Below are 130,662 nucleotides of genomic sequence, written 5' to 3' on the forward strand. Positions count from 1 at the left end.
CTTGGAAGACTTCTTTATTAATTGTGAACAATATGTTATGCTTTTTCTGAAGCTGTGGCCTTCTGGACAATGTACAACCCTTTTTCCTTCTCTGACTCACTTCTTTTTCCCTCATTTTTGATACCCTGGAATTGATCCTTCTAATAAAGTCTTAGAACTTAAGTTTTGACCCAGTCTGTATTTTTTTAGGGAGGTATAAGATACCCACTTTGGGGCATATTTAACCTTAAACCTGTAAAAAAAATCTAAAATATTATGATAATAATTAAAAATGTTTTAGTAAAATTTCCCTTGACTATCCATAGTTATCATTATTTAACAACAATGGCCAAAATTTTTAAAAAGATCATAAGATAAAAGCCTTTTTAATGCCAGTAAATTAATCCCATTCAGGAGAAGATCTAATTTTTCTCCTAACTCTATACGATGTAATACAAAATACTAATTTTTTAAGAAAGAAAACCTCAGGACTAGTGAAGAATAATAATATAATAAAAAAGTATTTTTAAAGAAATACAAGAAACACTATGTAGTTCACTTTACTATGGAAATTAGATCGTATAAGCGATAATAATAAACATTAATAAAAACAAATTCATTTACTGTTTTTTTCTTTCAAATGAATTTTATTGAGGTATAATTTACATATAATAAAATGCACCATTATAAGCGTACAGTTCAACGAGTTCCAACAAATACCTATACTCATAACTACCACCATGATTAAGATTTAGGATATTTGCCTCACCCCAAATAGTCTCCTCATGACTTTTTGCAGCAATACTTTTCCACCCTTAGCCCCAGGCTACCATTGGCCTCATCAGCTTTCACTTTCTGTCTTTAGAGAGTACTTTTGTCCATTCTAGAGTTTCATATAAACAGAATCAGCTCCTTTTTCCCAGCATAATGTTTTTGAGATTCATCCATATAGTTGAGTGTGTAAGTAGTTTGTTCCTTTTTGTTGCTGAGTCACACGTCATTTCATTAATGTACCACATGTTGATGGACATTTGCATTGCTTCTAATTTTTGGCTATTACCAATAAAGCTGCTATTTGTGTGAATATGTGTGTGCAAAAAAAAAAAAGTGGGCATCCTTGCCTTATACCAGATCTTAGAGGAAAAGCTTTCAGCTTTTTCCCATCAATTATGATGCTAGCTGCGGGCTTTCATATATGGTCTTTATTGTGTTGAGATAAGTTTCTTCTATACCTTTTTGTTGAGAGTTTTTTTTGAAAATCATAAAAGGATATTGGATTTTGTCAAATGCTTTTTCTGTGTCTACTGCGTAGAGGTCAATTTTAAAATACAGTAGGCATAGTTTTTTCAGATTGTCCTATGGAGTATGAAATCCGAAAGTTTTAATATCACTGATCAAGATGGTTGTAAGCCTGAAATCCTTTTATTATGGAGAAGCATCTGGAATTAAATATGATTACCAGCTGAAACACTAGGCAAGTTACTTAAGCTTTTTGAGCCTCAATCTTCTCTGCGAAATGGGATACTAACAGAACCCTCTTCATGAAGTTGCTGTGAAGTTAAACGGGGATAATGTATCTAAAGTACTTAATGTAGTGCCTGGCATACAACAGCGGGGCCAGGAACAATAAACAACACTAATTTAATAAGCTCTTTGCAGTTTGATCTTGGTGGTCCCCAAAGAACACTGAATTCCACATGGAGGGAGAGGGTCTCTTTTGGTGTGTAGAATGTGGAAGTGGATGAGTTTGACTAGGATAGGTGGGGCATGCTGGGCATCGTGGTTTAGATGAGCACTTCATGACAAAAGCACAGCCACCAACACCTTTCCTCTGCCTGCTCACCCCTCGGTTTTGCCTGGGCCCACCAGGAGTTCTCTTCTGCTGGGGGGTTGGGCTGGGCTGAGGGGTGAAAGGGTGGATAGGGAAGTGAGGAATAGGGAACACCGGAGCAGGGACAGAAGATCAGGGCATGGAGGTAGCTCATTTGGGAAAGTTGGGAGGCAGAGGGTTCCCTGTGCTGTCTTGTGCAATCTCTCCAGAGCTGGTAGAAGACTGCGTGGTCAACTGCCCAGAGATCTTGAAATACCTGCACATAGCTGCACATAGTCCTAGAATTCCTAGTGGACCTGAGCATCCAGAGTGATCTCTATTGATATTTTAGCTGAACCCTTAAACTGCCACCAGTCACGAGCCCAAGAAGAACTGGAGCTTTCAGCAGAGGACTTTGCCTTGTAGGGCTGTGCTTTGTAGGTGACAACAGGAAGAGTTCTCTATTGTACTCTCTGCAGACGGCTGGGCTGAGACCTTCTTTTCCTTCTCCCTTTACTCCTCTGTGCCTCCCGGGCATTCTGTCCTTATGCAGTAGTCAGCAGGTCTGGAACGGTTTGTTTCATCCGCCGGAGAGGAGACTCACTACCTATAGACCCTAACATGGCTTTACCTAAAGACTCACTGGTGACTTCTGCCTGCTCAGGAACTTTAAGGTGCATTTTGTGACACCTGGGCCGTGTACGCTGTTGCTCTCATCTCAACTGAAATCTGTAGTTCTCACCCTCCGGCTGGAGGAAGAATCCCCAGGTGAGCTTGTTGAACATGCGTTCTCTCTGGCGCATGACACACCCCAATTTCCAGATTTCCAGCTGGCCGACCACAGAGGTTCACTTGGGTTATTTCATTAATCTCACAGCAACTCACTCCTACAATTTTCTGGGCACCACTTACCATATTATGGCAGAGTTTTATATACCAGAAATGCCAGAGTTAGGGGTAGGGTGCTAGAGAGGGGACGAAAAAATGTCTTGAGGAGAGGAGAGGGACCTGTGGGGAGGAAATTAAATTGTAGCTGGTGTTAATCTTTCTTCAGCCAGGAAGAATTTCCCAATGGAGAGAACAGACTAAGGGATTTTTTTTTTTTTTTTAGGACACAGATATTTAAAATTGATTTTGAAGTTGTTGTTCACCTTCTGTTATACTTATGGCTTTGTGACCCTGAATACATAATAACTTTCTGTTAATGATGCTTCAGGACAGTGTCTCCCAAGATGGCTACATATTAGAGTCACTTGGGGAAATGTAGACAATCCTGATGGCCAGTTCACACCCCAGATGCATTAAACCAAAAGCTCTAGAGTGGCATGAGTATGTTTAAAAATCCCCCAAAAATGTGCAGCCAAGGTTGCCAATTGCTGCTTTAGGAAAATGAACAAAGGAGAGTTGTGTCCAGCAAAGTGTCCAGGCAACGAGGGAGAGGGCAGCTGCTGAAAATTAGGTTGCTTCTCCAGCTGATCGTGAGTACAGTCAAGCAGGGTCTTTGGCTCTTTATCCCTTTAGCTGGGAAGCTCATATAAAAAGCAGCATATTTGGTTCGGCAATTAAGAGAGTGAGTGGGAGATAAACTCTGGTCCTCGTTGTCAACACCGATTTTCACTATTATTTCCCTTGAGTTGACCCAACTTTTATTTTTTCGTAGAGTTGGAGCTTGATTCCTTTCCAAAGACAATGAAATCTGGCCACTGACCCAGCTGGGACACTGCTCTCTACCCATCTCTAGCCACGTGGTTCCTAGACACCTGCCCTGGGGAGGGTGGTCCACAGCTGGTAGGGAAACATGTTGGTGAAGGCGGGGTTGTGTCTCAGCACTCCCTGGAGACACAGGTTGTTGAATAGTAAATGGCTAACGAAGGAGTCATATAGGATTACTCCAGTCCTTAATAAACTGTCCTGAATTCTGTACAATCCTGACTAGAAGATTCACATCCTTTCTTGTCTCCTTCATCCCAGAGACTTCATTCTGTTATGTGTGAGTGTAACTCTTATTGTCCAGATCATTCTCTTGGTCACTTAGTTGGATACAGGGATGTGTGACTTGGTTAATCAACCACGTCAAGTGTGTATGCATTGTTTCATCACTAGACTGCAAATACAAATTGATTTTCTGGGGGCTTGGGGTTTGTAAGACCTCCAAAGTCAATGAAATCTATTTACTGATAAATATTTTATACTCTCCTTCCTTTTATTTACTCTCCTCCCTCCCCTCCCTTTCTTCATTCTCTCCTTCCTCCCTCCCTCCTCCCTTCCCTTCCCATCCCTTCCCTTCCCTCCCCTCCCCTCCCTAACCTTCCCCTCCCTCCCTTCCTTCCTTCCTTCCTTCCTTCCTTCCTTCCTTCCTTCCTTCCTTCCTTCCTCTGTTTTTCTCTGTTATAACAACAGTACTGTGCATAGAGCACCACTGAGAAACATGTACCTTAAAAAAATGAAGGGAACAATGGCGTTTTGGGAAATTCTTTCACACATATTTGTGCCCCGTTTCCTGTTCTGGCACTATGTTCATTCTTCCTCATGGGGGTAAGTTGAATTGGGCAAATAACATGATGGCATGGAGAAGAAGGAAGGAGGAGAGGGTTGGTTTAAATCAAGGTCACACAGATGAGTTGGAAACTTAAATAATAATCAAGAAAGAGCCAATATGAAACCTGGGCAAATATACCTGAGTGTACAGCATAGAGACCAAGGTGAGGTCAGTAATAAGAGACTGAGAAATGAGGTTAGGGGTGGGGCACTGGGAGCAGGAGAGCATGCAAGGTGAAGAGCAGGTGGACAGAGACGTTCTGCCCCAAGACTGGGGATAGAGGGAAGACCCTGGAACTCTCCTCTGTGGGACTTGTTGGATGGCAGCAGATCAGTCATGGAGAGATATAAAAGGAATCAATCAACCGAAAGGTTGTACAGTCACCTCACTGGGGATTTGTGGGTGAGGAAGTATACACCATGGAAGGGTTTGGGAGCCCCAGAACCTGCCCTGATTTCACGCAGAGGAATCAGAAGTCTACCATGGGCCCAGGAGTGGTTTACATTCCTATTCTCCATCGCACAGCTCTTCCAAAGCAAATGGCTTTGTGCAAGGTGGTCAAACACTGAACTAACCAGCCCTTACTTTTGATTGACTGGTAATTGGTATTTGGTTGAGCAATACTTGCAGAGCCTATTATGTTTTTTCCCCTTTATATTATGTTTTTCCCCTTTATATATAAATATCTTTATACTTATAAATAGATTACTTATTCTTGATATTTTGTATCAGACACTGAGCAATATAATTAGATTTATTTTGAAATTAAATAACATAATGTATATGTATATTCTCTTTAATTGGATTAAAAATTGGATTTCTAAGTGAATTTTGAGGGGAGTAAAAATGTATTTAGGGTCTTCTATGATCATTGCCCTCCTCCTTCCCACAGCTCAGCGTCAGAAATACCACTATACCTCTACTGAAGCAGAGACCCTCCTGTGCTTCTGGGGCTGAGAGTACCCAGCAGAGAAGTAGCCCATGCCACGAGCCACACTGGTTCATGGGCCTGTTGCTTTGAGTCAACCACGATGCTTATTAAAAATGCAGATTGTCTGAGCTGATCCCAGAGTTCCTGAATTAGAATTGAGTATGGAGGTGGGGTGATATAAAAGCATAAAACCTGGGGGTCTGTGTATCTAACTAGTCCTAGACAATTCTGATTCTGGGACCTCAATTCATATCACTCCTTCAGGACTTTTCTTGCATATGTAATTTTTTTTCCCCAAAACACATAATTGAGGATTGGCTGACATTAAAAAAAGCCGTATGTGTTTAATGTATACAACTTAGTGAGTTTGGAAATCACATATACCTGGGAACCATCACCACAATCAATGACATAAACATAACTAACATCTGCAAAAGTTTCCTGCCACCTTCTTTATTTTATTTTCTAATGGCAAGAACATGTAACATAAGATCTATCCTCTTAGCAAATTTGTACGTATATGATACAGTATTGTTAACTATGGGCACTATGCTGCATAGTAGATCACTAGGACTTATGGCTTATGTACTCTTACTCATCATCTGTTTATGCCGATGACTCTCAGAATCTCTGGCTCTGATCCACTGCCTTTTTTTTAGAGTCCTATCTGCTGTAATAATAACATCAACAGCCACAACAATGGTATCTGTGGCAAAGATTACTGCTTGCCTATTATATCACTCATATTCTCCTTTTTTAGTAATAGAATCACAAATTTTTATGCAGGAGAGCAACACAACCCATCTTTGAGGTCTCCACTGTAGCTGTAGGCATGATACTGGTGCTAACTTCTGCTCAATAAGCTGTAACAAGAAGTGCTGTGCAGGGCTTTGGACAGTACAGGTGCAGGTGTACTTTTCTCATGCCATTTCTGCTTCCTGCATGTGAGGGTGTTGGCTGGAGCTCCAGAGCTATGTTGGGTCATGAGGAGATGAGCTAAGGACGGTGGAGTGGAAGAGAAAGACCCGAGGCCCTGCCATCCCAGGCACTGCTTTCCAGTCATGCCCCAGACCAGCTGCCTCTGGAATGTTATTACAGGAGAGAAAAAGAAATATTTATGTATTTAAGCCAATGATCATTTTGGGTTTTTAGTTACTCACAGCTGAACCAAATCCTGTAATAGTAAGTGGCATTTGTTGACTAGCTCTTATGTATCAGGCATCATGCTAAGCTCTCTACATGTATTTTCTAGTTTAATACTCTAACCTTTTAAGAGCAATTCTATTATTAATATTATCCCCATTTTATAGATTTTAAACATTAGGCATAAAACTGTTAAGTCACTTGTTCAAGATCACTCAGCTGGTACATTCTGGGGGCAGATTTGAACTCAGGCAGGCAGAGTCAGGAACCAGGCCCTCATTTCTGGTATACTGAGGATAGACTCGTAAGTTGTTCTCTTGAGACCAAGATTGATTTTCTTGTTAAATGAACCACATGTCTGTTTTCTACTTTTCTGTTATTATTGGTAGGGTACAGACACTTCTGCCTAAAGTTTTCTTAATCTACCCACCTCAACCCTTCCCAGAGGATGGAGACAGGGGAGGAAATGACCCAAGGTGATACCCACAGACTTTTGGATTTAAAGGACCAGTTTTTATAAAAAAAAAAATCAGGGGACTCTATTGACATAGAGCTCGCAATTTTATTTTTCAAAGTAAGGACATTAATAAAAATAAACTGTCATCTGTCATGAATATCATTTCACAAAAAAAGCAACTTTTCATGTGAAAAATAGAGAAAATAACATAATTACAGGATAAAGAACAGTTATTTGTGTCAAATACATTAAATTATAAATAAACTTAGCATTTGAAAAATATACTGCATTACTTTTTTATTTCTCCTTCTCTTTCATTTTTGCAAGGACTAGTGAACATGTCATCACGATTTGAGAAATTTTTATTTAAGTTCTCAAAAGAGGGGAAGGTGCTAGAACAATTGGTTTAGATTGCAAACCAGGCCAAACAATAATGAGTAAGTGTGGCTATATTGCTACTTGACACTAATAGCCACTCTCCCTTCCTACCTTAGTAATAGGACCCTGGTTTTCATTTGGGGCAATATTGTGCCCAGCTAAAAGAATGTATGTACTTCCTTGCAGGTAGGTTTGGCCAAGTGAACAAAATCTGGCCAATGAGATATAAGCAAAATGTCAAGTGAGATGTCTATACAGCACTTAATTAGGCTCAGCTGCAAAGGGGGGTCCTCTTGTGTTCCCACACTTCCTCCTCCTACTGATCCAGAAGTTGGACATGGTGGCTGGTATGGTGAACAGCAGCTATCATGGACTGAGGATGGCCCTGCAGGAAGACGGTAGCCTGAGTCCCTGATGACCCTGGGAGCCCCGAATGGCCTACCTTTGGACTTCTTTTATATGAGAGAGGAATTTCATCTTGACTAAGATGCTATTTTATTTTTTTCCTGTTACATGCATCTAATGCTAACTGATATACAGAGATAAATCCAAATCCATTTTGGACAAAGAGAATCATAGTAGCGTTAGAAAGAATTCAAGAGATCAACTGTCCCATTTATCAGGAAGAAATCAGAGCCAGAGCTGTGAGGGGCTTGCCCAAAGTCACATCACTCACCATTCATTCTGCAAATACTGCACACGTCCTACCTGTGAGGCTCTGTGCCAGGACCCAGAGTCACAAAGATAAAGCAGGCATGACTCTGGCAGCTGAGCGACTGCAAAATGGGATTAGATGAGCGTTTCTCCCTGCACTGTGTACCTAGTGCAGTCTCTGGGGTGGGCTTTGCAGTGGGCTTTGACCCCAGACCAGGGGCTAGAGTCCCACTCTGGGTAAAGATGTGCGTGGGACAGAGAAGGAGGGTCAAGGGGCTGGTCACCTGGAGCTGTCTTGTAACTTGGAGAAAAGCAAAGGGAGCAAGAGAAGAAACGACAGCATTCACTTTTGTTGTATGCAAGCTTAAAAAAATGCACACAGGAACCACCCAGATCTCCATTTCTTTTTGTGTGACATGCAGACTCGGTGTCAAAGCACATTCGAGCACATACGCACACTCGTGAATGCACATATACACAGGAAACCTTTGCAGGGTTACATTTCTTTTGCTCTTTTAAAAACCTGTTGTGTGTTTGGGTGCGTGTTTATGTGGTTTTTGTGGAAGGGGGTGGGGTGGGGGCAATAAAACAATACAGTCTCTGGGGGCCCCTGGGGAGAATCTCTGAATTCCCTGGGATAGGAAGTTCCCTAAGAAAGCAGGAGCCACTTAAATTCCCACCAAACAACAAAGCTCGTGTGGCCAAGATAAAAAGAGAGTGGGGGAGGAGAGGAAAAAAAAAACAAACAAAACAAAACACCTCACCCTGGTTTAGGGAAGCAGGTGCACCCAATACAAACAATATCGTTTCTTCTATTATTTGTAGAGTTTAGGAACAAAATGAAACAAAACAATACTTCACTCCTCCCCTGGGGGAGGGGACCTCCAAAGATGCTCAATGTAACAGGATAAAAAAGGCGGTTTCTCAGTGTACATAATAGCAAAGAAACCGAGTTTAAAACTAAGAAACAAAAAGGAAATCCCCAGACTACCAGACAATTAAGAACATTGAGCCAAATCAAGTTAAAAGGACACACAATTTTACCTTTGCATGTGTTTGTGGTCAGCCTCCCATATTGTCATCAGAGTTAATGAAGTTTAAGTGGCGCCTTCCCCACCCGCCCCTCCTTACAGGGGTGTCTGCAGCTTTAAGACAATCAATGAAGACGGAATCACTTCTGTTTGTGTTTATACTGTGGTTACTACAAGTATGTAATGCATTCGGGGCATGCGACCATAAAGAACACAGGTAAAATCAGAGGTGGGTGTACAGTGGGGCTTCAGGGGCCCCCACTTGCATGGATCCCTTCTGAAGCCTCGGAGGGTCCTGGCAATGTGCCCACCTGGTCATATATTTTTGTAAAATTTGTAAAAATAAGTGATTTTTATGTACTTTAAGTGGAACCCCAAACTGTATAAGCTTCAGGACTGACGAAATCTGGATGTATCCTGAGTGGGCTTTATTAAAATTTCTGCTAAAAGATAATTTTTACTGAAAAATAAATCCCTTCCATTCTTAGGATGCAAGGATTACAGTGACATACGCACAGTGGGAAGCCAAGGTTGGAAGTCCCACCTGACAGAGCTACACTGGGACAAAAAGTTGGGGAATGAGAAGATTGAAGAATGGTAACTCGGGGAACCCCTGTGAGTTAGGGTTAGAGGTCCCCTGGGATGAGTGTAGTAATGTTGAAGGATTGGATCCCCCACCTGCTAAAACCTTCCAATGCTGGTGCAGGAATCTGGGCCAGCTGTCCGGTGTTTTAGCACGTAGTATTTTAATGATATTCTGACCAAAAATTCCAGGCTTGAGGAATAGTTTTTCACTTCCACCGCTGAGTCAGGTGGCTTTAGTGAGAGAACGCAGGCTGGCTCTGCCCAAGTACGCAGGCAGGGGACAGTAGCCAATTTATGGAAAGGACTCAGGCACCTTCTGGAAAGCACTCAAGGGAAGAGGGAACCGACAAAAACAAGGACAAGCGCCCTCGGAAGACAAGGCGCTGTTTAGAATACTGGAACACAATGTGGTGTCCGTCATTTAGGTTTTCTTCCCAGCTCGGTCCCCAAGGACCCATGGCAGGGCTTGCAACAAAGAGAAATGCCCAGAAAATTTAAAATTTAAAAGGCATTTCACTAGGCCTGTAAGGCACTGAGAACCCTACAGCCTCGTGTGACGTGGATGAAGGGTACTTTCTCCACATGTCACTCTTAAAGCCGGATGGAGAAGAGAACAGCCCCTGCCCCTGAGAAGGAAGTTTTCTGAGCACAGAGTATCTGGAAAGGATTCAGGGAGGACATGATGCTCCTGTGGTCTTGGCAGCTTTGAGGAGACATGGGAAACTTTGGTAGCAGCCATTAAGTAGGAGAAGAGAGAAATGTCATCTTCAGGCTAGAAGAACAGGTGAGCCGTCCCTGGGTCACTAAAAGAAACTAATCAGGAGGAATTGGGCTTGAGAGTAACTGTTAAATTGGCATAACAATGACAACATGATGATAGTTTAGTAATATATAATATGACCTATAATAATGTAATAGTTCATAACAGTATATGATTACCACGGGCCAGAGATGAGGTTAGCTCACTGTGTCCCTTATGTCCTTTAACCTTCGGTACAATGAGGTAGGTTTTGCTATTATAGCTGCTCTGCAGATGAGGAAACCAGAAAAAGTAAGTAACTTGCCCACATACCTACTAAGTATTGGGGCTGGAATTCTAACCCCGTATGTCTGAATCTTGAGCCCACTTTCTTAACTTCTGTATGTACCAGAGTGGGAGCAAAGGAAGCCAAAAAAATAGCATTTCTGTTGCTCTTATTGTGAATTTATTTTCACCACCAGACTGCTGGTGTGACCTGGAAAAATATGATATTACTATGAAAATTAATGTGCTTACACAGTTATTGTTCATTTATTCATTCAAAAACATTTACTGGATGCCTATAGCTGAGCTCGGGGCACGGCTGACTGGTGTCCTTCCCCTTTAAGAAATTCTCATTTTAAAATTCTAAATAGCCCACGTGATGATTGAGCACTTAGAGGTTTCCTATTACTATTTTGTTACATTTTCCCCCTTCCAGACAATTTTATTTTGCATAATCATAGCTTTTGCCACATTCAATTCAAAGTAGGAATCACCTTCTTCATTGGGTATGTTTAAGCAATTGGACAAAAAAGGATAACCTTAGTTTATTTCTAGAAAGCCAGGCCAAATTGTGAGGGTTGAATTGTGCCCCTCTGACTGAAGGGAGGAAATTGGAAAAATGTTCTGCCAAAATGTGCTTACTGATTTACTGCCCTTGTATATACAAGAGTCAAGGTTTATTGTCTGCTCAGAGAGCTCGGCCTTGTATAACTAAAAGGCATTGGCCTCTATGGTAATTTAAACTGATTATAGCTATATGTACTATTGTTCTAGCAAAGAGGAAGGTGTTTTCACTTCATGAAGGTTGAGGACTCTTTTCTATGCACCATCTTTGCTGAGAAGATAGAATCCATTGCAAATGTAATGCTTGCACCAGAATTTCCACAATTCAAAACTCTATGGCTGATAAAGTTTGCCTACTGAGTGAGAACATAGTTTGGCATTTAAATTTGTCTATTGTTTATAACTTATTTCACGGAAACATTGACTTTGGAAAGGTACAAGTTGTGATTCTGACTATATATAAAACTAGCTGGGGGCTGGGGAATCATAAGTTTAGGGGGAACCTATTCTGTTCTGGATAAAAATAGTACCACTCACTCTATTGCTTTGCAAGGAAAACATCAATTAGATTGAACAATGTTCCCTGCAGAACGTAGATGCCGCGTTGTCTCTGGACACCTCCTTTGAATTTGCTTTGGACTGTGTCGTGTCTTCTGTTAGGAGGAAATTATCAACAACAAGAGGAAATCCTGTACTAGTATTGAATAGTCCTTATTTTAAAGGTACTTCCCTTCTTGTGGGAATTGTATGTAATCAGAACAACACTATAAAATATCTGAATTATTTTACAAGGTTTGACTTTCAGCCCTATTTTTTTTTTTAAAGATCAACTTATTGTGCTTAAGATACAGTCAATTGTTGGGCTAGAGAGCATTCTTCTCGAGCTGCATGGACCTCACCAAGGTGGGGTGGGGGTTAAAGCATCAGCTGCAGGAAGCAGAGGTCCTTAGAGACACCGTGTATTCTAGAGCACACAATGACTAATAAATGCTAAAATTACTCTGGAAAGAGCCCTTTGAGTCACAAACATTTGCCCCTTTCTCAGCAGAGCTGACCTATCTTCAAGTGAGGGGGGCCTGGGTAACCCTGCCTGTGACCCTCCACCACTCGGCTTGGCTCAGCCAGAGGATGGGAAGGATTGGGACAACTGGGTCTAGAAGACCTGGGGTGGAAAAAAAATTTAAATTTACCTTTCTGCTTCTGAGAGTAGCTAATTATTGTCTGTGGGCAAGAAGCTGTTTAGAAGCAGAAGGAGCCCAAGAGAATAGTCTACCTTGAAACCCTACTTCTCTTGTTCTTGAAACCGAGCCATGCAGGGGTGGGGAACTTGTGGCCTCGGGGCCACATGTGGCCTTCTGGATCCTTGAGTGACCTTTTGACTGAATCCAAATTTTATAGACCAAATCTTTTTAATAAAGGGATTTGTTCTGTGAAGTTTGGATTTGGTTGAGGGCCGCACTTGGGCATCTGGAGGGCCACGTGTGGCCTTGAGGCCACCGGTCCCCACTCCCAGTTCCAAAAGGGGGAGAAATTGGTGCACCTGGAGGGTCAGGGACAGGGGGAGGTCTTAGTTCAAAGCATGTTCAAACATGTAAGCACAAAAGTTCTATGAGTTCTTGTATCTTATCTTAAAAATTCATGAGAATCTAGTATTCCACCCCATTATATATCAATGTTGACTTCAATATAGGTTTAATAGAGCTTTCTACAATGTTGGAAATGTTCTATATTTGCACCAATATGGTAGCCACTGGCCACATGTGGCTAGGGAGCACTTGAAATGTGGCTAGAGTAACAGAGGAACTGAATTTTTAAATTATATTTAATTTTAATTAATTTAAAATTGAATATCCACATGTGGCCAGTGGCTACCATATTGGACCGCACAGCATCAGTGAACACATTGCCTTTAGCCATGGATCTCCTAGCACAACTATTCCCGAGGATAAACACTGCCCTAACAGCTCAACCGTGGTCTGTCCACGTGGACCTAGGAATCCACGTGCCAGCTGCAATGCCGACTGTTTTTCCGCTTGTGGCCCTTGGACTCCAGACAGAGGTAAACTGCCACCTGCCTGCAGCTCTTCTGTGTGCTGGTCAGCTCAACTCCTTCCTTGCCATCCCATCCCAAGCAGCAACTGTGTGATTTCAGGAAACACAAAGAAGCTCTTCAGAAGGACAACAGGGGTGACCCCTGCCCAGGGTGCTGACCTCAAGCCTGAAACCCCTGTGGCCCTGTTCTCTGTTTCTCAGGGTGGCGGTGAATGGTGTTTCCCCCAGGGAGCACTGCAGAATAGTTCTTGCTGCCATTGTCCTCTGCGGAGAGCATCCTGCCGTTCCCACAGCAGGACTCAGCGCTGTGCTAGCACTTGCCAACACTCTCCCGGCTTCTCCCCTCTCTCCAGCAGTTATGCTGGTTTCTCTTATCCCTTCCCTAGTGGAACTAACTCAACAGCCCCAACCTGGTATCTGTAGGCAGGACCATTTCCAGGTACTCTTGAGCTGTCTGTAGGATTTCTTTCTCTTTTTACCAGTCCCATAAATCTATTTCTGTAACTCCCAGCCCCCAAATCGTAAGGGCCAGTTTAGAGGAAGGAAGCCCAGAGGCGTTTTATACCCCCACGCTTTCTGAGCAAATTCTGATGACTATCTAGTGTGTTCTAGTTTATTCAAAAGCATCAGGGAATAAGGCATTCTGATTAATAGACAATTTTAGTATACTGAAACTAACTATACCTGCCAAATGTAGGTTAGCCAATTTCCAGAGAATTCAGCACAATAAAACAACCTTAACAACGAAGCTATTCTAAATGTAATGCAATCTTTCTTTGGTGGCTTAGAAGGCATTTCAGGGTCCTTGCAATGCCTTAGAGTCCTCATTATGAACAGTAATTACCCTTCAATTGTACAGCGTGGAATAATTATGTTTATCTTAGTTTTCCAGTAGGTTGGATTCAAGATAAACAGACATTTGCTGCAAATAAAACAATTTCTAATATTATTTCTAATGATAATCACATTTTAACTCTTGGGGCTGTATGTGAATTAAATTCATTATGTTATACTATTAGCATTAATATTGCTTATGTGGAATGTTTTACAATTTACTTATATATTCTAGGAATTAAACTAAATCTTGAAAACGCTCATTTAAATAAAGGTGTTTTTGGTGCAACAGGTGCAATTCAGAAAGTTGAGGATAAATCAGGCTTTTGAAGAATGAATCTTGCATAGGAACATACATTTTTATGATGTTGAAAATAATTTGTTCAACATAGTAAATATGAAAAGCACAGAAAGAATTTTTAAAAAGATCTGTAATCTCATCACAATAAATAACAACTGTGTGATTTTCTATACATGTATATGTAAACAGCTTTTATGTACAAAACAGATTTATATGAAATATATTTTTCATACATGCTTATTTTATTTCAGATTTTGCCATGTCACTGAAAACAGTTTTAAATTAAAACATTATAATTTGTTTAATCATTTCCCTTCTTTGGCTTATAGTTGTTTAAATTTTCTCACTGTAATATATAATGATGCTATGAACATCCTGTTCATAAATTTGGAGTAAATCTCAGATTATTCCCTCAGTGTATATTCCAAGATATATTATTTGCAAAGAACATGAACATTTTTAAACCCCTTGACATGTATGGCAACTTGCTTTCTAGAAAGATTGTACTGGCTTAATGTACAATAAGCTATAAGTATTAATGACAGTTCAAAGATCTATTCCATCATTCTAATGGACAAAATGGAATCTCATGACATTTTGTTTTGTATTTAAAAAACTGAAAATTAATAATAGTATTTACTTTATTATTACAAAAGCAATTCTAGAAGAATTAGCAAATGCAAATCAGCACAAGAGGGAAAAAAGTCCATAATCTCAACAATCTCAACTTATTACTGTATTTGTTAGCACATTTTTGTTTTGGAGGGAGGTGTTATTTTATTGACAGCTTTCTTAATGTATTGCACAGTTCTTGTTCCATTCTTTTTACGTTGTTACTTTTCCTGTGTCAATATAATGTTTTCTAGACAAACACTCATTCTGTAGAGACTTCAGAATTATCTAGTATGGAGGTGTACATAGTATTCTTTTGAAAAATATCTCATAAGGGTGGTTCCATTTTCTCATAACTTGCATTTATGATCTGGTGTTAGAGGATGGGAGGGGCAAATCTTCCCACCTTCGTCCAGGTGGGCAGGTTTACTCTGTTTCAAGTGGCCTTGCATTTGTGGGCCAGGGAACATGTTTCTATGTCCAGTTCTATTGCCCTTGAAGTCCCTGAAAATGCCTCCTTCTGGCAGTCACTTGCACGTGGCCGTGGTCTTCAGCGTGCTGTGGACTGGGCTCCTCACCAGCTGCACCCCACGACTCACCCACCGCCACTTTACTGGCAAGTGGGGAGAGGCTGTCTCCAACTGTCAGCCAGACTCTGTCTTGCACCAAAACCCAGAATATACCTTGAAATGGTATTTTAAAAAGGAAAAAAAAAATGATATTTTCCTCTAGTCTCTTAATTAATCCAGGTTAAATGCATTTTACTGTGATTGGTACATTGGGAAATTAAAGAAATGAATCTTCTCAAGAATTTTACAGTTTACTGGGAAAAAGAGACATAGACACATAACTAATTCAATGAAGAAAGTGTGAAATGGTGAAGAGAAAATGCTAGGGGAATTTAAAGGGAGAGCTTATTTTCAACTGGAGAGAGTAAGATGTTTTCCTGAGGATTTGGCCTTTGTACTAAACCTCAGAGGATGAATTAGCTATGACCAGGCTGTGCATGGGGCGGGAAAGGCAGGAACTAGGTTCAGAGGTGGCAGTGAGCACAGTAGGTGGGGAATGTGTTTGGTGCTTCCTCTAGGGAGGTGTCTGGTGTTTTATTTGGCAGGAGTGTAGGGAGGATAAAGGAATTACTGATCAGAGAGGACCTTGATGCCAGCCTACGGAGGGTGACCCCATTAAGAGTTTTGAGGGAAATCAGTAGTACTTTGCTCTTGGAAAATTAACCTGGAAAGAGTTCACACACGGGGCCAGGGAAGAGGGAGGCTGGAACTGGGCTCTACCGCGTAGCACGACCCAGAGCGTCCAGACAGGCAGCGACTGCATGAAGCTGGCTGGTAGTTTGCCTATGAAACACGTGGGAGAGTTTTCTTCATTTTACAAAGGAATATTCTCTTTTTCCGTTTTCTTGGAACACTTGATCCTCTCAGTCCACCCTCTCTCACTCTTAATTTGGAATAAAGACGTGGATTTTAAAAGGTAGCATTAATTGTTCTCTTACTTTGTGTCAGACACTGTTCTAAGTGCTTCTAAATCATTTATCCTCACAACAACCCCTCAAGGTTCGTACCTCCTTTTTGCGGCAAGGTTATAGAGACACAGGGAGGGGGGCAAAGCTGGCTGAGGTCAAACCTTGACCAATATGGGGGTTGAGCAGTGTCTGGCTCCAGAACCCCTGGTTCTGCACAGGTGCACGATGCCATCAAGGGTGGGGGAAGTGGCTGGTGTACAGGACAGTCAGCTGAGCAAGCACAAGGCTGAAAGGCCACTGACACTTGCTCCCAAGGTCCTGAAGCAAGCAGAAGTTGGGGGGCTCCTGGTGGGCTGGAAGGTCACACCCTACCTAGGGGCAGCCTTGCCCAGCCCTAGCGCTGCCAGGTGGGGAAACAGGCCCACACCACCAAAGATTTCAAATTTTAAAGGAAGCTGAAAAATCTAGATTTTCTTATAAAATCTGATTGTTAAATGATGGCTCAAATGAATTTAAACATAATGTTATATAAGGTACCACTTGTGAAGAAATAATTAAGTGTTGTCATGAGTTGTGATTGATTCCTATGCCTTCCTCCAAATTCATTGCCAATTCCCCTTTTATTTCTTTAATTTGGCCTTTTGCTGTCATTAGAATTTCAGTTAGACGAAGTGATAAGAACCAAAACAGTACATTGCTTCTAAGGAATGACTGATGCTTGATTTCTTTGAACAACAGAAGATGAATATTAGGAGTAGTTTTACATTAGCATACCGTATAATTGTGATTTTTAAGGTACCATTATTATACTATAAAGTATGAGGGAGTGGTGTGATTCAGAAAGTTCTCCTAAAATTTTTATCTCAAATTAGGAAAAATAACCCCTTAAGCAGTGCCTTGAGCATTTTTCCGGTTTGGGTGTATGGTAATACCCTGATCCTCATTCTGGTAACCCTCTCACCCCCTCACCTCTCTTCCCGGCTCCCCTTCCATCTGGTCCAGGGCAGAAGGGCATCTGGTGCTGAATGTCTGCCCTTATTCTCTCTCCAAAACACAGAAGCAAAGTATTCTTTTTCTTCTTTTATTGTATGGGTTGTATTGACCAACCAATGCACCTTAAACTTTTTATGTTTATTCTACAAGAGGTTGTGAGAAATTTCTGTTGGAACACACGTTTCCATCAGTAAAGTTAACTTCCTATAGAAAAAACAACCAAACAGAAACCTCATAATGTGATGGCCAAATAAGACACATTTGTGGGCCGGACTTGGCCTGAAGGTCATTGACGATTGGTCCTATACCAGGGTCTGGGAGGTCAGTTCAGAGGTCCCCGCAGTGGCCCAGGAAGGGGGCACAGAGGGCCTGGGGCTGCATCTTAGGTGTGGGAAGTTAGGAGAGCTGTGCTGTGTGTGCCAAGAACACTCCTCTTTTTATTAGCACGAGAGGAAAGCCAGGGCACAATTATACTGGTTCCTTGTGAGAAAAGGGTTTTCTGATACCCTTCTGCAGTTGAGAAAACATTTTTTTTTTCCTGTCAGATGTCACCTTTACTCAACTGCATGCAGACTGGGCCAGGCTGACTGGAGGATGGACATGGGAAGAGCTGGGGTTTTGCATGTTTGCATTTAGTACCATGTTCAGGAGTGTCAGTGAATGGGGGTCTGTATCAGTGGTTGTATCTGCAGGGTTTTCATTTATAACAGAAGTGACTGAGTGGTGACAGTCATCTGCGGCTAATCCATTGAAGGACTTTTGTTACTTACATCTCCCAAGGAAGGGGTATCCCCACTCTGCAGGGTCACATGTTGATATGAACTGAATGTTTGTGTCCTGCCCAAAATTCGTATGTTGAAACCCTGATCTCGAATGTGATGGTATTTGGAAAGGTAGTCGGCCTTTGGGAGGTGGTTAGGTCATGACCGTGGAACCCTTATGATTAGTGCCCTTATAAGAAGAGACTAAAGAGAGCTTGCTTCCTCTCTCTCTTTCTCTCTCACTCTTTCATTTTCTCTCCCTCCACTATGTGAAGACACAGCAAGAAGACACTCATCTGAAAATTAGAAAGTGGGTCCTCACCCAACACTAGATCTGCCTGTACCTTGACCTTGGACTTCCCAGCCTCCAGAACTGTGAGAAAGAAGTGTTTGTTGTTTAAGTCACACACTCTGGCCAGACACTCTGTTGGGTTTTCTGCAGGAAAGGCAAGACAGCCAGTGGAAACAGTTTAGGCTTGGGAGTCTGAATAATTCCAGTGGGCATAGGGACTGCCCCTAGTTGTCTGATACCTTGCTCTGAGTTGATTTTGGGCAGGAGAAATATTGGCTTGGTGTTTGAGAGTTAGATAAAGGGGGTGGCTGCGGGGTATGGACTCAGGACTTGTTGGTTTGCATATGAAAGTTGTGTTGTAAGGCTAGTTTATTGTCTTGGAAATTAACTAGCCATGAGAGGGCAGTCTCTTCCTGACCAGTTGGACCCCCTCCAAGATATCAAAATATCATAAAATATAGAAAATAAAAAATACAAATAATATAGAGTTCCATCAGGATTTTTGCACTTCCAATGGAAGCATGAATTAATAAAAAGACTAACTTCTAAAAGAGGTCCAAGTGTATTGTCTATCTTACAGGACTTGTTTTATTTAGATTACATTATGAGAATAGATCGGTTCTTGTGCAATTTGTAGTCAGCTTCGTTTCCTGGTTCTCACACACCAGCCTGACATTGTTGTGTTTGGATTTACAACATGGCCAAGGGATGTTTACATCCCCACCCAGACAGCTGCGCTCATTGAAATAGAAGGAATGATGATGATGTTTATTTCCGGAATGGTAAAACACTGAAACCCTTGGTCTCTAAAAATAGGTCACCGTTTTACTTAGAGGTGAACTGGAATTGTTTACCTAAATGCACACTTGTCTGACAATGGTTCTCCAAAGTTAGTGGAAGTTGAAAAAGGGTCTTATATTATTTTGAAAGTATCCAAAATGGTAAGTCTTTGAAATTCTGCAAATTTTTATTCCGGGGACGACCAGAAAATTTGCAATCATGATTATAAGACTGTTTTCATGTATTTACTCTAACTTGGCCAAGCCTGGAAAATCACAGATATAGCTGTTCCTTTTCCCAGGAGTTCTCCAAATAAGAATTGCTTGCATGATGCCTGAACTCTGCCCTTCTTGAAAAGTTTCCAAGGCTGCCTTAAGCCTAAACCATGCTGACCCGTTTAGGAGTAAGGCCAAGGGTGCAGAGGAGTCCACTTTACCAGGAAGAGGCCTCTGCTGGTGGTCCTAGGCAAGTAAAATAACTCTCTGGGGTTGGCTTTAAAAATATTGTAGAAATTTCCAGTTTGCAAATCTAAAGATAAAACTTAGTTCTTTTGATCAGTTGAGCTCTCATGGAAGAGCCTCAGGTTGGTGATTATTTGTGTAATAGTGACATTATTTCACTATTTAATACTCCCTAGATCCAGCATCAACATCCCCAGCCCTTGTAGCTGTATTTCTCACACTTAATATATTGCCTCATTATTCCAAGGACTTATACTGAAAATATAATAATAGAAAAATTGGACAGGTCTCAGGAAATTTAGCACAGACTCAATAGCACTTTTCACCATATGCCTGCAATGATTATTAGTTGTTCTTTCACTTCTTGTTCCCTCTCCTGTCTGACCAGCCTCTGCACTGTCACCAGGTCAGTGTTCTGAGGCCCATTTCTGCTTCGTGAACTTACAACAGCCAGGCATTTAAGACACTGTAAGATCTGCTCAGTCCTTTAGTCTCTAACACTTCAAAACCTAGACTGTCTGCGAGAAGCGTTCTCACCTTCCTTCTGGGGCTCCGTTTCCATCCCTACCTGGAGTGCCCTGGACCAGTTCTCCATCCGGTCTGCGTAGACCTACAAGGCCAGCTCAAGCCTTGTCTTTTCCATAAGCCCTTTCTCAGCTGTCCCTGCTTTCCTGCCCGTGGACCACACAGTTTACAGCTATTTACTGTTTTATGTTATTCTCTGAAGTATGAAAGTTCTTCCTCCCACTCAAAAAGAGCTGGTTTCATTTGTGTTATGTCAGAAAAAGCAGAAACAGGTTGGACCAAACAGCAACAGCCCAGAAAAGCCCCGCAGGATATCTCTCAAGCTGCTCACAGGGAGGCATTGCCCTAGAGGGATTTTCCAGGGCTCAAAGTCAAATCCTCAATTCTGCGGGGCTCCAAAGCCTATAATTTTATTCGTTTGTTCCCTTAGTGAATGTTGACTGAGTGTCTACCTTAGGCACTGACTTTTTCAGCAGATTCAGTCTCTGAAGGGCAGACACAGAGACCAAGCTCATTTGCAAATTAAGTAACCAAGCTCATTTCCACGAGCCAGAACTGCTGAAGGGACTAGAACAGCGCTCTTGACCCTTGGCTGGTCTACTCTCCCTCCATGGGCCTGCAGGGGATCCCAATTATCATCAGTGGTTGCTTGGTGTGTTAAATGAACTGCACGTTTCATGCCCTTGCGCTACAATCAGCCCGATGCACCTATCCCGCCAGGGGGTCTGCGTGCCATTGGAACCACAGGAGCCAAGTCCTCCCTTGGGGTCACCTTTGCCCCTTGATGTGCCGGACGGTCATGACCACGGTCTTGTTGCTGGTTGACCAGCTCTGCTACTTCCCCACCCAACGCTGCAAATGACTGGCATATTCAGGGAGCTATTCTGACTCTTAAAGTGACTTGGCCTATTTTTCCAGGCACTGATTTTACATTTTGTCTCTCCAAGCTCAATCTTCATTCTTTCTTTCTAAGATGTGGGTGGCTTCCTGAAGCATCTAAGTGCTGACAACAGCATGCCCTGCTGCCATGGCGTCCTGCCTCCCCATGGAGAACACAGAGTGTTTGATAAATATTTGCCACCGAATGGGCTGAGGAAGGGCAGGCTTCAGAGAACGTACACTCTGAAAACATTTAAAACACCTTTTAATTTTCAGATGAAAATTTTTTCATCTGAACATTCCTGAGGTTGTCAGTTAATCATTTGAGTTGGAAAAGCGGAGCTACGATAATGTTCACTCCCTGGTTATTCCATTGCTGCTGGGAGTCTCCTCTTTGGGCTCTAAGCCAAATGTGCAAGAACCTGGGCCAAGGATAAAAGGTCCCAGGCCACCGCCTCTTGGATTATTGCATCCGAACTCAGCTCTCAGGGGAAGACCTTGCAGAAATGTCCACAGTAAAAGCAACACATGCTTTTAGTGGTTGACGTGAAGGTGGTTAGCAGTTTCCTTAAAGGGGTGAGAAAGAGAGAGGTGTGGGCTCCATCCTCAGCCTCCAGGCTATGAAGACAGTACTCAGGTAATCCCTTTGGCCAGAGATCCTGGCAGCAAGCTTTTAGCGGGAGAGGTAGCACTCTTTTGTTGTTGTTTCAGACAGGACATAACCTCCCGTAATTTAAAAGCTGTTTTTATTTCTTCTTCCTTGAGACAGCTCATCCTGGGTCTCGCTGGTTGTGAGGGAAGAGAGAGGAAGGAAAATAACGAAAGAGGGAAGTTAGTTCCTTCCCTATTTTGAGTGACCTGTCTCCATCCCCAGGACGTTCAAGGATTCACTGCAGTGTTCTCCCCACCCCCACCTCCCTTCACATTTCCCCCGACTCAGCCCCTCCAGCCGTCACAGCTGGCCACACAGATCTCCCACCTGCAGCCTCAGCCCTGCCTCCGTCCCAGACCAAGCGTGTGTGTCCCTTTGCTAACAGCTGAGCTGCCGCACTGCAACTGGGCTGGCAACGTGCCCTCCCTGTCTCCAGGGGTAGGATACCTGCAGCTGACTTCTCCAGCCAGGGCCTGCCCCCTGCAGTGTGTCCTGGTTCCTAAATCCACCATTCTGCTTAGGGATGACCTCAGAGAATTCTGAATCCAGGCAACTTGGTTCTGTAGTGTTGGGAGGGCCTGTAGCGTGTGTTTTGACAGGCTTCAGCTGTCCTCCCACATCTCTGTAGCACTCCATTTTTTTGATACGGATACTTGACATTTTCTCAATCCTATGTAAAGTGCTGCCCAAATACAGCTTCTCTAGGCCTTTTCCAAACAAACTGATCTCTCTATGTTCTTCCTATACTGCAGTTCTAGAGCTGCCACTGCCATCGCTCTTCTGACTGGGACTCGCCTCACTGTGTCCTTGCCCGCGTCACTAAAGCTGAGCCCCAGCTGCCTTCCCAGATGCCACTGGCCAGGGCTTCAGCTGCTGGGGACCCTGGTTTCCCATTGCTGGGCTCTGCCCACTCTTGGGCTCACTCCTGTTTATCAGCCCCCGATCATTTGCCTGAGCTGTCCTTACGGTGCATGATGTCTAGAGACTCAGTAATGGTTATCTGCACTTCTGGGCCAACCGCAATGGGGGAAGGTAGTGGCAGGGACCCGGGGAAGGACAAAAATTTGGCATCCTTTCAAGCTGACAATCTTTAAATTCTGTTCAACACTTATTTAGTGGGGAAGGGGCAAAATGGGGGAGAGAGATCTAATTTTTACTTTAACACTTTGTCTTCTTTTGTGGAAAAAGGACCAGTTTACATTTTGACCATTCTATATTGAGCCCTGGGTAGGGGTCTGTGTTAAACTGGGCCGTACTTCCAGGTGTAGTTCAGTAAGATTGTAGCATTCCTTGCACACTGAAGCTCCAGACGACCTAATGGAGCTCTAGGCCTCTCCAGGTATCTTTGGGCCCTGGGCATATCTCACCCAGGGCTGAGCTCTCTGCAGCATGTGGTGCCAGCCCCTGCCCGTGACTCCAGCTATTTCAGTTTTCCTGTCTAAGACACCTTGCCGACCCGCTAGTTGTGAGATACAGCCAGCACTCTGCAACAGAACTGTAGCTGTTAGAAGTGCAGAAAAATTCCAATATCTAGTCTCTCTCCTGGGGACCAGTGGAGTTTTTTGTACTGACTTCTCCAAGGCTTTCTCTGGTCCAGATTAAAATGATCCTTCAAATGAGCCTTCCACTTTATCCCTTAGGACATGTTTTTATTCTCGTAAATTTTGCTATAAAGACAATTTTAGGGAAAAAAAAGTCATTTTTGTTTCTTCTCAAGAAAATTGATTTTGACATTTCCATCCTTGTGGGAAGATTCTGATGGAAGACTTACCGTGCAGCTGAAGGACTGTGACGCAGAGTGGACTCAAAAAATCCTCAAGAAAATAAATGACATGGCCAAAGTCCTTTGAGGAAGGATCTATTTTGTAACAAGGGCACAGGTCTGATTGGTTTCAGTGGGTCCAGTGGGGTCACAGAAAGTGCCTGAGTGTGTTTGGAATCTTCCTGCATTGAAGGCAAGGTTGAGAGCCAGACTGATCATCGGGACTTTCCGTGCTCAAGGACCTCTCCTGCAGGACGTGGTGCTGAAAAGGAGAGGCCCTGGGATCGGACAGCCAGCATTTGCATCCCGGCTCTGCCAGAAAAATGTCCCTTGTTCCGTGTTCCCAGAGCAGCTCCATCCAGTCTCAGTTAGGGCAGGTATTACATTACATTATAACCAGACATTTGTCCTTTTCCTTTTTTTTTTAAGACTATGCTCTTAGAGAGCAGTAACTATTTCTTATGCAACCATCTATACCATAACAGGCACTTGTAAATAGTTGTTGCCCTACCCTGGTCTACACACATTAATAAGTAAATTATTTAAACTCACAGCAGCCTTGCCGAAGAGATAAATTAGTCCCATTTTACAGAGGATGATGAGACTGGGGTTTAAGTTGTTAAGTTCTTTGCCCCAAGTTTTGCAGCCAGTAGCTGGGACAGCCAGGTTAACAACCCACAGTAAGAACGCAGAAAATGATCCCCAAATCAACTTGGTTCCAAAACTCAAGATCTTAAGCCTGGTGCGGTTTTCCCTGTCTGATCATGAGTGTGCTTGGCAGGCATTCAAATCTCGTTGTTGACAGATGTGAAGTGCTTCTTTCTCAAAAGCTTGGCTACATGGGTTTCATGCACTGTTTTCTAACTCCTCTGATAATGAAAACGTATTCCTTTCATGCTGCTGTCTTCTGAGCTCCAGGGATTTCTATACCCCCATACATTTTGGGAAAAAATGCATCTTTTTCCCAGAGAGTACTAAGTTACTGAGTAAAGGACATTTCCTTGTTTTCTACTTCTACTTTTCTGATCATACTTTTAGAAGTTTCGTTTTTGGAGCATTTCAAATCAGCTTCTGATAAAATTAATAGAGTTTTCTGAGAAATATGGCAGTTTGGGCCCCCGTGGGAAAGTGTGACTTGGCCTCTAGTCAGTGTCTTTTACGGCCTCCGAGGGATGCTCGTGTGGGAGGCAGCAGGGGCTATCACTCCACTGCAGGGAAAACCAGGCACAAGTGGGAATTCAACGTGACCTTATTGTTTCCAGACCATTAGGACATCTAGGCCGTGTCCTTATCATGGGATCTAGTTGTGTGTGAGGTTTGGAGGACAAAGGAGTGTGGGGAGCAGAGTTAGCAGACCCCAGGGGCACATCTATTTTAATGAGGTCAAAAGATTTCAAATACTTTGGCTCTGTGTGCTGACACACCCCCGGGTGAGGTGTGGAAAAGTCATCATGGCTGTGAATGGGGGTGTCAGAGGTAGAATGAGACACATGAGTCTGCTGACTGGAGTCCTGGTAGATCTGGAGCTCAAGGACGTGGCTGAGCCAAAGTGGGCTGGGTGTGCATGGTCTAAAATCCCCCTGGGAGATCGGGTGGGGAAATCTGCCATCTAGTTAGTGAGTCCAGCACTTGTCCTGGTGGATCCATTAAAATTATGCTAATCTTGTCCAATGGACCCACCTGCCTTCTCCGCCAGAGAAAGCTCAAGGTCTCCATCTATGGATGGGAAGGTGGGGAGAGGAATGCAGAGCCAGGAAGCCCAGATTATTTTTAAAGAGTATGGAAAAAGGAAGGTCAATGTTGAAGCCACCTGTGAAACTCTGTGAAGAGATGAATTACTTTTAGTCAAGGGACTACTAAATTAAAACACTAGCATAAGCCATCCATGTGCATGCACACACACACACACACACACACACACACAGACACACATAAGCAAACCCGAATGCTCTATGTTGAAGCCTGAAACCATTGCCAAACTTCTGGCCATGTGTAAATTATTTAATTTTTACAGTAATTGATTCAGACCTCCAGTATTGCTAAAGACAGTGTGGAGGATCTTTACCCTCTCTTCATTGAAGTTCTGCTGGCATTGGGAGGTTAGCTATTTCCTAGCTGGTCCTGAGCAACTGGTTTTAGTTTTTATTCTATGGATAGTGTGAGCTGTTTAACTGATTACTCATATTAAACATTTGCTAAATGCCAGGTGTTCTGCTGGAGACTCAACCTGTGTAGTTCACGACTCTGTGAGCGAGGTATCACCATTACCATTTTATAGAAGAGAAAACTGAGACTTAGAAGGTTCGATGACTTGCACTCAAGGCCACACAGCTGGTGAGAGCTGGGATTCACATAGAGGCTTTTCTGAATCCAAGGTCCTCTATGGCAGCAGTCCCTAACCTTTTTGTTGCCAGGGACCGGGTTTCACGGAAGACAATTTTTCCATGGTGGGTTTGGGAGGGATGGGGGGCACAGTGGGGCCAGAGCTCAGGGGTGATGCGAGCAATGGGGAGCAGCTGTAAACACAGGTGAAGCCTTAGCCCTCTGCCCTGCTGCTCACCTCCTGCTGTGGCCTCCTCCCCATTCCTAAGTTTCATGGAAGACAATTTCTCCATGGAGCAGGGGCAGGGAACAGAGCTCTGTGGCCAGGTCCCTAACAGGCCACAGACAGGTGGGGACCCGTCTATGGCAGTGCCCTCTCTGGCACTGACATATATTCCCTGATTGGGTTTTCCTCTTCTGTATTGGCTGCTGGGCTGCTGAAACCAAAGTCACAGCCTATTTCTATTTAATAACAAGTGTAAGGCATCTAATGAGATGTATTAAATTAAATTCTGGCTTTCTTTTATTTTCACCACCCTTATTTCCCCATTTGCAAGATTTATTTACTTACTTATGTGTGTCTTATTGATCTATCAATCTCTATTTATCTACACACACATTTATTTATTTAGTAAACTGTCCCCAAATTCTTTTGACAAGATATTTGGATGGTGTAGTAGAAAATGGGAAGAAAAGACTTAGGTAAAGAATTAACTATAGACCAAATAATTGCTAGTAAGTTTTCCACAGAGTCATAAAATTTAGCATTATCTCCCATTTCCTATTTATTTATTTATTTGAGACAGAGTCTCGCTCTGTTGCCCAGGCTAGAGTGCAGCAGCCTAGCTCACTTCAACCTCAAACTCCTGGGCTCAAGCAATCCTGCCTCAGCCTCCTGAGTAGCTGGGACTACAGGCTAATTTTTTCTGTTTTTAGTAGAGATGGTGGCTCAGGCTGGCCACTTCGTATTTATTTATTACCTTCCTTATCTCTCTCTTTTTCTTTCCTTTTTTTTTTTTTAATTGTGAAAGCCCAAAGCCACAGCCAAATTTTTGGCTATATGCAATTTTTTTTTTTAATCAATTGAGTCAAGCCCAAATATATAAAGAAATGTTTAGAAGCTTTTTTCATTCTTTATTCTGGTGTCATTGAAGTTCAACTGGCTTTGGTTATAAGAGGCCCAATAGTTTTATAAGAGATCATTTGCCCAGGCATGATGGCAAATGAAATGCATTATGTGAAGCTTATGAACCATATAGTTTCATTTCTTTGCTGAGAGAGAAAAAGATGAATCTTGGTCACTGTGGGGAATTTCCTTTAACTAGACACATTGTATGAGTCTGGAGACAGACTTAAATACTCCAGGTTGGAGAGATAGCCTAATTCCTTTCTAAGTAATAAAATGTTTATGTCCACCAGGTTTTGGAAGATCAAAGGCTCAGCCCACCAGCAGGTTCCATCAGAATAGTGTTGTCTGATAGAGTCGGCAGTAGGTGCACAGAATGAGTTTAATTAGGATAGTGGGGAACATTTTTACTTTGAAAGTTTTATTATTTTAGTACTATTAGAAAAAGTATAATTAACACATCAAACATTTTATTTAGGGATACGATTTCTTTGTGTAAATCTAAAATTTTAAAAATTAGTTGACATTTAAGACAATATTAAGTAAATTATATCCTGATGGCAGCACATAGAGAAAAATTTACGAAGATGATAGACTAAAAACTAAAGTCTTGGAAACCTTGAATGAGGACAATCTTTCATGGAGGAACACGGGAAGAAGTATGCAAGCTGATGGATACCTGGAAATTCTGCAGAAGCTGAGACTACCATTCACTGGAAGGTCCTGGTGCCTTTGTGCCCTTCTTCATCTCTTGAAACTTTGTCAAACGTGACCTTGCACTGAACAAGGATCACTTTGATTCGTGTTGTTCATATGTAGTTGATGGATGCCCTGTTTATCTGTTTCCCATCATGTGGCAACAAAGATGAGAGAAAGGTCAAGAGGGGCACAAGATAGCCTGCGACACACTGTCATCTTCTCCCCAAATGTAGCAGCTACTTATCTCTAGACTTCTTACATGTGTTAAAGTTGCTGTAAGTTAGATTTTCTGTTACTTGCAGCTGAAAGCATTCCTAACTGATACGTTGTTCCTCAGTTGTCTGCTTAGATGGCATTTCCTCAGATGTCTTCCCAGGGCCCCAAGATGGGTTTAAGACTCTCTCTTTTGAGCTCTTATGGCAAACTCTGCCTACTTCTACCATAGCATTCTACTGTTTAGTTGTCTCTTTTTCTCTTGCTAGATCATAAAATCCTCAAGGATAGGAATTGTGTTTAATACACACTTGCATCTTCAGCACTTACAAAGTAGATGCACTATAATAGTTATTACCTAAATCAATAAATGTTTATCAACATATTCCCATAGAACACAATCAGAAGTTAGAGTAGAGGATATCTCCATATTTCCCTTCTCTCTAGCCACACTCCCTCTTTATAGCTTACTTACTAAGGAAGTGCCTTTTGAAAGGAAGATCATAACTTCCATGGACCCTTGAATGGAGAAATTCACCTTCCTTCTTGGGAGCTCTGTTTGTAAATCATCTTTGTATCCAGTGGCCCAAATTGACCTGGAACTTCTTCATATATGAATTAACTCATGGTTCAAATCTTTTACTAAGTGCAAGTCCATAGTCTGATCAGCTTAGTGGATCTTGCTTTAAAATAACTTAACTGTTCTACGTCTCAACCCCAACCCCGAATATTTAAATTCCCTTGTTGCCTTTTCTGATCACTAATGTACCATCTGGTAAAATGTGTTTGCATGCATTGTTTTGTATTTCATAAGTATTTGGAAGCTTGATGTTTATTTTGGGAACCCGTATTAAGTATGGACTAAGAGAACCTAAAATGGAAAACACAGGATGTCTTCTGTTTAAGGGTTTATTTTGTTCAGTTTTGCTGTAAGTAATGTGCAGAGGAGTAAAAGGAGGAAACGGAGCAATGCTGACAATTCTAAGAGCAATGAGTGACATGCTGAGTCACTACAGATAACAGGATTTGCCAAGTAACTTGTCCCCTCTGGGGGCTTATTGGGCATTACCACTCTGCCTTGGGTTATTACTGGCCAGAGACCATTACTTGACCCATTCTATAATAACCCATATTCATCTTAAATTATTCATTCTGTGATATCTGGAAATGGAAAATACACTGCTTTAGAATCCAAACATGCATCCGTTTCAAATGGAAGAGGGCAAAACCTTAAGTGTTTCTGCAGTTCCTGGTCTGGTAAATGTGTCATGCAGTTTATTTTTTTAAAATGCGACACATAAAACACTTAATTCAATTTAACAACAAAGTTTGGCTTCTAGGCAGTTTCTTGTGTGTGACTTCAACAGGTTTTCTTTGGTTGACTACAGGCATTTGGAAGGGGCATTGCATGAAATAACAATGGCTGCACAGAGAAAATTAAGTGCTACCTCACTATTTATGCTGCTATATCCCTTGGTGCAAATCCCAGTGGAAGACCTGCTTCTCCAGGAACTATTCCTAGCAGAATATCTTTCCAGTTCCATGATACTAGAGAGAGAACTTAAAACATATGAGGAAAAAAATGCACACTTGGGCTTTTCGCTCTTTATTATCTCGGTGGAGTGGTCATGCACTCCTTTTTCCAAAGCCGTAAAGCTTCTGCTGCAATGAAAATCCTTCCTGCTCGGTTGGTTGCTCAGCAACAACCGAAACTCAGTAAATGTAGACTGTTTCATGCTGGTTACAAGGAAAATCCTGCGCAGAATGGGATGGTACACTTCAGAATCCTCTCTGTTGTGTATTTATTCAGATCAGTAGCTTTGGCTGGGTTCTGGTTTATTGGTGGCAGAAGGCCTTGGTTTAGTCCTGTCTGGTCTCCACCTGCAACTTGGTTAAGTGGAGACATATGTGGGTGCTCGGTCACTGCCTCTTTGGGAGCAAAATTGGGAAGAGGGCTAAGTCTGTTTTCACAGCCAGCTGCGTTTTAATCTGTGATCTTGTCTCAAAGTTAATTTTTAATTACACAGTAATACCTGAATACATTCTCCTGTAAAAATGGAAGATATGATGAGTCCAAGGCCGCTTTGACCATTCTTCTCAGACCGAACCCATTCTCAGAGGTCACTGTTATTATCAGTGCATCGAGGACCCTTCTCAGGACATTTCCTGTGTATTTATATACATGTATGTGCACCTGTATGGGGTAGGGGACATCACTTTGTGTGCATGTATGTGTGTTTATTTTACAAAAAGGAAGATTATACATGTGTTTTATTTGGCCACTTGTTTTTTCAATCAACAATATTTCCTGGAGATACATGTGTGTGTGTGTGTGTGTGTGTGTGTGTGTGTGTGTGTGTGTGTGTGTGTTCATTTCATTCTTTTTAACTGCTGTGCATTTTCCTTGCTCTGATGTACACACAATGGTTGACTTAGCTCTCTGGCTTTGATGCTCAGGTATATTGTTTCTACTTTCATTTTTCTTTCCTACCTTCTACAGTTGGTCAGTGCCTTCTAAACCCTGGGATCCTGGTGTTCACACATTGTTCCCACGATGTTAAGAAGGACTCACTGATTTCACTTGAGCCACCTCCTGTCATGTAAACCTTCCCTTCCATCCACTGGGAGGAAAGTACCAGATTAAACTAACTTATTGTGGGGTCTTCCTCCATTTCAGAACTTGGGATGGCTCTCTGCTCCCTGCAATAGCAGTTCTCAAACTTTACTGAACATAAGAGTTGTCTGAGATGCTTATTAAAAATGTATATTCCCAGGCTTTCTCTCCAGGAGGTCTGGAGTGAGGCTCAAGGAATCTTCCTTTTAACACATCTTTGGGTGATCCTGTGGCAGGTGGTCAGAGGCACCTACATTTTGAGAGATAATTCCCCAAATGCAAATTCCTTAGTGCTTTCCCACCCTCCCTCAGCAGCCCCACCCTCCATCCTCCTCTGTTCACATGCCAGACTCCTCTCTCCTCTGCAGATGTGCTTATGCTTCTGAACTTAGCCTACTTTGTTCCCTCTGCCTGGATTTCTCTTTTAACTGTCACCTTCTACCCCCCAATTCCACCTGAAAAATTTCTACGAATCCCTCAAGGCCCAATTTAAATGTGACTTTCTCCACAAAGTCTCCCTCCTTCTTTCCCAGCGCTTCCTCTTTCCCTTGGTTCTTCATCCTGTTACTAATAAAATGTGAGCTTACCACATGCACACATGCTTTATGCACAGTTATACAAGTTCCCCGTGTGCGGCTGTTAAAGCTGTGTACTGCACAAGCCTGGCGGGGCATCACCTGCATGAATAACTATTGTATATTTATTCTGAAAAATTTTGGCAGACGGCAGTAAAGTGTCTTGAGAAAGGGGCAGCTTTTTCAAATTTGCACAGTGCACCATTTGGGGTGGTCCCAAAGCTGGTTGTGTAGTGTTTATTTTCTTACTAGTTTGTGAGCTCTTCAGGAGAAAAATTAGGCTGGTGGAGTGACCTGTGAAAATGTGTGAAGAATTGGGCTGGCGTAGCCGTAAGCACACAAAAGTAAAGCAGTCAACACTTACTCAGCATTTACTATGAGTTAGACACTAAGGACTTCTCACGTTTCGATTTATTGAAGTTATTTAATTTTCATAATAGCCATATGAGATAGCTGCAATTATCATCCCATTTTAAAGATAATAGAATTGAAGCACAGAGAAGTTAAGTGACTTGTCTGAGGTCACACAGCAGGGATGTAGCCCAAGAAGTAAGATTCTTTTCTCAAGCTCTTGACTATCCAAATATGCTTATTTGAATTACTGTGTTCTGATCACAAGCTAATTTACCCGCTTTCCTAAGGTAATAATTTCGGGCACATTACTGTGTTTGCATCCTTAGGCATTGTGGGGAGAAAGAGAAATTAATAATAACTGGTATGTGTATATCCTTTCACATAATTACAGGGCATATTTACATATAATGGCAATAATAATAGTTACCATTTATTAAGTGCCTCGTATATGCCAGCTATCTCTCTAGAAGATTCTTTATATGTATCCTTTATTCCATTAAAAATCACAATTACATACAAAAATAGATAATATTAGTCTCTCCGAACAGTGAAGGAAACTGAGGCTCAGTGAGGCTGAGTGACTTGCCTAAGGCCCCATTTAGCCTCACTGCCAATAGGAGCAGCTGGCTGAGATTCATCCGGGAAAACTGGAACCTCCTGGTAGAGTAGGGGGATCTGAGTCGCACAGGGCTCCCTGGAACCCAGTAAGGAGCACACCACCAAGTGTGAGTGCTGGCTGTGACCCCATGCCTGCCTGATTTACCCTCACTCATCGTTGCCCATTTGAGAGAGGAGGAAACAGGCTCAGCGTGCCAAAGACTTTGTCCTTGTCGTATGGTTTAGAAGCCTATATGCTCTGCACTGTGGCATGCTGGCCCTCAGACTGGCTTCTTACCGGAACCAAATTGCTCTGATTGCTGTGTGGTTAACTGTGAGTGAGTGGCAAAATTTAATAATGATAAAACCACATCTTACATATAAGAAGTCTGGAGTTTCAATGACTTTCCCAGGATATAGCTAGAAAATGACTAGGCCCGGATCTGAAGCAGGGAATGGGACTGCAAGTGCATTACCAACAGCTTGCGGCTTGAGTGACAGACCGCAGAAGGCCCCCCTTCCACCTGAGCCTCACTACCGAGTCCCCCTAAAGTGGGTAACTCCGTCAGTGGCCAGTAACCCACACCACTGCCCCAAATGACACGATCACTTTTGTATTTCAGGTGTCAAAAAGGAGAGACACCTGGTGCTATTCACCTGCCAACAGCAACAGCTGGCTGAGATTCATCCGAGAAAACTGGAAGCTCCTGGTGGAGTGGGGAGGCTCTGAGTCGCACATGGCAGGGCTCCCTGGAACCCAGTGAAGAGAAGCCATGTGCTCTCGGCGCTTGTGGTTTCTGGCTGACACATTGGCACTTGCTCTGAAGTTGTCTTCTGCTCCTGCAAGTGATGAGATGGGGCTGTTTGGGCAGGTGGAGACCAAAACCTGCCCAGCCAGTGCGGCCGCCTCTCTGTGGGAGTCCCTCACTCACCACTCTGCCTCTCACTTGCCTGCAGGCTGGTTGGCCAGGGCTTCGGAGGCTATTTTAAGAGATCCAGACATGGGGCATCAGAGGGGAAATTGTGTCAGTTAGAGAAGGATTGCCGGTCTGGACTTAGCGTTAGTTGCAGCTTTTGAAAGCAAGGCTACCTGACTCCGAAGCCCAACTTATTTTTGCTGTTATCTGACTCACCATTGACTTTCTAATTTGACATTATTTGAATTGTTCTATTTATAGAGCACGGAACAGAGACTCAGGGTGGTTCAGTGACAAGTTCATGCTCTATGGCCAGAATTTGAGTCCCCATCTTAAGACTCAAAAGACCACACTCTTTGCTCTGTGGTGTGTTGCCCTTTAGCTTAATATCAAAGCCAAACTAGATTGCTGTTTGATTTTGCTGTTTTTTTCCCCTTGTTTTATATAAAACAATAGACAGTCATGCCCCATTAGTTGTGGGTATGTCACCAACACTCTCAGACCTCACCTGTAATCTGGCCGTGGCATGAGGTCCTACGGGATGCTTCGGCAGCAATGCTGAGGAGCGGGAGGCCTGGTGGGGCCAGAAGCTGTGACCACAGTCAAGTGCTCATGGTGGGTTTGAATAATGAAGTGGCTTTGTGATTCTGGGCAGGATGTGCATTTCCCTCTGGTTCACCGTGTGCCGGTTCTGCACTGGGAGCCCCTTCCTGCTAACCCCAGTGTCTGAGTGTCTGGCTGCCACCACAGGGTTCACTGTCTCCTGCCAGGGATGAGTGGGCTTGCGGGGAGTTCCCCCCTTGGGTGGAGGCACTGCACACAGTGAAAAGTGCCCAAGCTTTTGTGGCTCGTGTGACCCAGGCAGAACCAGTATGTGAAACAAAGGAGAACCGGGAAGACAAGCATGACAATGTAGGGAAAAGCCCTAGGTGAAAGAACTGGAGCTCAGGGGAGGGATGGAACAATAATACCTGCTTTGGGGGCACAGGCAGAAGGGCGAACCTTGGGCAGACGAACAATCACCAGGAGGGGCAGCACTTTCTAGACATGGGCAATCCCTAGCTGGAGGCAGCGGGGCTGCCTGCAAGACACAGGAGTCTCCTCGTGATGAGGAAGGTGGAGCTGTGGGGTCAGATGGTCAGAATGAGCAGCTGCAAGAGATGACCACCTGCTGGGTGATGCTCGCCTGGCTCTGCACAGTGCACCAGTGCCTGCAGCCACCGGACCACAGAACTGACAGCCTGTTGTAGGAAATGCCAGATGCGTGCTCACACTCAGCCCAGGGAAGTCAAGAATTGACTTCCATTTAGGAACCAGGTGACCTCTGCTTTCTGAATGTGCTTCATGCTTCTTGCCTCATGGCTTCCCTGCCTTGTTTCCATAAGTCTCAAATCTGAGTCTCCAGCTCTGAGACTTTCTCTCTGATCCACTCAGTCCTGATTTGGACATCTCTGAAGCAGACATGGAGAATGCCCGATTGGTTGGCGGCTGATCTGATCCTGGAAAGCATTGCTTTTCTGGGGAGGAGGACATTTAAATGATTATTAAACCAAGCTTTTAAATTATATATCCACCTAGAGACGGTAAACAAATACAGTACACATGTAAGTAGAAGCGTAGCCAATAAGAACTTGTGGAAAACCTGAAGTTCCCTTTGTACACCTCACCACAACACCCTTCTTAGATCGATGCCATGGGGCAGGGCCATAGTTAAGAGTTAAAAGAAAAACTAGAAGTTTAGCTCAACTCTATCTCCTAGGGGGGATTTCAAAATAGATATTTGTTCCACATTATTGTAGGGTGGATTATAGCAAGGCAACAGTGTGGTTTTTACATTCACAAATTGGCTGAAACAGTACAAATTGAACTTCTAATCTAGCTGTCTCCCTCCCTATTAACATAATTAATAAGAAATGTGAATTAAAATAAATGACAGACCACAGGTAGTTACAATAATAGATAACTGGCAGATAATAAATATCTACGATTAGCAAAGCATACATCTATGAAACTTACCTTTTTCCCATAATGTGCAGAATATTGTAAGAATGATCAAGAGATACAGTCAGCAGACTTCAGAGTGGTAATCATGGGGGCATTTGTAAAGAAAAAACCCAGAGTAGGAAACTGAATACAAATGAGAATATACAAAACACAAAAAGTCCTAATCCCTCCTCATTTTATATCCTTCTCAGTGGACGCCACAATTAGTTACGGCCCTTGATGTACCTTAAAAAGTAACTCTTTGTTACCTATGTACAAACTTTTCAAAAAGATTTATCATGAGACAAGTTAATCAACTTTTGGTGACACTAAAACTGCTGAGACTTGTAGCAGTTTGTTTTCACATACTTCTGTGAATAGGGCTTTAAAATGTCTCCAAAATGTTTTAGATAAAGTTTTTAAAATTCCTACAAAAATCTATTCTATAATCACTTCAGGTAGAGAAGGAAAATAATCCCAAACTAGGGTTTGAGGGGCAGGCCCACACCTCACAAAGTGGAATTCCATGAATATATAAATTGCATTCATATGGTCCTTTAGCACTCATTAAGTGCCATGTAAAGTAACTGTTATTCCGAAACCAGTCTCATTTCAAAGGTACAATATTTCCTATTCTCATTCTAGAATTAAAAGCAGTTATTCCACATAATGTGCATTTCAGTGAGGTTGACATATACTTGGTTGTATGACAGTGTCCCCTTAAAGCTCTAGAAAGCATTTCTTAACTCTTGATATGATTGTACTGATGAATTAAAGAGTATAATCTATGATAGGAAAGTTCCCATCAGCCCAAGTTATCTCCGACTCCTCTGCTGGAACGTCTACTGTAGACTCAGTGACAATCACATGTCATTTTGGCTGTTTTGTCACAGGCAGAGACCGACTTGGAGGTAAATAGAGTTGAGGCAGAAAGAGCACTCTCAGCCTGAGTTATTTATGTTCAAATTCCTCAGTGTCTAATAACAAAGATGTCTCTTCCTATTAGGAATGCCAGAAGCAAAGAGTTTTACCCTAGGAGTCTAAATAAAATCACACATCTGGATTGGAAATTAAAAAAAAATCAACCAGATACCTCTATATAGTTGGAAGTTTAGCATAACACAGACATGAGAGCCAGCTTTTTCTCTCCCATCACAGAGTTTTTCCCATTCCCCAGTAGAGAAATGATTAAATACTATTACAAGATAGAAACTCCAACTGTGAAGGTGCACTCTGAGATATTAAGCCTTCAAGACTTCATTCTCTAAGAGTCAATGTTGGAGAGTTCTTGATGATCAGGTTGTAGGGCGATGTATTCAAAAACTGGGAAACAAATATTCAGAAAGTCCTGTGTCAGGTGAGACCTCTGCATCAGTAATTCTGTAAAAGTTCTCCATGGGATTTCAGTGTGCAACTGAGGCTGGCACCCACTGTAATCTAAACCAGTTTACAGGTGTGGTGGGATATTGATCTTCTCAGCTCTTGGGGTGGCCAGAGTCCCGGGGTAGGAGCAGGTCACTTCTGGACCTCAATCCTCCTTATCTGGGTTGCCAAAAAATATGATTATTTTCAATGCAAAATGGGCTGAGAATGCCCGATAGTTTGAAATCAAGCGTTCATTTATAGAAAGTGCTATGTTCTAAATGTGTCCCCCAGAGTTCATGTGCTGGAAACTTGATCTTCAATGCAACAGTGTTGGAGGTGGGGCCTTTTGGGAGGTGTTTATGTCATGAGGGTGGAACCCTTATGAAGGGATTAATGCCAATATAAAACGGGCTTGCAGGAGTGGGATCGCTCTCTCTTGCCTCTTCTGCCTTCTGCCATGTGAGGGCGCAGCAAGAAGGCCCTCGCCAGATGCCGGCACCTTGATCTTGGACTTCCCGGTGGCCTCCAGAACTGTGAGAATTAAATTCTGTCCTTTATATACCCAGGCTCATGAATTTTATTACAGCATCATAAATTAGATCAAGACAGGTAGTCAGCCCGAGTGCCATGAAGTCAGTGTAGTCAGCCATTTGGGTCAATCATGTAAGCTGGCAGCTTCTGACTAGGGCCACCCGCCATGGATGTGCCTCACTTGTCTCTCTCTTTGTCTCATCTGTCTGTCCCTCTGTCTGTCTGCTCACCTGCTTACCTGTTATTCAATTTACTTATTCATTTTATTTTGCAACAGTTTTCAAAGGGGAACCCTAAGAAAATGTTATTACAAATCTTTAATAAGTAGGAAATGTTAGTGATTGGTTGAACTGACTTAGGTACCTGCTTCTCTGGATTTGGTTACCTGATCTCTTAATCTGGAATCCCCTTTTCCATGCACTTTCTTGTGTTGACAAATTTACTTACTTGGTTACTCGCTGGAGTCCCCTTACCTGTATTTCCCCATATACACACCTTTTCCATTCTTCATGGCCCACTACAAATGCTGTCTTTTCCCCGTGCCCCTTCCATCAGCAATATAATTGCTTGCATTTTTGAACTGCTGTAGCACTTTCCACTCTGTCTTTTTAATTGTATTATTATTTTTAATTGACAAATAAAAAATGTATTTATTTGTAATGCACGTGATGTTCTGAAATATGTGTGCATTATGGAATGGCTAAATAGAGCTAATTCACATAAGTATCACCTCACACACTTATCACTTTTTCTGTGGTTGTACCTTATGTCTTAAAAGACCGATCACTATGTACAGCAAGCAGATGGATGTCTGTATATAGGACTTATCTCCTAGTGTTGGATATTATTGGTGGCATATCAAGCTCCCATTCTCCTTGTAGCAGAGTTCATTTTCTAAAAAATTTTGCAACAGTAATTCCAGTGTCACATGTTCTTCCAGAACCACTCAACCATCAAGATATGGAATTTATGCTCCCTTCCCTTCAACCTGGGTGGGCCTTTGTGACTGTTTCTATGAGCATACATAGCAGAAGTGAAGCTAAGTTAGGAAAGGCAACACAACACTCCCCTGACTCTCTTTATCTTGGGACATGTGCCTCCCAGTCCCTGGGCTGCCATGTCAGAAGTCTGGAGACTCTGAAGCCACCATGTAGAGAGACCATGCAGAGACAGAGAGAGAGGCCTGAAGCCCCCACTGATCTTTGAGTAGCCCCCTTTACCAGCTGATGCCATGTGGAACAGGGACGAGTTGTTGCTGACCAAAGTGCAGACTTATAAGCCAAATACGTTTGTTGCTGTTTTTAGGCAACCAAGTTTTCTGTGGTTTGTTATGCTGATAAGTAGCCAGATTATGACTTTTCCTCCTGCCGAACACAATTTCAGTTTTGCTTGGCCATCCTGCCCTCTTTCACCAGTTGCCTGCCAGGCCCAGAGGAAGCAGTTCTATAGGTGGTTCTGCTTGGGCCAAGGGTAATTCTGTACACTTGCCAATGGTTGCTTCAGGATTTGATTCAGATCCAAATACAAGAGGAGAGATTTGTTGGGGACTTGTTACTAAGTTCGTTTCTCTCTTTTAGGAAAACTTCCGGAAGCTACTTTTCCCCTCTTCCTTGTCCTGTTTAGATATGAGGTCTAGAGCCACCGCGCCTGTATTATTACCAGCTTGAGGTGAGTCTTGCTTGTGGAGGAGAGCAGAGGCCAGGACTGTCACAGAGGAAGGGAGCCAGAGCCATTGGATCACACCATTCAGGCAGCCCACTCTACTGTAGGACCTCCCAACATGTGAGTATATCATTAGGGTCAAGCTTCGCGGTGCGTCATGCAGACCTAAAGTAACAATGACTTAAGGAAAATGGATGCTTAATTCTTTCTCATGTAAAAGTCTGTAGGAACCCAGGTCAGGGCTGGCGTGGTGGCTCCATTCTGTGAAGTCCTCAGGGGCCCAGGATTCTTCCAGATCATTACTCCACCATCCCTAGGATATGGCATGGCCCTTGTCCTCAAGGTCCAAGATAATGGCACCTGTTTCCAGGCAGCTGGGAGGGTGAAGGCATAAGAAAGAAGGTGGTGAAGTGTATGTGTCACCTGTCTCTTGAGGAAGATTCTTGGAAGCTGCCAAATACCCTTCAGCTTATATTATAGCTTGTTGGCTAAAACTTAGTGTGAGGGAGGCTGGGAAAAGTAATTTTTATTGCAAGTGGCCAAATGCTCAGGTGATATGATAATGGGATATTGGGGGACAACTCAGTCTCTGATGCAGTGAGGCAATAAACTTCTTTACCATTTAAAATGAGTTTATATTGGATTTTCTATTAACTTGAAGCCAAGGAGATCTTTATTAATATGCCTTCTTTCTAGCATGTAATCTGGAATACCCTTCTGTTCCAGTCTGCTGACCCAGAAGTTCAAGTCCCGGAGCCCTCACATTAACGGACAGCAAGGGTAGTTGTGTCTGTTTTCCCGCTCTTGTCTTTAGTCTTCCGAGAGACAAGATATGCTAGCACATGAATGGTCTAAGTCAGGCATGGAAAAAGCTTTTGTATTAAATGCCATCCTCATCACACTAACCCTCCAGGAGGGCAGGGACTGTATTCTGTGTTGTTTGCTACTATAGCCCAGCACATGCTACAATGCCTGGCACATAGTAAGTGCTCAATGAATATTTGTTGACCAAATGCATGACTAGAAGAGCTCTGGTAGATTGAAATAGGTTGCCTAAGGAGGTATGGTGAGGGGGATCCCAGGGCTTTGTCTTAGCTGAACTGTGCTCCTTTACTGATAACTGCTGTGAGCTCAGCATGGGGAATGCCTGTGATTAGCCATTGCTGGTGACAGATGGAGAAATACCTCAGGTGATTCTTTATAGTAACTGTCTGTTCTTATGCATCTTCCCCATTTAATACAGATTTATGTTTCAATTAAGGACCACTTTTTCCGTAAAATTACATTTTTCCACATAAGAAACATGCCATAGTAACTTGCACATAGTAGGAGTCAATCAATATTTGTTGAGTCTCAGTCATGTTTTCCAAAAACTGCTCTGCACTCAGTGGGCAATCAATTAACTACCCAGATGTGTTTTAATGAAATATTTTTACATATGCCTTCATGTGTGTTTACCCCAATTAGCACCTTTTAAACCTGAGGGCAGAAATATAATCAGTACATTGCAACTTATAGGTAATGCTAAATTGAAGGAGTAGCAAATATTAGTGAGGGACTTGAACCAATAAAAATTCTGTATGAAGAAGGTTTTTGTTTATTTCTAAGGAAAATACTTTAAAGTGCATATTAAGCATCTAGGAGCAATGACAAGAACAGAAATGTCAAAATAGTCATGGTGCTAATGGGAAGCTAATGAGACCCATGTGTGCAATGTGATCTCCCAGTGGGAAAGGGCACAGCTATTTTGGATGGAATGCCTCATGGAGGAGGAGGGCCAGTCCTTCTCTAAGAATCTTTTAGGAGCCACTGCATTTAGAACACCAGGTTCAGTTTTTAAACTCATTTGTCCCTATTCTCCAAAGAGGCTCATATGAGTAGAATAAAAAGAGAAATGCACGTGAATAATAATAGTTAATAACAGCCAATACTGGTAGAGGTCTTTCTATGTACTAGACACCACTCTGTGCACTTTATATTTATGCTTGATTTTGCTCTCACAAGTCCATGATGTAGCTACTAATACTTTAAGGAACTAGACATTGATTTATTTTGAGAAATACAAGGAAAGAATCATTCATAGCTCAGTTGAGAAGGACCAAGAACGAGGTCAGTGTTTTTGACTCTAGAATCCACTGCAGTTATTTAAGATCAAATCAAGAGTCACTTGTATTTGCCCTAGAAATAGTAGGAGAAGAGATGTACTTCAGCAAAGGAACTCAGGCTGCATGCTGACAACAGCATTTTAATGGTAGCAGAACAGCTGAGATTGGTCGTCAAGGTTGTCCCCTTTTGAGATGCTGGACTATATTAGCATGGACAGGGTGGCCAGTGTCTGTGAGTGTTGAGCTCTTCTTCAGTAGCAGTCACACGTGGGATATGGACTCCTTGGCAGGAAAACAGTAGAGGTGATGTAAGTACAAGGGCGATGTGCTTTGAGGAAACATCTTTATGCTCTTTCTATCCCTTAGAGGTTATAAATCTTTACATTAGGATATCTCAAAGTCTGGATATTTTTAAAAAGACGTTTCCATCTCTTCTTTCTCTCCTTCCCTTCTATGATTTCTTCCTTAGAGAGAATTAGATTGCAGTGCTGTGGACAGCAACCGGGGCAGGGGGCATGTTGGACAGAGGCATGATTGCCGTCTTTAGCATCTTTGTGGCCTATGACTTACTGGGAAGGGCCAGAGTGTTGCAGGAGAGTTGGCTCAAACTTTGTCTTGGCAAGGATGCCAAAGGGGAGAGAGCAAGTAGCAGGAAGAGTCTTTTATATATCCACTCATTACCAGCAGCTCTCTCATCACCTCGGACCCATGTGCCCAACCATCCTGGAAACGTCATGGGGAACTCAGAATGTGTTGCGAACAAAGCCACCATCCATACCCAGCTCTGTGCTGGGGTACTTCTGCCCAACAGTCTGGGAAAATTCCTGTGATGATTACAAGGATGAGAGCAAGACTTACAGGGTTTGTGTCGTAGGGTTTGAGGCAGGATTAAAAGCAGGGTAGGGGTGGTGCTTGAAGCCCAGTTGCCTTTCCCAGGGAGGCTCTGGGCAACTCTGGGCCAATGTCTGCAAGTCCTTTGGGAATATCTAATTCAGTGCTGCCCATGGGGTATTGGATTGTGGCGGAGATGTTGAAGAGCAATTTCAATGGTGGAAGAAAGCAGGGCGTATGGGATGAGAAGCAGAGGAATCATGCAATATCAAGGAAGTAGAACATGGGGTAAGAAGTTAAACCCTGCTTCACTCTTGGCGATTTTCTTTTCAGTGTCCTGGCATCTGCTAAATTAACTGGCCAAATAAAGATTGTGTTTCCCTGTCATGATTAGAACTCACAGTATTCACTTGTGGAGACACAAAAAAATTAACTGAATGTGGTATTGGCTCCACCTTCTTATAGGTATTTGAACTCAAATTTCTATAAAATGAGAGTGACTGAACAGTTTTATGAGATTCCTAAATGACTAAAGGGGATAGATTTGATGCTAACAGGAATTAAGTGACATAGAGGGGATGGCAGTCGGAGCTGAGAGCTGCAACTGTGCCTCCTGCCAAGTCACGTGAAACAAGGAACCCAGTGAGAAAACAACTGGGTGCTCGAATTATTTTGGGAACAATTTTCCAGCCTTGAAACACACATCGGGATCTCTTCCCCTCTGTCCTTAGGACCCCTGATCATTCAAGATCAATATCTCCAAAGAAACCAAAAACATTCATTGACTTTTAGGACTCTGGGCTCTGTGACCACTAGCATACTGTCCCCAGAGACTAACCATGGCCTTTGGCTATTTGTCAAGGCTTTGATGAGTTTCTGTGCTTCAGATACCAATTTGCAAACCTTAATGTTCTGGGGGCAAGAATGCAAGAGGAGTTGGAATGGCTGAGGGATTCAATTTGGGCAATAAAAGTGCTTCCTGGAGCTTTTTCCTCCAGAGTTCCTGTATATTTCAGCAGGACTCCTTAGTGGCTTGGACATTGGGAATGAAATCATATCTTCTTGATATCTGCAGAGCTTTGCCTAGTGAGCTCAGTCCTGAGCTTGAGTCCTTCTGCCTTTTCTTTGCTTCTCTTGCCTCTCCTTTCCCTTCAGGGTCAGTGTAACACAGGTGTTTTAATTGTAGGAATACTAAGCCTGCCTAACCTGGACTGATGGGTGAACTGTCAGGGCGCTGGGAGCAGAACTAAGTGCAGGTTGGGCGCCTGCAGCCTGGGTGGGACCTAGCCCTGCAGCAACCTTTATTAACAGAAGTTTCCTTGAAGAGCCTGCTGTGCTCATTTCCAGATTGTTCTTTAGGGCCAGTGATGTTTCTTCAAGTCTAAATATCAGGGCTCATTCTGCCCCTAGCAACATGCTAGAGAAGTTCCCTGTTTCCCTCAGCCCGTTTTGTCTCTAGTGCTGGGGATGTCCTCAACTCATTCAGCCAGGAACCTGGTTTCTCATCCAATTTTTAACCATGAAGTAGGTAAATGTCAAACTAGATTAATGTCCCATACGGCCCCTGAATTTAACCAGGTTTCCAAGTTCAAACTGATTCTGTCACACAATGGTGAGGGACGAGAAGCAACTTCTATGGCAAAAATTCAGGGACAGAGAGGAATAAATAACGGGTTTGGAGCCTGGGGGGCTGCTCTAATGTGAGGAAGCAGCTTGTGACTCAAGGAAGGAAACCATTATAGCTCCAAAATAAACGAAGGGATGACCCAGTGACTTCATTTCTTCTGAAAATCAATAGAATTTTTTTCAAAGAATCTATCCAGTTTTCAAAGCAACAGAAAGATTTCTTTTTGCTTGTTTTTTTCTTTCTTCTTTCCTCCTTGTTCCCTTCCCTCTTCTCCTCCCTTCCTTCCTCTTTTTTTTTTTTTTACTTTCTCAAACTATTTCCTAATGCAAAGGACACAAGGAAAGTTGTTTCTTCATTGAAAAGTAAAAGATCTGCACAAATTGTCTGTTAAACTTTATGATGTCCCCTGTGCTCTGTTTATACCACATTGCTCTTTTATGATGCCTGTCAAAGATTCTGGATCTAGGCATTAGGAAAAGTTGCCTTTTACTTTTATTCATTTTGTAATTACGCCATCCACTGCCTTGGCTTCCACATCTTATACCTTGGACAGATGTAGTGTACCAAATACTTAAATTTAATTACTCATGGGCACCATGAGTTCTGTCCTTGAAAGAGGCTTTGCCTGATGCATTTTCATGTCCTGTGGTGTCCAGCTCGTATCTCACATGGAGTGGATGCTCACTCAGCCTTGACTGTGGACCTGGAAGATATTAGTCTGAACTATCTGTCTCCCTTACTCTATTGTGACCTACAGAAAGGAAGGAACCATGTCTTAAAAAAGCAAACAAAACAAAACAAAACAAATGACTTAACAAAACCCCCCAAACTTTAGGTCCCACACACTGGGTACTATGTAGCAAAATGATTCAACTATAGTACATGGCTTGAACCAGTAAGTAGTAAGAGGTTTGATTTTTAGGTGTATAAACAGCTCTGGGTTGCTTTCGAGTGTGTATGTAAGTAGAGGGGCATAGAGTGCTAACTAATCTGCTTATTCAGCTAAAATTTTTAAGAAGAGACAAAAGGACACTTACTGTGCTTGGGCTGTTAATATAACCATTGAAATGTGTGCTACTGCCTTGCGTAATATTATGGTTATAATCCCATGTTTTAGAATGCAATGGCTGTTGCTTGTTGGCTTTTCTCTAGATGGCTCAGGAACTCCTTCAGCTGTGAACACCTAGCATCTTCACATCAGCCTGAGTGAGCCCTTGTGTGCAAAGCCCTGCGTCAGATACCCCACATGAGGAGGGAGCAGGGCAGGAAGAAGAGTGGACACCAAACAGACCATCAGAAGACAGGTCTTTCCTGCTCCAGGAACTTATCATTCTGCCAGGTGAATAGAAAGTGCACACAAAACCCTCATCTCTCAATGCCTAAGGTATAGATGGCTGTTTACTCATTCTTAGCTCATCAGTAACCACAAAGAAGCTATTGGAGACTGTCACTATTTGTTTTCCTGAAGCAATGAAAGGTAAACTAAGTTTCCGAAATGAAGCTGATACCTATCTGCATGATTGCACTTTACACACACACACACACACACACACACACACACACACACACACACACTGGTCCTCCCGTTTGGCCTTGGCCTTGGCTTGTCACATTCTTTTACACAAATAGTGACTACTAAAGATATCAGGTTTTTCTGACAGCGCAGCAGCTTTCGGCAGGTGTGGTTTCAATTTATATTTGGTCTCTCAGACACCCTTAGCAGGCTCATTCTCACCGTGAGGCGAAGGAGGGTGGGGTAGCTGTGCCATAAATCACCTTCCCGAACATGTTCTCAAGGACTCACTTCTAAGCCAGTGGGGTCAGGCAACCTGTGTAATTCTTTGTAGCAAGTTCAAAGCTATTGTGGACAAAGGCCGACTGATTTCAGCACACTTACTGTTTTGCAGGAAGGTAGCGTATCCCATTCAGAGAGAGGGAAACTGAGACACAGAGGTGAAGTTGCTTTCCCGAGGTCACAGGGAACTTGTGGCAGACGGGAATAGAAGCCTCCCACGGCTGCCTTCTCAGTTACCGCCTGCTGCCTCCGCTTCGCTACGGTGAAGCTAATTTTGATTCCAGTTGGGTTTCTCTAATCGACTCTTTATCCAGCAATGAGAGCGAGCTCTTCTTCCTCCAGCCTGCTTCCCTTGGAGCCCAGGAAGAACTTTTCCACTTTGGGGCTTTTGCCAAACAAAATATAGGGAGTTGATCCAGGAGAGCTGATTGCCAGGCCAGCGTGGCCTCTTAACAGCTGTGTGGTCTTGGGACAGTCATTTTCCTGTCCTGAGATTCAGTTTCCTGATATGTGAAATGGAAATGCAATAGTGACAACAGGGCAGGATTCCTGTGAAGGCTAAATGGGATAAGGCATCAGAAAGGTTTTTAAATGAAAAAAGAATTATTGTGTATGTTTATTTTTGTAAAATGAAAAACTTTATGCAAACAGAAATACACTCACTAAATATTCATCCCCCACTGGAGTGTTAACTCACCGTAACTCACCTTAAGAATCTGTCTACTGCTCATCCCCTTTGGCATTTCTTGAGACCAGCATCGCCCCTCTGTCTGCAGCACCCACTGGCTGCACTGTCCTAAGGAGCCTCCCAAACAGCTTTCTTCTCCTCATGGCCATGGCCAATGGTTTTGTCTTCATGTTCATTCTTCTAAAAGAATGTGGCTTCTGATATTTTCATGTCTTCTTGATTACAGTTATTTATTTGGATTTTACCAAAAAAGATCACAAAATATTTGTACATAGTGACAGATCAAACTATATCCAGAAATGTATAAAGAAAAAGTTAATTTCTCTGCCCCTCTGATCCCATTCTGCACCAATAATCAAAGTCGTCCATTTGATGTGTGTGCGCTTCCACTCTTTCCTCTGTGCATATGCAAACATGTCTAACTGTGCATGCACAGGTATGGCTTCCTCCCCCTACTTTGTACAGGAAGGGGATCATATTATAAACATTTAATATTACTTTGCAACTTGCATTTTGCTTTAAAAATATAGCACATCGTTTCAGATTAAAACATATATTCTTTTTAATGGATACACAATATTTCACAGTATGGCAACGCCATAATTTGTTCCATTATTTTCTTATCTGGCTTCAATTTTTCAAGTTTTTCCCTCCACTACCAAAAAATGCTGCACTAAACATTCAAATACAAGTATCTTTAAACATATTGGTGATTTTATTTCTATGTAACAGATTTTCAAAGTTGAGGGGGGAGTCTTTGGGTCGAAGGGTATGTACATTTTAGAATTTATTAGATGCCACTGGCATCTAATGATGATTGGCAAACAGATTGCAGCAATGTGCTCTTCCTGCAATCTATGAAAAGGCCTGACTCCCCACACCCTGTCCACCATGGGTGCTGTCAATATCTCTGATAGGTTTTAATTTGCGTTTCTTTGATTAGTGAAGGTTATGAGTATTTTTTTAAGATGTAAACTGGCTATTTCCAGTTCCAGTCCTGTGAATTCTTGTTCATTTTTTTTGCCTTTTTTCTTTTTTGTCCTTTTTCTATGGAAGAATTTTTTCATCTTCACATTATCTCATCTACCATATGTAGCTCAGGTGTGCTATGGTCTGAATGTTGGTGTCCCCCCAAAACTCACATGTTGAAACCTAATCCTCAGTGCAATGGTATTAATAAAAGGTGGGACTTTTAGAACGTGATCGGGCCATGAGGTCTGTGCCCTTAAAAATGGGATTAATGCTTTTATAAAAGAGGCCCTAGGGAGTTTGTTTATTCCTCCCACCACGTGAGGACACATGGAAGGCGCCATCTATGAGGAATAGGCTCTCACCAGATACCAAAGCTGCTGGCCCCTTTATCTTGGGCTCCCCAGCCTCCAGAACGGTAAGCAATAAATTTCTGTTGTTTATAAATTACCCAGTCTAAGGGATTTTGTTACAGCAGCCCAAACACACTGAGACAAGATGTTTTCTCCTGGTCTATTGTTTGTCTTCTACTTTAATTTATGGCATCCTCTGCCACACGGAAAATTTCAAGTCACTCACTCTCTTTTCAGAACCCTTCTTTTCTTGGTCGTCCGTGGTGCTGCAGTATCCCTGTTTCCCCCTTCTTCTCTGCGCCATCCCTTTTCCATTTATCTCCTTGTTTCCTCTTCCTGTTCTTTATTTTAGTTATGAGTTCTGCCCTCTTGGTGTTTTTCTTTCCTCTCTCAAAATTTGGAACGCTTATCAATTCTTTGTCATGGCTCACCTTTACGCTGATCATGCCCTTATCTGTATTTCTAGTGTGAAAAACCTCTAGTCCCAGGTGTCCAGTTCCCCACTGGGCATCTGCAATTGGATCTTTCTCCCTCACCTCACAGACAACTTGGGTAAGAGCAAAGTCTTTGTTTTGATTCCCCAAACAGTTCTTCCTAACAACTTCTCTGACTTTCTCAGTACAATTAGTTTTCTGTCGCCTGGGATTGAAGTTTTAGGTGTCTACCTTCAGTTCTTATCCACCTTACCCAAGTTTGGGCAAGCCCAGTCTTTTCTTCTCTGTGCCCAATGCCTCCTGGTCTAACACCTGGCACCTTGTGAGGAAATACTCCCATTTTTACAGGTGTGTGATTCCTCTCATACGTACACAATGTTTGGTGCAGTGTATTAGGAAATGCTCTGGTGCTGGCAAGAGTGAAAACACAGTTCAGGGTGAGGGTTGTGGGTGTGGGGATCCTGGCCAAGGAATCTCACGGGCAGAATGAAATCATGTGTGATGCTAATCACCTGGGGAACAAGTGAATCCTCGAGTCCACGGAAGTGAGAAAAGAGTTTCACTAACAAGGCAGCTTTAAGTTAGGTATCCAGGCAGTTGCTCCCATATTGCATGCTTTAAAGATGGTTTTGCTACAACATGGAGCAGACTGGAAAGTAAGGGTCTCGGGCAAGGGGTATGCAGGGATGACAGCCCTTGGAGTGAGGCTGGTGTTCTGAGGAGATCATGAAAAGACTTATGTTTTATTAGTCAAATTCATTTTCTTAGTATTTTTCCTGTTTCTACTTTATTGTCCTTTACCATTTAGTAAAGACTTTCACACATTTTGGCTCGTGTCAGCAACATTAAGGGCACAGGGGGGACCACTCCTGGAATCAGCATGGTGGTGGCAGCAAAGATGAGACAGATGAGGGCAGAGGGAAGGTATCAAGTCAGAGCAGCTTGGGAGGCAGCGTGGGGAAGCGATGGAAGATGCCAGCTGCTGCACCACTTGCTAGTCATGCAACCTTTGGTGAGTTATTGGACACTTCTGTGCCTCAATTTCATTATCCATAAAATGGCAATGATAATAATATCCCTTCATATGGTTCCTGGGAAAACTGAATGAATTAGTACATAAAGTACTCAAAGCACAGTGCCCAAAAGATGGTAAATATTAGCAAGTATCACTATTGCATAACCTCTCCTTTGTAGCAGGAAACTCTGCTTTGAGTACTAAATTTTGGAGACTCTGCATTTCACTTTGTTAAGGGAGATGACATCCTCTTATATCCTTCATGCCCTGAAAAATATACTAAGTTCCCATTTGTCACTCTCATCTAGATTTTCTACTGTCCAAACCATATATTGCATCTTACTGCCAGGATATCCTTCTTCAGAGTCTGTTTTCTTTATGACCTTGGATTCGTGCTGTCTGGGGAACATCAGCTTTTCTCTTGCAATTTGCTTTGTTCACGTTGGTCTCATATGCTATCCTTGTTGCTACCTCTTTAACTTCCTTAAGAATATAAGAATATTCTCTTACCTAGAATGTCCTCCATTCCCAACTGTCTCCCCACCCAGCCCTGCAACTCCATAAACACCACCTATTCTTCTAGGCCTAGAGTAAACCAAACTTTTCCAGAAAGTGTTCTATACTACTTTAGCTTTCAATCGGTGGATCATTCCCACTAGATGCTTCACGTGCACCTTGAGCTCAACATTTTTAAATCTGAGCTCTTTAACCTCCACTTCTCCATTCACTTCCTTGTGGTTCCTCTGCCATTGATGCCAGCCAGGGTGTGCCCAATCATATCCAGCAGAAATGAAGAACACCCGATAGAGATACACTGTCCTTGACACTTGTCATCTAGTATCCCCAATATCAGTTGGTGACCATGTTGTCTTGCTTCTATATCCTAAATACTTCTTTATTCCATCCCTCTCATTAGCTTGTGTTTTGACTACTCAATAGACTCCTAATTATCTCTTAGGCCTCTAATCATTTTCTACTCCAAATCGTCCTCCTTGCAGCAATTAAAACTATTTTTTAATACACAGATGTGGTTGTTGGAGTCTCCTCTTTTGATATTTCAAAGGCTTCCTATTGTCCAAGGCTGAAATCCCTTCCCTTTTGCCATATGGTCACTATCCCTTACTATTATCATCTCCCATGTTCACAAAACTTCTTTTACTCTGTGGTTCAGCCATTACTGAATCTCTGCATCATTTCCTGACGCTGTGTCTTTGGACACTCAGTTCCTTCTACCTGGAAGACCTTTCACTTATGAGTCTACTTGGAAAACACCTTCAAGAGTCTTCTTGAATGTCACCTTTTTGTGATGTTACTCCTAGTTCTCATGCTCACCTTAATGACTATAATCTATCTGCCCATCTGTCTATAAACAAATAGTTCAATCTTTGATTTTGTAAAAATATACACATCTGCTACTACACACACACACACACACACACACCCCTACACACTGTATTGGAAAAAAAAATGATTTGTTTATAGATCTGCTACGTCCCCACCCAGACTGTGAGTTTCTTGTGGAAGGGATTGTGGGTTATTCGTATCCCTCCTGTCTATCATGATGCTTTACATGCTGTAGGGGTCCATTAATATTCATTTGAATATATTAATAAACAGAATAAACCATGTAAAGTCTGCAAGGGCAACCACAGTGCCTTTTATATACACTCTTTCATCCCACTCATGCTTGACACTTAGTAGGTGATCCATAAATATTTATGAACAATCTGTGTGGAACTCTGCCACACAGCAATAGACTCTGTTTTGCATTATTATGCATAAATACTTTTCTGCATATATGCCATGCTCTCACAATTAGATTTAAGTTCCGTCAGGGTAAGGACAGTATTTTATACATTGCTATCCCCACAGTGACTCATGCAGTGCTGGTAGCAAAGCCTGGATTATTTCCTTCCAGGTTTTATGGCATTTTATTTCCTGGAACAGTATCTGGTCTCTCCTATTAATGGTTCCTAGTGAAGATGTTGCCAAGGCCTCTGGGAACACCCTTCCTTGGGCCAAGCATGGGCTCTAAGCTCTTTAAACACATCCTGATGTGCTCTGACAGGAATAACATCTCTAGGTGTTTCGAATAACACACTCTTGGAAGCACCTGGTCATTGACTTTTGCCAAGAAATGGCAGTGCTCTGGGGCTTGTTCCTTCTGGCTGGTGGTGAGTCTGAGAGACTCCCGGGCAGCCTGTCAAACTTCGGTGGCCATTTTCAGTTCTGCCCCAACCGGCAGAAATCTCGGTGTTTCCTTATCTGCCAACCAAAAATGATGATTGCCTCTCATCTAGCTCAATGAGTCATGATGAGGCTAAACAAGGCTATTCAGCATGAAGGAAGCACCGGTTGGAAGTGCTTGAACAGCATAAATGCTGAGTCAAAACCGGAAAACTCCTTCTTACCCAATATTAATACCTGCTGTGACCTATAGCTGAGTGATGAAAATTGTAAATGATTAGGAAGTGGAGGGTTGTTCCATCAGATAAGGTTAATTGCAGAACTATGAATATGAAATGCCTTTTTCCTTCCGTTTTAATTCATTTTAATCCAATTACAGTATTTGTCATCTTCAAGAATTGTGTATTTATTAGTAATGTAACAGGAATAAATAACATTTTATGGCCAGGTCCTCTATTTCTTAACAGATGTAGCCGACGGGGAATGCTTCCTGTACAAAACGGTTGCCTGGGTCAAAAGAATTGTCATCACCTATGATCGGACATTGCCCCCTGGTGGTCCAAAGTGATCTCACATTTCCTCCAGAAAGGGAACGAGCCCAAAGGAAACACTGATGAATCTCTTTCATTCTCTCTCTCCACCCACCACCCAACATCTTCTTGTCCTACTGTTCTTCCTCTCTCCACCATGGTCTTTTACACCATCATAACTGCCGTGTACGGTTTTATCATCCCTGTTCAGACTTACCTGTTCAGTTCTACACTTAAGGAAACATTTGTTGAGAACCTACTATGTTCCAGGCACTTACCACCACCTCAGACAGGAATTTTTGGGCTACTTTATCTTAGTTGACATCTCCTGTTATTCTCTAACAAAGCATGATTGTCATCTTTGGCCATTTCTCCACGTTGTTTGTATGTTTATTTGTTGTCAATCTTCCCTTATAATCATGTGAGATCCATGAAAGCAAGGATCTCATGCATTTGACTCATGATTGTGTATTTAGCACCTAGCCAAGTGTTTGGCACTTAATAGTTCCTCCATAAAGTTTGTGGCTCGAATGGGTAAAACTTAAATCATTTCGATTGCAATGTGATAATTGTTGATAGAGGCAAACACAGAGGGTTACAGAGGCAGAGAGGAGAGCCATCCAACCTGGGAAGTGGCCGGGGGAAGGAGGTGTATCCAAGACGGGTTCCTGAAGGAGCCATTGGATGTCTGAGAAGCAGGTGGAGGTAAGCAAGCTAGGAGAGGGAGCAAAAGCACACCGAGCAGAGAAAACAGAGTGCACAAAAGCCCAAGAAAGAGCATGGGGTATATGGGATCTGTGACTATTGATCAGTAATCTTGGGAGGTGAAGTTCAAGGGGGTGTGGCAGGAGATGAGGCTGGCCAGGAGGAGAGAGATCAGGTCACGGAAATTCTTGTATGCTATGCTTGAGACTATCCAGCAGGCAACTGGCAGCCACTGTTAAGAGCATGGGATAGCTACGTTTGTTTTTTAGATTTGTTTTCTAGCAGATTGCCACCTGGTGGGCTCAAAGCTGAGGGTCAGGTTTTACTCATTTATCACAGGGCCTGGTGTACGCTAAGGACTATATACTTGTTGAATGCAAATATGAATCGGTAAGAACAGGAGTGAAATGATAGCAGTTGTGGGATGATAGACACACGTGGAAGATAAGTGAAGAGAACAGGCACATGTTTGTGTGTAGAAGAAAGAACAAAGGATAGAGGATAAAAGTGACAGTTTTCTCAGATTGTGCAACCCTCCCATGACAGATCTTCGATGAATGTTTGTTGAATGAATCAGTGAACCTTAGGGCTAATTACCAGAGAAATATTGAGCTGAAGTTGTTGCAATGAAATTTTTACAGATTCTGCAAAGTTTTATTCAGTGTTTGAGTGCCAGGCACTGGGCCAGTTGCATTAATCAGGTTGTCGTTTTGTTCTGGGCTTGTTCTTGCACTGCTTATTCTACAGTGCCTTAATTATATGTGCATGTAAAGACCCAGATCATTGATTTGCTCAGATATAACCTACAGTTCATAATGTTTCAACTATGAAATGAATGAGGAAAGTCTTCTGAAATCTGGGTATCTCTTTGAGGAATTGACTCCTACCTAAAACTTTATAGGCTTTGCTCTTGGTGTGCTATCGTGAGAATTGTATTTTGGCTCATTCATGGAGTAAGATTTTGCCTTAAATTTATGAATAGAGAAATACCCATTTTGGGGCAGTTTTCCTTACATGTTTTTCTCTTTGTGGAGACTAATTGAAATTCATGGGTCTTTAAACAAATATATTACTTAAGAGTGAATTTCACTGCATGGTAAAAACCTTTCTAGATTTTATTGCGGTTGCTGGAGGACATGAAAATTTGAGTTCAGCACAATAATTTACAAATAGTCTGGATTTTGTAAAAATCTTAAGGAATGATCTGTTTTTACTGAGATTTCTTGTACTCAAATGTATTGAATTCTTTAGAGATAAGAGTGGGAGGAGTCTGATGAGACTTGAAAAGAAGTCTTTTCTAAATTTTGATTCTTATCTAAATTTTGTCTCTTGAAGAATTTCTTTTTATGAAAGTATTTTTTGGATAACATTTTTTTTAAAGTTCCAAGTACTTTTAAAAAGTACGAAGTTACTTTTAAAAAGGCCATTATCAGTGAAAATTCAGTCAGAAACCACTGTAGTTACGTCAAACAGAAAGAGATTTAAAGGAATTATGTTCTTAGAAGTCTGGGAGGGCTGAAAGGGTGAAAGTCAGAGGGTAACCACTTTAGCTGTGATCCAGAAAGTCAGGAAGTGGCTGCTACCACCAGGAGCAAGGAGATGGCAGGAAAGGCCAATGCCTATGGGCACCGTTGTCCTGAAGTGAGGGATTGTGAGGGAAACAACTGCTATAAGAGATCATGTTTGCTAAAAGCTATGCATCCACTGCCAGAGGGGAAAGGAAGGCTTCGGCTTCCCTTCCATCTTCCACATCTGCTGCAGGCATATGTCATGGAAGAATCTATCACAAACTCCACTGGCAAAAAAGACAATGAAATGTAGTTCATAGACTTTTAGTCTCTGAGAAGAGGATGAAAGGAAATGGGAATGATGCTGAATGACATTAGACAAGATCTAGCATGTTCATCACCAATAGTTAGAATAGCTATAAATCTTACAGGTTTTTTGTATTGACAGAGTATATCCTTGAGTAATTTTTCAGAAATTAGGAAGTAACTTTTATGAGTTCTTATATGTCTAAAAATATCTTTATTTTGCCTTCACAGCTGGTTGATCATTTGGTTGGATATGGGATCCTAGGTTCAAAACTATTTCCTCAAGACTTTAAAGAGATTGCTCCACTATCTTTTAGCATTCAGAGCTGCAGAAAGGAGTTCAGAGGCAATTTGATTTTCATTCTTTTGTAGATAAATTATTTTTACCTGTGCTAAAAATTTAAAGGACTTGAAGTTTTTAAATTTCAGCATTTATATGGGTATAGTCTTTTTTTTGTTCACTCTCTTTGGTACTTGGTTGGTTCTTTCTTTTTCTGACTTGTGGTGCTCTGTAGTACTAGGAAATTTTCTTCTGTTATTTCTTTATTTCCTATACGAACTTCCTCTCTGCCACCAAAGTAATGTAGAAGAGCTCTTAGACAAATGTTGGAGCCCTCAATTCATCCTTCTTTCTTTTTAGCTTTTCTTTTAATGCTCTCTTCTCCATTTGAGGGTATTACCTACTCTTATTCTAAAGTCCTCTGTTTTCTTCATTAAGCCAATCTTAGTTTTTCTGCTCATTTGCTTTTGTTTCTGATTGTTTTATTTTAGCGCCTCTATTTTCTGGAATTTGTTTTTCTCAAACATTTGTGATTCTCAGTGGCGTGCTCATCTTTATTTTTGAGTTTTTTTTGTTTGCCAGCCTTTGAATTCTATTTAGCATAAACTTTACATGGTGTGTATGGAGAGGAGAAGGGTATGCTGCCTAGAAAGGAGGGTTTGGAGTGTGGCCCCTACTCTTCTTTGGCATTGGTTGCTACCTGGGGCAGGGCTCTGCCTCTGCATCCTTAGGGTGCACTCGTGGCTGTAGCCAGAGTACAAGCTACCTTAAACCTCGCAAGGAAAGGAACCAACTGGCCTCAGTGCTCAAGATATGTCTTCTCAATGAAGTACATACTCTGATGCCTTATTGCCTTAGCGTCTGTTTCCTCTTGACTCAGGGTTTAGAACTGCCCCAGATTGCATCTACCTTTGCAATACATGGTTTCCTCCAGCTGGGTTTCTCTACAGATCTGAGTCCATCAGTTCTCTGTCTTTCAAAGGCTGCTCGATTTCTGGCCTTTTTATAGAACTTTTGTTTTCCATTACTGCAATGGAGCTATTTTATTTTTGAATATCTTCAATGCTGGCCAGGCATGGTGGTACTTGACTGTAGTCCCAGCTATTTGGGAGGCTGCGGAGGGAGGATCCCTTGAGCCCAGGAATTTGAGTCCAGCCTGGGCAGCATAGTGAGACCCTCTCTCTCTATATATATATATAAAGATATATATGTATACATATATATATATTTAATGCCATTGCACAAGCTTTGAGCAAAGGCAATGATAGATGAATATACTCAGCCCTACATCTTGATCCAACAGGTAATTTCTCAATTTTTAAAAAAATTTTAACCCTTAAGTCATTTATGGTGCCATTCAAATAAGAGGAAATCCCCCTTTACTTTTAAAATTTTAATTAAAAAATAATTTTCAAACCATGTATATTCAAAATTATTATCCTTGGTTTATAGCACAGAAAGTACAAAGTTGTTATTCTATCTGCTCTGATGTGTTACAACATGCAGACCTGCCCAGTGACTGAAAAATCAATTTTTTTAATCCCTTGAGATTACCTTTGAATCTGGGTTTTGGTTTTATTTTGTTTTTACTACCCAGATTTTTAAAAAGTTGTCATTGGTTATGGTTGTGGGCTGTAACCTTAAAAGGAGGAAATGAATCCAATCACTAAAAAAATTTATATGTTACCTTTGTTTTACCCATTTGTTTTCATTCATTCATTCACTCCACAAATATTTATTAGGCTCCTGCTATAGCAGGAGGTTTATAAACCAGACACTCTGTTAAATGTTGGGAATAGCAAATCACAGTATTTTCCAGAAACTAAAGGAAGTGAGGCTGCTACATAGTTTATGAGGCTCTAACTGGTAAGAGTCGAAAGTAGTGAGATCACAAGTTTGTAAATTATGCTAGGCAATTTAGATTATCTTAAGGGCAATGAGAAGCTTCCAAAATATTTTAAGTGGAGAAGTGACACAATCAGATTTCGTTTTAGACTCCTTCCACATCCTTGGCTGGAGTGTGTAGAACAGATTGGAGGTAAATAATTTTTCTTTTTTTGCAAAAGACTGCCCTGTTACTAGCACTTTTTTCTTGCTTTTCTCCTGCATTTGGTGTTAGCTTCATTTTACAAAACTGAAAACCTAGCCAAGAAAGTATAAGCTAGTTTAAGAAATTTGCATTGGATTCCATAATAGACCTTCTGTAATAGTAGACACTGCTCATATTTAATGGATTTTTTTCCCACCCCTTTTATGGTAATATATAACTATACTTGGTTTACAGCGTTGTACTAGAAATGATGTGTTTTTCCGTCTGTAACCCTCAATTTTATATTGAATGTGTGAACATTAACAGTTTCCAAGGGAGATATTACTCAAGATATTAAGCTCTGGGGGAATCCTTGAGTCATTCTGTTACTCCCCATTATTTCTTTACAGTGTATAATCTTCTCATTAATTGTTTATCTCCCAGTAGATAATGAAAGAGGTATGTAAGAAAAATATTGCTCCTAAGTGAGTGATTGTTAATGAGTAAGCAAGTGTATTACATATGGAAGGTTGTTGACAACAGCTTGAATTCGTAACTGATTCTTATTGTTGTGCTGGGTGATGTATTCCCTCATCAGATTAAATGTATGTGACTGATATGCTTGGGCTTTATGGCTACAAAAACTGTGAATAGAAATATATTTATTTATATCCCCTACTATTCCAAAAATGATCTTAGGTATATGTATATAAATATGGTCTTCATTGCAGACAAAGAGGTATTTGAAAATTGAATCTCTAATAAAACTTGTAAGAGAATCTAAGTGGTCCAGGTATAACTAAAAAAAAAATCTTTCAAATAGCTGTTTGGGATGAAGGTAATATAAAGTTCATGTAAGAAAAGCTTGCACCTCAGTTCCTTCTGGATAAAAATAACAAATATTTGTACTTTATAAGTAGTATGTACTACTTACTAGGGGTCAGACATTGTTTTTAGTGCTTCAAGTTGCTAATTCATTTAATTTGCACTAAACTTTGTAAACTTTACTATTATTCTCCAATTTATAGCTGAGGAAACAGAGGCAAAAGGAGTTAAGCTATTTTTTTATTGTCACATGACTGATAAATGACAAAGGTGGGTCTTGAACCTGGCTTTTTGGCTCAAAAGTCCTAGTATTGTCTAGCATGGCATGCTGCTTCCATATAGCTAGGAAGCCATCTCAGTAATCCAAACAAGAGATGATGGTAGATTAGACAAAGGTAATAGGGTCTACCTCTATATCTATATCTAGATAGATAGATTTGAGAATAGAGGCAACAGAATTTTCTGGTATGTCTGTGGGATATGAGAGAAAGAGGAGAATCAAAGATACTACAAGGATTTTGACTGAGAAGGATAAAAATGCAAAAGAATGGGGGGACAGGTTTGGAAGGGAATGTTGAGCTTTGTTTTAGATGTGTTACATTGAGATGCCTGTATATACACAAATGGAGATGTTGAGTGTCAGTTGGCCACATGAGACTGGAGTTCAGGTGACAAATCTAGAGCCATAAGTTTGGGAACTGCCAGCACATAGATGATGTTCGAACTGTAAGGTGGGTATAGATCCTCAAAAGGGTAAGAGTGGATAAAGAAAAGAAGTCCAGGGACTGATCCCTGAGGCATGCTAATGTTTAGAGGTTGGGTAGAAGAAAAGACAGCAAAAGAGAGAGAGAAGCAGCAACCCTGAGACAAGAGGAATGTCAGGAAAGTGTGGCGTAGGGAAAGCTGAATGAAGAAAGATACCTAAGAGAAAGTCATCAGTCACGTCAAATAATAGGTTGAGTAAGATGAGGGCTGAGAACTTACTACTGGATCTAGTACCATGGAGATCATTGGTAACCTGATAGAATAGTGTAGGTTCAGTGGAATGGGGGTAAAAGCCTTATTGGGGAGGGTTTATGAGAGAAGGAGAGGAGAGAAATGAAAGATAGTCAGTGGAGACAACGCTTAGGAGTTTTGCTGCAAAGTGGAACAGAAAAGTACGTCAACAGCTGGTGGGAAAATGAAATAAAAAAATTTTTCCAAGATGGAAGAAATAATGGCATGTCTTTATGCTGAACTTGTAGAAAGAAAAATGATGAACTATGAGGGAGAGAAGGAAATTCCTGTAGCAATATATCTGAGATGATGAGAGGAGATGGGATCTATTGTACAAAAGGATGGACTAGCTTTAGACAGCTCATCTGTAGTAACTGTCGGGAGGCAGAGCATAAGTGTGGTAGGTGGAGAGATGTGCTGGAAGGAGTCTTTGGAAATTATCTTCTAATTGCTTCATTTTCTCAGTGAAATAGGAAGAAGACTCATTAGCTGAGGACAGGAGAGGAGGGGCTGGAAGTCTGTGGAGATTTAAGATAGTAGAAGAATACGGACTAGGGAAATACAGTATAAAGTATAGCACAATATTTCACTAGAATAAGACTGGTGAGACATTGCCAGGAAAAATTAGGGCTCACTTGAAGTTCATGTTCATGAAAGTAAAGAGAGACCAGTCAGCATAGCTGTGTGATTTCTACAACTATGTTCATCTGCATGGGTACAGGCACAGATTAGAGTTAATTTAGCTAGTATCATGGGTTTGGCCAACTGGGAACAACACATTAAAAGAGGGAGTTGTAGAAATATATGACAGAGATTACAACGATTCAATGATTGGAGTTTAAGCTGGGTAAGGAGGGAAGTGACTAAGGAGGGCGAGGGATGTGAAAAGGTCCTATCAGTGGATGGAAGCCCCAGTGTAGCTGAAGGGTAGGAGTCAAGGCACTCAAGGGATTTGGCTGGAAAGTTGGGAGATGGTGTCAGAGAGTGGGATGCATGGAATGGAGATGACAGAGGAATTGTGATCATTGGTAATTATAAGATCTAGGAAGTGACTGAGGGACTGAGCAGCTGCGGAAAAGTGGATGAGTGAGGTCATGAGAGGAGGGGAGGTCAAGGAACTCGGAGCAGAATGTGGAAACTTCTTCTATATGGATATTACAATGGCCAGTCAACAGGATAAAAATAGAGTTCAAGAAAGTAACAGTGATCCAGGAACTAAAAATCATAGAGAACCGAGAAAATGTGACCTGGAGGTTGGTAGCAAACGCCAGCAAGAAAAAGTGGTTGAATAGTTTGGAGACATGAACTTCAAGAATGGATGTTTTAGAAAAAACAGAATGATCTGGAAGTGGCAGTGGGAGCAAGGAAGATACTTAGCATATCTCTTTGAGAAGCCTGCAGGGGAAGCAGTGTCCTTGGGGAGGGAGGAAATGTATTCTCTGTCTGCCTGCTTGGGTTCTCTCTGCCTTCTTCATCTGGCTCAGCCTCAAAGGCTGACTTCTCTCCCTGGGATACGGGGTTCCCTTGTGCTCTGACTTCTGGTTGGTTTCGGCCAATGTGGGACTTGGCTAGAGATCGAAGGGTAAGGGAAGAAAGATATTTCAGTATTTATTCCCAGATCCCTCCTTGCCAGGCTGCACTTGTTAGAGGCTGAATTCCTCTCCTGAGGTCATGGCTCCTGGTGGGACAGCCTTCTATAGCCACTGTTATCTCCTGGGTACGCAGGCCAGGGTGGAAGTGGCTTCCCCTGTTTGTATTTCATAGGTGCTTCACCATCCTCTGCTGGTTGCTCTTAATCCACTCACACCGTTTTAATAGATTTGTCATTAAATTCTCTTCATTTACTTGTTTGTAGTGTGCCACCTGTTTCCTGTTGGGATCTGGACCAATATGGTGATCAGTCATAACGTAATGGTCCCCAAGCTTGGTGGCAGCAAGTAGGCTGGAAAAGCTGCTTTCAAGGAGATTCGGATTCCAAGGAGGGCGTATTCCCCAATGTCCCTGTGGATGTGGCCAGCGAGAATCAGGGAACAGGAAGATTTGCTTTGAATACAGAGCCAAGAGCCATGGGAAACACTGGAGCTCATCTCTAGGAGCACAGCAGAGACAAGCTCAAGGAATGTGTCCCCTCCCCTGAGTATAGGGGCTTCACAATGTCTGGCCAGTGGGATACTAGGATTTGCTATGATCCACAAATGCTGTATCTCCCATTCTTCTCCTTTAGAATGAGCATGTTCATTGGGATTATCCTGTCCCATTTCACCATTGTATATTGAATGTGTAGGAAATTATAATTTGTCTTTTTAATTTATTTGTCTCTGGTCAAGAGGACCCATGTCTAAATGCGTACATGTGGGACAGAGAGAGAGAGAGAAAGGGAGAGAGAGGGAAAGAGAGAGAGACTGTGTATCACCCAGAAATTCTAGACATTGAGATTGGTGCTATGATTAAATGATTAAATGTCTCCCCCTTCTCATCCCCCTGTCAGTAGGAGAAGGATGGCTGGGGTAGAATATGCTGATCAGGTCAGTACATTTTTATCTTTGTCTCCTCCTCTCAAGTGTTGTGAAAGCAGATGAAGAGCCCAAGGGCGGACTCTCACCAGAGAGCAGGCCTTTGCCACATTCAGTTGTTCCACACATTTTGGTGTAGAAGAGACAGGAGGTGAGAGTAAATCACCAAATCAGTGGGATTTTGTCAAAATTCATAGAAAGAAATTTATACAATTTAAACACAGTACGGAGGAAACCAAGACTATGCAAAACAAAAGAAAACAAGAACCAAAATCCAAAAAAAATCCCCCCAAAACTGTGAGTGGAACCAGGCTACCAAACTGTGGATAATTCATGACACGGCAACCCCCTGCACAGAGGCCTTAGTTAATCTATTAAAGGGTCAGGAGCATCTTCAGATGATTTAGTCCCTGCTGAAATAATATGTTGTGCGAGAGATGATGAGTCTTGTTCCCTGACCTCACCCCGGCCCCTAGGTGCATTTTTCCTTCCATTGTTTTATTATTCTGCCAGGTGTCATTGTTCATTTTGTTTGTTCTTGTATTCCTTTGCATCCCACCTCCACTTTTTTGAATCAGAGTGAATAGGTTTCTTTTCACATCCTGCCCCCAGTGGAACATGCCCCGATGGAAACAGATGCCCTCGGTGTGGCAGCCACTGGGAGTCCCCTGCACCTGGATCTGTTTCATTGTTTATAGCGGCACTTCTCGAGGGAGGGCTGCAGACACCCAGTACGGGCGTCACCTGGGAACGTGTTAGAACTACACGTTTTTAGGCTTCCACACAGACCTCGGGAATCAAAAACTCCGGAGGTGGGACGGACCAATCTGTTTTGAATCAGCCTTCCGGACAACTCCGAAGCACACTAAAATCGGAGGACTACTAGTCTAGGTAAGCTCCATAAATAACCGCCCCCCTCGCCGGCTTGCTGAGACTCGGAGATGTCTGCGATGAGCTATGAATAGGCAGCAAAGTCATGAGACGTGGGCATCGTGACCTGGAACAATCGTGCACCTCTCTCTGCATCAGGCAGTTGGAACCATCAGCAGTTTTAGTTTAGGGACCTGCAAAGTAGTATGAGGGACTTACCAACTATTTTTAATATTTCAGGAAACTTCATAGACATTATCTGCTTCTCCTCAATATGCTGCATGGACTGACCGACATATCCTGCTTGCTATTTTTGGGCCAAAAATAAGCTACTAGACTGTGAACTTCTTGCAGTCATTCATGTTCATGTTTCTAGGGCTTTTCTCACAGGGTCTGGCCCAGTGAAAGTCATTCAGGTAATGTTTTCCAAACTAAGTTATATAAAACCAGTGTGAAAGCACGGCTTATTTCATGGTATTCAGAAGCTCATGTGTATCGCATTAAGCACGTGTATCATTTGTTGCAATGTTACATTCCCACAAATATTAAAGGACATTGAAGACAGAGACCAGGTGGCCTCCACCCTAAACTTGGCTTGCTCGTGCTCCTAAGGACTACAGCCCAGTTTACTTATTCATAGAGCTGTGTGATTTCGGTTATTTATGATTTTCTGCTGAAACTGGATGCGGTTCCTTTGGTCCTGTGAGAACCATCTGGGTCACTGACAGGACCCTGCTGTGTCCATGTGCACAGTATGTTTATTGGCAGCACAAAATTCAGCAGTGCAGCCGGGAATTACATTTTAACAGACGGCCTAGGCTGGGGGAGGTGTCCTGTGGGCCACATGGGGGAACTTGAGTTGGTGCCAGGAACCTTCCACTGTTTTGAAAGGGGGTCCCTTTCTCAGAATTATCAGTCTGAATCTTTGGTATCTCCTTCAGTCCTGTATATTTTTAAGAGGAACAGATTGAAGACCTCCCCCACTGTGCTGGCCTGTCAGAGGCGAGAGAAGAGAGATGCGACCTACTGCTCCAGAAGGGAAGTCAATCAGCAGGGCACTGGTTTCCTTCAAAGTCTAATTATTACCTCCGCTTGGGCGATTGTCTCATTCAATGGCCGCCCTTTTAAAAAAGCCGAACTCCAGGGCTGGAGACGAGAAGGGGCAAGAGAACAGACCAAACCTTTATTAGTTCACAGAACTCCAATTCTTTATTAATCACAGCTTGCTCACAATGACATACAGGAAAATAGCACTAATGAAGAGTAAATATGCAGGCAGCAACCTTCAGGAGTTGGGAGTTGGGGAGAAACGACTTCAAAACTGCGCTAGGTACTTATGGTGGGTATCTGGTGATTCTCGGTTGGCACAAATGCCCTGCCTCGCCCCCTTAACTGGCATCAGCTTCACAGATGGAGTGATTTATTTATTTTTTTTACTAGGCAGGATTGCCTCACACTGGGGAAGAAAGACCAGCTTGCGTGAAAGTCCGCAGTGTTTCGATTTTGTCTGTGTGTGTTTTAATGCAACAACCAGCTCACAGTTTCTAAGTGGAAAAATATTCAGTAGCATCATGTACTTGTACTATAGGTAAGAGCTTAAAATGAACATCATCAATCATAGCATCCACAAATAAGCCACCTGACACATTAATTAATTCATTCCATCAAAAGAACTTAAACTAGAGAATTAAGCCCACTTTATGAAGAGCGATTTCATGGCCGCTTGAACCATGTGGATTTGGATGTGTGTTCAGCACTTTTAAAAGGTTCAACTTTTTGCTTCTACCCAGATTGATCTCAGATCTGTCTTCTCATCCATCCCTTTTTAAAGCCAAAAGCACATTTGTAGCACATAATCCAGTAGAAGCAGAAGTAAATGCTATGACTAGTGGTTTTTTCTTAGCCTGGTTTTGTAGTTTCTAGGCAGTAAGTAGATTATGAGCGAACAAATGTGGAGGTTCATGTGGAGTCATAATACCTGTGTGATCTAGGTATGGTCTTAGTCAAGCTCAGAGATTACACAGCCGTCCATCTAGGTCATTAGGCAATGGTGGGTTTCTAGCACCATAGACTGTCTACTGACCTCATGTTTCTGTTGGAATGGAATTAGACATGGGGAGCTTCAAAAAGAACAGACCTAGCAAATCCATTTGAGTGGAAAGACACAACATCAAAAGCCTGTTACAGGACATGTAAGATTATGAAATAACTTGCATAATGCAATACTTGTATTTTTTAACAAAAATGTAAGTATTTACAAAATAAGATCCAAGGTATTTTTTAAACATCAAGCAAAACATTCTGCAAAGAGACCGCATTGATTTTTTTTAAAATTTTTGATTCTGTTTTTTTTTTGTTTTTTATAATGAGTTCTTTTTAAACCATGTCATACATTCCCCATCCTGATATCGCATGATCCATTATAATATAGGCAGGGGGATTTACTATTGGTGGGCGTGCCAGACCCTCATCGCTTCAGCCAGACAGTTCAACCTGGAGTTCCTTGTTCCTGCGCACCTCCGCGGCATGCCTCTCCTAAAAAACACCAAAGGGAGAAGAAATGTCACAGAGCCATGTTGTCTGGTCCACAGAGAACTAGGATGGCCTGTCTGATCCTCTGCATACCATGCGAGTGACTGGAAATAACCCAGTTTGGTATCTACCTTTAGGAATTTTTCTCATTTCACAAGAGAGAAAAACATGGGCCCCAGGAAATGTCACATTAGAGAAGATCTTACAAGAGTTATGGTGTCTTTAAAAATACATTTAATCTGTTTCTGTTTAAAACTATGATGAAAAAGTCATATGATTAAGAGAATGTTGAATATTAGGACTACTGTATAAATCCAGAGAATAGCAATAAAATATCACACTGTTGATTTCCTTATCATTTTTAATGGTGCCTGATTTTATAACTGCTGATGGGCATTGTGGGAGTGTTAGATCCAGGAAGAAGACTTTTTGTACTGGTTCCTAAGCTCTGGATCTCTTTGTCAAGGTCCTTCCTAACTGGAGTCCAAATGACTTTTCCAGTCTTTTCCTACACACACTTGACATTTCAGTTTAATGGAATTGCCTTTTCATACAATTTTCAATAATTGAGATTCCTAATCTTTTATCTTCACTGGCCAGGATTGTAAACTTACTCTTTAAACCCTGTGGCTTTTTCTCCACAAGGATTTTTAGGAGACTGCAAATGGAAGTAATCTCACTTTCCATTTGAACATCTGCATAAATCTTTCCTTTTATGTAGCAGTCGTTTTATTCTAACTTGTATTATGAGCATTTCTGTTCTTGTCTCATCTGCTATACTTGACTATAAGCTTACTGAAGGCCTGGACTGTGTTTTCTCATTTTTGTTCCACTTGCAGGGCCTAGCAGAGTGCTGTGCAGGTAGCATGGGATCGGTGGATGTTTATTTACATGAGAAACCAAGGCACTAGCCTTGGGTTGGGAACTGAACTTCTTGAGGTGGGAACTGATGGAAGAAAGGTGGATCCAGTATTTTTTAGTACATGGTTCTACATCAGATGACGACAATCACATTGTCTTGCACATCATAGGTGCTGAATTAATGTTTGTTAAATTGAAATTTCAGGATGCTAATTATTAGTAGTATAGTTTATTTTTATATTTATAATATTGTTTATATTGCCTCCCCTTTCCCCCCGCTGAAACTCCAGAACTTTCTTGAGGCTGTATAGATTTCTTTAGTGCAGAGGCAATGACCTTGACCAGCTAGAAAGTACATCTTATCATTAAACTCTATTAATCTTAAGGAGCCTATGCTTACAGCATTCTTTATATTATAATACTGAGCATTTCTTAGGCATTTATTATGTACCAGGCCTGCATCAGTACAGATTTTGCCTGTATTAATTCCCTTAATCCTTACAACAACCCAATGGTGGAGGCCCTATTATCATCTCCATTTCATAGATGAAGAAACCAAGACACGGAAAGGATAATTTTCCCAAGTTCACTTAATTAATACCTGGAAAGCTAGGAAGGATTTAAACCCAGGGAATCTGGCTCTATAGCCCACTTTCTTAATCACTATCTCAATAAAAATTTCATAGTTATATGGGAAAAGTCTCTCTCTCTCTATTTTTTTTTTTTTTTTTTTTGAGATGGGGTCTCATTCTGCCACCCAGGTTGGAGTGCAGTGGCGTGATGATAGCTTACTGCAGCCTCGAACTCCTGGGCTCAAGTGATTCTCCTGCCTTAGCCTCCTGAGAAGCTGGAACTATAGGCATGAGCCACCACACCTGGCTAATTTTTTAATTTTTATTTTTAATTATAGAGATGGAGTCTTGCTACTTTGACCAGGCCAATCTTGAACTCTTGGCCTCAAGCAATCCTCCCACCTCGGCCACCCAAAGTGTTCAGATTACAGGCCTGAAAAATGTGTCTTTTCAAGTGTAGTTTCTGGGAGAAAAAGGCACAGACCACCCTACACTTCCTTCAAAAATACAGAATTGGAGTAAGCAGGAAGTTGACTCTAGAGAAAGAGATTAAAACCAATTTTATTTAATTGGTTTAAATGAGCCTTTGTATATGTTCAAAAACCATGAAGAGGAGGAAAAAAGCATGTATAGAGAAATCAAGTCCTGTTTGGAAATGTCACAGGGGAAATTAGCATGGATGCAGCTGACTCGTCTTTTTGTTCTGCTATTATGAGGAAAAAGATGAAGCAAAATCTTTTTCTCATGCAGAAAGAAACTAATTAGTGAGAGCTGAGCTCTGGTGAAAATTGAGAAAAAGCCCAGACCATCCCTATGCTAGAAAAAAAACAAAGCCTCAAGTGTAAAGATTCATATAAACTCAAATTTATAACATAACAGGAAACATTATAATTAGTATTATTAGGCTACTTTGAAGTACACTTATTTTACTGAAAAGTAGTAATAAAGAAATGAATTTTGCCATTGGAAAGAACAAATGTAATTTGTGAGCTTGAGAAAATATGAAACATTTAAATAAATTCTCTTGAGTTTCCAAAAAAATATTGATTTTCAGGCATTTTTATGTTTAAATTATCAAATATCTACTCATGAAATGTTAATGGGACTTTATATCAAAATGTGGGAGAACCAAAGGCAGACATGCAGGAAGCATGTAATTTTCAACCTAGTTTGATTTTCCTATCAGTAAACTGTTTGCAATTATTAGAAGACCTTGAGGCCAGAGTTGTCTAAGGCAGATACTCAGAGAAAGCTGAGTGACATCAATAGATGAGCCTAATGCAGGTCTTTGTGGCATAGGTATCCCTTCTCTTACACCCTTCTCCACATTTGATTCTTTTCTATATAATAGTCTGGAGTGTTGAGATGAGGCTCTACGAAAACAGGAAATTGAAATAAAAAATGAGTATAACATTCTTCTTTGGAAGAAAAAAGCACACTCATGGAACCAGGATCAAAAATACTTAAATACAATTTATAATGATGTAGGAAAGCATATTTAAGAAGCCTTTAGTTCAGTGGTTCTCAACTATGGCTAAATAAATATTAGAGCCTACTGGTGAGTTTTAAAAATAATACTAATTTCTGGGCCCGACTCCAGACAATTAAATCCGGATCTCTTAAAGAGCTCTCCAGGAGATTCTAAAGTACAGCCAGGGCCGCTTTTGCTTTGGGCTTTCAGTTTTAGCTAAAGGCTTTGAGCTAACATGGCTGGGGCTCCGTGGGGTTTCTGGGAATTTATCAGCCAGTGACACTGAGGAAACCATCATGGACGTCCCTGTGAGAGTATGCTCAAATGCTCAGTTCTCTTCACCGAGGAGAAGAGGGGCCGAGGGCTGGGTGGTAGGCGGATTGCTGCAGAAGCTTGCACGGAATTGTACCGCATCTCTTGCCTAGTGAGGCCCGTGAGGGCTGTCAGAACGGTAGGCACTTAGTGTGGTAACCTTGATGCGGATTTATGTGCACAGATATTTTTCAGTGTCTTTGTATACACTGTCGGTATTGGACCATACTACGTGTTGTCCTAGTCTCTAATTGTTGGTGCTACATTATTACTGGATTTTATATTGTCTGCACTGGGAAAGAGATGGTTGGTAAATAACTTTTGATACTATATCCCCTTCCATGTTCCTAAGCATATAGTAGGGACTCAAATACTCACTGAATGATTAACTGATTAGTGGTATTACTTTAGGAGTAATCATCTTCTGATGTGGCAGATTTCAGAACCACTTATGTTATACTGGCAGATTCATACATTTCAAGCATTACTATTACAATTGGCCCTCTTTTTAATTTCTAATCTTATATGAGAAATTTCATTAAAACAAAAGGTTAAATATTGATCATAATATAAAACTTACTTTGTCCTATTTTAGGAAAAAGCAAAGTAGGTTTAGTACACACACACACATGCACAATATGTAAACAATTTTGTATGAAATCAACCTATTTAAAATATATCAAATGAAAGTAAATTTGATACTCCCTAAGAAGTATCTCCATTTTATTGAGGAGGTAAAAGAGATCTTTGCTGACACTGGCCAAAGATCCTATTAGATTTGAAAAACATCTCCTTAGCGATGGAATACCAGGAAAAATGTTGTCCTAGAAATTATCTGGGTGGCATCATTTGACATGGGATAGAATACTGCCAGCTGATATTTAAATCAGAATAGGCTACAAACCACTAGTTCTCAAAAATGGCTGTATATTGGAATCATATGGAAAGTTTAAAAAAATATGGATACTGGGTCCTAACCCTGAAGATTTTGCAGGTTGATGTCAGGAATTTTAAACACTGGACAGGTTTATTATTTCCAGGAAAAGTTGTGTGTAGGTACGCATGTATGTATGTGTGGGAGGAGGGGGCTAAATCTGGGAAAGAGTGCAAACAGGCGCTGAGCATGGGTGGGCCAGGTGAAGAAAAAAAAACACACACAGAGAAAAATAAATTGCCTATGGAAAGTGAGCACTTCTGTAAATTTGCATAATACGCAAATTTCATGAACTATTTTACAATTGCTATTAAGAGGGCTATACTCTGTGTTTGGGTATATTCAATTTCAAAAACAAAAATGCTTGTGGACTGCCAATGATATAAATCTTGCACTGGATACTAGAGGCCTTACCAAGTATGCTGGACTAAGATCAGTATGTCCCATTTCTATCAACTTTGCTTGATGTTTTTAGGACTTTGGATGTGAGACGAAGGTCAAGTCACAATGATCCCAGATAGAACACACAGTGGCTCTCTGCTGTCCATGGTACCAGCACTGGTCAAGCAGGAACTTCTCCACTTCTCTAGAGAAGTGCAAAATGAGGGCAAATGGAGGAAGACTGACTGGTTCAAGGTCAGAGAGTAAATTTTAGCAAATGGAACTGCTGCATCTCCTGCATCTTAGTAGAGCACTTGTTATGGTACTACCATAAGCAACCAGCAGAGAGCCACATTCTGTTGCCTCCTCGAAATCCTGACCTGACTCATTGGGTGAAACATGATGACATAATTCTGAGCGTAAGGAAACACCAGCTTATCAATCAACATTTAATCCAATTTTCAGGTTTTGGCTAAGGCATCCAGTGGCTACTCTGGCTCCTGCCCAAGTCAATACTTGCCCACACACCTCTGACAGCCTCAGTGTCTTGCTGCTGTGTCAGAGCCCACATGCCCTTTCCCTGCAATGCTTTCAAAAATTCTTCAAGAGTACAGATGAAAATATCCATGAAATTGTATTTTTAAAAGGTTTTATGCTTGATTTCCTTTGGTTCTAGCCTGATATTTGTAGTCAGAGACTGGGAATAAAAACAAAGAATCATCAGAACTTAAGGATAAGGTTGCCTGAACCTTAGATGAGATGGGACAACTCCAGAGAAGACATGAAACTTCCTAAGAAATACTCAGAAAATAGGAGGCTGATTGGACTAAACTCCCAGTGCTCTGATGACTGGGATAGTCCTTTTTCTCTTTGCATTTCTAATGTCTGATGTGTAATAGCATTGGATTGAGGCATCTTTCTCAGAGATCCTATTCCTCAATGTTTAATCCAATTTCTAGAAATGGACACAGCTAAACTACTCATAGCTATACTGTACATTCTCAAAAGAAAATGTTTTGGGGGGATAGGCGGGAGATAGATAACAGAGCGCCTACGAAAGAGAAAGAGGTTTTTTCAGAGGAACCCCAACACTGCTCATCCTAAATGATGGGAACAAATATATGTTCAGGTTGTCGAGAAGAAAGGCACCAGGATACCAGAACTTGATGAAATGAACATCCCCTATGGCTAATCTTTTCTAGAGTTTCATATAATGTTGTTATACTTTAGTCTTCCATGTGGATTTTCCCCCATTAGAAGAATGGGCTTAGTAGTGTTCACAAATATCCTGGCCTCTTCTGGCAAATATATTTTCCTCATTTAATATTTAGATCAAATATCTCATATTTCTTAATTAAATATTAAATTAAAATGAAATGTTATTCACATTTTATATTAATATAACATTTACTTTAATATTTCCAATTTAATATTTCTCCAATATATTGGTTCTTAAGGTTTGTATAGAAGTCTTATACATTTAAAAAGCATTAAGCAGCCTCCATGAATCCATTCATCATTGGAAAACTTGACAAAATTCTAGCTTTAATGTTGGATTCCCATTCCTCTGCCATGTTGCAACTCCCACTAAGTTAATGCTACACTGTGGGACCCTGCCTGCAACAAATTTTGACTGAGTCTGTGGTGCTCAGGCCTATGGGAGTTCACCCAGCTGTGTTGCATGTGAATGTATCCATCTGGTCAGAACTGTGCTGTGATTACCTTTTCCTGCAGACGTTCAATAATAGCAGCTAGATTAGCCTCACGGTTTTCCTTAATTTGTTCCATTTTCAGGATCAGCTTTTCCTCCGCCATCTTGCTGAAGTTGTTGTTTTCCTCCAAAGCCTTCTGAAGGACTTCTCGCTCGTGTTCCCTCTTCTCTGCCAATTGTTTCAGCACCTGGGCCTCCTGAGACTGGGGAAGAAAAACATATCCATCTTATAATTACCCAAAAGCAAACCCAGCAGAATAATGGTCCACCGATTTGAGGAAGTGTGCTTTTCAAATGAATATACATCTAGCCTTGAGCACTGTTGTGGATTCTGTATTCATCTGCATGGCCGAGGGTTTTCTATAGAATGTGGTTGGTTGGGATATGTGGTTAGCTGAATTTTCAGCTGTGAAGTTTTTGAACAGACTGTCTTAGAAAAAAAGCATTGAACCTTCATCAAGGAGGTTTTTCTTTTTCTTTTTTAAATAAGTTATTGCTAAGCATTTATGCAACAGAAAATGCTGAAATTATTCATTAGATGGCAACATTCCACTGAAGCCTGAGAAAAGTGGTTGAGGGCTGGGGCCAGTTCTGATCTTTTTATTGCCCCATTGTTTTTTGTTCAAGTGTAGGCTGGGCCCTACAATGAGCTTTTGAACTTTCCTCATTCAAATCATCAAATTTACTTTCTCTTTTTATTCCATCCTCCCCCTTTCTCCCCCTATAAGCCAATTCTCTTTAGAACCTGATAATAGTGCAATGTGCACTTGGCCAGAGACAGCAGAAAGTCCTTGTTCTGACCCCCTCTTGAACATTCTGATACCACCTGGGTAATCATTGAAACCCTGTGGTTGCTCCGTGATGAGAGCAGAAACGCTAGAGCCAGATGAACCCTCTTTGAACCTGCTCCCCACTTTGATCACTGCAATTCTCCAGCATCAGGAGGCTCTGCACAGTGTATGTTAACAGTCACTGGGGCACTTGGTAAAAATGCAGGTGCCGGGTATCTACCTCCAGAGATTCTAATTCCAGGGTTCTTTGGTGAGGCCCAGGAATAAGCATCCCTAGTGATTCTAATGCCGGCAGCCCATAGTCTACTTTTTTCCAAAACACATTGGCATGGGCTTTGGTGTCAGTGCTGCGTTCGAGCCTTAGTTCTTTTGGTGACTCTGGATGTGTTACTTCTTTCTGTATTCGTTTTCTTCTCCCAGTTATGCAGCTAAGAGAAGTCTTACCCAATACTAACTTATCCAGGTTTAAGACTAAATTATTACATACTCATTGTTTCTGGGTAATTCCTCAGAGTTGGCTGATGCTTTGAGGTGAGTCTTCACAGGAGTAATTATAAATGTGAATATCTAAACAATGGTAGCTCAAAAAATATTCCTGATTTCCCTGTTAAATATATTGATTACCATTGAAAACACTAATAGTAAAACATTTTAGTTGATGGTAGTGGTTGTGGGGGTTTACTGGAGAGATCTTGATGTTTAAACAACATGGGGCCTGAAAAGGGAAGAGACATCTCTTCAAATAAAATTCTACAGGAGTGGTAAAGTCAGACCGCCTTATGAATCTTTGTTGATGTGTTTATTCTGACATTTGTCAGGAATAGGTCTGTGGCTCACTGGGGATTAGACAGAAAATCCTGGGAACCAGCCCTGCTTCTTGCTTTAACACCATAATGGTTTCATGGACATTTTTAGCTTTCAGGACAACTAATACAAAAAATAATGAGAAAATTATAACACAAACTGAGTTCAAAACCAAATGGAGCCTTTCTGGAAGAAATATAAATAAAATATTTTCTAGCTGGTTTATCCTCCTGCCTCTAGGTGGGACTGTTGGTAAAGCATCCTGCATAGATTTTGCTTGTTTACTGTTCCCAGGACTACTGAATTGTTACAAAGAGAAAGGTCTGTGTGTATGTGTCTAGAGTCTCATGAAAAGTCTTCATGAAATTAATTTTTTGGTATATGGATAAGACTAGTACTTATCTCATACAGTTGTTTGTCAGGATCAAATGAAGTAATGTTTGCAAGGTATTTAACACAGTGTTTAATATCAAGTAAGTTAGTACTCAACACGCGGTAGTCATTATTATTGAAAGTAAAACTCAAGGCCTAGTGGCTAGAAGGATCATAGCAACTGAACCTACTGGTACAGCCAAACTTAAATGTAAAACTGGCTATCTTTGTGTGCAGAGTATTTGTTCAAACTCCTTTTATTATAGATCATTAGTGGACTCAGGGGTCCTCATGGCTGACGACAGCGTGAGTGTTTCCCTAACTCCCTCATCCCCTCCACACACATGTCCACAGGACAGGGCTGTACTGAAGGGCAATCTTACAGTGAAGTGAGCACCTCAAAGAAATAAGAGGAATCAACTTTGGTCCTGCATTTCAGAAAGTTCAATACGTATAATCCACAGACTACAGAACCTTCTAGAGGAAGAAGGCTGGGTTATCACAAAACAAGGGTGCAATGTGTCCAAGAACTAAAGATTGGATTGGAGCCCTAAGTTCCTCTTGTAATTGAACCCGTAGGGGCAGCTCCAGGAAACAAAACCAAACCAAATAAATCAAAATAAAGCAAAACAAAACTTTTCAAAATTCTCTAATGCAGTGATTTTAAGTTGTTATTTCACGTTAACACACAGTTAGGTAATACTCTTTGAGCAACCTGTGCCCATCAGCCCCAGGTGCTAGAGGCAGGTAGCTCTGTGACATTTCTGCTCAGCCTGTGAGCAGGTCCTTCCCGCTCCTCCTCCCACAGATCAGCGTTTCTAACTCTGCCCCAGATAGATCCACCTGGATTTTTCATGGCCATTTGTTTTAAGTAGGAGCTCATGTGGCACAGTGAGATGAGCTCCAGCCTGGTATTCAGAATACCTGGGTTCACACCCTGCTTTGAGTGTTGGGGGGCACCTTGGGGCTTTGGGGACAGACCTCACAGCAAGGGGCCTGTGCCTGCTGCTTCACGCACTGGATCAGCTAACGGAGGGTTACCACGGGTGGTTGTCAAGAAGCCACCACAACTGCCGAATCTTTCATTTTCAGATGCTCAAATTACTCTGGCACTTTGTTCAGCTGTGTTTTAACTTAATGTTTATATTTGCCTTCGTGATTTTCCTTTGTGAAAGAGCCAAAGTTGGAAAGAGACAGCAGGGGAATAGGCTTGAGACGGGAAGGCTTTGAAATTAAAAGGATAATATAGCAACACATACCTTTTCAAATGTCTTGCCTTGGTGGGACACCTTGGGTCTGCATGAACTAACAGTCCCACAGTTCCCATTATGAGTAATGGAGAATTCCCATTATAAGTAATGCCTATTGCATTTACTGGAGTGCGGGGTTTGGCTCAGTTTGAAATGCCTCAATTAATGGGGTTAGTACTTTCGTAGCCAGTGGGGCTAAATGAGATTACAAAGCATAGGTGTCGAGTGCATTTCTTTAGCACAATAAATGGGGTGAAACAGAAACAGAAGGCAGTAGACAGCGTTATTGCCTGAGTCTGCTGCTAACTGACAAACACCTGCCAAACCGGGCCGGGCCACACTTCAGGGCTGCTCACTTCTGTGATGCCTTTTCTTACACTCTGGAAGAGAATGATATATCCACCGTTGCCTCAACTAATGCATTTGCAGCATCTAATAATTACCTGTGTTTCAAATATTTAAAGCTCAAGTCCATGAAAAAAATACAGGATGTGAAGTCAATTATGGTGGAAAGCTGTCTTCCCCGAGAAAATACTTATGGTTTCCTATTTTGGTCCATACTTAATAAGCTCTCAATTTTTGAACAAATTCTTCCATGGAGCTAATAGCCACAGAGGCCTCTACTTCATTCCCTAAGGTCTCTGTATCTCCATTGGTGTAGAAAGTTATAACCATTCTTCCTTTTTTACGGCATAGCATCTAGATATTGCTGCCTATAACTTCTCTAACTTAATTCCTGGGGAGATATTGATTTTCACATGAATATAATTTAATCTTCTAGTCATACCGTCAAGGAAGAAAACTGGCTCTGATTCCAATGAGCAAATAAACAGCCTGGAAAACTGTGCTAAAACATGACATGAAACAAGTGTGAGGCTGTAGAGTGAAAACGTGATATATAAAAGTGAAAGCATTTTCCTTCATTTTTGGTAGAAGTAAAGTTCTCACCATATGTTCAAATAGGTTATTCCTTTATGCCTTGGTTGGGCAGATTAGCAGAAAGGGATCTTGATTGTGTGGATGGATAGGAAGGCTAAAGAGATAGGATTTGCTAAACATTGTTAAAAGTAAATTGTTCAAGGAAAAAGCATCTGGCCTTGGAGGAACATTTCTGAATAGCATGTACCTAACATAGAAGGTCACTGAAATGCTAAAATGGAAAATTAGGGCAAGATAATGATCAGCTGATATAATGCAAATGTCAAGGCAAAATATAGAACTGAGATGTTCCACATGACATTCTAGGAGACTAAGGAAACTTCTCCATTTTGCTATTGTAGGAACGGAGGCACATTATTGGTGAACACCTTTTCTAGGCATAAACCTCCTCACACTGAACCCAATATCACTGAAATAATTACATGAGAGGTATGAGGAGGGAAAAATAATGAGACAAGGGAGAAGAGTTCAACACTTCATCATTTTCCAGAGGTTAATTATCATTTCTTATATTACTGAGTATAAGAGTTTAATTACTGCACAAATGAAATGGATGATAAATTTGCATTAATTGGTATATAAAACTCCTTTTACTTTATGTACACATACGAGACTCAAGACTACCTTCTAGCTAGTGCTAGTTTTCCATTTATTTCTGAAGTACACACATTTCTACCATTTTATTTTCTTGTCCCTTTCATCATTTGGGGGATATATTATTCACCATCCAGAACCACTTATCATACACCAAATCTCCTAGTACCAACGTGCCTTTACACTAGCAGGTTAGACAATGTGTCTGTAATTATTGGCTTTACTGCTAATGATGAAAAAACATTATTAACCCAGCTAGAGTCACCAACAATGTCTTGTTGAAATATGACAATCGAATATAATTATGTAAAACAAAAGAGTGCAATATTCACTTTGTGTTGAAGAGCCAGAAGCTTAATAAGAAATTTAAAATGATTAAAATCCAAAGACCTTTGGAATGAGCCTTTCTGCTAAGTGTATAATGTGTTAGCGCCTAGGAAAAGAAACGTGGGGATGCTCTTCCTCCCTGAGACGATGGCACACAGGAGGATTCTGTGGCCGTGAGTCACATTCTCCGAGGAGCAGAATACTTCCTGAATGCCAAACTGCAAATAATCCGGCACTGTATTTCATAATCCATTGCTATATAAATCACCCCCTCTTTTCCTGGACTCCATTTTTATTGCCATCTACAATGTGAGATGCCAACAAACAGAAAAGGTACCCATAATAATTAAAAATAAAAACATTTAAAATGCTGTAAATTGATATCATAAATGAAAACAACTAAATATAAAAAGGTAAGTTTAACAGGTTTGGTGATTAATGATCCACTTTTATGACATTTTATGAAGAATAAGTGATACATCTTCCTTTTAGAGGTTCAGTGACTTTGGAGTTGATTGTGCCAATGTCAGAGTGCCAATTAAATTTCACTGGACTGATTTGAATAGAGTGTTTTTTAATTTAATGTTTTTTTAGAGTGTGATTTATCAGTGTCATTAAGATCTTTCAGTTTTTGTCATTTGTTCATAATTTTTCAAGCTATTTTTAGTTGGGCTAACATATTTACATATCTATTACCTATCAAACTGTCTATTCTACGCAATTTGATAAAAGATACTTATAATATTTAAAAATATTTATGAAGTGTATTGTATGGTAACATTTCAGTATCTGTTAGTGAAAAACTTCTTTCTTTTATAAAATCATGAGTTTGCTAGACCATAATCTCTGTGAGGTCAGGAACTGGATATGTCTTTACATAATAATAGCTAATGCTTTCACTGTGCCTGTTATGTCTTTAGGTAGGATAACCTTCCAATTCTCACAATAACTCCATGACGTATGTTTTAGTACTAGTTTCATTTTACAAATTGGTAAAACAAGACATAGAGAGATTTAGTGACTTGCTTAGGGTCACATAGCTGTTAAGGGGTGGAACCAGAATTTGAATACAGACATTCTCTTAACCATATGTCCTTAACCACTGTGTTTTTACAGATGCTTTTAAACACTGTGCTCTGCTGAAGATGACCATATAATTGACTGTTCAAACTGGAATACTTATGAGAATGAAAAAGAAATCATTAATAATGATAATGAAACAAGAGGAGTTAGCTGGAGTTGTCCTGAGCCAACTGGGATGTGTGGTTAGCCTAGCTCTGCTGCCTCTCGCTAAATAAATGGTTAAAGAATGAATAAATGATGGATGGCTAACGTGTTCATATCATTTCACCCATGTGGGTCAGTTGCAGTATAGAGACTAAGATTTTAAGAAATGAGCTTCAAGCTGACCGCATGAGATTAATATAGTCTCTTGGAGGTAATCACGACTCCCAGAGATAATCAAAGAAGGGAGAAAAAAACAGGAAAAAGGCTTACTCTTTTTATAACAAGCTTCTACTAGCCAATCACTGGAGAATTATTTCTGGTTCAAAGGAGCCTGAGGGAGTATTGTCCAACCTAGTAACCAGATGGTCAGTACTGCAATAGTGTCAACAGATGGGAGTGAGGAATTGTGGAAACTGCCAAAACATTTAACACAAAGTAAATTTGAGCCCACATAGAGACTCCTCTGTGGCAGCCTTCCAGCTATAAATTGAGAAAGTCCCCCAAACCCAGCCTAGGTCACTAGTTCCCAGATAGGGTCCCTGAACTCCCAGAAATAGGCCTTAAAGGTAGTAATAGGTGGGAAGAAGAACTCATAAGGTTTTTTAATGTTTAAGAAGTCCTAACAGAAATCATATTTCACATCTATATCCATGTCTATCTTTATATTCACTTCAAGTTAAAATTATTTCACTTTTGTACAAAAGTGCTTATCTTATGATAATCAGAAGTATTAATGGACAGTTACAGATGCGTTTGATTATAATCATGGCAAAAAGTATGAAATTAATACTTCTTTAAATGAGCTACATTTGCTAGGGAGAATCTTTAAAAATCTTGCTAGGGAAAGGAACTGGATCCAGGGCAATGAAAATATTGCTGACCACTGGGCTAGGTTGGACACGTGAATTTTTCAAAAGCCTTTAGTAACTGCTCATTGTTTACACAATGGAGTTTGCACACTAACCTGGCATTCAAGGCCCTCCCTAATCTCACCTGACTTCACTCTCCAGCTCCCTACCCAAATCCATTAGTCCAAACAGCTGGTCTACCTACTGCCCTGAATATATACTTTTCTGTATTCTTTTCTCTGTGAATCCTTAGTTCTAGAATCATTTTCTTAGTCTAGGACATTTTCCTGTTTTTCTATTTATCTAAGACTATTTATTTTTCTAGTCATCCCTTTTTTAAAAAATTGACATTTCTTTGAAAAGATAGTATGATTCACATCAAGTAATAAAATGGCTTCATTTTCTTTAATGATCTCCCATTTCACTTCAAGTCAAAGTCCTAAATGCTACCTCTGATTTCAATTCCTATCACTCTCCTCTTGCTTTCTCTACTTCAGCCACACTGGCTTCTGTGTTATTTTTCAAACACAACTAGCATACTGCTGCTACCTTAGGGCCTTTGCACTTGCTGCTGTCATGACTTCAAATATTGTGTCCCCAGAGAAGAGCTGCATGGCTCACTCCCTCGGTATCTTCACACTTCTTTTCAAGTGTTCTCTTATTTAAGAGGCTTTTTCTGACTATCCAATAATATAGATTCTTTCACCTTTACACTCCCTTGCTCTGCTACATTTTGTGTCATCTAATATACTGCATATTTATTTATTAGCCCTCTCCTCCATTGAAATGTAAGGCTGATGATGGTATTTCTAGTGCTACAACATAGTACTGCTTGGTAAATACCTGCTGACTGAGCGATTTTCCCCAGATTGGAAATTGTTTGGATTACAGAGTTCACTTAGTGCAATTTCAGATGTCATTTAGCAACTTATTGACTATAATTTTGTTTTAGGATGAAAGTTATCATTCATTTATTCACTTAAAAATATTTGTAGCACTATTTCCAGACACTATTAAACAAAAGACAAGCGCTGCCTTCATGGAGTTTATAATCTAATGGGAGATATATGGTTAAATAAATAAATACACAAATAAACATATGCTTATTAATTCTGCTAAGTGCTACAAAAGAAAACCTGAGTACCAAGAGAGAGAATAAGCAATGAAACCTGGGCTCAGAGAAGTCCCCTCCCCACAGTGAGGAATCAACATGGTAACTGAGTCGATAGGCAGCCAGCCAAGAAAGCCAGTGTGAGATTTAGAAGATCCTGTTACTTATAGTACATCCTGAACTTGCATTGGTTCTGACAATGTAAAGATTAAAATAATAGCATGGAAGTTTCTTTTTAACTTTCTGTTTCTATACTAATGTAATTCCTAGAGAATATATATATGTGTGTGTATGTGTATATACACACACATATATATATACATAGAAGTAAAATTGAATCTGAATTATCATCTGGTATGAATTTAAAAACCTTGGGCCTAAAGTTTCTCCATTGTTCACCTGTTCACTAGAAGTTTTGTGGTCTGTTCATCTGTGTCCGTGCCATCCAACTCAGTATCCACTGGCTGTGTATGGCTATTAAGCACTTGAAGTCTGGCTAATATGAGTAGGAGTTGTTAAGTGTAAAGTACACACTGGATTTCAAAGACTTAGCATGCATAAAAGAATGTGAAAGATCTCATTAATATTTCTATATTGATTCCATGTATGTTTAAATAATGTTTTAGATATATTGGGTGAAAATGTTATCAAAATTCATTTCACATTTCTTTCATTTCTTTTTTAAATGTGCCTTCTAGAAAATTTTAACATACATCTATGGCTCACACTGTATTTCTTTTAGTAGAGTTGCGTAGGCTGATGTTTTCCATTCTATTTATCTGAAAATAACCACAGCAGGGCAATGAAAGAGCATTATGAATTGAATAGTATCTGAGCTAAATAATTATTCAAATTGTTACAGTAACACTAAACGTTTATAGATAAAAAGTGTGGACATTTGTGGTTTTGCTTGCCTGAGATCCATGATCCCTTCCTCTGGTGAGAACACCTCAATTTTCTTTTGGGAAACTAGCCTTCCACACCTCTCACCCCAGGGATCTTACCTATGCTCCTCTGCAGGTCAGTGATGGGCGTGTGATTCAGGCCAGCAAATCAATCTACATTCCCTTGGCCACAGTGATTACTTCCGGGTTAGGCATGTGATCCAGGTCAGGCCATTGATGCTCAGTTCTAGGACTTTTGTTAGAACTATTTGGAAAGAGAAGCTCTCTTTCTGATGGAGTTGCTAAGCCATGAGAAATAATTTGGGACTGACTGTTTGAAATTAAACTTTCTTGTTAATCAAACCAATTAGATACAAGAAGAGATGATAGATAAAGAAAGTTTTCTGACAATACTTCTTGATCACCTGGATTCAGCTGTTCCTGATGCTGTATCTACTCCTCGACTGTTTAGTCACATATCTGCTTTTCGTTTTGTCTAGTTGAGTTGAATTTTGGTTACATGCATGTCCTCACTAAGATAATTACTGAGATGTATGCACTTGCTGAAGACTCTTAAAGAGAATTAACAGTTCTTCAAATTAGTGCTAATTAAGTCAGTACAACCCAATAGAATAAAATCAGTTAATGATCTTTTTAAAGTTGGTACTTTTTGCTAATTAATTATATATTCTTTTACTTAAAACCCAGTCACTAGGATATAATCTACATGGTGATTTTTGCACTGAAAATTTTTAACAAATAATACCAGAATTGTGAAGCAAGACTGCTTTTGAAGAGTTCCAAAGAGTATTTTTTTCTGGGCATCATAATGCTGGCTGATTACATTTGTCAATGTGTTTTAGCCATGTGGCCAATTTCTAGTTCAATTCAATCATTTAAATATATAGCTGTTGATAATTTATTGCTGTCAGTGTGTAGGAGTTTTATCAGAATCATTAATTAGGTACCTCAGGGAGTTTTAGAAGATCATCTCTATGTTCTTCTTTTGTCTTCAATAATCTCCTTTCAATTAAATACATTGCTGAGAAACATCAACAACATCCTAAACCATGATGTTGAGTTTTGGTTTCTGAGTTTTAATTGCAGCTCAGTCACTGACTTTGTATTCTAATCAAGCCATAGCATCTTTATGTGTCAACCTATGACCTCTACTTACACTTATTACCTATAAGTTGCCCGTGCTTGGGGTGAGAACTTAAACTGCCTCAAGTATATCATGCTTGCTACTGTTTTAATTAGTTGCTTATATCTGTTGGCAGCAAAGTTTTGATGGATTGTCACTCTGAATAATTTAATTTTGCTTTACCACGAGAAGAAAGCTATAAATAACAACAAAAAAGCTGATGAAACTTTTTTTGAACTAACTTCCTGTACATATACTTGGGTTAGTAGCTCAGGTTTGTCCTTTTAAAATCTATAACATTAATTGGTAAAATACCATATAATATTATATATATAAAATATTAAATATTCATCAGACACTTGGAGCACCTCACTCTTAAATAAAGAATGAGATCAGTACATTACATATCACAGAAGAATTTTTTCAACCACAAAAGTTAATATTTCCTTGTTCAGAAAATTTAATCTGAGGGCTTCTAATGTTTCAGCCTCATTATTTGATAATATATATTTGTGTATATATGTGTGTATATGTGCACAATACTATACACACATATATTTGTGTTTTTCCTGCACTCCTTCCTAGAGAATTCAGTGTTTAGAATAACGACTATTTTCATTCTCTTTGTAATTACCCAACATAGAAGTGTTTAGTGTGTTGGCTGATTTTTTATAGACAACATCTTCATAAAATAAAGAAGTATTAAAAATGCATAGTTTTCATGCACATCAAAAGGCTGTGTTCATGGAGCATATTCTTAGTGACTACATCATAAAAAAGTAAGTGAAAAATACAATGTAGGGATGAATTACCTAAAAGAATTCCATTTTTGGATGATCAAGAGTACCTTGATTGGATAAACTATCATAACCACAATTTTGATCGTCTCTGTGTTCAGATATCTCTTGGAACAGACACATTCTGTCTCTCTCTATAGAGCCCATAGGATTCCTGAGTGTCCTCAAATCTTAATATCCTTGGCTTTTCTTAGCCATCTGATTATGGAAAACTAAAGATTTGACAAAAGGAAAGCTCTTTACTACAAGCAGGGGCTGAAGGCAAAAAGAGAAAAAAATCCCACCAAGGCTTAGAAATAGACAGAGGAACATACCTAAAGATCTCTGAGAATGTCCTGATCTTGGAAGGACCAACATGAAGGGTAGGCAGTGAGGCTCTGGGGAGGAAAGGGGTAAAATCCTGGCCCTTACCCTAGGAGTGAACAGCATCTGGGCAGGAAAGATCTTGCAGGGAAGATCTGGTAATTTATAGTTCCAAGGAAAACCATACACGACACTGGGACGTCATGTAGACCCTGAGAGGGAGGAATCACCACTCTTCCCTCCCTAACCCCTGGACTGAGCTAAGGCTGTGCTTTCTTGACAGTGTTCATACCTGATGGACCACAGGAAGGAGGCTTTTATGATAAGGGGATCCAAGATATGGGGAGGGGTGCTAGGGCCTGGGCGCTTCTTAGTTCTGAGAGCTCTGGTTTTGGCTAGCCTAAAATCAGCATTTATCTCATCATAATGAAGGCAATTTTTACCCCAACTAGCCTGGCTCTGTCTATTGAAGATCTGCACATGTTGGGATGGTGCAGGTTCTGGTGTCATTGTCCTCTGTGTGTGTGTGTGTGTGTGTGTGTGTGTGTGTGTGTGTGTGCGCGTGCGCGCGCTTGAGAGAAGAGAGAGAGAGAGAGAGGAGAAGGGCAGGGAGGGGGAGAGAGAAGAACTTAAAAACCTCTGGAGAAAGTTACCTTTCTTCTTTCCTCTGCAGCCTCCAGTTTCTTCTGGATCTCCTCCAGGGACAGGTCTTTCTTCTTTGGAGAAGCTAAAGTTCGTGGGGCTTCTGAGATGGGAGATGGTGGCTTTAAGATCAGCTCAAAAGCCTGGCCAGAGGCACGTTTGTTGATTTGCTTCACTTCCATATCTGGGAAATGAACATTTGAGAATGTTAAGCCCACAGCACTTGAAGCATGGGTTTATTTTAATAATTTGGATTCCAGAAATTAAAAGTAGCATTGTTATTCCGGGAGACAGGAATAAAATGCTGCATATGATAGTTTGCTAAACGTTGTTTTGAGTATATAATACCTCTCTTTTTAGTATAACTATGGGTATATTTCAACAAAATAAATATTTACAGCATTGGGAAATTCAACACTGCCTATAGGGAGTTGAATAATGGTAGGTATACTTACAAAAATGGCCAGAATATTGATTTTAAACTAAGTTTTATTTTCCTTTTGAATATATATGAGCTTTGCATGAAAATCAAGTAGCACGGATTTATTTTTTGGAAATTTACATGGCTGGAGGCATTTTTTGGTTAGATGAGAAAAACAACAGAGTTTTCCAGTTCTCACATATAATGAGACTATTCTATCTATTATTATATTAATGATAACATAGACATATAGTATTATTATGTGTACACATACCATTATAATATAATCATTCCTAAAGTTAGGAATCACGGGAGCTATATCTGCTGGGATATTTATAATTACCCAACTCACAACTTAGTAAAATAAAATGATTTTTTAAAAGAACTTACTGGTCAGCCCTTATTTTTAGATGAGTGTTCTTTGAGCCCCAGACTGTGTCCCTCTGATTTCAGCCCACGGGTGCCCGTTTGAAATGCGAATCTACCCCAGACTAGGCCACTCTCTGCTCTGCGTCACCATCTTTCAAGCATTTGAAAACAATTATGATGCTCCATTTCAAGCTTCTCCCCCCAGGCAAAACATCCTCAAGGGCCACCGTTTCCAGCTCCTCACCACCAACATTGCTCCTTAACCTCCAAGTGCATTCTAATCTATTAATGTTCTTTTTAAATTGTGGCAACCAAGCTGGACAGGTCTCCAGGCCAGTCCTGACTAGAGGAGAGCAGAGAAGAAATATTACTTCTCTTGACGTGAAGATCATATCGTCATTAGTGTTCTCTTGGCAGCCTGCTTAGTGCACACAGAGACTGTGGGTAAGTGAAACCACAGGCTGCCAGGAGTTGACCTTAGATCCTTAACTGCTGACAGATAGTCCAGATAAAACTAATTCAGTAAGTGTATTGGAAATGATGTGGGTTTTTTTCCCCACAAATGTAAAAATGTTTTAAACTTTCCTGAAGGCATCCAAGATTATACTTATATTTTAAATACCACTCTATTAAATTATGTAAACTTATGGAAAAGGACTGCAAGAGAACACGGGCACATAAACATAGCTTATCTGATAAGGTGATGGGATTTTAAATGGTTTAGGTTAGAGACTCTGGAATTGGAACTACCTTTAATTGCTTCCAAATAATAAGCACCTCTTAATAGCTGTGTGACATTGGAAAAGTTAATTAACTTTTTTATGTTTTCATTTTCTTATTTAAAAGATGGAGGTAAAAAGAACATCTTCCTCATAAGATTGCTGTGAAAATTAAAAGATAAAGGATACTGACTGCAAAATACAAGCTGCAATATTTAGTGTTTATGTATGTAAACAATAATAATAGTCATTATTATTAATTCTTGTCATAATGTTTGTCTGCAGCAAACAAGTCATATTATTATCTAACATAGAAATACAAGACCGAGTTAAAGACTTTGGGAATCTGAAATTCTCTACCAGCTCTTTCAGGAAGCAATTCATGAGCAATGGTGAATTGTCTACTCAACTTAAAGACTCAGTTCATACATAACCTCAGACTTTCTTCTTTCTCTTTTCTCAACCCCTAAACCAGCAGAAACCGTCCCTGCCTCCTCTGTCCTAACCACTCCGTGTTCTACTTACTGATATTTGCCTATTGTAAGATTGTTCTACTAAGCCTTGAAGGTGCGGACCACACTGGATTGAACTCTGGGTCCTCACTGCCAACCCAGAGTTAGATATTAGTCTCACAGGAAACATAGCTGGATCCTTAGTCGCAGCTACATTTAGCAGATTAACAAAGATCTGACTAGTTTATGTGTTGACTGAATAGACTTGTACAAAGCAGGCATTGGACGTGCATTGTAAGGGCAGTTTTGGTTGGAAACTGAAACCCTTTCACATGGAGGGCATTTCCTTGTGAAACAGTTAATAAGCACTTAAGATGCTTGTGCCATGATAGAACAACTTTGGAAGGAAAATGCCTTTGAGTCCTCGAATAGGCTTTAAAGGCACAGAAGGGGTTAATTGCTACTTGGTCCCTTAGCCTTGTCTTTAACGTATTTCTTTACATAGGCAGAAAAGAAAAATAATTGGGAGCCTAAAAGTTCACAAAGTATGCTTTGACTATACCTAGTATACACATAAGTGTATCAAACATTGTCATTAGGTTGACTGATTTAGGTGAGGATAATATTGTTGAGAACGACAGCTGTCATTACTGAGTGCTTATAAGTGGCCAGGCTTGATGATGAGTGTTTGATTTGCATTAAGGCAATTAAACCTCACAACAACCCCAGGAGGAAGATGCTAGAGTTAAAAGAGACTCAGAAAATCTAAGTATCTGCTTGCTGCAGGTCATGTGGAGAATGACAGAGCCAGAAAGCAAACCAAATTAAGCACAAAGAGTCAGGATAAATCAAACCTAAAGGGCTGCACTTCAATAAAGGTAATGGCCATTACAATTCTTTAGGCTTTTCTTAAACGCTCTTTGTCTGGGCCTTAGTCATAAGTCAGTTTTATTTATTAAGGCAATTATTATTATTATCACTGGTATGTTGACATGCATACACAAAATATGGGAACTTTATAAAGACTACAATAAAGCAATCTGTGATATTTGTTGATTTTCTCTCTCGAGCGTCCTAAATACAAAGCATTTTCTTACAAATTATGATGTATTCTAATGATAGCTTAGCATAGTATATTATTTGCAAAGAAAAACCTTAGACATATTGTGGATGTTGATATGCTGAATGTGGCCGCTAATAACAATCCAGCCACATTTCTTAAGAGACATTAATGTGTTGTTATTTGTACCAAATTCAACTTGTTTTGAGCAATCAATAAGACCTAATAGCTAGACACTGCAAGTCAGTAGTAAGATCCATGAAATATTGATGTAATTATATCAGGAGCTGTGAGTGAGGAACAAATATAGGAAAGCTTTTCCAAATGATCTAGCTAGCCAAGGGCATTTCTATCGTAGGCAACTCACCATCATAAGTATAGATGTTGATGTTGCGAGGTTCCGGGTAAAAGCAAGAGCAGATCAGTGACAGCATGGACAGCTCCTTCATTTTTTCCTTGTAGGCTGAAATGAAAGATTTGTGATTACTATCTTATATTTTCCGAATTTCCTTTTACTGCTTCCTTTAATTTGAATAATAATTATAGCCTCCTGAAGAATGAATACTGCCAGATATACCCCTTTGCTTTCTTTCACAAAATATAAATGAGTGCAAGGTGTCCACAGATCTCTAAAATGCATATTCCTTCTTGCAGAGGACATGAATTGCATATTATAGCAGGCTAGATAATAAGTGAGAGAAAGGGAGGTAGAGAAAGAAAGGACAGTGGGAGGAATTAAGATCCAACAAGGCAGGAAGGAAAGGTAGGAAAGATATGGAGGAGGTAGAAAGGGACAAAATTAGCAGAGAGAGAGGCTCATTCTAGTAAATATGCATGCAGTTCTATTGTACATAAGTAAGATTCAGGAGGGTTCCATTGTTGGTTCAACCCATATCACCACATATTCATTTGGGGATAGTCAGAGAAGTCATCAGGATAGTTATTAAACAGATACATCCTCCAGGGACCTACGTTGCTGCTGTTGCTTCATCCCCAAGTGCATTTTCTTGTCCCTCCCTCTGTCCACACACACCCAAAACCTGGCTCTGAGATCTGATAAGATCTTGTAAGGATCTCCTTCCTTCTTGTGAAACCCAGTTTGGGTGCCAACCTTGTCAAGCAGGCTGCAGGAGGCCAGATTGTGACCTCTCAGCTCCTTCACTCCTCCTCCCCATTTCATTTTCTCCTGTCTCCTCTAGGAGGCCTCCTGCCCAGGTAAACTCAGTGAGCAACTCATCAGCGTCAGTTGTCACCAGGACAAGTGTCTGCAAACCACCACATGGGGAAAAGGAGGTGGGATGCTCTCACTGTGGTTGATTATTTGATTAGTAAAATTAATAAATTAAGGAAAATGGAACGAAAATGATGGGAATATTGTGCACTAACTTGTGAGAAATTATAAACAGATGGCTACTGTCTAACATAAGGAATTTCACAGGTAACATTTGCCTCTTCCCAAGGTCTTCTGATCATTATGTAACCCAAGGGAGGATGGGCACGTCAGGCAGCAGGAATTCCCAGAAGGTGTCTGGGCAATATTGACAAGTGCATCTTTTCTTGGCCAGAAGGAAACAGATTCAACACTCAGATGCCTTAGAGCCACAAAATGTTATACTGGGAAGATCCTATGAAATCATATAGTCAACTGTCCACCTATTCCACCACCAATTTTACAAATGAGGAAACTGAGCCACACAGAGGCCAAAGTCAGAGGTGGCCAGTGGATGAAGGTGGAGCCTTTGGATAAAATGCAGTAAATCAATCTATCTCAAGACTGCCGAGAGGCCTTCTTGTAGTTCTACTTTTAGGATGAGGTTCAATGTGTTGACAGGTGAAAAGATCAAATATTGTCAATTGCATATGTTTCAACCTAGCGTATCCTGAGAATCTGCTTAAAGATCCTCTCTCTCTATTCAGCTTATGTATTTAAAATAAGCAACACAATTTGTTATGTACCATAAAAATCCTCATAATCTCATTCTGGGAAATTTTCTTGAATATCTTTGGAATTTTAGAAGGCTAACCATATTTCTTTGCATTATTTGTTTATTTGGTTAATGAAATAATGTCACGTATAAAGGCCGAAGCAGAGCTTTACACAGATGTTCAGTGAGAATCATAATTTCTACCAGAGGATAAAACATTTGGTGGTTTAATACATTTAATTTCATGAACTAATTGAAAACAATAACACCAAGCCTTTGTAGGTTGGTACCATTTTTGTAAGAGAATGCAATATGATATCCAAGACATTTTGTAAAATTAATCACATATTAGCAGCACACGAAGCATATTAGATGCCAACCTTATTAAGAATGGTCAATCCAAACATAAAAATAAAATAAAAGATTTTGTATATCATGAAGTAGCAACAGATTAAAGTTGTAGAAGAACATACATTTTTACTGAAGAGATAACTCCTCAACATCTGCCCTCAGGAAATGAAATTCAATAATTTTCAGTGAGACCACTGCCATAATTATGCTTGACAAGCCCATGAAGAGAGGGGAGTGCAAGACTGTCAGGGAGCAGCACATTTAGAGCCCTATGTGTAATGAATAAACATTCTATTGTTATGGACTGAATGTGTCCCCCCAAAATTTGTGTGTTGAAATCTAATCTCCAATGTGATGGTATTTGGAGGCGAGGCCTTTAGAGAGTAATTAGGCCGTGAAACTGGAGCCCTCATCAATGGAATCAGTGTCCTTTTAAGAAAAGGCTAGAGAGCTGTCTCCACTTCTTTCTGCCATGTGAGGAGGTAAAAAGGCTTTGGCAGTCTGCAACGCCGAAGACAGCACTCCCTAGAACCCAACCACGCTGGCATCTTGATCTTGAATTTCCAGCTTCCATAACTGTGAGAAATGCATTTCTGGTGTTTATAAGCCACCCAGTCTATGGTATTTTATTATAGCATCCCAAACTAAATATGGCTGATAAAAATATTTGTTCTTTCCTGTCCTAGGTGATCTGTGGACAAAACCCAGCTGACCTCTGTGGGTGATTTCTTTAATAGCATCCTTATCTTGATGATTATTTTTATCAAGGTATGACTACATGGTATGACCCAACCCAGTGACAGCCATCGCATGGATTCTCATTGGTACAGGTACCTGAATCCCAGGGAGCTCCTTAGAACCAGCTGCAACCACAGTCCAATCACAGTCCTGATTGTTTCCTGCAGCAAAGGCACACGCTACCGTGAAGAAGGGTTTCCTCTCCACTTGGTGCAGTTGCCCAAACTTTCCCCACATTGCCCTTCCTAATCCTCTTTGCTCATCTAAATCCTTCCCACAATTTGGGTCCTAATTCAGATCCCACCTCCTCAGGGCTTCTCTCTCGTAGGGGGCTATCAACACTGATCTCTTACTGCCTGCAGTGGGCTGAACTTGATTATATACTGTTTAAGATCATTTGCTACTGGTTTTGATGTATAGTTTTCTTAAACTAAACTATAAACTCTTTGAAGGCAAATATTACATATTACTCATCTATGAAATCATTCACAGCATAGTTCTGGATGGAATAGAAAGTGCTTGCTCAGTAAATAGTTGCTGGCTATCTTGTTCATTAATTTCAGATCAGTGTCTCAATTAACAAGTATTTATGATCATCACCTATGGGCAGGAGTTTCTGTGAGGCATTATGGAATCACAAAGAGATATAAGAGCATCCTTATTCTCAAGGAGGTTTCAAGTCAGGGAGGTGGATTATATGATAGAAAAGCAGACAAAACAGATGTACAATAGGGTAAGTGTCCAATGGTGGCATGGATAATTTGTATTAGAAGTTCAGAAGAACCTTAAAGCTTTAGGGTGGCGGGGAAGGTGCCCAGGAATGGCTTTACAGTCAGAGTTACCAGATTTAGAAAATAAAAATACAAGACACTCAGTGTAGTTTCAATCTAAATATTGCATGGGGCATACTAAAAACCACGTTGTTTTTCTGAAATTCAAATTTAACTGCGTGTCTTATATTTTATATGGCACCCAGAGCAAAGAGACCTGGATCATAAAGGCTGATTAATGTTGAGGAAAGTAAACAACAAAAGAGAAAGTATACTTATTACTGCTGGCATGGAATGGGGTTCTAAACAGACTATATGGAAGGCTTTTATGGATACAGCAGTGAGTTCACATCAGGAAAGCTAAGTCCCCTCCAGGGGCATCCTTCACTTCATGGTCTTTGTGAATGGCATCCTCTGTACTCCAGGGGGCAGCCTTTCCATAGACTACTCTACAATGGGGCTTTCAGGAGTTGTGTCCTGGTAGTTTGCCTTTCTGGATGAGGGGGAGAGTGGGGCAGGGGGAATGGGATAGGGCATCAATTTTGCTCCAAGATTTTGGATAAGATGTTTTGAAGTTTTGCTCATGTAAAAGGTTTGTGATTTAAAACATGGTGCTTACATTACAACAAACATGGACATATTCTGTGCTAGAATGTCAGAGTATCATGAATTTTAAACATGTAAACTTAAAACAAAAATTAGGCCGAAGAGTTCAGTTTTGAGGCCACAATATGGAATATTTCTATGAGAGTTTGAGAAGTACAGAGGTGGCGATGGATTGGTTAGCTGTAGGTCCTGGTTTGCCCACACAATTGTGGTTTATGTTTGTTAATAACAGTCCCTTGCACTGTCAAAAGTGTTTTGGTTTGGCCATTATGATCATCCTAGCAATATGGAGCCATTGAACACATTGAAGGGGGGGTATCTCATAAAAGCCTCTTTTTAGAAAGATTTTTTTCTGGCCACTTTATGCAGAAAAGACATGTCACCAGGAGGTACGCTTAAGACACAAATGAATAAAGTTCAGTAGGTTACATGATGTGGCTAAGGAAAACGGTAGTGCAAAGGAAATAAAGGGAAGATGCAAGAGACTTAATGAAAGAAGAATTGATAGGAAATGATAACAGAATTTGGAGACAGGCTGGGTGTGGTGGCTCACGCCTATAATCCTAGCACTCTGGGAGGCCGAGGCGGGTGGATAGTTTGAGCTCAGAGTTCAAGACCAGCCTGAGCAAGAACAAGACCCCATCTCTACTAAAAAAAAAAACAAAAAAAACAATAGAAAGAAATGACATGGACAACTAAAAATATATATAGAAAAAATTAGTTGGGCATGGTGGCACATGCCTGTAGTCCCAGCTACTCGGGAGGCTGAGGCAGAAGGATCCCTTGAGCCCAGGAGTTTGAGGTTGCTGTGAGCTAGGCTGATGCCACGGCACTCTAGCCTGGGCAACAGAGTGAGACTCTGTCTCAAAAAAAAAAAACAAAAAAAACAAAAAAAAGAATTTGGGGACAAGTGGCTATAAGAATGCAGAGGGAAGAGTGACAGATCTTTGGGAATAAGCAGTCAAGGGAAGCTTTCCAGAGAAAGTGTCGCTAAAGCTGAGGCCAGTACGATGGACTAGATTTGCAGCAATTTGAGTGTGGGTTGAAGCAATGAAATATAAATAATTTGGATAAATATTTTTATTAACAATGAAAGCATCCCAAGCCAATGAAAAGGGCTAGGAGAAACATGCTAATAAGATTTCACTACAGATATTTCATACTTTGAATTGACAATCATTTTCTTTATTGGTTTTGGAATACAGTGTATATTAATCTTTTCACTGCACTCAACACCAAGCAGAATTGTATGCATGTTTGTAAAAATGTAGGAGGTGATAGGTAATTCCATATCTTTATTTTAACAGTCAGTTGCATTTGCTATTAACTATTAATGTTTGCAATTAAGTGCATTTCTCTAGTGAACTCATTTAAAATTCAAAACACATGAAGTATAATGATTCTATAGCAATAGTCACTTAACCTAATGATGTATAAACACTAATTGTTTTTTGCCATTCTTCCAAATGGCTACAACGAACCATGAATAATGGTAACAGCTGCTATTTGTTGAGCACAATGTTCTAAGGTATTTGCTTGCATTTTCTCCTTCAATCATCTCAACAATGCTATGAGAAAGGCACCATAATTAGTCACAATTTAAAGATGAAGAAAGAGACTCAGAGAGGTTGAGTAACTTGCCCAGGGCCCCATGGATCATAAACTGTGGAGTAGTTTGAATGTAGGTCTGATGCTACATGCCTTGCTCTTAACGCTGTTCACTTCGCCAGCAATTTGCTCAGATGTTGTATAGAAGATCTTCACTGCCTACATACTGTTTCTAACAAGAAAATAATATGTATTATTATTGATTTTTAAAATAAAGTGTCCAAGACTTTTTTATTTTCCCATTTTTCTTTGACATTTGCTCTTTAATCAATTCCCACATGTGGATGTGACTACCTGGCAATAGATAAGTATAGAGTTTTATAGAAAAAGAGTGTGACATTTTTGATATGTGGATTATGCTTGGGTAATAAATATTGATACAGAGATGGCTAGAAACCTCAGGAATGGTTTCTGAAAAGAAACTCTCAGGCTATATATTCTTATTCTATGACTAAAAATATCCTTGTACATTCATATCACAGCTATCAGGTAAATAGAGAATTATAATAATTATCCAGATAATTTAGAAAAAAATTTGCATTAGTTATTTGAATATCTCAAGAATGACTTTTGGCAGGCAATTACCAGAATTTTCTCTATTTTGTTTTCTTTGTGTGTGTGTGTGTGTGTGTGTGTATGCATGTACACCTGGGAACAAAGAATGGTTGAAAAGAATAATACTTGATAAATGATAAAATAGATACTTGTATATCCTCCATTCTTCTAAATGTATATCAGAAACTCTGAACTCTTTATTCAAACTTTCCAGTACATCTTAAATTCATATCCTTTCAAAAGAAGAAAATAATATACATTATTCACGACAATATACCTCATTATTTTTGAAAGGCCCAAATAATTAGAAATAAGTGGTTTAAAAATTTTCAATTTTCCACTTCATTTGGCTTGTGTGGGAACAGTCATCAATATGAATTTTCATATTTATCATTTTGTTGTTATTTAATTTAGTATTGGCAGTACAATTCCATAAATTTTTTTCCTGTTTATTCATCCTGGGCAAAATTTTATTTGACTCTTTAGTTTTGGCTGATGCTGAGTATAAAAAGAATAGTGATATGTATTAGACTTCCGGCTAATATGTAAAAGATTGTAAAGAATGCTCTGAAAAGGTCATTGATATACACTTTGGGAGAATGTCACAATCCCTGAATAGGATACTTGTCTGTGTCCTGACACATGGGTGCTCTTGATGAGCATAAGGACACAGTCACTCGGAGGGCCAGATGGCTGGCCGTGGCCTAGGGATTAGGACAGCTCTGCTGAAGAGTGCCCAGGGTCTGTTAGCACATTCCCTTTCCTTTTTTCCTTTCTCTTGTTTTCCCTGCGATCATAATAGTCTAGCAGGGAGGTTTTCTTGGCAAATCATAAATACTCAATGTAAATTGAACCTAATTTTCTTCCTTCGAAAGGTCTCTGAAGAGAGAATAAAGGATAACATCAGATGCTATAGAAAGCAGAATAGGGGTCTCTTGCCCTTCGTTTTACAGCAATTAGATCTGCATGGTTTCTGATAGTTAGAAAGGACAAAAGCTCTTTGTTTGAAGCTATGAACAGTGACAGAAAGCACCTCTTACCTTAGGAAACAAAATCTGTCATTTCCAAGCAGCAGTGTCTTTAGTACCTGGCAAAAAGGGGCGATAGCTACAGACCCTCCTTCACTGGCTGTCCTCATAGCTGGTGCCAGGATTTAAAAGGACGGCTGACAAAGGGAGGGCCAGGGTTCTCTGCTAATGGGTCCTAAGGAGACCTGAGTCTCGCACCTACAATTATTAAACACTGCCGCTCCCCTCGTTCTATCTTCCCCTCTCTCTTCCTCCAATTAGGTAGGAATAGGCCACCTTGTAGCTTCTCTTGGGTCCTTCTTTCTTTATCCATTTCATAAAGTAAGACCCTGATGCTCATTTTAACTCGATTCTGATCACGTTTTCTGTGTGTGTGTGTGTGTGTGTGCGTGCGCGCGTGTGCGTCTGCGTGTGTGTGTGTGTGTGTGTGTGTGTGTGTGTGTGTGTGTTTGGTAGTTTGCTTGCTTTGGGGCCCCATAGCCCAAGGTCAGATTATTTTTTAAAAAGTCAGATACGTCCTCCCAATTGGAAATACTTTTTGAGGTCCATCACTTTGATTTTCTTCTCTAAAGATGAAATAGCGTAAAATGATTTTATTTAAAACACTTCTTACTTACTATATTGGCTCAAATTTGGAACATAAAAATATTTTGCCTGATGAATATGTAGTTGAAGATGTGACATTTAGAAAGAAAAATAAATAACTCAGATTTTAAAAACCTATTTTAACATCCCAGAAGATCACTGATATGAGGTAATGTTTTAGATATTTCTGCTATGATGACGTAATGCTAATTGGTTTAGAATAAAATTAGATTCAGTCCACATTCTACCCATCTCTCCCCACAAAAATTATGGTCTTCTAAGCCCCGGAGGTTTTGAAAGATTAATATTTTGACCAACCAAAGCATTATAATTTTTCTGTAGGAATAGACACCAAATCAAATAAAGGGACATTTAAGAAGGTCAAAGCAGTACAACCCATCACTGGGTTATACAGAAACATACGAGGCTCTTAAATTTCAAGTCGATGGATTCGTGGCACCAGCAATAGTGACAAAGAAAAGAAATTGGATGACATGAATCAGTCCCTGTGATCAAAAGTGTAATAGAAGCAGTAAATTGTACCAACCTGGGACATCTCCTTACTCTTGATTCCGGCTAAATCCCCTGCTGTGTTTAATGAGAGTCCTACTCCACCATGCAGGGCCTCATCCTTTTTTTCTTTCCTCTGATGAAAGACATTCTTATAGTCCTTGAGGGAGACCAAACTACACTGTGGTTTAAAGGAATAACGAAAGCATTTTATTCTGTTTATGTGTCAAGATTTTTATCACCAAGTCCAATTCCGAGTATTGAGGAATGTTTTTCCCCCACTAATGCCCCTAAATACTACCAGGTGGTAGTAATAATCCTAAAGTGATAGCTAGATGGGTCGGGACTTAAAGGAGACCAAGCCAGAGAATCAGTGCATTTGGCTAAGGAGAGTTCTTATGTAAGAATGACTTTGGTCTTCCCTTCCCTTCTGAGCTGGAAAGCTCATGAGCAGCAATTTGAGGCTGCCATGACGTTCTCTGAATTGTTTCTCCAAAATGACTGAATGTGGCACCCGAGTGATTTAAATCGCTCTCCATTATGTTTTTAATTCTTGACTGAAGTGTAGAAAATATTTTGCACCCATGTTTAATTCAGCAAAACTCACACTTCCTATGCAGAATGATGATTGCATTTGTGGGGTCAATGTTTAGAATCACAAATGTGTTAGTCATCAATGATAAGGATGTTGGCTTTTTTGCTCACTTGGTTGTTATGTGTGGCTTTTCTCCAGAAAATAAGCCTGGGATACTATTTCATGTAGATTTTTGAGTTTAGTCTGACTATGACTTTGTATGTAAGACAACATAGAGGATGGATTGCCTATTATGTTCTCAGTGAAAGCAGAAAATTTCAGAAATGGAAAGTGCAAGACTTTTCATCACAGTGCAAAATAAAAAAAATATATATATATAATATTCAGATGACTTTATCTCAGTTCATGGGCCAGGTGACTTTCCCCCTTGAATTAACCAGTGGTTTTGATACTGAGGATAGATACAGACTTCATGAACTCAAAGGGAATCCTATTTATCACATGGAATGGGATTGACTGTCTTCTCATAATGGAATATGCTAATTTATTAACACTGGGAAAAAACAGAATCAGATTAAGCAGGCAGCTATTTGTACTACAAGCCCTATCAGTTATATCTGATTTAATTCCTCTATCAATCTGAATACTTGCTAAAAGTTCTAAGCATATTTCTTGAAGTGTTAGCATGAAATCCTATACTTCCTTGGACTGGTGTACAGTTTCAATGCATTTGAAGAGCTTCATATGGTCGTTTTAGTTCTGAATATATCTTATAAAGTCCATTCTGTATATAATAGTTATTAACATCAACTGTGGAAAAAATAAATATTTCATTTTGATAGTATTGCCAAATAATATTTACCAAGGTTTCACCAAATAGAATTCTTATGTGGGTAGTGTACAAACTATACTTATGGCAATCTCCCTAAATGTTTTCTTAGGAAATGAATGACATATAAATAATTAATAGAAGATAACTATTCCAAGCAAAGTTCACAAAAGCCTCATGTAGGAGGCAGAATTTTACTTGCTCTCATAAACCTAAAAAGAATATCATGGTCTTCTTGAACGAAACTTTGTAAAATGTACAGCATGTACCATTTACTCAATAGCGTCCTAAAAGTTGGAGTTTCAAGTCACATTTGTTAGCATTTTATTTTAGTCATTCATTCAAAAACTGTGCATTAAATGCTTATGTAACTGCTGCCATGAACAAAAACTGAACAATCAGTTAAGATTTTCTGCCTGAACAAGTCCCATGACTTTGCTAGTCTTACTGAAGTAATATGTCCTATGACACTTTGTGTCAAAGAAAATAGAATGAACACACACACACATACACACATATGTATTCTAAATAGAAAATATAAACATTGTCAAGATTTACAACTATCTGATATTACACATAATGATGCAGTGATTTTATTTTTGAGTAACTCTGGCAGTATGTGAGAAAATGGAGCCTGGGAGATGAGTATGAAGCATCTTACTGTTGCTTTCACACTGTGATTACCTTCAGCATCCGTTTTAGAGGCAGCCAAATAGTGCGAAAGATATCCTTCAGGTTAACCTAGATATGACACAAAATTGCTTTTTTGTTTTGGAATTCAAATGCTATTTCCTCAAGCTTTGTGGTGTAAAGGCTCATTTTCTGAAATAGGTTTCATCAAATAATATCCTAGAACTTTAATTAGTAAAATCTTCTGCAAGGAACCCAAAGCAATATGCAAAGCAAGTAAGTAATCTGTCTGAAGGCTTTGCATTCCAGTTTTGTGCCACCTAGTTTATGTCACCAATAGGGTCAAGACAACACTTAGTCTAGGATAAATTTCCCAAAGTTTCTTTCTTGTTTCTTCTGGATATTTTGAAATAAAAGCTCCTCTAAGAAATGGTCATTTTCTACTGAATAAACAGTTCTCAGAGGAAGACATACAAATGTCCAATAGGTATATGAAAAAATGCTCAGAATCACTGATCATCAGAGAAATGCAAATCAAAACCACAATGAGATATCACCTCACACCTGTTAGAATGGCTATCCTCAAAAAGATACAAGATAAGTTAGCAAGAATGTGGAGAAAAGGGAACCCTTCTGCACTGTTGGTGGAATGTACATGAGTGTAGCCATTATGGAAAGCAGTATGGAAGTTCCTCAAAAAATTAAAAATAGGACTACCCTATGATACAGCAAGACCATTTCTGGGTATATATCCAAAGGAAATGGAATCAGCACGTTGAAAAGATATCTGCACTCCCATGCTTACTGCAGTATTATTCACAACAGCCAAGATATGGACTCAATCTAAGTGTCTATCAATGGATGAATGGCTAAAGAAAATATGGTACAATTACACAACAGAATATTATCCAGCCTTGAAAAAGAAGGAAATAATATCATTTGAGGCAACATGGATGAATCCTGAGGACATTATGTTAAATGAAATAAGCCAAGTACAGAAAGACAAATACTACATGACCTCACTAAAAAAAAATAGAACTCATTTCTAGAAGCAGAGAATAGAATGGTGGTTGCCAGGAGCTGAGGTGGAGGTGGGAGAATGGGGAAATGTTGGTCAGGATACAAAGTCTCAGTTAGATAGAATGAATAAGTTCAGGAGATCTACTATAAAACATGGTGACTACAGTTAATAGTAATTTGTACTTGAAAATTGCTAAGAGAGTAGACCTTAAATGTTCTCACTACAAAAATAAATAAATACATGAGATGATGGATATGTTAATTAGCTTGATTTAACCATTTTACAGCATATACATAAGTCAAAACATCACGTTGTACATGATAAACATATAATTTTTATTTGTCACTTATACCTTAATAAAGCTGGAAAAATAAATTTAAAAAAATTTAAAAAGAAAGAAATGATCATTTTCTGTGGTGCAAAATTTTTGTACGCTCATGGTATGATAAATGTAGTTTTGTTGTAATACATGCCAAAATATCACTTTGCCTTTAGTTGTAATGAAGCAGGCAGCCACAGAGAAGATAAAGCCATTGAAAATTGGTTTTGATTTATTTGAAATAAGCAATTACATAGCACAAGAAAACTGGAAAGATTTAAAAAGTAAAAGTAACCATATTCTTTTGCAGGTAGATTTCACAACACATTTAACTTACAAAATAAAAACAAAAATTCCAGCGAGATCAGGAGAGTTTGTTCACACTTTGAGGAAAGACATTGTAAAGATTTTTTGTTTTCTTTGGTTATTGCATTATTATTTTTCCTTTTTAGAGACTTGGTTGACTTGAACTGGTGAGCATTTTCTCTCAAAAGTTACTTTAAGTTCATTGATATATATAAGTTTAGATGATTATTAAGTTTGCATTTTGTCTTATGCAGTTAGAATCAACAGCCATTGCACCTTAGACTTAGGTGGAGCAATAGAATCATCTAATGATATTCTCATTTAGTAGATGAAGAAATAAGACCTAAGAATCTTTATTTCTCCAAACACCAACCCCCTCAATTTGGGTATGGCAAGTGGTGAGGTAGCAGCAGTGGCAGGGACAAAATGAAAAACAGAAGTAGGAGATGGAGGTGATGAATGGAGTGATGGTATTTTTTTTTTTAAATCAGTATTTTTATTTGATATTTGACTCTTTTCCTATTTCTAAATCTGCTTGTATATTTTTGATGTTAGGTAATTAAAAAAACAATTTATTTTGCTTTGTGGCACCTTTTTTTTCCTTTCCCAAGACCCCTGTGTCTATAATCTCCTCTTCCAGAGCCCCTGGAAGCAGACTTCCAAAGAGGGTCACATTTTTCAGTCCCTCCTGGGAAAGAAAGTCCTCTGCACGTGAAGACCAGTGCCTCAGGTATGGAGACGGAGTTCTTGTGGTGCATCCAAAAGTCTAGTGCTTGTTGCTGCTTCTTCTGACCAATATATGCGTCCTCTTTTTTACTTCCAGAATTTCTCAGGTTATAAAAGGTTGATCAAAAATGGCATTTTCCTTTTCTTGACAAAATTATGAAATGTGTTGAGATTCTTTCAGGTGAAACTATGCTCTTGGATACTAACAGGAATATGGATTAATCTCATGTTACAGGTAAGAAAACAAGCATCAGATAATGATTAGAGTAAATGACCTTTAACATCTTTTCAGAACTTCAGATATTTTATTTTAAGACCTTGAGAAAGTCACTTAACCTCTCTGGATTCATTTTCTCATTTATAATTGGTTTCTCCAAGCACTGGACTCCTATGATTCTACAAATCTGGCAAATTTTATGTTTAAGGGGAGTAACTTTCCCATTACATACAGATTCATCCTTTTGTGTTTTTTGCAGTAAGGGATTTCTTTATCTACCTTTCCTTAAACAAATTATCTTATGGCATCTCATATTAAAGAAAAGGAAAACTTACTCTTTATATTTCTGCTTTGCAAATTATTTTCTGTATCTGAATCTTGGTATTTCATAACATATTTATATGATAGATGTAAAATATTATATATAATGTGACAAATGCTTCATAAACAACTCATGTCTTGAATTTCAAATTGTTAAATTATTAGGGAAAATTCTACTCTTCCTCATACTACATGTAAGATCTATCTTTGGCTTCAAATATTCTTTTTTTGTTGTTAGGCAGAATAAGTGATGCATAAAATATAATCTTTTTGGATTCCATATGGAATTCTCTTTGAATTCATAATACTCATTCTTAAGATATGAGAAGGATTACATGTTGGTATAACTGGCTGAGTGAGACTGGAATAACCTATGTATTTTATTTCATTTGTGGCAACAAATACCATACAACTTGGTCACAAACATTCCCAACAACAAAAAAACACAGGCAAAAATAGAAGTGTTTGATATGCATAGATAAATATGCATTAGAATTTGACATAAATCACAACTTAAGAATACATAATAGATAAAGGCACAGCATTGGCTCTCCTTTATGTCCTATTTTCTCTAGATTGATTCAGCCTAAATATTATTCCTAAAAGACTGGGATTTGTGGTTTGGAACATCATTCATAAAATTAATGCCAAATAATAATAGGTAGAGCAGGACAGAGAATTTTTAGATTAGGATGTGGTGACAATTCATAAATGTCTCCAGTGGTTGTGACTCATGCGGTCACATAAGGCTGGGTGTATATCTCCCTATAAAGAGAAGTGAATCAAACTTAATGGTTTCTATCAAAAGGGCCTTGGAGTTTCTTTTCGTTTTCAACGACAGTGCCTTTCTTCTGGCATGTTTCACATAGGTTAGCCCTTATTCCTCTACTGTTTGGTTTGCTGCTAATCATTTCTCCCCAACGATATTTAAGTTTTTCGAGGGTGAGGGAAGGTGTCTCCTTTAACGTCTTCTCTATTTTTGCTCATCTGTAGGAGTGAGCGCAGCAGTTAGCCAGCGTTTCATATGTGCATATCCATTGGTTGCTTAGCAGGAAGGGGCTGTCCTTCAGCTGCAAATGCTACAAGCTGAATCTTCTAGCAGCCCCAGCCTGCTTTTCCATGGAGACTAAGTGTAGAGTGGGGGTAAAGAGCCCAGATGCTGGAGCCATATTGAGATCAACACTTTGCTAAATTCACTGACTTTATGTTATGCTACAGACTGGTATTTCTGTGTGCTTTGAAGAGGCCTTCTTCTCTTTCTTAGCTCTAGTCCCATAGATTTAGCTATGTCAATAGTTTGAAAATGACCCTAGTTGGTGGTACGACTATAATTGCTTGGTTCACAGGCAAAATTTAAGAAAGCCCTCCTACCTCCATCCTTCATAAGGCAACTTTACAACAGCAGATAACCAATTCTCTGCATGCAAGGAGAAAAAGAAGGCAGGTGTGTTTCTTTCACATTCATTTATATGTTCTGTTGTTTTCTCTGGCTTCAATACCGAGTAGGTAAGCGGTGGATGCCACCCTAGGGTCATGGCAAGGATGTGATTAGGAACTGAAGACTTGAGCTCTCGCTTAGGATCTGTTCAATCTTAGATAATTTGTTCATCTTTCTGAACAAGAGTTTATGTATCCACAAAATGGGATAGGATATTATTGTAAGGGTTGAGTTAGGTAATGTGTTGAGAAACTGAAGTGCTGTACTGATAGATCATTAGTAAGGATTAATCTCCAAAATTGGTCTTTATTCTTTGGGTGACCTGTGGAAGTTTTAAAGGGCTTGGCTATAAAGTGTTGTGAAGCCTCACTCCTTATAATTCTGCCTGCTTCTCTTACTCCATCATTGTCATCATCACAGTTAGAGCCCTTACTATGTCCTTGGGACACTGTACCTGTAGTGGTTAACCAAGTCCACTCTGAAGTCAGACTGATTTGTTTCAAATCCTGCTGCTACCACTTTTGTTGGCTGCATGTGACTTTACGTCCCTCCCTTTCACACCTGTAAAAATGAGGAAGATAATAATCTTCCTAAGGTACTTGGCACAGTCACAGTACTTGACACAGTAAGTACTCAATACCTATATTGGCCAATATTGCAAAATTATTATTGGAAGCCAAAGTAAAACAAAATAAGTGAAACATATATCTGGTTTAAAAGAAGCCCTTGGTATAGTTCGGTGTAAGATAAAGTATGTAGTGTAAAAAGTAAAAATATTAATAGTTCAAGATGAGGAAGCTGGAATACTGTGGAGAGAACACTAGATTTGAAACCTGACTCTGCTCTGATCAACAGAGCAAGTCACTTAACTTCCTTTGGCTTCTACTTTCTTTTCTTGTGGAGTGGGGACAGTGAAACCTGTTTCAGAGTTGCTGTAAAAGTTAAATGGGAAAAAGTTCATGGGAATGTGTGGCTTGCGACTGGCTCGAGCATAGTAGGCGAACAATAAATGACGGGGGATGACAACTAAAGTTGCTACAAGACGGCATATGGCTAATTGTCAAATTCATCGTTAGACAGTAAACTTGTGAGCGTTCATAAGATGGAAAGATCCAGGAAAACTAGATTCGAGGCTGACTTGGAAAGCCTGCTACTATTTGTTTTGTGGAGAGCATTTCTTTCCCAGAAGTAATTCTGAGAAATCTTCTTCGACTTCTTAGCTGACTATCCTCACCCCATGTATTCATAGTTCATTTTCTAAAATTTATCAAAAGTTGTAAAGCATAGTTTTCTGAATGGAATAACTTCAAGGCTATGTATTAGGATCTTCCCTTTGCAATGAGCTTAAATGGGTTGGTTTTTATTCTTTTCAGCTATGTAAGCTGGACACGAAGTCCAGCATTTTCTCCCAAGTGACATTTTTCTGTCTTTCTTATTTAGGGTAAGTTGTAATACAGCTTGCCACAGTTTGTACACAGTACAGACTGCACCTGTGTGTGCTTTTTAAAAAAAATTCATTCTCAGAAAAATTTTAACAAACAGAACCCAATTCTTTCAAAGCAGCTTACTTCAGTTTTTCTTCAATGTTGGTCCTGAACTTAAAAAACATTTTTCATTCTAAATACTGAATCCATTTTCTTTTGTTTGTTCTATGACTGCACTTTTTCTTTTTTTTTCTTTTTTAACCAAGTCTTTGGTTTAGAAGAGATGCAATTCTTTTCTCTCTACCTTTGTGTTTTGGCTCGACATTTCAGAGCCTCATGAGATGGTTTTGTGTAATAACTAAAGGGAAACGTCTATTTTTTTTTCCAAAGCTGAACTCTCCTACCCAGTGCAATCTATTATGACCTTGGGAGGATTTAAATTGTAACGGTGCTTTCAAATAAAGCTACTCCTCAGTCATTATTCCATGTTTATGAGAAAGTAGAAGTATATTTATGATCTGTATTTTATGGCTTATAAATGTGAAAAAATATTGAGCATTTTTATGTCATTAACAGTATCTAATTTGAAAAAGCACTATAATATACTTGTAAATATAAGCACATATTTCTTTTAATATGTCTGAAGTTATGTCATAAATATAATTCCCAGTTTATGGACTGCATATTTATATGAATTGATATTTTGGAGGCAAAACAAAATGTGTAAAATACTTTTATATGGGTAGTCAGTTATCCTCCCTTAAGCTTTTGTAAACTCTGATGCCAGATGGATGCTAATTTGATTTCTCAAGATACCTTTTCTTGCTCCAGTAATTAGGTCTTGTTAGCTCTATTCTGCTAACACCTTATAGATTTTGAAACTGCAATAACAGATTATGGATTGGTATCTGAAACACTATTGATTGAAAAAGTGTTGCTTTCATGCATTTAGCATAATGCTAAATTCTAAGTATTCATATCCTTTTCCCCACCACAGTCATCTAAGGACTGTTCTGTTTGTACTGCTTGACTCTAGTGTCTTTATCATGCTCATCCACTAATGGGTAGAGAGGAGGAAGGCTAAACTGATCCCGGTAAGAAAATAACTGGAGGGATTGCTGAAAGAAAAGATTTAGCTGAAGGAAGCGTGTTCAAAGTGGAAGTAGGAGAGCAGGAGAGTACCAGGCAGGGAGGAGGCTGAAAGGGTGAGGGTGAAAGACTGTGCAAGAGTCAAGGGATGAGGGATGTGGATGAAACTGATAGGTTGATAAGATGGTAAGAAAGAATGAGAGACTCTGTGTGTGTGTGTGTGTGTGTGTGTGTGTGTGTGTGTGTGTGTGTGTGTGTGTGTGAGACAGAGAGAGAGAGAGAGAGAATTCACCCTCTTTACCTGCTCTTCAAGAGACCTCATATTTTAGTGCTTCTGGAGTCAGTTTTTATTGCTACTGAATGTGACTTATGTTGATGAGCCTTCTTGGGTAGGCAAGAAGGCTCAGTTTTATTGAAGGTATATATGTATTTCAAGTAGGATGAGCTATAAATTACGACAGAGAAACATGAGATGAGAAACATATGCAGGAGAAATGTACTTTTACTTTAATTATCTGTCTTTGTGCATATTGTGCTTTGACCTAGACAAAATGCTTAACTATTAAATTCTGGCATTATCCTGAATAGATTTGTCTCGGAGATGGTTTGCATTGGCAGTGGTGTCGTAAATATCCCAGCTCTCCCTCTAACACCAAGAATTACGAAGCAGTGATCATTTCCTCAATTTCAAGTAATTTCTAGTAGATGTGTCATACATGTAGAAATTAATAAAGCATAAAAATTAAGATGTTTACATTTTTGTTATTTATTATTTAGTATTTTTTAAATCATTCATCTACGGGGGCAGGGAAGGGGATTAATATTAATAGTTTAATTACCAAATGCTTACTATTCAACTGTTTACTTAATCTTCATAATGACTATGTGATTTAGGTATTATTTTCCCATTTCATAACTGAGAAATTGGAGTATAGAAATGTTGACTAATTTGCTCAAGGATGCTCAGATGGCGAATAATGGAGCAGGGTTCAAAACCATGCCCATCTGATACCCACGCCCACGTCTAATCCACTAGAGCCCTCTATTACCCAGTACGAGAACAGTGCCTGTCCTAAGCATTTTTTTGGGGAACTTCTAGGACCACTTAGTAATTTTCATAGGATTTAGCATTCTTTTGAGTTTCATGACAAGTTGATTTTTCCTATTACACAAAGCTTTACTCCTCTCCTTTTCCTGAGACAAGGTCTCATTCTGTCACCCATGCCAGAGTGCGGTGGCATCACCATAGCTCATTGCAACCTCAAACTCCTGTGCTCAAGCTATCCTCCTTCCTCAACCTCCCTAGTAGCTGGGACTGAGGCATGAGCCCCTATGCCTGGCTAATTTTTCTATTTTTTGTAGAGACGGGGTCTTGCTTTTCCAACTCCTGGCCTCAAGCAGTCCTTCTACCTCAGCCTCCCAAAGTGCTAGCATTACAGGCATGAACCACTGTGCCTAGCCCTACCTTTCTGTTTTAGTTTTGAAGGCAGTTTTAAGTCGAGATTTAACATGCTTGAACATTTGGGCATGGGCTGATTTGTCCAAGCAGGGCTTGTTTGTGCAGTCTCAGGGGATAGAAAGTGTCAAGGTGTTGCCTGCAAGGGGAAGACGTGGGACCAGAAGCAAAATGAGTACTGAGTCTTACTTCCGGCTTGTCAATCCTCTCATATTTTCTGTTGACTTGCTGGAGTTTCCCTGTTTTTGGAGGTTCTCTAAGCTTGGTGGCTGCCATCTTGGGCTATCACTCACCACCCTTCCCTTAAAGCAGGTTGGGTTGGGGAAAAGGTGGGTGGGGAATGACTGCAATAAAACTTTGGGTGGGTTAATTGCTTCTTCTGAGGCAATCTTCATGTATGAAGAAAAAGAATCTTCTTCTTTAGAAAGAAGGACCTATTTAAGAAAGAATATTAAATATCTATCTACAGAAGGCTGGCCAGGTGGGTTCTAATCATAAGCCCTGCAAAATGTCAGATGCTGTTGTCTGAGGGATTCCACCAACATTTTATTTCACTTTTCACTGTTTAGGAAGTATTTTTCAAAAAGCAAATGGCTCAGTTTCTCACTGTGCTCCTTATTCTAAATGCATACACATTGGTATTTCATAAATAAAATATCCACAGTTATATCTATTGACAACCCGTTGCATTTGTACAGTACTTGAGAGATACTAATCACTTTCACATTTGTTTTCTTGATTCTGACAATGACCTTTGATATGAACAAGGTAACTATTGCTATTTTACAGGTGCTGTATTAGAGGTGCAGAGAGGAAAGTTGACCTGACCAAGGTCAGTTTGTGAGTCAAGACTAAAACACAGGACTTTGGAACCACACTCCTGGGCTCTTCCTTCAATGCAGCATGAACATCACTGGTGGGGAAGGGCAGAGCTGCTGGGGGCTCAGGTTCTCTGTCCTCTTCAGTCCATGTGGCAGAGTCAGGGGAGGTCACTCTTACACCAGAGGGCCAGGCTCCCTGGCCTGCTGCTCTGGGCACCCTGCTGGTCACTGCTGTTAGGTTTACTGCAAACGTGGTCCTGGATCAGCAGCATCAGCACCATCTGGGAGCTTGTTAGAAACACAAACTCCTGGGGCCATTTCAGAGCCATAGGATGAGAACCTCTGGCGCAGGTCCTAGTTCCTCAAGTTCTGCTGATGCTTGGGAAAATATGAGAAGCATTCTAACCAGAGACTTCTCTGGCTGAATCGGTCGACACAGAGATCAGTTAAATATTTAAATTTTGCAGCCTTTTGGTGGATTTTAGTATTTTTCCTAATTGATGTTATTGGTATATTATTATGTACTGTCTTGTAATAATTGTAGAGTAGCATAATAAAATTGTTAAAATGGTGAAGCCTTCTATTTATAGTTATAAATTACCATTATTATTATTCAATTTTTTGGCATGTACAGAATCTTGTTTTCTTCAAAAGACTAAATTCCCCAAGGGTGAGGACCATGTTTACTTATATTTTGATAATACCTAGCATAGGCTTCAGAACACAGTGGGTGCTCAAATCTGTTTTTAGTTAGTGACATTAATTATTAATTACTTACCAGAAACAAATATGCTTAGTGTGTGGCTTTCCTCACTGTGCACGTTTGATTACATGATAGTGGAATGAGTGCTAAACCTTATTTGTGTGTGTGTATGAGACATAATATATAATATTCATTTATCATTATATAAATATAGAATAGAAAAATAATATATGCAACATTATTATATATAAAACATATTTTATATATTACATATAACACATATGTAATATATATTAGACCTGTGTTCTCACCCTGGCCCTGAAGCTTAGCTTACCACATATAAACTTGACTTGAGTAAATTCTTTGAGCTTAAATTTACTCATCTTTAAATACGGTAACTTAAATACTATGTCCATCTAACAGGGATTATATTTAAAAAGATGAAGCAGGTGAATGTTTTCTAAAAGCAAGCTTCCATATAGATAGATCATACTGTATAAGTTATTTTTAAAGCATTTTTTAGTCTTCTATGCTTATTTGATTTTTTTTTTTTACTGTAAAAGGGAAAAGTCCATCAGAAATAGAATGAAAAGATAATAATTTTTAAAGTGACAGGAGTGCAGGATTATGTAATCTGTCATTACAAGTCTAGACTTGACTTAGGTAATTTTTTATGTGTTTGAACATAACTCTGTCCTCACAGTGCCTTGTTCAACTGCCTTCCCCATTAGTCTGGAAGCGATAACAGTGCCATCTTGATGGGATTTTCTGGTCTCAGTTTCGTAGCAGTCAGGATATTATATAAATTGGGTTTTTTTTTCCCATGTGAGTTAGGTTGCTACTCACTAGGAAGCCCAAACTGGAAAACTATTAGGTTTACTGTGAGCAGTTTTGTTAAACGGAAATTAAACTTTATGGCTGCATTTCATAGGAAAAAAAATCTTTCAAAAGAAGGAGTAGAAGGCCAATAAAGATTTAATTTACATTTTAAAACACTCTCTTGTAAAAGTATTTGTGGGACTAGGTTTAGATAAACTTTATTCAAGTCTCTTTATCCTGATATAAAGACATACAACTGAAAGATGGACAAATTCATATTACTGATGATGTATTGTTATACTATGTACTTGTACTAATGAATAATGCACAAACTCCAATAACCAAATGGGTACTCTTGCAGGCATTGCTTTACAAGCTTGGTTAAAAAAAAAATCAGTCCTAGGCAAATATTCTTGCTCTATAAAAATACATTATTTTTAATGTGCTATATGAGAGAACTGTAGTTATCTATTTCTTGTCATAAAAATAAATCTTGAAATCTATAATTTTTCAGAATATTAAATAATTTACTCTGGAGGTCAACAACATTACAAGTGAGAAAAAACTTAAAATGTTTTTGTTATGGTTTTATAGCATAATGTGTGGCTCCTTCTCTTAAGTACAATTCCTGGGGAAGCTGTATTTCCAGATGACTAGCAAAATGATTGCTGAAATGCATTAATTAACCTTTACATTCACATAAAAGTGTTTTGTGAGAACAAATGTACACAAAATGTTATCTTTAATCATGACTAATAAAAATGGTTATTATAAACACAGGTTTTACTACTGCAAATGTCTCCTTGACAAATGACAGGGCCTGGTTCCTTTATTAAAAGATAATTAAAAACGTTTCACAAGGGATTCTGAGGCTTCCCACAGATCTCTCCTTTCTGCCTGCTTTTGAGGTAATAAGATGAAGAGAATCTTGAAGTAATATCTAATAGTTATGTTAAATGTGGATGCCTAAACTGTATTTCTCTTTTAGCTCTAAATTTACTTCATAAAACAAAATATTAAAATTGAATATCTAAGGTATATGGAAGGAGTTAAGGATCCATTTTGAAATGTGCTAACCGGGATGAGTCTGATGAGATTAAGTCCACATTTTTTTCCCCAGAACTGGTCATCATAGCATGTTCACACTGGACGTGGCTGCTGTGCTGAGCCCGCAGAAAAACATGTATTTCATATATTACAACTCCTGAGATTTTATAGCTCTCTTTCCCCCAAAGCCTAAATCATGGCAATTATTTTAATAAGCCCCAGTTTAGCTATTAACACTAGTCCTCACTTTGCAGGTATTTTTTCCTCAAATTGAGTCTGTATCTGGAAAGGACAAGACCACCTCAGGCCAGTTAAACAAAATGGTGGTATCACAAGTTTTACCTTCACAGTGGGAACACCTTTGACACGAAGTGGATATAAGAATAGCAGGAATTGGTTGAAGATAACAGATTCTGTAGTCAGATGGCCTGGGCCCAAATTCTGGATCTGACTGTGTGACCTTGGGCAAGTCACTTCACCTTTCTGTGCCTCAGTTTCCTCATCTGTAATAGAATCTACTTCTTAGGATTCTTAGATGATTAACGTAGTTAAGTGTGTAAAGTGCTTAGGACAGTGCCTCATAGGTTATATGTGCTATAAAAAGATTACAATCCATCAACAAAAGTCACTTCTTACAGAGAATCTGAAATTTATGTCTATGCCAGAGCAATGACTGTTGAAAGAAAATAGCATTGCAGGGAAACTGTTGATTATAGGAGGCAGTTAGGGAGACTTTTGAGTTGAAGGCCTTCAGGTTTAGATTTTTGTCATCTCTAAATGAGACTACATACACAGCCACACCAGACTGCCAGTACGAAACGTTTAAAGTACACGCCACTTTTGTAATGCTGAGTATGCCTTCTTTTCTTTTAATGTACCAGGAATATTGCAGAAACTAAAAGTTTTCCAGCTTCTGAGAGACTTTCAATTGAATAGTTAAAAACAGCAATAATAACAATAACAAAGGAATGGCCAACCTTGGGACTCAATCCAACTTCAGGTTGAGTAACAGTATATTCTACCAACTCTGTGGCCAGTTTTATTTGGGATCATGTTTTTAGTGCCCAATTTGGAAAACACTGTATTTCTAATTTGAGACATTTCACTTATAATATCATTTTTGTGGGATGACATTTCCAGAATGTGGTGATGTTTGCATGGTCAGCCACTGACCATAGGAGAACTGACATATGATATCTTTGATGCTATTTCTTGAAGATCCATTTTTTTCTCTCTAGGTTGACTTTCTTAGAAAGTTAGAATTGAATAACCAAGGTTGTTTATTAGCGTAAGTAAACTGAAAATCCACGCATAATCTATTTTCAAATACACAGCCATACTCAATAAATTCTTAACAATTTTCTTACGTGGTATCCAGGAAGACATACTCTGTTAAAATAATGTGGTAAGTAATAAGTATAGGATATATTGAGACAACAATCCTCTGTTTTAATATCTTCAGTATGTGGATTATTTGTGGTGAATTAGCTGTATGGTAAACGAGGTTACAAACTTTTGCATATTATTCCACATCCAAAAGGTTCTAGGTTGAACTTTTTGTTGTGTATATTGTAAATGACAATAAGCTAGCATTATTGACTTATCATCCCTCTCAATGTGGCCACAAGCCACATTCATTTCCTCTTAGACAGACACACACATACACACACATCTCAGACACAGAGTCAAATTCTCATTTTTCACATTTCTCTTGAAGGTCTTCTGCTGAGTTCTGCAATTTGAATGTAATTTCAAAAATCCAATTAAGAGAGAGTGATGGTACAGAAAACAGTTCCCAGAGGAATAAAATCCCTAAGCATATGAGTTTGGGCGTGAAATATTTTGTAAAGATTGCCATTGTTTTAAAGATGTCAAGACATAATATCAGAGCACATTATGAGGGGTCCATATATATCACAGCTTTATATTTCTAAAACTGGTGTGTTTGGTGGTCAGAATTAGCATCCTCTGGGAGTTTGTTAGGAATGAGGAATGTCTGGCCTCAGCTGAGATCTACTGAATCAGAGGTTGCATTTTAATGAAAATCACAGGTAATTCATACGCACATTAAAGTCTAAGGAACACAGTAACATGGCACTATTAAATATTTTACAGTGGATTACACTTACATAAAATATAAGAGAAAAAGAATTCTCCTACCAGTGCAAACGGGAAAATAAATCCACTTTGGATGATCCTAAAAATTAGTTAATGCTTATCTGTTTCTTTTTACTTCATTAAAATTAACATCAATTTTCTACTAAACTAATGAAACTATTACAAGGAGGTACTCAACAATTGTTGAAGGCTGATAAAATGTTTGAAATCACATTGGATTTAGTTTCAAAAGGTTTCTTTAGGTGGAAAAAAAATAGAAGATGGGAAAAATAGTAACAGCCTGTTTTTGGTATACCTCCTCAGTATCACATTATATCTGCCTGTTTTACCTACTGACCTGCAGGTTCTCTGCATGTGGGGACTCTGACATTCAGGTGTGCCCTAGACATGGGGCACATTTCAAATAAATTAATAAGTAAACAATGTTTTTGCTTAATTTATTCTTCTATTTAAACATGAAAACATTCTGTTCCTAAATAATTTTACTGTTGCTACTGACATTTTTATACCATTTGTGCACTACAAAACCCCAGAAGTAACATAAATGATATTATAATAGCAATGAAATGGGAAGTAAAATCATAAGAGAATAATTAATCAGGGCCTTCCAGATTATGATCACTCATTTCATTTTATCTCCTTGAAAAAACTGCATAAACTCTTTTCATCTAACAGGGTAAAGCATGGCATAACTTATTGAATAAACAATTGAATGTTCTTGATTTAAAAAAGGATTTTATTAAAAAGCTAATATTTAAAAAAAAAAAGCTAGTATTTGGAAGGTTAAAAAAAAAATCTACTTCTTTAGAGAACATGATTGCCCTCTAGTGGGATAAAAAGTTAATGCAGACTCCAAGGTTTTCCAATTGTGAGAATCAGGAAAGAGAACCAGCCTAGGTTCTGGAAACATCTGGGTCACCGGCTAATTCAGTATTTTCTTTTTGTCGGGGTAGTATCTTGAATGTTTCATAAAGTCACAGATCTTGTGACAATAGAATAATGTGTGTTTGTCCACGACCAAAAACGAAATTTGTGTGAGTAGGGGTTAGCTATCAGCAGCTTGGGGTGGCCACGCCCAGGGCCAGGTTTTTGCTCTGGGCCCAGCTTCATCCAGTCTTGCATGAGCAGTGAGCTACTGATAGTCCATCTTACTCAGCTGGAGTAGAAAATAATTGTGATTGATAAATCAGGAATTTTCCTAAAGATAGTCTGGATTTATCAATGACAAAATCTTCCATTCAATATGTAATTGACTCATCTTCCATTTCATTTTTAGTACAGATTTAACTTAAAAATTCTGCTTGATAGCTGCTACTAGGTATTCACAGAATTAAGTAACTATTTGATCCTAAAGTATAGGAAGGAAAATTTATTGTATGAATCAGCTTTATGGCTGTCCGAGAGGACATTGTCTGAATCCGAGTAAAATGTAGACTTTTGTAGTATTTTTATCACTGAGAATGAGCAATTTGGTGGAAGTCATATTGTGCCAAAGGATCAAATGCTTATTCCACAATTTATTGATTGGTAATTAAAAAATTAAAACCCCAAAATAATTAAAACTTTTTAATGCAACAAATAAAACCTTCCTAAAAATATCAATGAAGCAACGGCTCTTACAATAAAAATACTCCTTTCTCCCTTAGAACGGAATACTACAAATCTGTAAGTCACATGGAAAAACCATTATGGATTTTGACTAAACAATGTTCTAGATTTTAATATTACAAGTCATCCAATCTTAATTATCCTTTTAAAATATACTTTCTTTTAGAGAATTTTAACATGCATAAATAAACATCACCAGGTCTATTAATTGATACCATCATCCTAGCTATCTGCAACGTGCTACACTGGGTCACACAGCACTTACTGCAGGCTCAGCTCACCTGGTAGAACTAAATATATGAGATTAATTGATAAATTGCTATTTCTCTTTCAATTTTATCCTGAAATCCTGAACAAATACCCAGCTTTTCACTTCTAGATATTTATATATCCATTTAGAAGGTGCCCACTTCATTAGAGGAGATAATGGGGAATATTATATGCAACTGGTACAATCATGCTGTATACAATAATTGTTTAATGAATCAGAAGAAAGCACACGCCCTGATGATTAATTGATTATACTTTGCAATTGGAATGATCCCCAAATCTATTATTTTAATATTGCAGAGGTAGTGTTTCTTTTCATGATTTGCAAATGCAGTTTAACTATGGCCAGAAAGGATTCTGGCATTTGTCATATTTAGGGTGGGACTTTTATTGGGATGGCGGCTACCATTTCACGACCCGTGTTTCTGTGTAGAATTCAGACTGTATCAAGAATTAGCAATTGGAAGAACAGTTTTTGGGGAAAAAGTTAAAATTTTGTGCATAATCTATATTTATATGTTTATAGATGTAACTTTATGCTGAAGATCATAACATCTCAATTATTATATATGTAGATTTTCATTCATTGCAGCCACAAACAATCTCTGCGGAGAATTTTCCAGCAATCGCTGGCACACAAACACTCCCCTTGGCAAGCACCTGCACATGCACAATCCCGGCAGGAAGCGAAATATATTTGCTTTGTAATTTAAATGAACAACCAGAGACAAAATTTCCATCTTTGAGAGGTGGGCGGCGAGGGGGATTAGGACGAAGAAAAAGTGAGTGCAACAAGGGTTAATCCTTAACCAAAGCAATACACGTCCCTTTTGAACAAATGAGAACAAATAAGGCCACTGAGTCATGAAATAATAATAATGATGATTTGAAATGATCATACTGACGACGATGAGTCTGTAGCTGCCCTTTCGCAGCAGAAACCTTTCGGTAGGGATGCAGAGCGCCTAGCGAGATCCACCCCCGCCTCCCGTTCTCAGGCGCTTTCTGGACTTGCGGGTGCAAAGCGAATCGTGGGGAGCCGGGGTAGCTCAGGACGCTGCGCAGAAACCCGTCTCCCCGCGGCGCCCGCGCGGGCCAGCGCCCAGCGCCAGGGAGGGGAGCGCAGGGCGCGGCGCTGGGCTCTGCAGGGCTGGCTGCGCTCCACGCGCCCAGTCGCCACGTGCGCCCCCATCCGGCCAGCGGCCGCGGCTCTGGGGTCCCGCTGGAAGGGGTGGGGCCGAGCCGCGCCCCGCTGGAGGAGAGGGGTCCCTGCTAGAGAGCCCCTCCGCAGGGTCTCCATTCTGGGGAATCCCAGAGAACAGAGGGTGGGCCGTGGGCTCGGGCTGGGGAAACATGGCCCCGAGCTCCGCGGGCCGTGGGTAGGCGAGAAGAGAGAGCCCTCCCCGCACCCCAGGGAAGGGGTCACCTCTGCGGTCTCGCGGCCGGGCGGGGTGGGGCCGCGCCTTTGTGCCGCCGGGCGGGGCTCGAGCCCGCTTTTCTGCAGAGCCACACGCGGGGCGCGGAGGGGCTCGGGCGGGGACTGAGAGCGGCGCCGGGTGTCTGCGCACGTGGAGGGGTGCCCGGGGCCGTCCGGGACTGCGGGGCTGGGAAAAGAGGTTCCAGGACCGCAGACCACTCAACGGCCCCTCCCGCAACCCTCCTTCCGGGCCAGTCTCGGGGCCGTGGTCTTTCCAGTTCCGCAGGGAGGGTGGGGCAGGGCGGAGCCGTCCACATAGAGCCCTTTCGCCAGCTCTTCCCCTTCTCTGCATCCCGCACCGGGTCCCGGGGGAGGGGTGCTCCCGGCCGCCGCCGGATTGCGGGCCCCTCCCTGCCCGTCCGCCCCAGGGCAGCCGAGCTGGAACCCGGGAGCACTGCAGGCGAGGCGCGCGACCGACTTGGGACGAAGGCCCTGAATCGGGAATCTTGTTCGGTCTCTCTGCCTCTGCTATCTTTCTGTCTCTCCGACATTGGTTAAGTCTGTGAAATTGTCAATATTTGGCCCCGTCTGACCCACAAAACGGAAATTTCACGTGGCTCAACTTAAAACCTTGACCTCCTTTTGCTTTATATCACATGTCTTTATCTGTATTATTATATATACACATAACTAGGTTCCAGAAGCTTTTCCCAAAAAAACAATCACAGGAGTTCAAAGACGCCTGTATCCGTGTCGATGTCTAAGCATCCTATGTAATGTGGTTCTGAAAAGAAAAATGTTAACCCACTTTTCCCACCTCTCTCTAAGACAGAACAATGAGGCCAGGGTGGGCAGGGCGGGGTCAGTGGACAGGTCTCTCCTGGAAGCTGCGGCCGGGAGTCAGGAGCGCGGGGCGTGGCGCTGCCGTCCCCGCAGGGCTGGGCCCCTGGTGTCACGCTGCGCTCCCCATCCGACCCCCATCGCTAGAAGATGCAGCGCCGGGCGGGGGGCGGGGCGGCGCGGTTCCGCACAGGGTGGGGCTGTCCGCATTGTGCGCCCAGCGCTGCAGGTGCCTCCCCCCGGGACCGCCGGTCCGCACACAAAGAAACCCCACCCCAGCGCCTTCGCCGCTGTCCCTCCACCCCTCCCCGTCGCGCGCTTCCCCGCCCCTGCAGCTGCCCACCCGCGCCCCGCACGCCCTCCGCGACTTGCTCTCTCCCTTCCCCTCCCTTTCCCTAAAACAAAGGAGCAGAGGTCCGACTCGCCCCCACCCCCCGCCTTACCTCCCCGCACCGCGCCCAGGACTAGCGGTTTCTCCTACCAGACAATACCGTAAAATGTATTCTTCCCCCCAACCCCCGCATCGTCTCCACCCATCTTTCAAACAGCCTAGATGGGACCACTTTGACTTGGCATTTTTCTTTTTCCTTTCTCCCAACCTCTCCCTTCCCCTTCCCCATTTTCTTTTTAAACTAGAGAAGAAATAAAGGTCGTTAGAAAGCACTTTTCAAAATGTCCCTTCGCCCCATTTAAGACAAACAGTTAAGGTAGCTAGAGCTCCCTCCCCTCACGATTGAGCCCTAATTTGAAATATTAAAAAATAAATAAATTTCCTACTCATGGGAGGGCAACTTACCTGCTTCTACCTTTTAAAAGAAATTCTTTGCTTCAGATTTCCAAAAACCCCCTTTCTGCCCTCCCACCTCCCACAGAGCTGCCTCTGTCCTTTCTGGTCCTGTATTATCATTAACGTCTTTTTCTTTATAAAATATCTCAGAATGCCTTCAGAGCTCTAAGGGAGAAGGTGCGAGGTGGGCTCCAGGTAGAGCCAACGGAGAGCGAGGCGCGATGCCTTACCCATTGCTGTTTTAGCCATTGTAGGGATGTGCAGATGCTGAGCGGTGGCGAAGGCGAAGGGTCCGGCTACAGCAGCGGAGAGAGCGAGAGAGAAGACTGAATAAGGCACTGAGTCTGCAGAGTGGGACCGTGCTAGAGAAAGAGCAAGAGGCAGGAGCCCATGAATAATTATCACTCAGAAGCTCAAGCAGATTGGCTCCCAAGGTCCCCTGACATGACTCCCACAGAGTCAGAATCTCCAAGCATTAAATATTGATCGGCCAATGGTGCGGGAGTACAAAGTACCAGAATGCAGTTTGAAATGGAAATGAGTCCTTCGCTGGCGGCTCCCCCCCATTTTGGGGGCCTGATAGTACAGTCCAAGTAGCGTGGAGCCTTAGCCCTGAAGCCTCCTAAGAGCTAAGAACTGGGCTGTGCCTACCAGGGAGCCAGTAGGCTTGACTTTGTTCACACGTTTCATTGCACAATTCACTGGAAAAGGACTCAGAGACCTGAGAGGTCCTCGCAATATGCTGGCTGTTGGAAAATTCTGTTCAAACATTATGCTTTTACTTTTTCATGTTTTCTCTTTCACCTTTGGCACAGGCCTTAGTAGATTCTAGTCTCCCAGGGCTACCCCATATCTGGCTGTGGTGGCAGCTTAGAGAGCAGGCTTGCATTATCATCCTTTATGTTCTATCCCAGTTGCACTGAAATGTCTCTGAACTCTTGAAGGTCTCTCAGGAGAGGGAGGCCTAGTGTTTTCTCCCCGGGTAAAGAGGAAGGGGCTGCCTGCTGCTCAGGAACAGGAATGGTAATTACGGTCCACCTGGGGAGCTGGTGGAAGAGGATGAAAATTTAGCCTCTGGTGCCTGTGTCCTGTCCATCTGGTAACAGGGCAGAACCCATTATCTGGCTGGTTTAGGCATTGGGGTGAATGCCATGCTGCCCCAGAGGTGTAGGATTACACAGATTGAAGCCTTAGTGACCTTTTCAGGGCTCTAAGGAGAACGCTTTACATTGAAAACTTAGAAGAGATGAAGGGCGAGGTCTGGAGCGTGATTTTTCTGAGATCCAGAGAGACTCCATTAATCTGGGCCAAGAAAAGATGTCTTCAAGTTTCAGACTGAGCAATGTGGTATGTGAGGATCTTTGAAACTAGTTGCAAAAAGTGCAAACAAGACATTCGTTAATTTATTCCTTCCTACTTAATATATGTTAGTCTTTAATTCATTCTTTCACTGGACTCACATATTTATTGACCATTTGCCACGTGCACAGCTGTGAGGATACAGCAGTGAGGAAAAGTTAGGACTTGCTGTCACAGAGCTTTCTTGTTTTTTTTTTTTCTGGAGAGAGTCTTGGTCTGTCACCTAGGCTAGAGTGCAGTGGTATCATCATAGCTCACTACAACCTCAAACTCCTAGGCTCAAGCGACCTTCCTGCCTCAGTCTTCCAAGTAGCTAGGACTACAGGTGTGTGTCACCACGCCTGGCTAATTTTTCTTTTCTTTTCTTTTTTTTTTTTTGTAAGGATGGGCTCTCACTCTTGCTCAGGCTGGTCTCTCCTGGCCTCAAACAATCCTCCTGCTTCAGCCTCCCAAAGTGCCAGGATTACAGGTGTGAGCCACCATGCCTGGCCTCACGGAGCTTTTAATCACTGTTAATGAAACAGTTCTGAGACTTCATGGAATCAATCTAAATCCATGCAGACATTATGGTTTTGATATTAAAAGGATAGGTGAAGAATTGCTAATTCCAGTGTATTTGAAAACTGAAAGAATAGCACATTGTCGCAATCATGAACAGAAATGATTGGGAATTTTCTCATTAGTCAAATAAGTTCTTAGGAGCTTTCTATCAAACTACACTTCAAAATTTCTTTCTATCTTCAGGAATAGTATACAGTTTCCAGTACATAAAACCATCTGAAAATAGCAGGGCACTCTCCTTGGTGCTGAAATAAATTTCTTCACCTCCTATTAACTTGTAAGACATTTTAACCCTGTGGACATCTTGCTGAATGATAGGAAGCTACTGGAATTGAAGCAATTCTGAACTGCTGAATCATGGTGAAAATAAGAGATGAAGTGGAGATCAATAAAATTATTTCTTGAACAGGAAGATTAGAAATGCTTGTTCCTGTCATTGTACAGGTCTGTGACTATGACACAGCAAGAGAGTGATATGGAAGTCGGCAGTGTCTGGGAATACGTAACCATTTTCTCCCTCTCTGCAGCCATTCCCACTTTAAATGTGAGAGTTAGTTAATTCCCTCTTACTGGAGTAGTTATCAATCATGAGATGCAGGATCTTCAGCATGTACGTGTGACTAATATCGTTAGAGTATTCCTCTTGTCCCCAGCATGCCCTTTCCCCTCAGGCTGTGTGTCATCTCTACATATTTTTCAGTTTCCTCGGAGAAGGAGGGCCCTAAGTCATGCCATTAATGTCTGTAACAACTACAGTGGGCAGTTGAATGATATCTATTGCACTTTTGATCACTATGAGGAAAACAAAAGAAAACAATTATGCCACTGTCCTAATCTCTCATTCTCTGATGAATATTACTTACTGATGGATGGAAGTATGAGAGGTCAATATATACAGGCCCAAGTGTCAAATGTGTGACTCTCTTCTATTTCTGCCTTTCTGGGTGCTAGACACCTAACTTCAGTTATGTATGATTTTCAAATAATGTCAAACAAGCAAAGGAATAGGTTAATATGACTTACTACAGAACATAGAGGTAGCAGGCTATTGTCAACTGGCTTAGAAAAACTAAATAAATTCAAAGAGCTGTGTCATTATCAATTATTGTTTCTTATTTTCTCTTAACATTACAATGTGCTATCATGCATACTGGCCTGGGAGAATAAGGGCAAAATAGGAACATAAAAATTATTTGATATTTAGTAGTTTATTCACTTGTTTCTGCAGCCAATTTATTTATTCAACAAATATTGATTTAATGAAGTTTCAGGCTTTTATATTATTATATAATGTTAGTCAAACTTTCCCTTTATGTCTAAAAAATACAAAATGAAGACAAATGTAACACTCATTTTAAGAAAATATTATTAATTTTGGAGGTGACTATCACTCTATGTATTAATATCAGTGAGAGTAACTTTAGTTGCAAATAATAGGAAAAAATAACCCAAACTTGCTCTGATAATAAAAGAGCATTTGTTGGCTCATCTAACTATAGTGGTAGAGTGGATCCCAGAGGTCTGGAGTTGACAATCAACTTTCCCTGAAGCAAATGGTTTTGATGGGGATGGGTGGACACCCAGATTAAAGTAGGTACTAGATCTGTATGGTGTAAAATAAGGACAATAGTACCTATCTTACACGGATTTGGATAGATTAAAGGGTTATCATGTATAACTGCCTAAATCACCATGGATATTTAATAAATTTTAAAATACAATTACTATGGGTATGGCTTCCAATACGTTTAAACTTTTTAAGGGTAGAGGCTTAGTAGTGTATATCTTTATATCTTTCCTGGTGGTTGGCTTCATGATCACATGGTAGATAGTCAATAAATGCTTGTGAAATAATAATAACAATAAATAATACACTGTTGAAAATGATTCAAGATGAGTGAATCCAGTGAAGCCATATCGTTGCTTTCAACCACGCCTCTTGGCTTAGCTCAAGTTGGGAGCAGGTATTAGGGTGTTTACTAGTGTTTATTTACTTATATCCTGCCCCATTCCCAAAAGAACATAAGTGAGTAGAGCTCACATCAGTAGAAGGGCCTTGTAAATTTTTGTTATCTTTAATAGCACTAAGCTTAAGCTATGGAAATCAAAGACTTGTTAACAGAAATTTTAATTACTATGGAGTTATAGCCTATTGTGTATTGTCTCAGCAAGGAGGCCTGAGGTGTTGATTTCTTTCCAAACTGGAAGAGGAACAGTGGCTTTGGAGGATTAGCTGATGTCATCTAATATAGTCATATGATTTTCTGCTATTAATAATCAAGCATCTCGGAGAAATCCTAAAACAATTATTAAAAGTTAGTGAGATATGGAAAACATTGTTAGAGTTAACTGTTTTAATTTGACCTTAGTTGATTACAAGGGAAATTTGAGATATAAAAGCCACAGAATTTTTTTAGGTAGTTAGAAATTTAGAATATATAATGCAGTTATAGCCGAAGATATGTAGAGATGCATCTAAAATATACACATGAAAAAATAGTTAATTGACTAATGTTTTGATTATTTTGCCATATTTAAATCCTTAAAGATTAATGAAACATAAAATAAAAAGGATCATATGTCCTTTAACAGTTCTACTGTTCAGTATGGTTTATTCAAAAGGAAAGTCATTCCAAGGAGAGAGAGCTAGTATTCTTTATTAACAATGAAATTTGTATCGTACAGGAATTTGCCAATGTGGTAGAATTATTTCTAAAACAGAGAATGAACATGTTTTATTGTTTTCCTCTTAAATTAGTTATTTAAAATGAAAAATGCCTAGTTAATTATTATGTTCTTTTCTGTACGTAGGATTTTCTTCATGTCCAAATGGGACTTATATATATTAGTAATTAGTATAATTCACCCCTGAAGCAAAATGACTTATTGAAATTAGTAAATCCTATTGATGGTTTTATAATTGAACTTTCCTGGAAATGAACTTGCTCTAATCATAAGAAGGGATTGATATAAACTTAAGAATCCAAATCTTTACATTAAATTGGTGGTGTTGAAAAACTATTTGCTATCTTGGCAGTAATTACTGTAACTTTTTCCTTCTCTCCATGAGTTGATTTACAGCTTGAGTCCAGGGAGAACATTAGTTGGACACCATTGAAGCTGGGAAGTTGGTTTCCTTTGGGATTTCACTTACCATCTTAGTTTACAACCATTGAGTGAGAACACAGTGGAGACAACACTGAAGTGCCTGGAAGAGAAATCTAGGAGAAGTGTGATTCACTTCTATTTATTTTTAATAATAGTGCGATAATTTATTTTATTTTTTTAAACAGAAGCCCTACTATGGGCATTGCAGTATACATACAGTAACATTAGTTTGCTTAGGAACTTTGTTTTTCTAAATCAAGCTGGAAGGGAAGGATTTACAGAAGAAGAAAAGAAAAAGCATTTTATTATACTGCCTTCCAGGGAGATTTTCCCATTAGTCATTTATTAACTCATTCTCTGACCCTCTGAACTTTCTCCACTCTCATCCTGCTGTATTATCAAATGGAATTGAATTAATAGATGTAGGTCATATTTTTAAAAATCCATTTTATCAAAAATTCAGTTTGACAGTAACATTAGCCTTGAACTCAACTATATACAACAGAATCTCATTCCACTTTTTAAAAAAATCTCTTCACATATATAATGACTCTTCTTTTTTTTGATTGCTTCCTGAATCATAGGCTAAGAAACTACACCTAAATTTTTAGTTAGTTCAGCAAAAATGAAGCAACGTACAGTTAGGCAGCAAATGCTGCCTATTGTGGCAAAAAAGAAATTGCCCATAGATTTGCAGATGCATTATTTGGGTTTATTTAGAATGTACAGAAAATGTCCTCTTTTGAAAAGAAGACTCTAATAGATTTTTAATTACTGTGGGTTGTATGTATATCCCTAAATCTTTTATATTAAATATTTACATCAAAATATAAAAATACTGTATTTAACTTTTTGTCATAAACTATTTCAAATGGACAAGAGAGAGCAAATAATGAACTTGTATCAATTAAGTTAAAAATTTACAAAGATTTTATTGCTTCTTTTTCTTTTTATTTTCTTTTCATCTTTGCTGAATTCTTTAAAAGGAAGTCTCAGACATCATTTAAATTCACTCTTGCATACTTAAGATTCTTTTAAAAACATGAACCTTTTCTTACACAAATACAATTCTATTATTACACTTAATTTTAATAATACTTTATTGGTATCATCTAGTACCTGGTTCATAAATCACATTTTCAGGATTATCTAAAGAATGTATTTTTTTTAAAGAGCTGTTTTGTTTAAATTACGACCCAAATATGGTCCACTCATTCTATTCCCTTTTATGTTTTTTAAATCTCTTTAAATGTGGACCAGTCCTCCCTTCATTTTTCAAATTCCTGTCATTGACTTAGTATAGAAACTAGGTCATTTATCCTATGAACTTCTTACATTCTCGATGTGACTATTTGCTTCCAATGTAATCAGTTAACTTGTTCCTGTGTCCCTGCAAATGCAAATCAACTTTTGAGGCTTGATTAGATTCAAAATCATCTCCTCAAAGAATAACTCTGATATAGTCAGTTTAATTAAAAGCACGGTTGATATTTATTGACGTGTGCTGAAGATCAGTTGGGGAACCAAGGCAAGGGAGGGTTTATGAAAAAGCAAAACCCACAGGAGCCTGAGGACCAGTGAGATATTTTTTGTCCATGGGTATTAGTTAAAACTTATCAGGGAGAGCATTTCCCCCAGAGCAGACTGGCATTTATCAGGGAAGGTAACATTACTTATGAATCTTCTGAGAAATACTGTGACAGAAGGTGACAGCAAGTGGTATGTTTTGTTTCTGGGTGTGGCTATTGTTGAACTCTGCTGGACTTCTGCTGAACTCTTTGCTGTAGTTAAGTCTGCACCATTTCTCTGTTATAATTAATACCTTTGTCCCACTTTTGGTCAAAATCTTCTGAGTGAGCTGTGATGGCTTCAGTCTTTTTGATGCAGCATTGAAATGGACTGAATATTTATGTCCCTCCACCCCCAATTAATATGTTGAAATCTTGAAGCCCAAGGTAATAGTACTAGGAGGTGGCACCTTTGGGAGATGATTAGGTCATGAAGGTGGATTCCCTCATGAATGGGATTAGTGCCCTTATAAAAAAAGCCCGAGAAAGCTCCCATTCCACTTTCACATGTGAGGACACAGGTAGAAGTGCCATCTATGAACCAAAAAGCAGGCTGTCACCAGACATCAAATCTACCAGTGTCTTTATCTTGGAGTTTTCAGTTTCCAGAATTGTGGGAAATAAATTTCTGCTGTTTATAAGATACCCAGTTTATGATATTTTTGCTACAGCATCCCAAATGGACTAACACATAGCTAGGTGTCAGCCTAACATAATGGCAGTGTAGCAATTTTTCAGCACCTGCATAGCATTTAGTAGAAAATTTAAGAGGTATGAGGACAATCAGAATGTCAAAAGAAATATTTAGAATCCTACTTTGTATTTAACTTTTAATTGGCCTAGAATCAAGTAGGAGAATAAGTCCCATAAATCAGTTTGGTCAGCCTTAAATAACTATGTGGATTTTTTTTTTCAAATTAATGATTCCACTTTTTATGAAATGTTTACCCCAGTACTAGTTATTGTATTGACTCAATACATAGTTGGCTTGCAAATAGTCAGGGCCAATTTCATTAGCTAGCACTATTCTAGCCAATAAATTTATGCTGGTTGGTTGAACTTCTAAAACTTGAGTTATTTTATTTGTTGCTTGGTCACAGTCAGTTATAAAATGTGGATCAGACTTCTCAGTCTAAGAAAGAAATCCTAGTTATATCTGATGTTGTGGATATTTTCTGGTAAGTTACCAAGTGAGGCTTCCTTCCAAATATGAGAAACGTAAGGATTTATTTCCAATCCATAAAAAGGCAGAATGATCTTGACAAAGTATAGGTCACATTTTGATGTCACTAGTGTGGGAAGTTTATCTAATCATATAGGAAGAATAGTCTCTTGGGTTCATATCAAGGGGACATAAAAATAATCAGTTGGTACTAGTTGCTGTTTGAATGTATTTGGTCTAATTGCAAAGAACAAACATTCCAGGTGGATTTAAATAAATCATGTGATGGTTCTGAATTGATTTATGACAAAATAGTTGAATCATAAATTGCATTATTAGCCATGTGTCTCTTTCTATCCCATGGGTGGCCTTTGGGGCTCTGGATATGTAAGTAATAGCAATAATTGTGGGGGGTTTAGAGTTCAATAGAGGCAAGTGGATTAGATGTGTTTGGGTTAATGCCTTCTAGAGGGGTCTGGGCCATATAAGAAAGTCCACAATTGGCAGTGTTGGCAACTGTGGCAATTGCCTGTTTCGACTGTCTATTTACTTCTGTAAATTTTCCACTTCTGGAGGCCTTTTGGTGAGCTCAGGGTTAGATCTCCAGTAGGGATGGGTATTCACAATGTATGACAGTTAATATGTTTGCATTGGGAAGCCTAAATCTATGGGTTGTATGTTCAGGAGTTTATAAGCAGCATTAGTGGTTAGAAACAGTTGAAATTATCCTTTTCAATATAGTTCTAAGGCAGACTTTCACTAGTGTCTTTCCCTATATAATCAGTGTATTGGTTGTGTATTATGTTAGAGTGTGTTCACTGGTATCTCTTTAGGAAATACAGTTTGTACCTGTTAGGTGTGACTTTGTACATGACATTAGGTTTTGAAAACATTTGACAAGATCAGAATGTAACAAGGTAATATTGGTCAGCAAAGAGATGAGAGTTTATGGACATTTTGTGATGGAGATTACATCATCATTAAGGCTCGGGTAGAACTTTAGGATAAGATGGATCGAATTCTTCTGTAAATATTAAATGTTATGGTTTTAAATACCATCAATTTATAACTTTTAAACACAGTGCTTTGATTATATATCCTTCAAGACAAAAAAATTTGAAAAAAAAATCTTGCACACCCCTTAATAGTTTCTTTTTTATATAGTATGGATGTGGAAATTCTGAAGCCATTTTGTATATATGGTGGGATTAAGAAAATAAGTAAATATAATCTCATTGCTGGGAGCCAGAGTTCTCACTGGGGGAGACGGGAGATACAAATATGAAGTTGAGGAAAGTAGGAAAGAATATTGTAGTGTTAGATTGGAGTTAGAGGTATACGAATTTGTAGTATTAAAAAATACATATTTCTTAATTCATTATTTAAAAATATAAAGTATTTGTAATAAAAGTATATATTTCTTAGCTCTATTTGCTGAATGAGCTTAGTAGCAATATAGCTACCACCCAGATTTTGTTTTTGGAATACTATTCTCCACTACAAGGAACTAGGGCAGGATGAATCCTTGGTAAGGCAGGATTATTTTATCTAAGTATAGGTCATATTTTCATGTGGTCAGCATCGGAAGATCATCTAAATACATAGAAAAAAGAGTTCCAAAGGGTGTATATTGAGGAGACACAAATTTATTGATATAACTATAGAGAATAAACACTATGGGTAGATTTAAACAAACCATGTCATGGTTTCTGAATACCTTAGACATATGGCTGATTCAGGGCTGGGACAGAGAATATTCCATATAAGTCTGAAGTACTTTGTTGTGTCAAAAAGCAAGGAAGTTGGGACCCACCAGCCCCTGTGGCTCTCACAGTCTTGGCCAGAATTGGGACAGGTTTGTGTGGGAACGAACAAGATGAAAACTGAGGGGCTGAAGCCCCTGGGGAGGACAAAACACACAGTGGGTGGAGAAGCAATATGGCACCTGTCGTCTCCGCTGGGGTCTGCGGTGGCAGGAAGTGCCCAAGAGAGATGGCAGTCTGGTGCTTTGCGCTCCAGAAGGTCCCAGTTCACTGGTGGCAGCAACTTTTGGGCTCCTGAGGGTAGAAAGGGTCTCCAGCAGCTCGTGAGCCTGCCAACTGTCAAAGTGGGAGAGAGGGAGAAAGAACCACCCCATCTACCCTGTACGCTGGGCTCCAAGCCTCCCGCAGGTTGATCTCTGTCAATATCTTGCCTCTTCTCATTCTGCCCTGCAACTTCTTCCCATGGAATCTCTGGCACATTATGGCACTTTTCCCTCGGAATTATACCCAGTCTATGATTGTTTGTTTTTTTCCTTTTTCATCTAAAACTTTTCCTTCTTCCTGACATGATCTGGCAGCTAACGTCTTTGGTCAACCATCTTGACTCCCACCCTCTGTAATTTTCTTTTCTCATAGTGTCCTTTTCTGTCTTTGATATCAGAATAATGCCAGCCTGGTAAAATGATTAACTAAATTTTTTAAAAAATTTAAACTTATATTGCTCTTCACTTACATAGAGTATTTTAATACTTAATACAATTGAATTTTACTTATAATATTAAATTATTTAATAATGTTAAAGTATGAAATTATTTAATATAATTATTAAATTTTAGGCAAAGTTATATTTTACTTCATATTATTAAATTTAAATTTTACTACTTATTAATATTAAATTTAATTACATATTTGCATGATTCTAGTATGTGTATATAATTTCAAAATAAAATTAACAGTATTGTTACTAATGACTAGACTGCTGTTAAGATTCCTTTCAAACTCTATTTGTCCACAAAATATATTTCACTAAGTAAGAAAAGTCAAAATACTGTGTAGAGACATGATTTTTTTGTGTGTGTCTATGTCTATAATTTGACATACAATTAGATTAACTTTTTCATTTTGTTTTATACTTTAGGGCTTTTATTTCAATTCCAATACCTTTTATCCTCTTTCCTCTCTTCTTCCATCACTACCCATTTTTAATAATCAGTTGTTCGTTAGTACAAAAAAATTCCTTTTCCAAATTTAATTTGCTAAATAAATGCAAATTCTTTTTCTTATGTAAGAAATAGAACATGATATATGTCAGTTTGCAAACTTATTCTTTCACTAAATAATAGAATGGAGAATATTTTATATCCATATATAGCAATCTTCTTCATTCTTTTTTTGGCTATATTCCTTTTTAAGGCTATATAATATTTAATTTACCATAATTTATTTAACTAGTCCCTATTGATGGACATTCGAGGCGTTTCTCATTTTTAGTATGAAAAATAACTTTGCAATGAAATTACAGAGTTTTAATGTACCTTGTACATAAAGTACTTCATAATTTTGTCATTTTTGACAGATTTCTAGAAGTGGGTTTACTGAGTCAAAAGGAAAATGTATAAGTAATTTTACTAGATATTGCCATCATACCTTTTTGCATGCCCACCTCCTATGTGGTTACTCCATCATAACAAAATAATATATTCTTGAATTTTTGGATTATTGACAGTCTTATGGGTGAGAAGCGATACCTTAATTAAATTTGTTTAATTGATTATTTTCTCATATGTTCCATTTCTATTTCTATTTCTGTTGTTTGTTCACATCTTTTGCCCAAGTTTCTATGTTTTTTTGGTCTCAATTTTTAGGATATCTTTGTAGGATAAAAATATTATCCTTTTGTCTATGATATAAATTACATGCATTTTTTTCTTATTTGTCCTTTGTCTTTGTTGATGGTATTTCTTCCTATAGAAGTTTTTTTATTTCTTATATTAGTGCAGCCAAACTTTACTTCTTTTATGGCTCCTCAATTTTGAGTTCAGGATATTTTCCCAATACCCAGGTTACAAAGAAATACATTCTCATTTTATTTTTCTATTGCATAATTTCTTTAATTGAATTTTATATTTTAGATTTCTGATCTATTTGTTGTCAGTGTGAAATAAAGATCTACTTTTATATTTTTCCTTTGTTCCAATACCATTTTAAAACATCCATCCTTTCCTTACTGATTTTTTTTTTTTTGATATGGGGGTCTTGCTATGTTGTCCAGGCTGGCTTTGAACTCCTGGGCTCAAGTTTTCCTCCTGTCTCAACTGCCTGAGTAGCTGGGACTACTGGTACATGCCACTGTACTTGGCTTTTTCCTCACTGATTTACAATGCCACCTTTGTCATAGCAAATAATACTTTTAAAGTTCAAAAGTGCGTACAAACATTTGCAGTATCAGCAGTATCAGAGCTAGATGTTATTTTCAATACTTGACAGACACAAACTGCTTTCATTTTAAATAATGTCAACTCAAACTCACCTTTGAATTTGGCTATAAATATTTCATCCTAGGCCTGATTTATTTATTTATTTTATTTTTTTTTAATTTCAGCTCATTATGGGGATACAAAAGTTCAGGTTATATATATTGCCCATACCCCCCCATCCCCCCAAGTCTGAGCTTCAAGCGTGTCCATTCCCCAGACAGTGCTCATCGCACTCATCAAGTAGGTATACAGCCATCCCCTCCCCCCAGCCCCCACCTCTGTCCGATACCCAATTGGTGTTATTCCCAAATGTGCACTTAGGTGATGATCAGGGAAACCAGTTTGCTGGTGAGTACATGTGGTGCTTGTTTTTCCATTTCTGGGATACTTCACTTAATAGAATGGGTTCCAGCTCTCTCCAGGAGAACCAAAGAGATGCCATATCACCATTATTCCTTATACCTGAGTAATACTCCATGGTATACATATACCACATTTTGCTAATCCATTCATGAATTGATGGGCGTTTGGGTTGTTTGCACATCTTTGCAATTGTGAATTGTGCTGCTATAAACATTTGGGTGCAGGTGTCTCTTTTATAGAATGACTTTTGTTCTTCTGGGTAGATGCCCAATAATGGGATTGCTGGATCAAATGGTAGGTCTACTTGAATCTGTTTAAGGTATCTCCATATTGTTTTCCACAGGGGTTGCACTAGTTTGCAGTCCCACCAGCAGTGTATGAGTGTTCCTGTCTCTCTGCATCCACGCCAACATGTGTTGTTTTGGGACTTTTTGATAAAGGCCATTCTCACTGGAGTTAAGTGATATCTCATTGTGGTTTTGATTTGCATTTCCCTGATGATTAGAGATGCTGAACATTTTTTCATATGTTTGTTAGCCATTTTTATATCTTCTTTTGAAAAATTTCTATTCATGTCCTTTGCCCACTTTTTGATAGGGTTGTTCTATTTTTTCTTACTGATTTTCCTGAGTTCTAAATAGATTCTTGTTATCAGTCCTTTATCTGATGTGTAGTATGCGAAAATTTTTTCCCATTCTGTAGGTTGTCTGTTTACTCTCGTGACTGTTTTTTTGGCTGTGTAGAAGCTTTTTAATTTGATAGGTCCCATTTATTTATTTTTGTTGTTGCTGTGATTGCCTTAGGGGTCTTCTTCATAAATTCTTTGCCTAGGCCAATGTCTGTAAGAGTCTTTCCTACATTTTCTTCTAGAATTCTAATAGTTTCCCACCTAAGGTTTAAGTCTGTTATCCACCATGATTTGATTTTTGTGAGAGGTGAAAGCTGTGGGTCCTGTTTTAGTCTTCTACGTGTGGCTGTCCAGTTTTCCCAGCTAGGCCTTATTTAAATGCAAATAAATTAAAAACAGAAATAAAATTTCCAAGATAATATCATATGCCATACGACAAAGATCTACAAGGCATAGACTGTAATCAGCTTATAATTTAATGGGAGAGACAGACACACAATGAGATTTTTTCAATATAATGGTTATTATTGACCTAAGCACAGTATCTGCAAAGATATATATGTGGACATGGATTTTTCAAAAGCAAGATGTAAAGAAACTATAAAGGCAAAGCAAAACAATCACATTCATTTTATGTGTAGTCTTTTATATTTTAATGTTGTTTGTCCCAATTCTTATTTTCAAAGTGGACCTACAAGACTAGCAAATCAAGCTGAGTAATTCAAAATAATACACAAATAAAAAGAGAAAATAATTCCTTGTGTGAAAGGCAGAGCACAAGGCTGATGGATTTTTTTTGGTTCTGGTGAGGAAGAAACTCTGTATTTCATATTTAAGGCCAGAGTCCTTTGTGAAATCAAAGAAACTTTGAATTCTTTTTATATTTAGTATCTGAAAGGTTTAATCACTGAGGGAGAGGTTTCCACCCTTGAATTGTCACCCCCAGGGTTGACGATACCAGATTAGATGGAACACTTTTCAACCACGTGGCCTGGTGTACTTGCTTTCTGCCCGAGATTTAAATTTTAATTGACTTCCCTGCCCCCTTTCTCAGGGTTCAGAAGGACTTTTATTATTGGGAAAAGAGTAGTTTTAATTTTCCACTAAGAAGGTTAATTAAAGATCAATTTTCATTCTTTTCCTGCTTGGCGTTTGACTGATCAGAAGACCTTTTCCTCATCCGTCAGATGTTGAGGAAACTAACTGGAGGACGACTTCCTGGGACAAAGACGTATGAGCCTGTTTCCTCACAGGAAGCTTTTCAGGAAGAGCAGCAGGGAAATGTATTTCTCCTTCAGAACAAATCTCAATCCTAGACTAGCACTGGATATTGAAATGCTACCCTGGGGAGAGAGGTGATAAAAAGCAGTTAAAGAGATGTCTTAGCTAACAGCCTTTTGTGAGAAATAGCATGTCATTTTTCAATCAATGTCATTTCCAAGTCCTGCAAGAAAATTATTTGTGGGGAGTGGTTATCTGACAATTCATATATCATTCTGATCCACATCTGCCCCCTGAGGTTTGGTCAGATGGATATAGAGATTTAATTTTAAAAAGATATCACTTTCAGTTGCTTTTCTGGAGTTTGGTTGGAGTGTTCACATGACCTTTCAGGTCTGGGTTGTATCTGTATTCATGGAATTTCTGTACTTGCCTCCTTAAAATCTAGTAAAAGGGAATATTTAAACACATATCATGGATCATGATAAAAATCATAAGAATCAAAGATGGAAAGAAAAATGAAATTGACCACCTATCTGCAAAATAGGACTTCTTTCACCTTCCATTATACTTTTATCAGAAGAGGACACAAAGGCCCATTGTCCCTCACAGGTTTCCAAGTCAATGGATGCTTTTTGGTGTTTGGCCCATAAATAGAGGAAGTATAACCATTTCATATAAGCAACTATAATTTTTTGAATACTTACCTTATACTAGTGGCTTAATATATACATTACATATTTATAATGATTATATTTGATTTGATTTAATTATCCTGTTAACCTATGAGATAGATACTACTGTCCCTATTTTATAGGTGCTGAATCTTAGGGCTAGGAGAGTTTAATAACTTGTGCAAAGTAACGAAATTACTAAGATTCGAACCAAGGTCCATCTTATTCCAAAGCACATGTCTTTAATAATCATACATTATTTGTGTGAAACCCTAAAAAAGTGTTTGGGTTTGGAATTTTATTTTATACTTAAAATATATGTTAGAAATTTGATGTGGTCTCTTAGAGAAAAATGAGAAGAGGTCATGACCAATGATTTGAAGTCTGGACACCAGTTCCTATGGTATCATATGTGGATACTAAGGATGTATCTTTAGCTATGTGTCTATGAATGAATAAATGGACTATTAAGTTTTTGACTGAGACATCAGTAGGTATAGACATATCTAGAAATTCCTCAACTAATTGATTGGATTGTTGCATACTGTAATTTGGTTATTAGGAACTCAATACACAATTTCCTATAGGATCAATGTTATACATCAGGCTTATGTATTAAAACCAATCCATAAAGCAGTCATAATTTTATCTGTTTGTTTATGGTCATATCCCCAGACTCATGTGCGGTGCCTGGAATGTAGTAGAAGATCAAAAATATTTTGTTAAATAAATAAATTAATAAATGAGTGAAAGAAACTGAAAAATAATACTAATCACATTAAAGATCTAATTATTATTTATATGATTGCCTCCATTGAAAAGAATATATTCAGAATTCTAACTCCAGATGTCAGTAACTTATCACTCCTCCCTGCTTTCCTGAATACTGGAAAGTATGAGTGGAGATGCTTCATCAGGCTACCAGTTTATTCTCCATAATTTGGGAAGAGGTGTCCAGCAGGCCTAGAATCACTGCAGTAGGCTGAGGGGCTGAGAGGGAATCTTGGGGGTTGGGAGTGGAGGCTCTAGGAAGAGGATCTTGGAAAGGTGCAGGGGAAGTATAGAACAGGTTACTGCATGGGAGGAGGGATGGGAGGAAAATCTTCATTGATGGTGAGGTAGAAATCTAGAAAAACTTCTCCTGAAGCCTGGCTGTGGTGGCCTTCAGCACATAAAAATTGTGTGTAAATCAAGATGGGGTAGGGGTGTGTGTGTGTGTATGTGTGTGTGTGTGCAGGCATGCATAAAGAACAAAGACTGATTTTTATTGTAGATAATAGACTTTCTACTATCTCATCATTTTATAGCCATGGCACAAGCATGTATATTCAAATGTCACATCCTAAGCCATTCCTTAGATGCAATACTCAAAAGAAACAGGAGATTCATCTATATTTGACTAATAGGATTTGTGAGTTAGGCAATTTCATTTAAAATAAAACTAAGGAAAATATAGCTTAGTCTAATTTTGATTCATGCATATTTCTTGAGAAGAGCTCTATAAAGGAAAATAATGACTTTTGAGACACATAA

The 130,662-nt window shown here is 39.8% G+C and overlaps 1 protein-coding gene across 1 annotated transcript; it reads right to left on the bottom strand.

Annotated features, from left to right (window-relative positions):
- Window positions 1-62,186: 62,186 nt before the first annotated feature.
- Window positions 62,187-114,800, bottom strand: STMN2 (stathmin 2). The gene is made up of 5 exons (XM_045561560.1): window positions 114,476-114,800; window positions 85,196-85,291; window positions 81,819-81,991; window positions 69,786-69,977; window positions 62,187-63,535 (listed from the first exon to the last, which is right to left on the bottom strand). Exons 1-5 carry the CDS (start codon window positions 114,492-114,494, stop codon window positions 63,476-63,478), a joined length of 540 nt encoding a protein of 179 aa, XP_045417516.1. The 5' UTR covers window positions 114,495-114,800; the 3' UTR covers window positions 62,187-63,475.
- Window positions 114,801-130,662: the final 15,862 nt, after the last annotated feature.

The sequence above is a fragment of the Lemur catta genome, chromosome 9 (assembly GCF_020740605.2).
Source record: "Lemur catta isolate mLemCat1 chromosome 9, mLemCat1.pri, whole genome shotgun sequence".
Classification (NCBI taxonomy): domain Eukaryota; kingdom Metazoa; phylum Chordata; class Mammalia; order Primates; family Lemuridae; genus Lemur; species Lemur catta.

Coding starts and splice junctions, on each gene's coding strand:
- STMN2 (XM_045561560.1), bottom strand. Junction 69,978..81,818: donor CTGCAGAGGAAAGAAGAAAG/GTAACTTTCTCC, acceptor TTTCTTCCCCAG/TCTCAGGAGGCCCAGGTGCT. Junction 63,536..69,785: donor TTGAACGTCTGCAGGAAAAG/GTAATCACAGCA, acceptor GGTGTTTTTTAG/GAGAGGCATGCCGCGGAGGT.